Consider the following 144179-nt stretch of genomic DNA (forward strand, 5'->3'; position numbering starts at 1 on the left):
CTGTAGGGTGAAAGTGGTCAATCAAAGGGTCCCACAGGGTAAATTTTGGGTCATTCGAATGGTCATCCCACCACCCCCCAATGGTTTTCAAGGGTGCAAAGGGACTACATGGGGTAAGCAAAGCAAGGAGAATATAGTCTCCCCGCCATCTCGCACCAAGGGCAAATCTGCTCAGTGGTCAAACACAACAAAGGAAACATGGGCTTGGGGCACCACGTCAGTCATCTATGGTCATTGGATCTTCATAAGGCCCGATCCAATGACCATGCTTTAAAACTTTATTGAGCCCTTTAGAGGGCTATGTGGCTAGGATATCATTCATTGATTTTTGTGTGATCTGGAGGATCCAAGGGTTAGAATTCAAACCCACAGGCAGGTAAAAATTTAAATCCCTTTTGTAGGATAGTTGGCGACCAAGCGATCGAAGCCCAAGTTTTGCCTTGGTCGGTGGCCACATCCAATCCGATCTCTAGTCCAATTGCCAGGGATCTCTGCTATTGCTCCCAACATGACTTTTGCAGGTCATTTTTGATGCTACCCATGCCCATTCAATGCGAAATGAGAACTTTTGTGCCCTGTAGGTGCATCTACGTAGATATTTTTTCTGCTTTTGCATAGGGATTTTGTTTCTTCCTAGATGGGGAAGATATCTTTGGACCTATCCTTGCACAAAATCAGATTAGCTTGACGATATGATTCTTCCTCCTCTCTGATATTTTGTAACCTAACCCTACTCTAGGTTAGGGTTTCTTAACTCCAAGTCGATCTGAGTTATGTCTAACCTTTAAAAGCAATTTATAACCCTGTAGAGGGATATTCTTTCTTTCCTTTTGCAAAAAACTTATGTTTCTCTACACTTGTAAGAAAATTATTTACCTTTACATGAATAGAATTCACCTATTTTGCCTCCATTCAATTCTTTCAACTTGTGTAATGTTTTTACCTTTTTGTCTAAATGCATTTTAATTCACTTCCTTAGTATAGGTGAGTGTGTTGATCCTTTATGGATATCATCTGTGAATTGGATCGGTTTCTCCTGCTATCCTGCAAATTCCAACCTTCACTCTACATTTTGGAAGCCAATTAGGATACAATCTTGTGCATGCCTTGGGTGGTTTTATTTGTGTTTTGTGCAATCATAGGCATGGAAGATCACTTTTAGTCTAGGTGCAAACCTTATTTTCCCTCTTTCAAGCATCCCCTCTTTCTCTCTTTTTCTTATCAGACCTTAGATTAGGATTTTAATGTGTTGGGTTGGTCCAACACCTACACTCAGATTGAAGAGGAAGCCGACCTTCTCCAGAGACTCAACCTCACTTTTGCAAGTCCCACACTTGGGAGGTTGTTTCCATGTTGCACAGGGTTGATAATAAAGGTTTCTTGGGTCATCAAGTTGGTTCAACTTTTGAGTCAACAGTAACATTGATGAAACAACTTGATACTGTGTAATTGAAGGTCTTATAAGAACTATACTAAATCTATCTAATGTCCCTAGATGGTGTAAAATAAAGTTCTAGTTCCTATCTTTGTTTAACCTTAAATTTTAAGAAAATGTAGTTCTAGATTTATGTCTTGGATGAAACCATTTCAAGTTTAAATGTAGTTCTTGAATGATAATATTATTCTTTTTGTAAATGATGATTAACTAAAAAAAATTAGTGCTTACATTAAAACAAGATTTAAGATCCACCATGAGTTCTCTAATAGACTTATAGATATTATCTTTGATATAAAGTGGTCTATGATAACCATGTTATTAGTTATTTCATCTTGTGTGAATGTAATTGATGGAGAATAACTAGTATCAGAATGATAATAAATAAAGCCCACACATTCATCGTAATAATATAATGGATTTTCTAATTGTTCATCTCTTTTTTATTCTTTCATATTAGTTGCTATGTTATTATATTAGTTATTTCATACAAAGGGATTTGTGTAGATTTTGATTAATAGGAGCGATAGATTTGTTGATCCCACCATTGATCATTTCCACATGGATCATGTTAAATTGTATATCATGTATTCATCTTATTTTTTAGATTATAATAATTGTTGAGTACCATGAGCATTAACTCTAACATACTCACAATAAAAATTGACATCAAATCTCTTAGGAATATATTTAGAAATATCTAGTGTGATTATATTAGCCCTTAAAATATTTTGTAATGCTACATTATGGAGATCTCTAAACATTATAAAATGTCATTAAATGTTTGATAGTGGTTATATTTAAACATTTTCAACTATTTTTTCATTATCCGCATTAAGTTTATAGCCTTTAGTTTGAAAAGATCCTACATTGTACCTTTTTTAAAGGTGTTTTCCAATTCAAGTTTGGAAGGATAAAAAGACAAAGATGTAGAAGATATAAGTTAATTATAACTTAAGATTTAAATCCAATAGTTTTAGTTCATAGTCTCTTACACTAGCACATAGATCTCAAAATAAAGTATAATTTTTAAATATATCCTTATCCTTAATGATTGGTAGTAAGATGTCAGTGACAAATCCTTGTAATTATCATCAAGGGATTGGTATTTACAATCGCTACTATCTCATTGCTACCTAACTTACATTACACCATTTTGGAAAATGTTACTTTGAACCTAATATTTAATTGAAAACATTAAATTAAAGAAAGCTAGCTCAAAAAATGAGGGGATTAAACCTTAAGGAAATATAAAAAGTCATTCACAAAATAGCATACTCTTTCAATGTACACAAATTTTTTAGCAATAAAATGATCATCATACAAAAATTCCAAATATGTAGCTTTAAATATACAATTCAAAATAAGATGTCACAAACCCTATCTTAAATGTATATATGCTAATATATCATATGACAAAGGAATGTGTGTCAATCCTTTCTAGAAATAGAAGGGGGATTATTTAACCAAATTTTAAATTCACTAAGTTACTCATTGATTATATAGAGAGATAGTCGGAAAATGGTAGAATATATGACATATGAATATGATTAGTTAAGAGATGAGTATATGTGACTTGGAGGGAATATGGAGAAAGGTATCATTGGTTGAGCTTGTGAATTATGATGTGAATAAACAATAGAGGCATTGTAGATGTGGGTGGTAGGAGTAATTATAGATGGAGGAATGGGGGTGTATGGAAGGAATATATTTTATGAGTGATGGTAAATTCTATAAGAGAAGTAGAAAATATAGGAAGGTTAATGAGTAAAGTAAGCAATTGATGATGTGAAGGAAGATGATAGAAAATACATTAGAATGAGGAGGAATGTGACATCATGAGAATAAGATGTATTTAAATTTCATAGGATTCCTAAAATACTCTTGACAAACTCTTGGGGATTAATTTTTCCTTGAATAAGTTAGACATAAAAATCATTCCTCTTGAACAAAATTGAATTTGAGTCTAGGAAACCCTGGGATTGCACTTGGATTTTTAACCTCCTCTCTTATAAGATCCAAGTTGTATACAACGTACATGTGTTATAGCTCTATAGTGATCTAGGATGACTTGTGGTAATTTATGGTGATATTCTTTTTTTGATATTCTCAATAATATTCTAGAGAATTGTAGTGTCGTAAATTGTACACCCTTGCTAGGCTGGTACAAATTCACACTTAGTTTAGCACCCGCCTTAGTGTGTTTTGCATCTTACATTTCTAATCTCTTTTAAGCATTTAATTGATTAATTTAATTAAATCAAAATTCATATTTCACCTCTTCACATGTTATAAAATTGGGCCCTTTATCCTAAGTGTGCCCCTTTTTATTCCTTCAATAAATCATTTAATCATAAACCCTAAATATATCCTATTTCGACCTTTAAGGCCTGATTTTGCATATCAAAACATCTCGAAGTCAGTTGTAAGTTTGGGATTTTCTCTAATATCATTATATCTAACGACCCTGAAAATTTGGTGAAAAGTTGGTCGAAACATGTTGAAAGTGCACATGGTCCTCAACCTTTTTCCCAAAATTTTGGGAGCATAAACCTATGGTATAATAATACTTAACCCCAAAATATTGGTGGGAAATTTAAACACTAGGTCGGCCTAAACATGAAATTAAGATTTAGAGTTTCATACTTAAGAGCTCTCTTTCTTCATTTGAAGGGGTCTTCTAAGAATATAAGAGAAGGTTTTTGGAGCATAAAGAGACTTCTTTGCAGCGAAAAAATAGATCTTTGAAGTCTTCAACAACACTAAAAATTCATCCATCATTCATCAAACATCATTTCATCAATTGGGGGCTTTTGAAGATATAGGAAAGCAATAGGAGATCATCGACTGAAGATTGGCTTGTACCTCTCCCTTGGGGTTGGGTATGTTTTCATGTCTTTGTATGAGCTTCATTTTGATTCATATTCATGATTTAGATCATTTTTCATCATGGATTTAGAGCAGTTACTTTGTCAATTATAAGCAATTAGGGTTGCTCTAGATTGTTTGCTTTCATTTTAGGATCTTGCACACACACAAGGTTCTAGCACACATATTTTCAGTACATTATCGACTATTTGTTGAGGTGGAAATCACCAAAATAGGGGTTTGACTAAGGCAAAACCCTACATAGCCACCCAAAACCCTCCTTTTTAGCTATAGGTACAGGTTTGGATCCGAGTGTCACTGGAAGTTTCAGGGCTGATAGAGCACACAGAGGTTGTCCCGAGGTTCAAAACTCATTAGAAACCCCTAGGACAGGGGCGTGGTGCCCTGGTCCATCCTGTTTTCAGTAGGATTTGGAAGTGCAACAGTTTGTAGATCCCAAAGTCCAGTCTTTCAGTTGTAGCTTCAGGCTTGCAGAATCAGGATAGTGGCGTGACACCCTGGTCCTAGACATTTTGGCTCAGATTTTAGACACAAGTGCACCTTTGATTTTGCTTCCTAATCTGTACTTTTCAGTAGTTTATTAGTTGTTTTCTATTATGCATTTCCATATTAGGTTTTGCTTACTTGCTTGCACTTTAGGTTAAATTGCAACTTGAATCATTCCTCTCTCACATTTGTAGCAAAGGAATAGAAACCCTAAGAGGTAATCCACAACTCTCTCTTTCTCACAAGAAGTAGTCGAAGTGTGTTACCTTTCTATGCTCTTTCGTATTTTGTGAGTGTGTATGAGAGTCGGATTAGGGTTTCCATACTTAAGTCTCACTTTTTCCCCTACACAAGAACTAATTACTAGGGTTATTCAACAAAGAAAATCTAGAAATAAAGTTGTATTTTCTTAGGATTGAACTTAGTAAAACTAAAAAAGAATATAGCTTTGGAAGCCTTAAATATTTTTAAAGTTTCAAATGTGAGAGCTTTGAGGACACCAAATATTGATTCCCATGAATAAAAAAATTAACTTGCTTTAGTCAACTTACTCCAAACATGTGGGGAGATCTAATAGCTTTAGACTCCTAGATTTCTTGAAGTAGTCTAGGTTGAATTTTCCAAGATAATTTTCATTAAAAATTCAAAATTTATCAGATTCCAATTTAATTTTGTTCAATTCCTTAAAATCATTAGTTAATACTTTAAAGAATGGATTTCTTTCAATATGGCCTAATGTCACTCAAGGAGACTCTAGTGGATCCAAAATTAGGAATTTCTTCAAGGGGTCAATAGTTGGGAAATATAAAATTTAACTCAAAATTAATTGAACTATAAATATATCATAGACCTTTGTTGATTCTCAAACAAATCAGTTTTTTGTGGAAAGTTTGAAAGGCTTATCAATCATAACAATATAAAAATAATATCTTTTGCTCATCTTATTAGATTAGTTATAGATACTAGAAAAGAGACAATAAATCAAGTAAATGACCATGAATGGACCTTTTTCCTATGCATCGATCATAAAAATATTTTCAAACTAATTCCAAAATTCAACTAGAAATATGTTTGGGGACTTTAGAGAGCTAATTCTAATTCCATATCAATAAATATAATTTATATAATTTACCACAAGCATGAATAAACAACCTAGACAATATCCTTAACTTAGTTGATCTTTTATAAAAACATGAAATTTAAAGTTCATTTAGTTGATCATAAAAATTAGCAATCGAAAGAATAAATTTAAGATATCATACAATCATCATTACCGCAACTAGAATTACTTCTGATTTATAATACAAAGGTTCAAGTATTGCTAATAATCTTAGCTATGAGTAACTTTCTTAAATCCATATCAAATTTTTAGGTTGATTATCCCACCCCACTGCACATTGACTATCTAGTTTCATAGGGGCTACATCATTTAGACACATGATTATTTTTTAGAAACTTACAAGAAAACTAAACAATGTTATCTCCTAGTCATTCATAACAATTGTGGGAGTCTCTTCTCAATCACTCTGACATCCAACTTTAATTGACACATATATTTCTCATCATCCAAACTATAAATAGGCTCACATACAAAAATTGAGAGGGCTACAACCACTCTAATGGGCTCAAGCATGCATGTGTTGGCATTTCAATACATAGAAAGATTGTTGATATTCATTAAGGACACTGAGAAGGTTGTTGAAGACTATTTGATATAACTGAAGAAGGATGATAACTATCTTTATAACATTATTTTGTCATTGATGTCAATAAATTGATTTTCTGATTCAGTATGATATTGTCATATCTTGAGAAGATTGATTTGAAGAGAATTAAGATGTCGGTAAAAGAAACAGAAAGAATGTGATAATAAAGGGGAGAAATAAGTTATTCAATGGGCAACTATTACCGAGTTAGACAATGATGAGATCATGATGTTTATATTGTTTTGATATCCTACATATGTTGTTGATTGTAAGGTTAATACTATACTATGTCACCGAGTAAAGAACCTAGTCAGTAAACCCTAAGGAACCTAGTCGGTAAACCCTAAGGTTATCGATATCAGTTAATGAAGGCAGAATGTCTACCGAGTAAATTTTAGTATTTACCGAGTTGCAACCGAGTTATGACAGAGTGCATTGGATGAATACAAGCATTATTTAATGAAGGACAATGATGAGCTAGAGATGTATAAATGATTGGAATGCCATGCATGAAGTTTGTTAAGGATCTATGGCAATAAAATATCGACAGGAAGATCTACAGCGCAGATTGAACCGCAATAATCTTGTGCAAGTTCCAAGAAAGGAATGCAAGTCCTGAGGCAAGGTAAAACATTTTTAGATCGAAAGATGCATTGAAGCTAGTCAAGATTGAAGATCTGATGGCTAAGATTGATCATGGGAAATGTGATCAAGGAGATTAAGCAGCTAGCAAATTGTTTATAAATAAGGAATTGGTGGTAAACAATGTATGCGGGCAAGTGTAAGCACAAGGATGCTACATAGTGATTACCGAGCTTAGAAGCTTGAAGACCTGTTTGAATAAAAGAGTAAGAAGCCCAGTAGAAGACTAGATAAGTCTTATGACTAGATTGTTTTGAGCAAATAAGAATCCACTTTAGCATTTTAGATGTAAAGTTGCAGATAGATTTTTATTACTGTTATTTTGTAAGTGACAGGAAATCTCTTAACCGAGTGGACTTAACAGTCTTATTTGTAAACCCTCTAGCAAGGTAACATTCTAAATGAGTGTTTGAAATCCTTTCACAAGGTCACTTCTAACAAAGTGAAGATCCTAATAGATCTAAGGGAAATCCCTTAACCAGGTCACATCTAGAAATGTGTTTGTAATCTTTAATAGAATTTGCTTTTAACCGAGCATACTCTAGAAGAGTATATTTCTTAGTGGGTCCAAAATCCCACAGTGGTTTTTCCCTATTTGGGTTTCCACGTTAAATCTAGTGTTATATGTGTTGTGATGATTATGTGTTTATGAGTTTGCATGTTTAGCAGTTTTTGGTTATATTGCTGAAGCATAAGTTACTGAGGTTGAATCTGTTGATGTCATGGAAGTTTAAGTTTGTATGATTCACCCCTCCCTCTCATCTTGTTAGCTATTGGCATCAGTACTTTACATTAAGTATCAGAACTATTAATTGGTATCAGAGCTTTGGACTTCGGAAGAAAAAGTTTAAAGGTACTTGAGGCAAAGATCCGAAGATGTATAAAAGGGATGCACCAAAGCTGAACAAGTCAAGTTTCTCCACATGGCAGAAAATGATGAACCTGCATTTATTAGGAATTGGAGAATATGCAACATATTATTTGGAGAATGATTACATTGCATCGAGCACTAACCCAATGACCTTGGAAGAGATTAAGGCAAAGCAAGAACACATTCAAGCTATGATTGAAATAACATCAGCATTGACCGACTCAGAGTTTAATGATCTAGAAGGCTACAATGATGCAAAAGCAACGTGGACCAAGCTCATATTTGTGTATGGCGGTGATGAACATGTTCAAAGAGCAAAATTAGATAGTCTAAGAGGACAACTTGAATCCATGAGAATGAATGAAGGTGAGAACATAACCCAATACAGTACAAGGTTAAAGGAGCAAGAGGAACTATTGAAGAGAAGGATATAACAAGTAAGTTGTTGAGAACCCTTCTACCTGCTTATGCCATTCGAGTCTTTGCAATCAATGAATTGAGGTTTGTACCTAACATGCCAGTTTCTTTGGATGCTACTATTGGTAAGCTACATGCATTTGAGTTAAGTAATTTTGATAACAATGGGTCTTCGGTAAATAAAGTTGAATATGCATTCAGTTCTTTTCATATTGGTGAATCTGATGATTACAATGATAGAATGAGTAAGTACTCTGAAGGGGATCATAGTGGAACAAGTGAAAGATTTCGCAAGAACATGGAAGAAGTGCACAAACTGTATGAGGAAATAAAAAAGCAAGAAGAGTTTGAAGCATTATTAGCCAGAAGGTTACCGAGAGGAAAAAAATAGTATAAAGGAAAGCTACCTTTAAAATTTTTCAATTGTGATAAAATAGGACATATGGCTTCTAACTGCCCTGACAAAGAATCTAGTGAAAAGAGAGAATACCAAGATAACAGGCAGAAAGACAACCAATACAGAGGACACCGAGACTTCAGAAGGAGAGATAGAAAGACATGTCTAGTAGCTGATGAGGAATCCAACGATGATAAATCTGATGAAACTGATACTGAGGAAGTTCTTTATGTGGCTATTAAAGATGGATCAAATGAAGAAAGGTATGAAGAAAAATCCCTCATATCTCACATAAATAATAATGATTCTTGGATCATAGACAATGGATGCTCACATCACATGACAGGTGATAAACACAAGTTTGTTAAATTAGAAGACTATGATGGAGGCTATGTAAGATTTGGTAATGATGCACCATGTCTGGTGAAAGGTAAAGGATCTATAACACTTCTTGACAATGCTAAATGTGATGATGTATACTGGGTTGAAGGATTGAAATACAATTTGTTGAGTGTAGCACAACTAAACAATACAGGATACTGAATAGAATTTCAGAAAGAAATTGTCAAAGTTCATGACAAGCATGGAAAGTTAGCTGCTACCGGGACACAAACAAAAGGTAATACATTTCATCTTGACTCAACTCGAAACAAGTGTCTTTATGCAAAGATAGATGATACTTGGTTATGGCATAAAAGGTTTTGTCATGTAAATTTTGATAATCTGATCAAAATAAGTAAGAAGCACCGAGTAAGAGGTCTACCGAGTCTGGAAAAACCTAAGAATGCTATGTGCCAATGATGCCATATTGTTAAGATGACAAGATCAAGCTTTACAAGTAAGTCCTACACTTCTAAAGGAATTTTAGATCTAGTACATACTGATCTTTGTGGTCCTATGAAACTTCAAAGTTATTATGGTGATAAATATTTCATATTATTTGTGGATGATTACTCAAGGATGATGTCAGTCATGTTTTTAAAAGAAAGATCAGAAGCTTTTCAAATGTTCAAATGGTACAAGGCAAGAGTTGAAAATGAAATAGGAAGACAACTGAAATGTCTTAGATCTGATAGAGGAGGAGAGTTCACTTCTGATGAATTTAACTTATTCTGCAATAATTATGGTATAAAAAGGCAAGTGTCTGCACCGAGAACACCTCAGCAAAACGGGATAGCCGAGAGAAGAAACAAATCAATTGTGGATTGTGCTAGAACCTTGATGATAGAAAAGAGGGCACCTCAAACATTTTGGAGAGAAGCAATCAACAGTGCAGTTTACACCCTGAACCGAGTTCAACTAAAGAAAGGAACTATGAAGACACCATATGAAATCTGGTATGACAAGAAACCTAATGTAAGTTATTTTAAAATCTTTGGAAGTAAATGCTATGTTCACAAAGATGACAAAAATGGAAAGTTTGATCAGAAAAGTGAAGAAGGAACATTTCTTGGTTATTCTTCTAGAAGTAAAGCATTTAAATATCTGATCAAATCATCTAACAAAATAGTAGAAAGTGAAAATGTGAAAATTGATGAATATGCAGAAAGAAATGATGAAGGAAATTCCAAAGAACCAGAAGATTATGAAGAATTTGTTTATGTTCAATCGAGAAGTCCTACCGAGAAAGCTGCTAAAGAAAATGAAGATAATGTCTAGTTACCGAGTGATGAAGAAGATCATATAGAGTCTACCGAGCCTATATTAGCGAAATATGTCAGAAGACATCATGCATCAAGTCAGATTATAGGAGACAAGGATGATCCCGTGATGACAAGGAACAAATTGAGACAGAACACATGTCTGATTTTTGAATTTGAACCGAGAATAGTAAAAGAGGCATTTAACAGTGAAGATTGGGTAAATGCTATGATAGAAGAGATTGATCAAATCAAGAATAATGACACATGGACACTGATCCCAAGATTGAAGGACAAAAATGTAATCGGTACAAAGTGGATTTTCAGAAACAAGCTAAATGAAAAAGGTGAGGTCATTCGGAACAAAGCAAGGCTAGTTTACAAAGGTTATGCTCAAGAAGAAGGAATAGATTATGGTGAGACCTTTGCACCCGTGGCTAGACTTGAGGGAGTAAGAACATTTTTGGCATATGCTGCTTTCAAAAATTTCAAGGTATATCAAATGGATGTTAAATCTGCATTTTTGAATGGTATACTAGAAGAAGAAGTTTACATTGAACAACCTGAAGGATTTGTTGAAGACAAGAGTAAAGATCAGGTATGTAAATTAAACAAAGCTTTATATGGTTTGAAGCAAGCACCTAGAGCATGGTATGAGAGATTGCACTCTTATTTGATCAAGATTGGTTTTATAAGGATAAGTGAAAACAACAACATGTACATGAAGAATGATGAGAATAATGGAATACTGATCTTAGCCATATTTGTTGATGATATTATTTTGTGTGGTAATGACTCCTTATGCAAGAACTTTGGAAATGAAATGTGCAAAGAATTTGAGATGTCATTAATCAGTGAGATAAAGTATTTTATAGGTTTACAAATACTGCAAATGAAAGATGAAATTTTCATTACTCAATCCAAGTACATAAAAGAAATCTTGAAGAAATTTGGAATGGAGGATTCTAAACCAGTAAGTACTTCTATGACTACTAACTATAGAATGATGAATCTGCATCTGTTGATGAGACAATTTACCGATCTATGATTGGAAAGTTGCAATATGTTGTGCATAGTAGACTGGATATAGCACATGCAGTAGGTATTGTAGCAAGATTCTCTACAGATCCCAAGGAAACCCATATGACAACAATCATGAGAATTTTAAGATACCTGAGAGGCACTGAAGATTATGGCTTAGTATATGAAAAGAGGAATGATTTTGATTTAAAAGTTTATACTGATGCTGATTGGGCAGGCAACATTGATGACATGAAAAGCACAAGTGGTGGAGCTTTCTTTTTGGGAGAAAGATTAGTAAGTTGGCTTAGCAAGAAACAAGGATGTATTTCACAGTCAACAGCAGAAGCTGAATATGTTGCTGCAGCATTGAATTGTACCAATATAGCATGGATCAAACAACTATTGGGAGGTATAAATGAGAAAGTTATCGAGCCAGTAACTATATTCTGTGATAATACCAGTGCCATTAACATTTCAAAGAATCCAGTAATGCACTCCAACACAAAGCATATATCTATAAAGTATCATTATCTTAGAGAAGAAGTCCAAGAGAAGAAAGTTGTGCTGGAATATATCAGTTCAAAGGAGCAATTAGGAGACATCTTCACAAAGCCACTACCAAGGGACACTTTTGAGTATCTTAGAAGCAAGTTAGGGGTCCTACCCCTATCTTCTACTCATTGACCGAGTTCGGTGAAAGCATCAATTTGATGAATCTACAGAATATTATGTGTGGATTGGTACTGATTTACACTTTAGGAGGTCACCTAAAGTTGTGCAGGAAATAGTGAAAAGAGACAAGTTGCTTTGACCGAGAATAACATGATACACAACAAGGCAAATCACTTCACAGGGGAAGAAATCATGATTTAGTTCTTTTACTTTTTGGCATTGTTGTCAAATGGGGAGAAGACTAAATGGTAAAAATCCTAAATGAAGAAGATAACAGAAGACTAATGACAGGGGGAGAATATTACTAAAGGGAGAAGACTTCAAAAGTCTACAACTCAAGGATAACAAGAGAAGTCTAACATCAATTTGAATCCGAATCAATTTGAATATCTTGTTGGTATTACCATTTAATTATTGGTTTTGCCATCAATGCCAAAGGGGGAGATTGTTGGCATTTCAATAGATAGAAAGATTGTTGATATTCATTAAGGATATTGAGAAGGTTGTTGAAGACTATTTGATATAACTGAAGAAGGATGATAACTATCTTTATAATATTATTTTGTCATTGATGTCAAGAAATTGATTTTCTGATTTAGTATGATGTTGCCATATCTTGAGAAGATTGATTTGAAGAGAATTAAGATGTCGGTAAAAGACACAGAAAGAATGTGATAAGAAAGGGGAGAAATAAGTTATTCAATGGGAAATTATTACCGAGTTAGACAATGATGAGATCATGATGTTTAGATTGTTTTGATATCCTACATATGTTGTTGATTGTAAGGTTAATACTATACTATGTCACCGAGTAAAGAACCTAGTCGGTAAACCCTAAGGAACCTAGTCGGTAAACCTAAGGTTATCGATATCAATTAATGAAGGTGGAATGTCTATCGAGTAAAGTTTAGTATTTACCAAGTTGCAACCGAGTTATGACAGAGCGCATTGGATGAATACAAGCATTATTTAATGAAGGACAATGATGAGCTGGAGATGTATAAATGATTGGAATGTCGCGCATGAAGTTTGTTAAGGATCTATGGCAATAAAATATTGACAGGAAGATCTACAGCTCAAATTGAACCGCAATAACCTTGTGCAAGTTCCAAGAAAGGAATGCAAGTCCCGAGGCAAGGTAAAACATTTTCAGATCGAAAGATGCATTGAACCTAGTCAAGATTGAAGATCTGATGGCTAAGATTGATCATGGGAAATGTGATCAAGGAGATTAAGCGGTTAGCAAATTGTTTATAAATAAGGAATTGTTGGTAAACAATGTATGCAGGCAAGTGTAAGCACATGGATGATACATAGTGATTACTGAGCTCAGAAGCTTGAAGACCTGTTTGAATAATAGAGTAAGAAGCCCACCAGAAGACTAGATAAGTCTTATGACTAGATTGTTTTGAGCAAATAAGAATCCGCTTTAGCATTTTAGATGTAAAGTTGCAGATAGATTTTTATTATTGTTATTTTTTAAGTAACGGGAAATCTCTTAACCGAGTGGACTTAACAGTCTTATTTGTAAACCCTCTAGCAAGGTAACATTCTAAATGAGTGTTTGAAATCCTTTCACAAGGTCACTTCTAACAAAGTGAAGATCCTAATAGATCTGAGGGAAATCCCTTAACCGGTTCACATCTAGCAATGTGTTTGTAATCTTTAATAGGATTTTCTTTTAACCAAGCATACTCTAGAAGAGTATATTTCTTAGTGGGTCCAAAATCCCACATTGGTTTTTCCCTATTTGGGTTTCCACGTTAAATTTGGTGTTATATGTGTTGTGATGATTATGTGTTTATGAGTTTGCATGTTTAGCAATTTTTGGTTATATTGTTGAAGCATAAGTTGCCGAGGTTGAATCTGTTGATTTCATGGAAGTTTAAGTTTGTATGATTCACCCCCCCTCTCATCTTGTTAGCTATTGGCATCAGTACTTTACATTAAGTATCAGAACTATCAACATGATCAAGGAAATTCAACTACAACCAATTTTCTGTTGTGCTACAATTAATTTATGCCATCTAGCTATAACTATAATGGATATCATTTGAGTACAACTAGGAAAACACTCATCCAAATACAACCAACATGACCATATGAGATACAACCTAGCATGAATATTTACCCTCCAATTCAATAGTAGCTAGAACTTGTCCTAACTAAAAATGACTACAAGTTATCCCATTAGTGCTATAATAATCCACTTGACTACAATTAAGGTAATAGAATTTCATAACTTTATATATAATAGTGAAAATTACACCTAGATTAAAACCAGGCATTGACTACAACCAAACCCACCAAACCCACCAAGTCCTTATAGTTGATCAAGGATTATCTTATATTTCATTGTGACAATTCTATGGTATTTAGTTTAAGAGTTTCCCTATCTTTTGCATACACACATTAATATAAAACAAATTTTACACATACAAAGGCTATATTAACAAAATAAACATCACAAATCTAAACATATGCATATACCTTATCAAAGACTTCATCTATTCCCCCTTTTAATTATTCAATTCCTTTATGTATCCATCACAAATTACATGCTTTTTCACTCATGCTTATATCAACCTTCATTTGATGTTTTCTTCTTCTGTTTATGTTACTTTATGGACTTTCCCTTCTAGGTTTTCATTGGTCGGCTTAGTTGGCATATATAATATCAAATTATTTTTTAAGAAATTTTCTCTACCATGTGAATTAAAATATTCCTCAAACTCTTAAGCCATGCAAAGACTTAGCTTCTTCTAGTTGTATTTTATTCTAGCATTGGAGTTGAGTTAGCATTATCTATATCCTTCTTGGTATCTCACTATTTGCCATTTATGCTACCTTACTTCTCTATAATTCTCTAGTTTATTTCATGTTGATTATGAAAACCCTCCAAGTATCTCTATATCTCTATACTTTTTTTTTGGATAATTCCAATTTATTAACTCTAAGATCATTATTTTTTATATTGCACTAATCATATTAGGTAGTTTGATAACTCTCTTGTCTTGTTGATTTACACATAGTCTCTCAACATCCTCCATTGTCAGGTCATGCTCGCACTATCACCAAATATTAACATATTTCCACATAAAATAGAATACTTCTTTCTATTTGGTTTGGCCTTTCCATTATCAACAATTTTCCTCATCATCAAGCTTGCTTATGTCTTACTTAAGGAGAGCTTCTCAACTTATGGGCCATGACATTTTTCCTTCGAGTTTCAACATTTTTTAATTTGTGCATTGTGGTCAAACATTGAGCATCATTGTTAAGATACAAAAAAGTAACTAGGATTTTAATGATTGTAGCATCTAAATGGTCCAAGGCTAAAGAAGACATAGGATTAGGGCGATACTAGGATTTTAATGATTGTAGCATCTAAATGGTCCAAGGCTAAAGAAGACATAGGATTAGGGCTATGCCTAGTATACATATGTCATCTTGGGAGCTTATTTCATATGGAAATCTATCAAACGATGGACCAAAATAAAAAGATCTGACAATGAATTAAAAAAAGTAAAAAAATAAATATGAACAAGTTTAGAAAAGGTAATATGAAATTTTTTTAATGGAAAAGGTACTAAATTGGACTCAAAATTATGGGTTTGTTGAAGATCTATGAAAACAACATACCCTACTAATTTATAGGTATGATTGAATGATTTATCAATTCAATATTAATCAAACCTACATTATGTAGAGTTGACATACAAATATGTAAATTACAAGAGAAGAATTATAAGTTCTTAACTCTTTAATGATTTTTTGTTGTCAATGTGTGAAGAAATTTCTATTTGACTTTGATTGAGAACTAAAATTAGGAATTTGATGACAAATTTGTATTACAAATCTAGTGATAGAATTTATATAGAAATTTGAGTAATATTGGAATATGGTGCACTTATGGTTTAGTCTTGTGACACTCTTCTACTATCTAATAGAGTCCTCCTTTTTATTGATGTGACTTACACTCCCACCTTTAATGTTGGCAACAACAATGAAGGAAAAGTGAGAAGGGGGGGGGGGGTGAATCAATTTTCATCGGATCTACAAACTTAATCACAAATACAGATCTGATAAACCACAATAATAACAAAGATAAGAAAATTGATAGCACAACACACAACACCAAGATTTTGACGTGGAAAACTTGGTTAAGAGAAAAACCACAGTGGGTAAATATTACAATGTATAATGCACATGCATTCAGGCACACTGCCTAGAGCTCACTGCTCAAAAGCTAATGGCTCAGAAGGATACAACCCTCAGGGAAGTCTCATTGACTTACAATAGGATTCAAACTACAATCTTAAAGGAATGAACTGTAACAATAGCATCTCCAAATGCCTGATGACATTTTCAGTTAAGCACAATTGTCTGCTCTGCAACCCCAATCTCTGCTTAATCACAATGTCGAAGGATGAATCACTTGTTCGCACATACACCTCTCTCTAATAAGGCAGACACAACCTCAATACCTAAATTACATGATAATACTACTTATTTATACAATTCATCAACCTTGACATCAAGGTCGACTAAACCCTCAACTCATAATTACAAAATTACATCACACGATACAAAGATCGACCACCAGACCAATATAATGATATACATGACATAACATGGACCTAATTCAAATCTCCAAACACACAACATAACACAAAAAAAATCACCAACAATTCACACAACAATCAATGTGGATTGTCAAAACAAATAGGACACAATTAGGAAACACCAACAAACATGTTAGAATCATTAGAAACAAATGCACCAACACCACTTATCAAATCTCCATTTGTCAACGTCTGAAACTCAAGAACACTCAAACAACAACAACTGTCACGAAGAAAGATAACTTGTGGAGCACCAAATCACGAACCATCTGAAATGAAGATACATAAGACAATTCCAAATAATCTTCCAAAGACTTAGTTCAAGATCTGATCACACCGGAATATACCAGAGGAAATATTGAACTTTGCAAAGCACCGATAAAAAAAATAAACTGCGAAACCAAATCATATGATATGATCAATTAAGCTTCCCAGATCACCAAAACCAATACAAAAGAATATAGTGATACTATAAATACTCCATACACCAAACCATGATCACAATAAACCAATTTGCAATCACCAGAGCATGAATATGTTGACATCAATGACAACAACATATCCTAGCAGCAACAATGTCCAACATTTAACACCCCCTTTTTTGATGATACACCAAAAATCATATATATACTTTATATTTTATAATATTTCAATTCAATTAATACTAACCAATAATCTAGGACCATCTATGAATATATAATCCTCTTAAAATGCTCAACTCGAGGTGTTTTGGTGGGCAAGCATATGAGCTAATGGTTAAATTATGAAGAAGTCTACCTCAAGAGCAAGAAATGTGAAAGTTAAAATGAGAGAGATAGATCATGGTCACACAACTAAGTCTAAAGGACATATTGCATGTATGACCTAGTCTAAGAAGGCTAAGTACCAAGGGATCAAAATTATCTTGATCATGATGATGGATAAAGTTGTTTTGGGTGATAGGTTAAGGGTTAGGGTTGATTTGTAAGGAAAACAACACAAGTTGAGCATTACAATAATATATTTATGAACAATACCAAGAGTAGGTGTAAAAAAATGTACTTTTATAATGCCCTCCAAATTTAAAGTCCACCAAAGGAAAGCACATTTGATTGATACACAGAATAAATATGTCATTAGCACCACACATATCAATCTACATGTATCTATTATAAATCATTTACTTAATAAAATACATTTCCACGATATTAATATTGAAAAGAACCTATACTTTTGTAAAGATGAAGAACTTAGAAATCACATTCCATTCAATTTCATGCAATATAAAAAATAATCGTATATTAAAAGTGACAATGCTACTCTATATTAATTGATTCAACTCTTTATTAAGGCGATCAATACTACTCTATATTGATTGATTCAACTTTTTATCAAGGCGACCCTTCATCTATTGCTCAAGTTGAATGACTCGAGAGTCTATTAAGAACTATTAAGAACAAATTTTGTTGAATAATAATAAAAAAGATAATATAAATACTTACCCCAAATAAATTTTGACAACATAAAAACCCTTTAATTAACTTTAAGATAAAGAAACAATTATTCACCACTATTTTAAAAATAACATTATGAATTGTCTTAAAAAAAACATCAAAAAACTCTTAAAATTAACTAAGTGATAAACTATTTACCTAAACTATAACCAAAATATCTTTAAAATAATAAAATTTTCTCATCTTGTAACTTGTTTATGCTCAAAACTCTAGATTATACTTAAGGGAAATGATCTGGTAGTTGAGTGCGTTCCAATGACTCTGATAGCATTTGTTGATTTTATGCCCACACTTGTTAATTTCATGCCCAATATTTTTGACTATATTGCATCAATAGTTGTGACTTTAAAGGTATTATTGTGATGATGACTAAGGTTGTTATTATGATGATGACTAATCGTAATTGAATTAAATGTATCTCTAAGCACTAAAAAGCAATGAATCACGTGATGCCACATCACTGCACAAGTATCAGTCTCACATTTTTTTGGGGCTGTTTTAGACACCTTGGCAAAAAACATGCTGATATGGAATCATATTTGATGATGTGGCCATGCAACCTTAGTTATAAGGAGGGGCCTTGCCAAGTAAGCTGTTGTAAAAAAATGGGAGTGATTTGAAAATTTCAAATAAGATTTGGAGAAGTGCGATTTTAGCTCTCCCCATCTTGCTAATTTAATACTCCATACTGCTATTTTATATTATGTATTCTTTTTTTTAATTGATATATACATCTTTCTAATTATTATATATATATATATAAAAGACATCCATCTAACTTAGAAAAGAACTTTACCATAATTTCATATTTTATAAGAAGAGTTTGACCAAAAAGCAATCCAATCCCAAATTGAGGGCTCTTCAATTCAACAACGTGTGCCAACTACGTCAACTAATTCTATTAATCAGTAGTAAATATAAGAGGAGCTAAAAGTCCTTACGTATTCATTGTTATGGGGAGTAGAGAAAAGGAGGATCAAAAGTCCTACCTTAATTCATGCAAAGACAAATTTTATTCAAACCAGCATCATCCCTAAAGTTCAACTAACTTAATATCCTACTCTTTTATCTTTTCTTTTCTTTACTTCTGCTGCTTGTTTCCATCTAAATTCATTTTTAATTAATGGATCGTACCCATATTAAAAGCTCGAGTCGCTTCATTAAAAAATATTCAATTTATCAGTCAGAGACTTTGTTATCAGAGTTCAATTCAAATGAGATAATCCAAATGTATCATCACACTTGTTGGGAAAAATGTCCATACGGCTTGCAAGAGTGGAATTTTTTTATGTAATAAGTAATAAATTCAGTTACAGTTCATTTACAACATTCAATCTGGCTCGTCCTTATTAAATTCAAATATTGTCTGATTGATTTAAGATGTCGATGAACTGTAGGGAAGTTGTCGGCATTGCAATTGATGTGCTAGTCCTGATTCTTAGGCCAATTCATTTACCCAGACTCCTCGAGGTACAGTCTGGACGCGGCCAAAATTAAAGAGAGTCAACGAGATTGAACCATTTTTTGGGTTTTCCTTTTTGACTCGTAAACAATTCAATTATCTAGGACTTGGGATGTATATAAAATGTGTATATTGTCGAAGGAGTGTGTCTGGGTTGATCTGGAATTACTTGCATTGGCATCTCGGATGGAAGAAAATGAGCCCACATGAAAATAAATTCTTATTTTTAGTCTATACTTTATGCATGGCTCTGGACTTATGATGAAGAAGCACAACCGGAATGAAAGGTCCCTACAGTGTCCAAGCAATCATGCAAAATCTTGAAAGATAAAAAAAAAAAAAAAAAGGGTATATACACGTGTATATGTAAACTATGATAGTGTTTCTCTTTTGGGTTGATTTGACAGGGGCCACTATGGATTATTTGATTCAATAAAGCAGTGAAGCTGAAAGGGTGTTATTGCAGGAATCCAAATTGCCTTCCTTTGACTGCAATTACAATGGGTTTACAAGCAAGAAACGTGGTCAGAATTGATTTTAACATTATAATGGCATTGTACAGATTCAAACAAGTTTGTACTTTGGATGAATTTGAAGAGATCTGTGGAATTTAATGCAGATATTAAACGGGGAAGTTGTTACTGCCAGTGAATTGGGTGTCTTTTTTTCAGCGATTGGGTGTCTTAGTGGACCTTGAAAACAATTCAAAGTACTTCATATAAATGGGAATTTCTTGTTTCCTTATTTAAACTTACCGTCCTCTTGAACCCTGAAACCATGCCATTTTTTGACAGTTTGATTTTTCATTCTGTCAATAAATCATTTTAGGGCCGAGCAGGTTGAAATCCACGCTGGAAAATATTAAAGGGATCGACATTTTTGTGATAGTTCTGTGAAAAGTCAGTAGCGTTCAAATGATGCCGCAAACCCCGAAGGAAGTATTCAGGAGAAGCTAAATTCTGGTTGTGCCCTTTTGATATCCTAATCAATCCATCAGAGGGCTTGCACCCATATATAATATATAGGTAAAGTAGAATTGATTATTTCCTAGTAGGCCTTAATCCAAAGCCATGTTTGCAGTTGTCCTATATAGCCTATTACTCTGTTTAAAATTAATACTAGAAAAAATGCTTGCGAGCTGAAAAAGCAAAAAAAACCTTGATACCATGGTGAAACATTCTAGACAAAGCACCTTTGCATGCATTTTTATAGTTATTTCAGCCTTGTTAGGTTCACATCTGTCTCTGGTTTTCTCAATTACTGCAGTTTCTGAAGCACCTCACAGCAAAGTGGATTGCCATAAGATTTGTGGGAATACATCAGTTCCATATCCCTTTTATATTAAGCCCTGTGATAATCCTTACAGTGAGTTTGGACTTGAATGCTACAACAATTCTACTTTGATGATTACATTGAACAAAGTTAGCTACACTGTGACCAGCATTGAAGCAGATAGTATTATTATTAATCCCAATCAGTCTTCTTGTGATATAAAGCTACAGAACTTCACCATCGACGGTGTACGTAGCTATACAATTTCCCCCAGTAACATTATCCAGTTTTCTAATTGTAATAATTCAAGAAATTGTTCTTTGACATGCAACATTCCTAATCGAGGAAATGATGAACAATGCAAGTTTGGTAATACCTGCTGCCACTTTCTTGAGAATGACACACTCTGGCAACCTGGAGAACCTAACTTTACGCAACTCTCTCAGCAACAGTGCACAGGTTTCACTAGCTGGGTAATCTCAAGCGTGGTTCCTACTTACCATGCAGAGAATGGGCTGAAACTGGAGTGGGCTTTTCCGGGGAACTGCGCAAACTTTGGATGTCATGCCAATGCAAAATGTTTTTCAGCCAAAAATGTCAAAGATGGTTGGAGGTGCGCTTGTAAGGATGGTTATATTGGAGACGGATTCGTTGATGGCACTGGTTGCAGAAGAGGTAACTCTCTTGGTTACTTCACCGTTTATTTTTTTAGCTCCATATTTAATCTGATATAGAATAGCCAATGTTTGTTTGGATGAGATATATTGGTTCGTTCCTTCTAATCTATATCCTGGCCCCTCTCTGTTTCTAAGAGAAGGGAAAAAAATGATAAAAGAAGTCGTGTTCTTACCAATTTCCCAGTTTTGCTTCATAATCGCATCTTGCAGATAATGCAGAGTTTTGAGGGCCGAATTCTTTTTGCTAAACTTTACCTTGGTTGGTTCCTTTAATTTCGGAGAAATTAAAACAAACAGCAACACCTGTACTATTGTGTGGCCATATCTATGCTTCCATCTTCATCAATCGACAATCAGCTTGACCGTAGGTCGGAAGTTTGAAAAGTAGCAAAATCCTGAGGTCTAAGGAGTATATATGAATTCAACTTTCCACTTATTTACCTTTTGTCTTCTCATATCAATGAGTTAGATAATTTTATTATGTTCATTTATTTGTGTCATGGTTCATTTATTAGAGAAACTTTTCTTTGATAAGAAGCTTTTGCCATTATTGATTTCCAGAAAATTATTGTGTAGGCTTTTGATAGTTGCTAATCTATGGCTGTTGTAGAACTTCATGCAGATCTTATCAGTGAATTATTGTGCTAATTGAATGAGTAAACTATTAAGATCTAAAAAATATATATGAATTGATGCTTGCTACACTTATGTGCTGTCATCTACCTCTCAACTGGGGATTTCAACGTGTTCATGACTCAAATACATGTGTACACTACTGAAAATTAGATATATATAAAATCTTACATTGTTGCAAATGCTCCCATATCGAAAGAACATGCAACTGAGGCTTAAATGAGTTACATATATATTAATGAAACACCTGTGGCTATACTGAAACAATGTCCCATATGACTCTATACAACAATTAGTCACCCTTTTGCCATTTAGAATGCCACCCACTTGTATGATCGGTGTACAACAATGAAAATTGTAAAGGAATGTAAAAGACAACACTGCAAAGGTAATCACAAAAGAGAAGACATATATTTACCCCAGTGAAACCCAAAATGGGGAAAAATCCAGCCAAAAAATGTGCTTGTTTCAGCAATGTCAATACAATGAAGAAGCTCTCTTAGAACATAGTTGCTATCTACATCTCCTCTCAACTGTTTAAAGTGCTGCAACCTCCTCATTCTGTCCTATGGATGATTTGCTCTTCTTATCAACTATTGAATGAAAGCTCTATCTCAAAACTCTCTGCCTATTATGTTTGGCAGTGAATGAATTAATGAGGTTGGAGGTGATTTTTAGGCTCATTTTGACACCTCATTGCCCTGTTCCACATGTCAGAAGGACAAAAAAACACATCTCTAGGACTTCAACTTTGTTCTAATGTTTAGAACTTTAGAGGACCAAACAGATGAATTTTGCTCTAAATTATTCTGGGCGCAGAGTATGTTATTCTCTATAAAAAATCAACTTATTTTGACATGATCTGGCTCATTTACAATTAAAAAACAGCTACTTATTTTCTTGTATTTAGGGGATAGAAGGTTTGTAGGTGGGTTTGGATCACAAAAAGCTTTGTTCAAAATTCCAGACCAGTTTTATACCACAAGATGGGGTTATAGTTTCCACTGAGATTCCCTGGTTATCATGTGGATATGGGTGAGGTAATCTGCAAATACTCATCATTTCAAGTAAAAAGCTCATCAAATATAAGAAGACTGCTTAGAAAATGGTATCTGTCTTTCTCCAATGAAAATTTGAGGAGCCATAAATTTTTGGGATCTAAACATTTCAGTTTTCAAGCAGTCAACATGGTCTGTTTCCAAGGTTTGCAGGTAAAAGATCATACATAAAAGGATTCTTTCACTTGGGGGATCTCCAGAATCATGATCAACAGCATTGGCAGAATCGGTGCTATTTCTAAGGTGAATAGAGCTGAAAAATCAGCCTATAAAAACCTCTGCATATTGAGAGTTTTATTTGTATGATGAACCTTCAAAAGACAATGACTGTTTGGAGAGATGGAAATGAAATCGATGGAAGGCCTTCTACAAGCACAGGAAATGATTTTTATAATCTAGTGAAGCACAAGGTGGATAACTCCTAGAGTAAACAAAAAAGTAAGACCTTGGAGTTCACTGGCAAAGGATGTCTCAATCTAACTTGGAGAGCACATTCTTCTTTCAAGCGTAAAGTTCTAGGTCTGAATGCTTCTCCACAAATAAGCAAACAAAGTAATGCTTCAAAATCCTGACATCCTGACTCTACATGTTAAGTGATAGAGATGAAAATGTTGATCATGTCTTTTGAAAATGCTCCTTTGGTAAGACTTTTGGAATGCTTCTCCAAGGATAAGCAATCGAATTAAGGCTTCAATATACTGACATACTGACTCTGCTTCTTGTGTGTTAGAGATGATAAGGTTGATTATGTCTTTTGTAAATGTTCATTCGGTAAGAGTTTATGAATGCTTCTCCAAGGATGAGCAATCAAAGTAAGGCTTCAAAAACTTGACATCTGATTTTTCTTCTTGTGCGGTAGAGATGAAAAGCTGGATCATGTCTTTTTGAAATGCTCCTTTGGTAAGACTTCCTGGGCATGATTTCAAGCTGAATTTAACTGTTTTTTCATTGAAAAGTCTAAAAGCTGCTTTCTTTTTGATCACCACAGTTGTTAGCATCTCCTGCTGAAACCTGGTGGAATGATATCTCTGATTCAATAATAATATTAATGGCTTGGGGATCATTTTCTGATCATTCCTCCCCATTTTTCAATTCTTTTGGCCTCAAAAAATCATATGCATTGGGAGGATGGAGTTCTTTCTTTAAGTTCTTTGTCGGCACCATGCCTTATTCTTTTGGAAGTTGGACCTCACATGTCTGTTTCCAATTAATTTTACTTGATTGGCTTGTATCTTGCTTTGTCCTTGGAGTTACCACTTAAGTTTGTTCTGCCATCTACATAATGGAATTACTGTTGCAAACTGTGGTGGCTTGGATCTTTTTGCCATGTTTGAAATGGCTCCGTGCTTGGATTTTTTCTTGTAAGAGTTGCTTTCATCCACTTTGATGTGCCAATCTAATCCTTCCAGTGGTTTGGCAGCCCTAAATAATACAAACTGGCTTCTTCCCTGTCACCTTCTTGCATCAAGAAGTGGTAATGGTAACAAATAGCCCAAAACATGCTATCAAATGCCAAGAAATAACAACATATGGACAAATCTACTATGAATCATTCCAAGACTCATTTTTGTCTCTTAGGTTGCTTTCAGTTATTGGCCTTCAATAGGAAGTGAGCTTTTCTTACATGTCCAAACTTTTCCTTGAGGTAATATTCAGTTATCTCCTTGCCATTCTCATTTGAATGGTAGGGTGCTGATGTACATCCCCAAATTCCTTATCTTATTCATACTAACATCATACCAACATTTGTAAACTTAGATTGGTGCTACAACTTTGCTACGAAGGATAATATTCTGCTGCATCAGAAAAATCAGCTTCACATATGCTTGCTACACTGCCATGCTCAAATCAGTAGCATGTATGCAGTGACACAACTACTGTGGTGCTGACATCGGAGTCTTATTTGCCAAGACAACCATTTTTCTCATTCAATTTTTAGATTTGCATGCTAAAATTGTTATGATGCCTTTTCATGTATCTTCCATTAGAGAACTACTGACAGAAACATCAAGAATGACTTTGAATGCCTTCTTATTTGCTTTTTGTGCCTGTTTCCACCTTGCATTTGTTGTCTCTTACTTGCACTTGCCAATTGGAACTAATTTTAAGCATCTTCCTCTACTTGAATTTCTTCACCAGGTGGACCAATTTCAATTTTTTACCCTTGCGTGCTCTTTTCAAAATGTACTCTCTATTTTTTTCCCCTTTAGTTTGAGCTATCATAGCATTCTTGGTCTGATCTTTTAATTTTTGGGGTTAAGATTAGAATTATGCTTCTAACATTTAGCACACCTCATCATTTGAAATTCTGGCTTCCTTCTTGCATATGTTCCGCCTTTGTACTCACCAAATAGAACTACAAGCTAGCATATTACTGTACATTGATTTGTTCACTGTATGGAACATTTAATATTTTTTCCTCTCTCATTGATGATATTTTTGTCTTCTATTGAAACCTCCATAGTGAAAACTAATATGATGATGATAAACTAAGCACTCGCTCCTATGTATACCTACTTATGCCTTGGATGCCACCCAGGACAGCTCAGATATATAAATATAATACCTAGGATGTCTTTGTCATCTAAATGAGACTAGAATAATGGTCCTATAGCTTAATGAAGACTTAAGATAGCCACAAGCTGACTATGCTTAACTCTATACACACTATAGTATTAAAGGTGTAACATGGCGCATCCCATTGAAAAAAGCATTCTTCTCAATATTGACCAATTGTGGATGCGTTTGCACAAAATCCCCATTTTCCTACTTAGCATCTTTCATTAGAGAGTTCTTCCGTTTGATCTAATACTTTATGATTGCCCTCAACCACAACCTCTTAGTGCATGTTTGAAGAATTACCCAAGGATCCAAATCTTTTTGGCTTTCGTGAGCAAGATTTGATAACTTAGTCTATGCTACAAATCTTTGCCCAGTAATCCTCTTCAAGCATGGAACATAGAAAAATAAATGTATTTTTTCTAATATAGGTAACTCCAATGCATTTGCTACATGCCAATCCTTTACAACACCTGATAAAGAACATACTACTTGGGTGCATGCTTGTTATCTTTCTGCTGTTGTTTAAGTGACATTTGCTTATATGGCTGTAATTGCATAGAGACCCAATCTGCCACTTCAAAAATACTTTCATTGTGGTGCTGATTAGCTTGTTGCTTCATTCTATTTTGTGCCATTTCCAAGTTCTCTCTTTGACTAGCAAGTACCTCTTCTTGGTGCTAAATGTGTTCTTCAACAATTCAAATATTTAGGTTTGCCCACATTGAAGAGGTGATTAATGGTGGGCGGTACCCGTATAGTGCCAAAAACTAGAGACATCTTGGAAGAAGTATGGAAGGAAGTTCTATACTACCATTCTACTAGTGGTAGCATTGCACCCATATCTCTTGTTTATTCAAAGTAAAACATTGAAGATAACTTGCATTTGTTGACCACTTCAATTTGTTCATCTAATTGGGAATGATATGACAAAATATGAGCAAGCTGAGTTCCCAAACATGAAAATAAGTTAGCTCAAAAATTATGTATAAAATAGGATCATGATCGCTTGCTATAACTTTTTGAGTGTTGTGTAATTTTTAAATATTATTTATAAAGGATGCTGCTACAGTGCTTGCTACAAATGGGTGTGCCAAAGAATAAAAATGTGCATATTTGGTGAGACGATCCATAGCAACCATGATGACATATTTTTTTCTTTGATCGGAGCAAATTTATGATGAAATCCATAGATGACTCCTTGGAGTCTTAATTGTTTTCACACTATTTGGAGGCATACAATACATTTTGCTCCAAATTTTTGAAATGCCCTTTTTAACCCAAAGAAATCTGGTGTGATTCTTTGATTAGTTTTTCAAGAATTCTCAATGCCCACCTACTAGAGAAGCATGTAGTTCAATCAACACCTTAAAGAGTTGAATTACTACATAGGTACAACCTGTCCTTGTACCACAAAACATTTCCTTTCCACGCAAATTTATTTGGCATGCTTGAATCTTGTTGGAGTTTTGCAATGAGAGTTTTAGCATCCATGTCCTCCCACTCTTCACTTCTTGCATTTACTCAATCTTCTTGTAATATGGAAAAGGCATACAACATTGAATCTGAGGGTTCATCTATCCTCAATAGAGCATCAACCACAACACTATCCTTGCCTTTCATTTGTATGATCTCAAATTTATCCCAACATTTTTGTGACTATTTTTTGTTGTTTCTCAGATGACAAGCTCTATTGCAAGAAATATTTGAGACTATCATAATCTGTCTTTACCTTAAGGTGTCTTCTCATTAGATAAGTTCTCCATGTTTTACTGCATGTAGGTTAGCCAACATTTCCTTCTTATAAAGTGGCTTCAACAAATTTTTACCTTTGAGTTGGTAGCTCTAAAATGCTATGGGTGTTCCTTCTTGCACAAACATTGCTCCTATTCCATATTCTAAAGCATCAAATTCCACATGAAATATTTTAGAAAAAAATAGAGTAGCTAGGATTGGAGTTGTACAAATGGCTTCCTTTAGTCGCTCAAATTCCATTATAGCTGCCTCATTCCACTGGAGGGAATCCTTCTTCAATAAAGCTATGAGAGGTGATGATATGCTACCATAATTACTTACGAATTGGCATAATAACCTATAAGACCAAAGAAACCTCCTAGATTCTTGAGTGTCCTAGGAATTGTCCATTCTACAATGGCATTGATCTTGTGTGGGTCCACCTGGACTCCCTCATGTAACACTAAACAACCAAGGTGTCATGTCCCCGCCATGGTACCTTCTTACATCGTCCTCAAGAAATAAAAAACAAATAAAATCTGATATTAAGCCTGACAGCCAGGAGTTAACGATACTCTTTCCCTTAATTGACAGCCTTTAGTCTTGACCAATCGTTGAACAAAGCAGTTACCAACAGCCACGATTAGTTGAGGGTTTAATAAATTAAACAGCGATTGTCATTCATTCACAAAGCAGTGCAGTGATTAACATCATCAAAGTCATCAATAAGAAAATATTGAAAAGGAACAAATATAAGTAGTAGCGGTTCATTTACAAAAGCAACAATTATATTTGTGCAGGCAGCGATTTCCTAGAAAAGGAAATAATTAAAATATAATTAGGTTTCTATGAGGAAGAGTTGTGACTCTTTCAAAGGGGATAAACATTGAAGAGTCATGACTTCTCCCTCAAATGGGAGGATATAAAAAGAAGTTAGATTCAGAAATGGGGGACAGATCAGAGGAAATAAGATCAGATTTTGATATCGATATATAATTATATTACTGTTACCCAGAAATTTGCCTTATTAATAAGACTTCACAATTTTCTATGATCATGAAACCTGATTTAAGGAATCAATCTTCCTTCATACTCTTTCCTTTGCTGTGAACCAAGAGACTCCACAATCAGTAATCTTTAATCCTTAACTAGTCCTGAAGCACATCATCCACAATGGTAATGAAGGGGCATGCGATTAGTCTTGAGGAGGTAGTGGTTAGTTTAGAGAAGACATCTCTCTTGGGAAGAGGTAAGAATTGTGAATCATCTTAAGGACAATATAAGGCAGAAATCCATTTAGTAGAAGGCATCGAATGAGATCAAGGAATTCAGATCAGATCATCTCTGAGATAAGTAACCTGCATTTTTATATAGCAATTTGGGTGATATATTAAATATTGTGGTATGCAATGTGAGATTAGATTTAATACATAACTTCATATGTTCTGTATAGGCAATAATATGTATGTATAGTGATTTAGTTGATGTATAATCTCTAATATATGGATATAGGCAATAATGTGATTGATGAAATCAATCATGAAGAGGTTAGTGAAGGAATGCAAGGAGGGGAAACAGTTATGAGGTTCTCTTCTAAGCATGCCACCTTATGTTGGTTGACCGACCCATGAGGCCAAGGGGTTGCAAGGAGTGCCCCGCCCTTGGGCTTAGAAGGGAAGGATGTTCCGGACACCCTATTGTAGTTTCGTTTCAAACCTCCAACATGGTTGACCATTGGATTAAGAAACCCCAATCATAGGGAGGAGAATAAAGGTGGCTAGAAGAGGGGTACAACTATAGGATTCCTCACTAGGTACACCCCCTCATATGGATGGCAAAGGGCCAAGGTATGGTATATACGCACTAGGGCCTAGGGTAGAGGATTGTTTAGGTACCCTAACATGCCTCCTTATCCTAACTCCCCTAGGGTTGAATTTCATTAATAAATTAGATATATCTTATGATTGTTAATGAACCCTAGTAGGGAAGATCCATGCTTTTGATTAAAATAATGTTTCTAATAGGAAAGATCTATTTTATGGATCGTGTTTCAGTGATTACCTAACATGTTTGTAGGATCTCAACTAGGCAAATGAGATCACTAACTCTATTCCATTTCTTTAATTCGTAAAGAGCTTCACTCATCATTTTTTATATAATGGCAAGGGCAAACATGCACGTTCAGATTCTCTAATGATATCAATGTTAGGTTTTCTTAAAATAGTTCCCTAGTTTATATTGTTGAATCATTAACATTATGCCTAAAACCTAATAAAATCCTATAGCTATCTAAGATGGAAGTGATTTAAATGATGGATTGACTAGTCTACCAACATGGACAAGTGCCTAGTCCATTGGGTAACAAAGTCATGGACAGTAAAGGGGAATGAAATACGTTACGAAAAATATCAACAAAACCAAAGATGCATTGACATTTACATATTAAATACTACATTTCAAGAAATAGAAATACTAAATAATCCATAATAGAACTACAGTGACTTAATGGAATAAAGAAGTGACCATTATAAATTTTTTGTAATGCATTAGATGTTGTCACACATACATCAGACCATCACATTCGTGCCAACGAATGTGGCAAGAGGAGATACAATAATTATAGCTGCAATATTTCTTTGAATCACTACAAACAACCATGAAGACATACTTGAAGAGGGGAAAAAGACAGAGAAGGGACAAAGGAGGTTAGAATGCAAAGAAATCAAACAAGACACAATACAAATGCAAATAACCAAATTTATACCTTGTCTTTCACCTCTCCCTCGGATTGAGCTTGATGAAGTGAAGGCGCCCCTTTTGATGCTCCACTTGATTTGCTCCTTGGTTGATGTGGATGTGGATTGCTCTCCTTTGCTCAACAAGATTAAGATTTGATAGGATTTGGATTGATGGATTATTGATGGATGAGGATTGAGGATTTGATAGAGGACTATGTGAAAATGATAAAGATGTGATAGAGGGAGATGAGAGGAGAAATTAGCAGCATAAGGATAGAAGAATGGAAGACCCATTTGTGAGGAAAAGAGGCTCCAATTTATGAATTGGAGGAGGCCAATGGAGAGCCAAGATTGATTTGATCACGAAGGGCTAAGATTGATTCAAGATAGTGGGCATGGATCAAAAATGCCTTGAAGGAATAAAAATGGATATATAATTCCTTGGGGAAAGGGGGGAAAAGGAATTTGAAATTTCAAAATGAGGATGCATAGGGGGATTCAAAGAAATTTGAATTTCTTTGAGAGGTTCAAGATTGATGTGACATGAGTGAGAATTTAAAATTGGAGAATAATGGTAAATGGGACTATGAAAGATTCTAGAAGAATTAATTAGTTTGAGTAGGGATTAGGAAAAGTGATTTGTAGGAATCACTTTAGTTAGGTTAATTAATTAAAATTAATTAATTGAGTGGGTTTAAAGGAAATAATTATTGGAGGGACTATAGAAGAACAGGGGAATAATTTGATAAATTAATTATTGGACAATAGTGATAGGATTAATTAAATTAGATTTAATTAACACCGGGAGGAATAAGGATAACACAATTAAATCAATTAACTATGTTGATAGGCTTAAATTGATTAAATATTGATTTAATTAATTTTAGGTGTCTACAATACCATTATAAAAAATGTCATTACAAACATTTCCTACAATTTACAAAACATATTCCTTCATTTACAATTTAAAGTCTCAGCTTTTGATTCTCTAGAAATAGCTTGAGTCATCTAGAGACCAAAAAATTGGTTTGCAAGCAATCATTTGAAAGAACAAATTGGTATATATAGATCCTTCATTTCTTAAAGTCCAATTATACATGGGAGCCTTGAGATGATAAAAACTTTGATGATGTGAGGAAATCCACCATACCTTGTTCACAATAGTCCATGTCTCACAGTTCATGTCAAATCTGGTGAAAATAGCCTGCAAAAACATTGAAATCCATGTGGGAAGCATGGAAGAACACAAAGAAAACTAGAAAATCCAATTTTCATTTATTATGTGCTTGGATCTAAAGTGTTAGGCATGGTCATATTGTGTAATTTGTTGGAAACAACACCAAGAGATGGTGTGGAAGTATTGGGCCTAAAAATCCTAATGACCACATTAAGGTAATGTGAGCTGTTACATTTTTTCTCTTTGCATCTACATCACTTTGATTAAACGATGGTTTCTAGATACAATCCGATCTGATCTTGTTAATTTTAAGCAATCAGATGTTAATCTAACCAATTAAATTATAATCAGACTGCGAATAAACAGTAATAACAATAAAACACAAGACGCAAGACACCAAATACCCTGGGAAAACCTCCTTCTTGGAGGAAAAACCCAGCATCAGAGATTCAGATCAGATCTTTTATTTATAAGCAGATTACATGAACAGTATATATCAGATTACTTATCTGATTGTAGTATCAATCTAGGGCAGATTCAAACCAAGTATATGCAGCTGCAGAATATCAATCTTTAGAAGGGGCAGAATATCAACACCACTTGGAGAAGAAAATCGCTGAAGTATGAAGACACCAATTTGCCCAACAAGCTGCCTAATAAGTTCGCTCAATGATCAGATAAGCTCGCAGCAGTATGAAGGCTTAGGTCGCTCACCAACTTTGCACACTAATATCCAAGTTCGCTGATTAAGTTCGCATAAGGCATATGATATACTTGCTTGATAAAAATGATGTGTTTGAAGTATGAAATGAATCATACTTATGTTTTCCCCCAAGTCGGCTGGACAAGATTGCCACCACTTTACATAATTTTGGAATTTTCTTTTAGCGCCCAATTTGGGGCCTACATAATTTACAAGTTACAACACGTTTCATTTTGAGCCCAGCCCAATAGACATGCAATCGCTCAAATTATTACAATATGATTAATAATTTAATTGCCACTAGGCAACATTAAAATATAATCCAAACTTAGCTATCCATTTCAACAGATCTGACAACTTGAATGCTCCATCGGACCAATTTTGGCATTTTTGGGATATTTTTCTTTTACTATTGCAAGTTGTGTAAATCATGCCCTTTTGATGGATGGCGATTTTTTTTTGGGGAGAAACTCTAATCTAAAAAGTTACGATGTCATCCCTAGTCATAAATGGTCTTTTGGGTGTGTAGAGAGGTGAGGTCAAAAAGTGAAAAACGTGAGTCTCAGATTGTTGGCAGTTGACCATACTTCATGATAGGTACCCAAGAAGAGGGAAAGACAAAAGTCCAACTTTGAAGAAGTTCTTAGTAAAAAGGTTTGGGAGTCGAGGGTTGGAGTTGGTAGAGAAGGCATGATAGGAAGGGAAAAGTTTGAAAATTAAAAAATATACCTTGGAAACTTTTGGAGGGTGGGAGATTGGGATGTTGGGGGTCAAGGGAAATGTATGTTGGGAAGGGGAAGCATGATGGAGCGATAAGAAAACAGGGAAAAGGTGGGGATGTGTAGAGTAGCATACCGGGATGGACAATTTTGAAAGCCCAACTAAACACTTGGACTTAGAAAACTCATTAGAAGACAAACTTGGCTTAGAAGAATTTGGATTTCTTGCAACTATTAGCACATGGATGATGACATAGGTCATAGAAAACCCATTGAGACTATCTCAAATCAATTATAAATGGTCAGTTAAAAGGGTTAAGACATGTAAAGGTATGCGACTCAAGCAAAAAATGGCATTATAGATTTGAGTTCCAACAAACCCTTCAATGTATAACAATTTATTTTTAGTACATTTTAATCCTATATTTTATTCTCCATGACAGTTAAAAATAACCTTTCAGCTCTCTTCTCTTTAATTTTTGTAAAGTGGGTCTAGTAGGTTGAGGAAGTGACCATGTAGGAGTACTTCTATCTCTTATGTTTACAAAGCCTTACCTTCTATTGGACACAAACATTCCCCTACTTGGCATAATTATTGCTTTGGACTGAATTCAGACGTAATATGCATGCCTTCTTATTTGATGTGGTCTTTTAAACCCCTAGTTCCTTTGCAACTTTTCTCCACTCTTAAAGACAAGGTTTGCAATTGATGAATATAATACTTGACCTTACCTATTAGCTTCAATTTGGTAAGTTGGCTGAAGTAGCTATCCATAAGATCATCATCATAATGCAAAATGAGTTCCTTCTGAAAAATAGACCATGTGACAATACATTCCTTGTTTTTCTCCTCTTTACATAGCCAACATTACCAAATGAATTGGAATGGTTCCGAATATAAGGATGAAATTGCCACCTTTTGTTGACATTGAACTTGATGAGGATCAAAGAACTACTCCATTTGGCAAAGTCAATTGGTTGGATGCTTACCATTGAACTTCCACATACCCATCTTTGGTGTGAAATGCCTAGCCATAGAATTACTTGGATAATGATCCATCTTTAGATTTGAATCAAATAACGATCCATCTTTAGATTTGATTCAAACCCAAAATAATCATTTCCATTAGGAGGTTCATCTTCTTCCCAAGTCTTGTTTGTTTCCATAGGTTTAATATCTTTAGAACCTTGGCTAGAAACTACTTGTCCAACTATCACCTTGAGATCTCCTATCTCTACATTCATCTTTGACAAAATTTCTTCCTTCATCTTGTTGGTCTCTTGTTTGATTTTCTCCTTCATCTTGTTCATGTCTTCATTGGTTATAGTATATATCCTATGTTACCCCGAGTTTCCGAGATGGGGACAGGGGGATAAGGTTCCGGGATGACCTTTTTTTTTGCCAATTTTGTGGACGGCAAGGGGATGGTAAAGAGGACGGCTATTAAAAAAAAAGGAAAAATGTAAAATATATAGGGAAATTCTAAATGTTGATATGCAAACATGGATATAACATGCATATGAAAACATTAGAGAACCTTAAGTTCTTTGTCAATACTCAATAATACAGTATGCATTCATTATTCAGAAATTAGAATTCATTGTCAATATGCATGTGATACTAAAAAACTAACATACAAAATGCCCAAAGGCTACGTTGCTGCCATATAGTTTCATTTTCAAAATATCAAAAAACAAAATATAAACATAAGATTTTGAAATCATGGCAAATGCAAGGATTCCAACAAAATCAGTCTCCAACATAATGGCCTACAAGGCTGCCATGAAGTTTCAACTTTAACACTCAAGACATAAGGGTTGTAAAGGAGTACAGAATATTAGTATTCACAGAGATTATAGGTTGCAGTACTTCAACTTTAAATCTGAATAAACACCTTTGCATTTCATGTATCAACAATATTTATTGCTGAAGAAGCAATATAGCAAAATTACCTCCCCAAAATTTATCAAATGTCTGATCTGTAAATATAATGCAACCTGCCTTCCAAAATGTGGGCAACCAATAGATTCGAATATGTAATAACTTATTTACTGAAGCAAACTGAATAAAAATGGCAATCATCAATATTTCACTATCAAATTATAGTTAATCGCCCATCCCAAGAATGTACTATTGCTGAGGTGCGGGGACCACAAAAAGAAATAATTTTTATATTTTATTTTAAGCATTTTAGCCTTTTTTAAAATTTTAAATGTGCTAGGAAAACGGGAACAGCTAGCTGTCCTCGGGACGGTTTGGGGACGTCACAAGCGTCCCCAATCATCTAGGGGACGGGGGGATGTCCCCTTTGAGAATCAGTACCGTCCCCAAGTTTCTGAGATGTTTCCCACATATTTTGTAATTTTGGGGACATTGGGGGGATGTCCCCTGGTTGTTTCCAATTCCTCAAAATGTCCCCGGTACAGGGACACGTCCTTGGGTAACGTAGTATTTATCCCATCAATTATTGGATCCTCTTTGTTAGGAGTCTTAAAAAGTGTGAATGCATTCTTTTTGCATCTTGTTGAAGGCCCTGCCATGCTGTTTGAAATATTTTTGACAATAAACTACAAAAAACAAATAAAAAAAATTGAAATTTTTTTCGTAACTTGCTTGAGCGTTTGGGCCTATATCTTTTGTCTCAAAATAAATAACCAATAAATTTGTTGATTTGTAGCCTTGAGAGAAATTTTTGTAAAAATCCCAACTTTTCAATAACTTCCTGAAACTTGTTTGAAACGACCTCAAATCTAGATTGTAGCAGCTTCAATTATCCTCAATCAACTCTCGAAAAATTAAAAAATTGGTTGATTTGCAGCCTTGGGAGCAACTTTGGCGGAAGCCCCAATTTTGCAATAACTACTCAAAATCTGCTTCAAATGATCTCCAATAAGGATTGTAGCAGCTTCGATATGAACTTGAAAACCCCTTAATAATTAGGAAAAAGCTTGCTAAATTGAGATATGTGCTTTCTCATTTTGACCTCTTGAGCTGAAAAAAATAGCCTTGATTTTTGCCCTTTGAGTGCCAATATCATGCTTCAGTACCACTTCTAATGAAACAACTTGCACAAGAGAATAATATAATAGGAAATATGCTGCAAATACTTGATAATAATAAACCACTTCAAAGGGACAAACCTCTAAACATCTCCAATAAGAACACAGTTCACAATATAACAGTGTTCCACGGGGATGTGTCCCCCCCCCTTTTTGGGCGCGTCCCCTCGTCAGACACGTCTCAGGGATAGGGGGATGGGGGGACGGGGATGTGACGTCCCCCGCCGTCCCGCCACCGCCACCCAAGCGCCGCTGAGAAGCGGAGACGTCTGGGCGTCTCCCCATCTCTCTCGAGACCCCCAGACGTCTCTCGAGGGAAGGGGAGACGCCCAGGTGTCTCCCACGTTCCCACATCAAAGCTAACCAAAAAAAGTAGTTTTTAAAAAACATGTGACTTTTGGGGGGGCACGCAAGGGGCGATGCCCCTTGACCCCAACTTGGGGGCCCTGCCCCCAAACCCCCGTTGAAAAATATAGGGGGAAACTGCGCCGATAGAAGTAGGGAAAATTTAACCTCCGAGTTTGATTAGGCTCCATATAACAACACAATTAGCATTGAAGAAATCTTGGTATTTAGATTTAGTATTTCAAATTTCCTATAGTCTCATTTGAAATGTAATTCTTATACTGTAATACTGTCATATTGCATACATTTTTTCAAAACTAGTTTTTCAAGTACTATATGTATATGTATAACTATATCAGCACCACCACCCCGCCACCCCCCCCCGCCGCCGTCCCCCCGCTGTCCCCCCGCCATCCCCAAACTTAGGCCCTTGGTCCCCCCGTCCCGGAAACGTGTCCCCGCGTCCCCCTGTCCCCAACACCCGTGGAACACTGCAATATAATGATGATAAACCAACCACTAGTTCCTATATATCCTATTTATACCTCAGACACCACCTAGGCTGACTTATATACCTAAATATAACACGTAGGTTGATTTAATTATCTAAATATGACTATAATAATGTCATATAACTTAATTAAGAGTTAAGGTAGGCACAAGCTAACCACTCATAAGCTATACACACCTATAAAATTAAGGGCATAGCATATTATCTTCAAGGAGGTGAGTCTCCGTCCCCTTTCTAGGAAAGGTATAAAAGATGGATATTTAATTCATGTATTATTTTGGTTGGTGTTGCCAACTTTAGAAGTCTACTTGGTCAAGCTGATGTAATTCTATGAAATTTCATGCAATTGCTTATTGCATTTGTTTATTCTAGCCAGGACCTATAAGCACTCTCCCCTATTTGATTTAAGGAATGCTTTCCATTCTATGTCTTCATCATAATACTTATCTCACTCTGCCCATCTTCATCATCAAGCTTGGCATCATAATCAAGTGTATCTTGGTTCCTTTGCATCATTACAAAGAACTGTTTGAACACACTTGTCAAACTCACTCTTCTTCCAAATGTTTTTCTCGTTCTTGGTCTTTGATATTTCTTCTTTTTCTAGCTTTGCCTCTACATTTATATTAGGCTTAGGCACCAAAGGACTACAGGTAGCATTGGTTCAAGGGATAGTGATTTGGGCACGTGCACATAGAGGTTGGGTATTGTTGGTGGATGTTTTATCATCTACTAAACACTTATAATAAAATACCACAAGGATACTCTATCCTCTCCTGAACAAAATCACTACTTGTGCCAAGATTGCGAGAAAGACCACAAGGCGACTCCAAGGTCTATATGTGCGAACAAGCGACTTTAGTGGGATAGCTTCTCAGTTAGTGTATTTTGAAAATCTCAAGGGGGACTTACGCTTATTAACTAGTATCATTCAAGTTGAACTTAGGCAGGTTTAATAATTTATGCTATATGTTTTTGGATTTTTTGGTTTAGGACTTCAAAAGATAAAAAGGATGAGGGTTTAGGGTTTCTATACTACTTCTAAGCTATTCCTATGAATTCAAGAGACAGTAAAAGACTGAGCGAAATTGGTAACGACGCTTTGTTTTGCCACACTCGGACAACTACGCAAAGCGGGTGCAATCTTCTAGGGTTATGCTTAAGATTTTCACACTTAGGAAGAATACCAACAATTGAACAATATCATTCCAAGTAGAAGTTAAACATCCATATTAAAAGCTTAGACTAACTTTGCATATTGAATGAAAATCATTCATCCAACAAAAGTATGAGCAAGATTTCACCAATCAATACTATTAGATCTATCATTCATCTAACAACTTGAAAATAAATTACTTAAGCAAACCTAATCTAAGTGTTGAAGGAAATATGCAACCATGCAACCATTTAGCAATAAAAAGATTTCAAGATAATACTGATACTGAACTTTTATTACTCAAATAGCTCCGCACAGCAATTTCATAAATCTCTCCACACTGGAATGAAATGAGAGAGCGAGTTTATATAGAGTTTTTGAAAATAAACAACCGAGATCAATCTAAGATTGACGATTGAGAACTAGACAACCTAACCCTAGATACAGTTTCCAAAATAAAATCCAAGATCAACTTCAAATGAGACAAGTGGCGTATGTAAATATCTTAATCGGCAATAAATCTTTTGGCCGAAATTTTTAAAAAAATCGAGAATTGGGAAAAAATCGGCAATAATTCGGCAAAATTATCGAACATTTGAAAATATATAATTTCTTAAAATATTCTAATAAAACACATGTATACACTAAATTTATAGAACACAATAGCATATTACTAGTTTCCATCATATATAAATCATAGTTTGAGTCAAATACATACCATATAGCAAAGTAATATACCAAAAAACAAGTTCAAGTTCTAGAATCTAAATAGTAAACACGTTTGAGTCAAAATTCAAATACATATTGTAGAGTCTAGAGTCTCTAGACCACAAAAACAAATCAATCTGTGAAGTCTGAATACATATTAACTATTAAGTTCATGGTTTCATATCATTGAAAACTAGCAATCATAGATTGCGTCTACGACTAAAGCTCAAAAAACTCTATTGCCGCTGATTGGGTGTTGAAGTAGATGGTGTTGCAGCAACAACTGCTGCTGCTACAATATCCTCAATAGGTGAGGAATCTGCCTCTTTTGGATCAGCAAACTCATCTCCTGCCTCCTCACGTTCTGCCACCTCTGCTGCCCATTCAACTCCCTCTCTCCATCTCATCTAACTGAGCATCAGTGATAAATGCATCCACATCAATATCACCAGTAGCACCATCAGGTTCACCAATCCAATCCGCTGTGCATGGATCAATCTCATCAATGTCAAGCGCGTCATATGAATTGTTCCCTTGTACCCTCCTTTCATGCAATCGAAGGTTGTACCGCACATATACAAGGTCATTCAAGCGCTTTTGAGTCAACCTATTGCGCTTTTTTGTGTGAATGGCCTCAAAGACACTCCAGTTGCGCTCACAACTAGAAGCACTACGAGGCTGAGATAATATGCGGATTGCAAATTTTTGGAGATTAGGCGTTGTGGCACCATAATCTTCCCACCACAGATCTGCAAGCATACAAATTGGCATTTATAATTTGGTAAAGTTTTTTATTAACTTAAAGATTGAAATAAATGGTAAAATAGATTTAAGAGCACATTTTTTTTACCTGGCAGCAAGGTGTCTCTCTTACGAATACCAATAGGTGAAGAAAACAATGGCCCATCTTCCTTCTTGTACCTCTGCAACTCATCAACAATGAGGTCTTGAATATTTTCATCAGCAACCAACCTCTGAATACATGTGTCAAGGCCAAGTTGAACCTCCTCATCTATTTTGAAAGTGCGGTGTTGATGTGTATTTTGTACACGACCAAACACAGAATAAAATACCCAGAGGTATCTTATCCTCTCTTGAATAAAGTCTCCGAATGCTGAAGATGTCGCAAAAGGATCAATTGGGATGACTTCAAGGTTCTTCTTTGTAGGATCTCTACTTGTGGATAAGCACCAGTGGTCGTTGTGTTTGCTGTTTCTTCAAGGGGCCTTACGTACTTTCAGAGAAAGCTTGTCTATGTTAATCTCTTTCCAAATGAAGGAACATGATTTTCCTAATGTTGACAGATTTTCAAAAAAAATATCAAAAGATAAAGGTTTCAAGGAAGAGATACTTAAACTAATCCTAATAATGATTCAATGAAGGCTAGACTTGATAAGATTCTACCAATTTCAGTATCGCCAAGAGATTACAACTATATTGGAATTGATGCGATCTTCTAAGGGGATTCAATAACTTTCAAATCATCAAGGATATAGATACTATCAAGGAGATACATATCAATACTTCTAATGATGATTGAATTCTTAATCAATCTCAATGTTTCCAGTTGACCACACAAGGCGTCCTTGCAATCAGTAAGGAGCTAGTGGTTTGGAATGTGAATCTTATCAAAGATCAAGCACAACAATTCGTCCTTCAAGCTTAAAATTTAAATGCTATTTCAATTGAAAGTGATTCAAGAAGATAAACAATCATGAAATAACTTCAATATTTTATTGATCTCATAACCAAATGGACAACAATTGTTCAAATTTCTCTCTTCACTACTCAATTTTGCTACAACAATAACTTATTTCTCTCTAACTTTCTAACTTTCTTCCCTCTAAACTCTCTCTCTCTAACCCCTTTAAAATGAAATGAGTGAGGGCTTATATAGCATCCTCAATTACAATGAATGGCCCGGATCAAAAGAAGATCTACGACTGAGATTTTGACACCTAAACCCTAATTAGGGTTTGTTACAAAAAAGTCCCCATTTAGATAAACATTGTTAATCCATAGCCAATAAAAAATTGGCACAAATACCGAGGAGACATAGACCAATAGGAATTAAGTTGCCACATCATCCTATAACAATTTTTCATCTAGAACTTTGTTCCCTTTCCTATGCTCTTTTCTAGCATATTCAATGAATCTGGACACAATTCCCTCAATCTCAGCAATGGGAATCTCAGGAAGATTCTTCATTCATTCTTCCAAATGAAGGACTTGATCAAAAGCAGTGAGAAGAGTCGTCTCCCATCCAGGTTCAAGTTCTTTGGTCTTCTCAATCAGGAACATAGTAGTATACATTTGATCTCGTTGCTTCTCTGTGATGATGTTCTCTTCCTTGCAAAAGATGACTTTGATTCTATCTTCCAACTCTTGTATGTCCACATCTGTCTCGATCTCGATCCGCCTGTCAAGGATGGTACACAACGCCTCAAACACCTTGTCTTGAATTGGATGGATGATGCCTTCAACTCGGCTACATCTGGTGTTGACGTCTTCAAAAAGGACTTCCTTCATCTGGAGTAGAGCTGACCACTGCAAGAGGCTATGGGTTCCTCCATCCATTATCTTTTCTTGCGTCAGAATCCGTCTTGGTGTTTCTCTTATCACTTGTAAGACTGGGATGATAACATCTCTAGTGTGAGTGAATGCAGCTACAGTTATCATTAGATTATGGATAATCTCAAGGACCTAGATAGCTCGATGAACTGTCTTCATCATTCTTGTTGCAAATTCGATGGCTACCTTGTGAGATTCATCAATCCAAGAACTCATGAGTTGAACTAGGTTCTTCGCCCTTTCTGCCTCACTTGTTGATTCAAGAGGAAGTGCATGTAAAGGAGATATTGCTGGATCCTGTCGTCTCAAAGGCTGGTTAAGATGGCTAAAATAATTCCTCCAAGCACTGACCTCCTTTTCAAGCTTCTTATTCTTTTCCACTTCCTCTTTGAGTTTGTCTTTGAGTGTTTTCAGTGAATCAGTTGCTTCTTCCATAGCCTGCTTAATGGAAAGTGGACCAAGATCAAATGTTTCTAGATCGTATTCTTCTGCTAGAATCTCATCCTCATATTTGTCCACTACTGGTGTAGCTATCTGCACTTTTTGGGACCCTGTCTCATCTCTAATTACCTTTGACATCTTCGTGGCCTTCTTCTTCTCTATTACTTCATGAGAATTTCCTATAAGGCTTTCCAAGTCAAATACATCTTCTTCATCTTCAACCACAACTACCCTTGTCAGTCTCTCTTTTAGCCAATCAGGAATGGCAGATCTTGTTTCCCTCACTTGTATTTCTTTAGGTAGAGGTCTATCTTCCCGGAAAGGAGAGGTTGCTTCATCATCATTCTTTTCTTCATGTTGCTCATTAGCACCAACTTGGGGGGATTTACTTGATGAATGCTGAGGTGTCTGTCCTCTCTCTTGTTTATCATTTTGTACCATGGATTCCATAGACTCATCAATTTCATATACTATCTGCCTCTGATCTTCCCCTTGACTTGCTTCCTTTTCATGCCTAGAAGATGTGCTTGGTGGGCGATCAAGATTTGTTTTCTGCTTCTTCTTGGAAGGTTCTCTCTTCTCAGGTCCTTCTTTCCTCTTTGAACCCTTGGAATGAGAAGTATTCTCACTCACACTTGCCTCTCCTTCTTCTGGTCTTGCTTCCAAGGTGAATGTCATAGATACATTCTGCACCTTTAACTTTTGATGTTGTACATCCACCCATCTGCGAGTGCAGGATAAAACGGGAGCCATCAAAGCTCTCAGGTCTAAAACCTCGGGTTCATCCCAATCTATCTTCACTTCTTTGTCTTCCTTCTCATAGGATGACTGGAGGTATCTACCATTATCCTGGGCTTGATCGGCTACTCTATAAATTTTGCATTCCCTGATGAGATCCAAGGGTAACCTGGAATGCATCTTTCTTTTGACCTCGACATCATCTTGGACATTCATCCAAAAGTCCTCCACCTGAGATTCATGCCTGTACTTCTTCCCAACTGTTTCTTCTATATGACCATGAGGGTCAAAATTCTCTCATGAGGCAAAGGATGTGAATGAGTATAGAGATAATTCCTTCTCTGCATCTTCCGCGGCTTGAGTATTAGGACACACTTCAACTGAGTTCCCTAGTATGATGGGCACGGGAATTCCATTTCCATGCTTGTGTCTGGATGCCTTTGCATAAGCTGCCAACTGTCTAGTCACCTCAAGTAATACTATCCTGTCTGTTGGATATCTTAGCAACATGTAGGGAGGTGAAGGACACCCATGGACTCTGATGTATGTGAATTTTGGAAACTGAATGAACCATGCACCATGCTTCTTCACGAGTTCTTGTGTGTCCATAGATAGTCGATTGTGAATCCCACCTTGCAATATCCTGGTAATATTCATCGTGAAGGTATCATTGACTAACTTGTAGTCACTTCTAGGCGGATGATGCAGTTGAACATAAGAATCGCAAACTCTTATTTCTCCGGGTCCTCTTCGAACAACTCCTCTGTGAGGTAGTCCTGCATACTCAAAACCTCTGATCAAGGCATATACAACATATGAACTCATGTGGAATGACTTGGTAGGCCATAGTCTTCTCAACTGCACGTCCAGACTGTTGCTAATGATTCTAGCCCAATTGAACATTCCCTTTCCTTGGACAATCAGTTGTATGAAGAAGAACATCCATTTATCAAAGAAGAAAGCTTGAGAAGAACCTGTGACCCGATTAAGCAAGGTTATCAAATCCTTGAACTCTTCTTGGGAGTCGATTCTGTGCAGTGTATTTGGAATCTTGTTCAGGCGAGGTCTGCTCTTGAGTAGCCAATTCTTGTTGATGAAGTTCAGGCAGGAATTAGGATCATCCTCATAGATCGACCTAGCTCCTTCTAGACTTTTGTAGACCATGTCTTTATGTTCCGGGAGATGAAAAATCTCACTTATAGCTTCCTCCAAAAGATAGGCTAAGATAGTTCCATCATCGGCCACGATCGTCCTTGAGTGTGAATCATAGTGCCGGGCGCACTCAATCATCAACTCATGACACTTGACTGCGGGAGGGACACCTGCAGCTTTGATGATGCCACTCTCAATTATCTTCTTTGCAACAGGTGATGGCTTTCCGATGTAAGGGGCCTCTCGAAACTTCCTCACATTGAAGTTTCCTAGGTTGGTGTCTTCGACATTACTCCACTTGGACACGATCTTGGTCTCCAATTCGTCATTCCTCTGATCTTCCTTGATGAGAGCTTGGTGAGTAGTAGATCCTCTGGCTTTGGGGGTCGTCATTTGATGCCTACACAAAAACTCAAAATTAGTCTTTGAGCATAATATCTTAAAGTATAGGATCTAAGACCTTTCAAGGGAATAATTTAGATATTAAATTTAAAATGGCAAGATAAATCCAAGAATTATAAATTTTCAAATTAATTACGAATGGAAATCAGATTTTACAAGACTTGAATTTTAAAAGATTGCTATGAAATCAAAATAAGTCTTGAATAAGAACTTCAAAAAAATTGATTCTTCATACCTCTTCTTTGAAAGCTTAACTATCAACCTTGGAAAATGAAGAAAAGGAGATCAAAATCCGCTGGATAAGGACTGAATTTCTGGTCTTCCTTTGGATAAATTATGCCTCAATCAGCCTTCAAAAGAACTTTGCTTTCCACTAGCCTTCAACCACTTAGCAAATTCTGGAAATTAACCTCCAATTTAGCAAGAAATTCGCCTCCAATCTGGTATAATTCGCTCCTCCAATCTGCTCTTGAAATTCGCATGAGAAGAATAATGAATGAATGATTTGAAAATGCTACAACACTCCTCTCTTATATAGGGTGCTCACCCTAATTAACCATGAGGCCGACCTAGGTTTTTAGCAATAAAACAAATAAAATCCCCTTTAGAAGGAGGCCGACTTGCTTATAAAAGCAAAGAAATGGATTTTGAGCGCTCCCCTTCATTTTTAAAATTTTAAAATTAATTATGAGGCTTCCAAGGTGAATTTTTTGTTTATTTTAAGGCTTGAAAATTAATTAATTCAATTATAAAGGCCTTAAATTATGTGAACTTGATTTAGCTTCCCAAAATGTCTTAAATTTGGCAAATTTAGTGAAAATTGAGGAATATTGAGGTTTGATTGAGGCTTAATGAAGTTTCCTTTCTCCCTTGGGCATTGAAATATCCAAGATGATGAAGGTCTAAACCACTTCAAGGCTTGTTCATTTCATAAATTGAAATTTTCACAACCTATATTTGCAAGTTTCCATGTCTTTGTCTTCACAATCTTGCAATTTGTCCTCGACTCACTCTTAACAAAATTGAATAATAGGCCTTTTGATAATTTCGCCCTGGACCCTTTGGAAGGGTCAGGAGCGATTTTTCCAATTAGGTCCTGAATACCTTGATTTCTTGACTCCAAAATCTTCCGGAAGGCGAGCTCATGTTTGTCCTGACAAAGTCTTGCATTCCAAATTTTAGCATTTCTCATGAGCGAATTAGATGAAAATATGATTTTCGCCCTGGACTCTTTGGAAGGGTCAGGAGCGATTTTTACTTTTTAGGTCAAAATTCACCTTAGTTTGATCATTAACCTCCTTCAAGGCAATCTCCAAGGTCTATTTATCTCAATCACTGAGTTGGCTTATCAATTTTTGAAGGAAATATTGTTCTTTTGGGAATTTCGCTCTAGACCCTTTGGAAGGGTCAAGAGCGAAATTCTCTCCTGAGCTCAAAATTTTCATTTTTTGAAGGTCTAAATTTCTTCAAGGCATTCCAAATGGCTTCTTTTACTGTAGTCCAGGCCTAGTTTTACTTGAATTTTGGAAGAAAAGGTGTCTTTGATGTTTTTCGCCCTAGACCCTTTGGAAGGGTCAGGAGCGATTTTCCTTGCTTAGGCTTACTCCTCCATCATTCTGACTTCAATCCACCCCTCAAGGCTGGGCAATGGTCTTCTTCATTCACTCTACCCAAGCTTGGTTTGTTCTTGCAAGGCAAAATAGGGGATTTTGAGATTTTCGCCCTGGACCCTTTGGAAGGGTTAGGAGCGAAAATCCTTCTCTGACCTAGAATCATCATTTTTTTGAAACAAACATCCACTCAAAGGTGGTCTCAAGGGCTTTTTCTACCTTGGTCTAGTCTTGTCTTAGCACAAATTTGAAAGGAACATGTTGGTTTTAGGATTTTCGCTCTGGACCCTTTGGAAGGGTCAGGAGCAAAAATCAGGTTTTTTGGGCAATTTTCAAATCCTTTCATCTTCAAATTACTTCCAAGGCATAGAACATCTTGCCTCACTCCTCTCCAAGTCATGAAAAGCAAAAACTTGTCTTAAATTGTAAGGAAGAAGGAGGATCTAGAAGTTTCGCTCTGGACCCTTTGGAAGGGTCAGGAGCGAAAATCTTTCTCAGGCTCAATTCCTTCATCTTTTCTACCTCAATCATCTTCAAAAGGCAAAAACACACCTCCTCACACCCATTCAAGCCATAAAAACCAAAAAGTTGTCTTGATTTTGCAAGAAAAATAGGTGATTGAAGAATTTTCGCCCTGGACCCTTTGGAAGGGTTAGGAGCGAAATTCACTATTTGGCTCAATTCCTTCACTTTTTAATGATCTCTTAGCACTTTAAGTCACTCCCAGGGGCAATTCCTTCTTGGTTTTACCTTATCCCACACTTGTCCTAGCAAAACTTGATAGCCAAAAGGAGTTTTGAAAAAATTCGCTCTGGACCCTTCGGAAGGGTCAGGAGCGAAATTCTCAATCTTGACCAAAAATCTTCATTTTTTCACCTTGAAACTTCTTTGCTAGGTGGGATTTCATCTTTTATTGTCCTAGGGACAAGGTTTCATGTCCAAGAAAGGCTAAAAAAATAGGTTTACAAGGAATTTCGCTCTGGACCCTTTGGAAGGGTCAGGAGCGAAATTTCCCTTCTTGGCTAGAATCCTTCATTTTCACAATTTTTAAACATGCCCAAGGGTTTCAATATGCTCATTCTTCCTTTCATCATGTCTTGGACACCTCAATTTGACCAAACAAAGCCAGAAATGCCTCCTATAGAGATTTTTGCTCTGGACCCTTTGGAAGGGTCAGGAGTGAAATCCACTATTTAGGCTTATTCCACCATCATTTCAAGTTGAATTTGCCACTCAAAGGAAGAAGACACTACTCCTCTCTCATCCATGCCAAAGACTTGACCTTCTTCACTGCACAATAAGAGCTTTTTGAAATTTCACTCTGGACCCTTTGAAAGGGTCAGGAGTGACATTACCCTTCTTGTCCAAAATTCTTCATTTACTCATGCTTTCCAAATCTTCAAAGGTAACAATAATGTCCAATCCTCCCTTCCAAGAGACCCTGCACATCAAAACTTAGCCAAAGTTAGGAAGAAATAAGCTCTAATAAGATTTTTGCTCTGGACCCTTTGGAAGGGTCAGGAGCGAAATCTCCATTCCAGGCCAAATTGCTCAGTTTTCAAGTTTCAAATCACCTCACAAGGCAAAGTTAGGTCTTTTCCAAGCTAGGAACAAGATTGCAAATCTATCCACGACAAGAAATAGGGTTTGGGATGAAATTCGCTCTGGACCCTTTGGAAGGGTCAGGAGCGAAATTCTCCTTCAGGTATCATCTTGCTCTTCAAAAATCAATCAAGTCCCTCTCCAGGCAAGAACATATCAATCTACCCTCAAACATGCCCTAGAAAGCATCATTCAGTCAAAAATGAGAAGAAAAAAGAGGTTTACAATGATTTTCGCCCTGGACCCTTTGGAAGGGTCAGGAGCGAAAATCCTATTTTAGGCTTGATTCTGGACATTTTGAACTCCAATTTTCCTTAAAAGGCAAACATAGACTTTCCTCATGTATCTCCATTAAGATCCTGCTTTTCACTAGGCAAAAATGAGAGCTTTTCAAAATTTCCCTCTAGACCCTTTGGAAGGGTCAGGAGCGAAATTGACATTTTCAGGCTAGATGTTACCTTGATTCGCTTCATCCTCCATCAAACTTGATCAAACCAACTCCTTTTCTTCATTGGCTCTGCTCAATTGACTTAGACAGGGAAACAAACAGGACTCTGACAAGAAAACCCTCAAATCTAGTCTTGACCTGACCTGAGGCCTATTTCACACTGTTCCTTGATCAAACCAACTTGACTCCCTTGAAAGGCATGCTTCATTATAGCAATCTTGAGGTTTCAGGTAGACGACTAACAACTCTAAAAAGCAAGGCTAGACTCAACTTGAAACAAAACCCTAAAACGAGCTTCAGAGATTAGCCCTAATCTAGCCAGCCCAGGCAAACCACTCACTCACTAAAAAAAACCTAGAAAGCAGAGAGAAAAACAAGCAAAGAGAAAGCAAAACCTAAAGCAAAAAGAGGGGGTCCCCATTCTAATGGGGCAATGTGTGAAATGGTCACAACATCCTCCTTCTTCCTTCTTGTACCTCTTCCTTCTTGTACCTCTGCAACTCATCAACAATGAGGTCTTGAATATTTTCATCAGCAACCAACCTCTGAATACATGTGTCAAGGCCAAGTTGAACCTCCTCATCTATTTTGAAAGTGCGGGAATAAAAGAACTTGGGGTTCAAATAGTAGGCAGCAGCATGGATATGTTGGTGGAGTTGTCGATTCCACCTTCAATCAATTATGCGCCATATGGGTTCATATTTGGTCCTGTCTGACCCATACAAGTGCTGAATTGCCTCTTTGGCCTTATCCATGGCCTCATATAGATACCCTATGGGGTTTTTATCCCCATCCACCATCCGTAGAACCCTCACCAACGGCTCTGACAACTAGACATGACAAATTTAACAAAAATCAGCATGTGTAATATTAGAAAATTAAACAATAAATCATCAATTGAAATTTGAACTTTGAAGACTTACATTGATGATCTCCTCCATGAGTTTGCCAAAGCTATCATAAAAAACGGCCTTCACGACCTTCTCTGCTTCAGGCTTCCTACAATAAGGACTCTCCAACCATCTTTCACTCACAAACATCCTCTTCAGGTTGGGCAATGCATGTAATATGCTCTGTAAGTTGAGGAAATTCGTGGCAAAACGTGTGACTCTTGAACGCACAAGATCCTTACCATCAGTGTGTTGGCTCATAAGCTCCAAGACCCATGTGTGGTTGTAGATGTACTTTGTGATTTCCCTTCCATCTTCAACCACATTCTTCACCCAACTAAGTTTCCCTGTCCTCGAGGAGTAAATCAAGGCAATGAGTAGCACAAGGGCTCCAAAATAATGTCGGATGCCTAGCCTGTAGAAGTTTACCGGCTGCCACATATGCAGCTACATTATCGGTCACAACCTGAACAACATTTTGCACTCCCACTTCGGTCACCACCTCATCCAACATGTTACATAAGGTTTCTGCATTTTTCACTTCATTTGAGGCATCAATCGATTTTAAAAATACCACCTGTCCCCCTGAAGCAACTAGAAAGTTTATGAGTGTCCTATTCCTACTATCCGTTCACCCATCAGATAAAATGGTGCAACCATTCTTTTCCCAATTCCTCCTTTGTTATTCCACCAATTGATGTGTGTTTTGGACCTCACGCTGCAATAATGGCCCACTCAACTCATAACGACTTGGGGACTTGAACCCCTTACCAGACATGGTCAATCCACCGACCACTTGCTCCCAATATGGACTCTCAATAATAATAAATGAAATATTGTTGTAAATCCAAAATCTAGCCACTGCCTCTTTTGTTTGCTGATGCACTTCCTTATTCCATGCAGTACCTAACAATCCGGGTTGCGCACCAGGAGTGTTATGAGGAATGAAGAAACTAGATGTATTGCTGCCCACTCCAATATTTTCGGACCCTGTAGAACTGATATCTCTCATTGGGGCTGCCATTGCCTCTGCTGTCCTCTTTTTTTCTGCTTTATTTTGCTCATATCCTGAAAGTCTTGCTTTTGCCTCCCTCTAAACCTCTTCAGGAACATTGCCACATGCCGTAATATTTTTTCCAGGGATCTTTGCAAGGTGATATTTGAGTCGATATATGCCACCGGTCATAGTTTTCGTGCAATGGTTACAAATAACCTCTCCTGCCACTGCGCTTGGTGTGCCATGTTTCCACAAAGGATCCCTCTTTTTACCACCACCAACAGATGAAGAAGCCATTGTCTTCTATAAATATTTGAAAGAAACCTAGCAAAAGAGAGAGTCAACATAAAAAATCATATTCATATACACTTACAGTATACACAGTCTAAGACTCTAAGATACACAGTCTAATATTATGCCATTACTTTATTATTTGAAAATTTTGGTTGTAAGCAGTCACAATTAAACTATTGAAAAGAAGACTTCAACTTTAATGAAAGAAGACTTCAATAAACTATTAATAATAATGAAATAGTTCCATTAAACTAGTAATTACTAATAATAATGAAATAGTATAAAAATATACTAATAAATTAATAATGAAATATACATGGAAAACAATATATATTAACAGTTTGGGGTTACAATATACTAAGTTACTAACAGTTTAATTGTCTTTTCTATGTATATTTCAAATAGTATACTGTTTACATAATTATACATGAAATATATTATGTAACAGTATACTATTTGAAATATACTATGAAATATATTGTCATAGTTTATGAAATATACTATTTAAAATATATGCTATTAAATTTAACAATATGCTATGAAATATATTATACTTATTACTAACAGGTTACATAATATATTTCATAAATTCATAAATATAAGTTAACAATTTAACAATATACTCAGTGTCAATAGATATTAATGGGTTCATAATATATTTCATAAATTCATAGTATATACTATTAAATTTAACAATATGCTATGAATTTATGAAACATATTATGTAACCTGTTAATATATATTAGCAGTGAACAGTGAGTATAATCTTAAAATGTGGTTAAATTTTCTTATTCATGAATTTATGAAATCCCTTATGACTTTTTTTGGAAATCCGAAATTCATTCAAGTTTTCAACTATGAACTAACAAACCAAAACTTATTAAATTAATAACACTGGCACTCACGGTTGCAGACTGCAAATGCAGATCACGAAAATGAAGACGGCGCAAATGCTTGTCATCGCGAAATGCTGTCGCCGTCTTAACCCCTTCTGTCGCTGTCTTAGTTCGTGTGTTGATTGCCGTCTTAACCCGTGCGATGAAATATTCACGTATTTGCCATTTAGGGCTAACTTAAAGCACTTTATCAAATAAAATCATTTGCCCTTTTTTTTCCCGATGATTTTTAACCCCGAAAATCGCGATTTTCAACGATTTTAACGGTCAAACTCGGGCCGATTTTTGCGAAAAAACTTTCACGATTTTACCTGCGATAAAATCGGTTTAGGGTTTGAATGGGGGAAAATCGCGATTTTTCCGATTTTTCCCCGATATTTTCATCCTTGGCATGAGATGCTATTTTTTAGGATTGCATCCCTTTCTTTTGATATTCAATGAATTTGGACACAATTCGGTCCACTTCCTCCATGGTGACATGTGGCAACATGTTGATCTTCAACTCTAACCCTTCCAAGTCTTCTGCACACAGAGCAAAGGTGATCTCCTAGTCTAATTCCTGTTTGTGAAAGGCATCTTTGATGGACATGAGGTTTGACGCCTTAGCCAAATTATTCTTCAAGACTGGTCGTGTGTTGGCAAAGAAGATGTCTTGAACTCTGATCTTCAAATTCTCCAACTGCATATAGCTCTCCCGAATAGTCTCCTTCCCAAACATTTATGCAACTACAAGGAAGATCTTGTCCTAAATTGCCTATATTTGCCCTTCTATTCTATCAGCATCAACTTTCACTTTTTCCAAGACCTCATTCTGTGCAACCAGCGTCCAGTGCCAACTGTTGAAGTCATAAGAAGCCCCTGCTTCAATTATCTTGTGATCAACCAACTCTTGAGATGAGATTCCTTTCAGTTCTCTAAGGCATGGAATGATTCTATCCTGGACATCTTGGAAGTCAGCCCACATTTCTGCCATGTTCTCAATCCTGGAAAGCAAAGAAGAAGTTTGATCATATGCTGATGAGATTCCTTCTATAAACTTGGCTGCTTCTCTTATACTTTCTATTTGATCTTTAGTTTCTCTGGCTATCACTGCATCTTCGTCAGAACTTTTGACTACTTGCTGTGAATCCAAAGTGGGAGAACCTCTAGATTGGCTTGATCAAGTAGCTTAGTAGTCAACTACCGAATATATTCTTTCAAGTGCTCAACTTCTCTGGCTATCACTGCATCTTCGTCAAAACTTTTGACTACTTGCTGTGAATCCAAAGTGGGAGAACCTCTAGATTGGCTTGATCAAGTAGCTTAGTAGTCAACTGCCGAATATATTCTTTCAAGTGCTCAACTTCTCTCTTATGTTCATTCTTCTTTTGTGTTTCTTCATCCAACTTTGCCTTTATGGAAGCAACTGAATTGTCTAAGTCCTCTTTTACTTGGGTCTTTGTGCTTGGTCCCAATTCAAAGGTATTAATTTCATACTCATGAGGAGCAATGTCTCCCTTTGCTTTGTTCACCTTAGGCACAACTATTTGCACTGTACGGTTGCTTGTCTCATCCCTTTGGATGGTGGAAAATCTTTTAGCTGGTTTCTTCACTGCAACTTTTTCTAGTCTGGCCAGGAAATCTGTCATGTCATCCTCTTCTAGATCTGTTGATGTGTTTTTTAGGCACATGCGAACACAGAATAAAATACCATAAGTATCTTATCTTCTCTTGAACTAAATCTTTTGGATGCTGAAGATTTGCTTAAGGTTCATCCAAGAAAGACTCCAAGGTTCCGTATGTAGGGTCTCTACATGTGGTTAAGCTTAGTTGGTTGATGTGATTATGCTGGAATCACTAGGGGACTTACATTCGAATGCCTGAATGCTTGATTTGCTGGAGCTTAAGTCCTATCTACTCAATTGGAAAGATAAAAAAAGAGTAAAAGAGGTAGGGTTTGAGAAGTCTATTCTAATCCTATGAATGTAGGAAGATAGATGAATAACTAAGTGGAATCCTACTAAGCTAGGTCTCACCATCAACTTGAACAATTTGACACAAGCTCAGTGCAATCTTCTAAGGTCATTTCAAAGATATTCGAATCAATACTATCAAAGATCGATTACCATTCAAGTTAATGCATAAGCAATGAATGTAGAACGATTCGAAGTTAAGCTCATATCATTCCAGTTGACCACACAATGCACGCTCACAATCAGTAAGAGGCTAGCGGTATGGATTAGACAGATTCCACATGAATACATTCAACAACTCCTTGCATTCAATCTAATCAACATGAAAATAAATTGAGAAGTAGAACCACGAGACTTGTTGAAATAACAAATTTCACCATAACTTTAATGAAAAGGGTATCTCATTTACAAGTCATACCAACAATTCTTCCTTCTCTTAATCTACTCTAATTGCTATTCTACTTACTACTAGCTATTCTCCAATTATTCTCTCACTATTAACTATCAACTATTAGCCTTTACAAATGAAGAGCCTGAGCTTTTATAGAGCTCATTTACAATGAATGGCCAGGATTGATTTTCCATCAATGGCCAAGATTTTACAATGAAACCCTAATTAGGATTTGTTACAACAAACTTCTCCATAGCCAATGAGAAATTACATTCAGAAAGTGTTGTCCAATAGATATCAAGGGTAGGTGCCTCAAAGTTTGTGCCATCACTGGTGAGTTTGGTTCATTGAACTTGGAAGTGTTGATGTGGAACCCCTCTAATTGGTGAGTGATGACTGTGATGCCAATTCGATTCACTTAAGACTTGAAAGAATTGATACTCAACATTATCTAGCTTCAGTGGTGGTGATGATGATATTCTAACTTTGATTAACTCTACTGAAACTACCTTCTGGAATGCCTTAGTATGAACTTTTGATGTCATCTTTATATCTCTCCTTCAGAATTCCTTCTCTTGTGACTTCTTTCATGTCGTTGATGTTGTAGATCATGTCTTCGCGCAAGTGAATGCTTCTTGTCTCAAACATGAAGTTAAAATTCGCTCATGAAGCTTGATTCATGAATTTGACATTCGGTCTCCTTCTTGAACTCATGAAGTTCATTATTAGTGGTTTGCTCCATTTTGCTCGAACATGAAGTAAAGAATTTCGCTTCAATTTGGTAAGTCATGAAGCTTACCCTTGTAGAAGATTCGCTCCAAACCTTGAACTTATGAAGTTCGCTTTCATCCTACAACTCATGAAGTAGTAAAATCTCTTCAAACCAGCAGCTCATGAAGTTGCAAAATCTGCTCAAAAGGGGGTGCACCTGAAGTTTGTTTCTCTTATCTTGCTCATCAAATTTGTTCTTCCTCTCCAAATTATTTAATTCGCTCATGATCTCAAACTCATGAAGTTCTTTGTTCTTGTGTGAAATCCTCTCCATTCCTTCTAGACATGAAGTTCGCTCTTAATCCCTTAAATAGGAAGTTGCACACTTCACTTCAAGGAGGTAATTCATGAGGTTCAAACTTCGCTCCTATCTCTCAACTTATGAAGTTGTTGACTTTGCTCCTATTTCCCAATGTATGAAGTATAACTTCGCTCCAAAGGCTCAAGTCATGAAGATGTTGAATCTCACTCTTGTCCATCAACTTGTGAAGTTCGCTTGAGAAGCGCAACTCATGAAGCAATGATTTCGCTCTAAAACCTTCTAGGATGAAGGTCGCTCCTTATCCCAAACACATGAAGTAGTAAACTTCGCTCCAAAACCTCAACTCATGAAATATAACTTCGCTCTCCTTGTTTAATACATGAAGTTGCAAGATCGCTCTAAATCGGTGGTTCATGGAATGAAGACTTCGCTCCAATTGATGAAACATGAAGTAACAATTTCGCTCCAAATTGATGAAACATGAAGTTGCTTTAATCATTTCTCAACTACCGAAGTTAGAACTTCGCTCACTCCCTTTAATTCATGAAGTAAGCACTTCGCTCTTCTCCTTTAGTGCACGAAGTTGATTTATTTCACCTATTTATATCCAACTTCACTCTCAAGATCGCTTCATTTTGCTAGATCATGAATTTCGTTTCAAAGTGCTCAAACATGAAGTTGTCAATTTCGCTTCAAAATGCAGACTTGTGAAGAAAGAAACTTCACTCCTTAGTGATCAAACATGAAGTTCGCTCCTAAAGGCTTAAAGGTGAAGTTCGCTCCTATCTCCTCCAACATGAAGTTCGCTCCAAAGTGCTCAAAGGTGAAGTTTGCTCCAAAGTCCTTGAACATGAAGTAAAAACTTCGCTCCTAAGTGCTCCAACATGAAGTTGTTTGACAAGTTAGTCTCTCCATCAGGATTCATATATGGAATATAACATTTAAGTATAAGTGACATTTCCTTATGTCTTTTCTCTTTCTTATACTTCAAGTTATACTCCATATATATTGTCAGGATGTTTGAGAGTGGTTTCGGACCTCCAGGAGTAATAATGCAAAATCTAGTTTTTGGAGGATCTTTCAAATTTCCAGACTTAGTCAAATTTCAGGACATCTTAGGATCAGGATGACATTCCAAACTTCTAAGGTGAGTTCGCTCTGACCTTGATGTAAGGGACGAGACCTAGGAGGACACTATGCATTCAACCAAGGATTGATTTAGCAACTTGAAGCATGACCGGATAGTACACAAAAACCCTAGGAATGATCTAAATAACCCCTAATCACTCAATTGACCTGACCTCCTTCAATCCACTTTGAGGAGATCCACCCGGCTTGATGACCTTTGAGAAACTCAATCCCTTCAATGCAAAGGCTAAGACACTAAAACGACCAACAACAAAAATAAAAGAGCTAACCCTAGAAAGCAAAAAGTGGGGGTCCCTATTTGCAATGGGGCGATGTGTGAATACCTCACAACAGGATCCTCTATTGCTGGTGTCTTTAGTTTCAATCTTTCTTTCAACTAATCAGGAATGGTGGGTTGCTCAATGCCTTCCATCTCCTAATTGTCTTTTTCATGTCCAATACCTTGAAGGGCAAAAATCATCCCTTCTTGAAATTCTCCTTTTTCCATTTCGTTTTCTGATTCCAGAATCTCTGTACCAGTAGGAGATGGTGGCTGTTCATTTTCCTCATGAACTAATTTTACATTCTCCTCATGGATTGAAGAAGGGATGTCTATTTTTGCCAATGACTCATCAATAGTTAATATATATCTTTCATTCTTAGATGTGGCAGAACGAGATGGTTCCACCCTTTGCTTCTTCTGAGCAGGCTTTTCATTCACAGCTGTTTTCCCCTTTCTTTTAGCACTGACACTCTGAGTCACTTCTTCATTTGAGGAGTATCCTTCTGCTTCTCCCATCAGACCATAGGTCAAAGCTACATTTCTCCATTTCAATTTGTGATATTGCTGTTCAACCCACCGCCTAGAATATTTCATGACTGGCTGCATTAGAGTGGTTAAGTCTGCATGCTCTGGCCTTGACCACTTGATAGGAAAAAGGGGTGCATGCTCATCAAAATTGGGCTGAGTATGTTCTCCATTATCTTCTAGCTGATCTGGCACAATGAAAGGTCCAGTCATCTTGATCAGGCTTATTGGCAACCTATAACACATCCTTTTTCTAATATCAAACTCATCTGCTGCATTGGCCCAAAAATCTTCTATGTCTACCTTGTGTTTGTATCTTTCTCCATTTGCTGATCTGATGTTGTTATGAGGATCATAATTTGCTCGAGATCGGTAGAATGTGATAGGATACCACTGCATCTCTAGCTTGGCACTTTCAATTGCTTGTACTGTCGGACAAGATTCTTCCATGTTTTCAATGAAGAATGGGAAGGATGTAGCTGCCTTTTGCCTTATTCCTTTCAAGTTCTGATATGTCTCAAGCTGTCTGAGAACTTCAAGCAAGACTATCCTGTTAGTTGGGTAAATTGGAAGTTTATAAGGACATCCTTCAAAACCTTGGACTCTTATGTGTGTGAACTTTGGAAACTGGATAAACGAGGATCCATATCTGCTGATCAAACTTTTAGCCTCAGGAGATAATCTCTGGTGAGTTTCTCCTTGCAATGTCCTTGTAATGTACATCAGGAATGCATCATATGCTTGGTACCTCTTTTCCTTAATCTGCAGCTGTGGGTAACAATCACAGGATCTGAATTCATTCTCTCCATTGCCAACTATGCCTCTACAAATTAGTCCAAAATATCTATAGGTTGTAGCTAGTAGATAGACTATGTAAGAACTCATGTAGAATGATTTGGTCCTCCCCAAATTTATCAGCTACTCATGGAGGTTATTGCTGATTATGCTAGACCCATTAAACATCCTAACTCCTGATGTGATCTCGTCCATGAAGAAATACATCCATCTTTCGAATGGTGTGCCTTTAGGGCTTCCCATTAGCCTATTCAATAGCAAGATAATATCGCCATACTCCTCCTTGAAGTATGGGCAGAGTAGGTGCTTAGGTACTTTCCCTTGGGGTCTCTTCTTCTCCAACCATGATTTGTTTACATTGGCTGCACAGAGTTCAGACTGAGCATCATAGATCTTCTTAGTATCCTCTTTTATCTTGTAGGTGGTCTTATTATATTTTGGAATTCCAAATGTTTCTTGGATGGACAACTCTGAAAGGTTGGCTAAAACCCTTCCATCTGGTGCAATTATTTCCCTTGATTGTGCATTGTAGTGTCTAGCACACTGAACCATAAGTTCAGGGCACTGCTTGGCTAGAGGAAATCCTGCTGCTTGGACGATGCCATTCCTTATCATCCGGCAGGCTATAGGTGTTGGCAGGTGTCCATCAAGACCATACATTCTCTTCTTGAACTCTTCAAGGTCAACATGTCCAAGGTCAGTATCTGTGACATTCTTCCATTTAGATTTGATTTTGGATTCCATCTGCTTCCCTTTGTTGGCAAACTTCATCAATGCTTCCTGAATGGTGTTTCTTGCAAAACGCATGAAAACTTAATATTATTTTTAGATTTTAATTCTGATTTCTAATCCTTTTTTCCTAAAATTTCACTTTCAGCCTGATAAATGGTTAAGTTTTAGTGAAAAAGTTGATTGAAAGTGAAGGTTTGGCCAAGAAATAGAAGAAAATAAGACAGAAGGAGAAGGAAATTCAGTTAGATTGAGTTGTTGAATCCTCTTTATGACTGAAATTTACCTTTGATTCGGAAAATCTGTCTTAAAATTAGAGAAAGTACTTGATTTCTTGACCTTCAACACTTAGAAAAATTTCATAAACTTGAGAGAAAACCTCCTCTCAGTTGCTCTCTGAATTCTCAACCTGAATGGTGAATTGTGAGAATGAACTGGTTGAGAATATATAGAGTTCTAGATTCTTAAACTTAGAAATTTTATTGTTTTTTTTGTTTTAAGTCTTTCCAAAATGGAAAGTTTTATTTTCCTTCAAAATTCCTTCTTAGCTAAAATTTTCTAAGTGTTAAAAATTATTTCATGAAAATAACTTTTTATTTTGGAAAATAATATTAATTTTTTACGTGACATTTATTTTCCAACTTGTGTGCTTGATTTCATGTGAATAAATTTTATCTTTCATTATGGCGTGCCAGCTTGATTGTCTTCCCGCTTAATGGATCACATTTAGGTGGCTGATTATATTCCATTTATGCCCAGATGAATCAATTTGTGTCAAGGGTTTGATCAATCTTCATGTCTTAGGGTTTGAGTTTTTTGGAAGGAATTTGTTTCAATTTGTACTTCTTATGCCTTGGCATGCTTCATGTCAACTAGACAATCATCTTTCTTTAACTTTCTTTTCCCTTAGGCAAACTTGAATCTTGTTTGTCTTGTTCAATTCATGTCTATGATCAGATTTTCGAAGGATTTTTGGACAATCATCCTTTATAGGCAAACTTTCAACATGTTATCCTTTTAAACCCTAGGTAGGAGTTTGATGAGCTTATGCCATCTTTATTGACTACAGATCGGAGTTTAGTAGGGTTTGGACAGTCATATGTCTTTTGGGTCATGATGGGCATGTTTTTTGGAAATTGCCTTGTTATTGTGCTTACTGTTCACAGCGAATTTCAATGATTATCAGACAATTTATTTTGCCTTCTGTCATATTTTTTTATTAAGATTTACTTCATCTTTGTGTGATGCTTTGTTGCCCAACCTTAGACAGTCCTGGATGAAAATGTTCCATGCTTTGTAAGATTGATTTTATGCTTGAATGCCTCCTCCTTGGCAGGGCTTAAATGCCTTGGACAGATTTATATCATGCTTGGAAGATCATCACATGGGTATTTCTTAATATTAGATTTGAACACTCTTTCCCTTCCAAGGCGGACTGATCAAGGCGAATTCAAAATATGACAAGATATGAAGATGCTCTATTGTTTTATCAGCAAACCTTAAATCTGTTGTCAATGGTAAATTTGGAAGATTTTGGATATGTCGAACTTCTCAACTGCTTCTTCAAAACCTTTGAATATGCTTTATCTTTTATCTCCAAGGCGAATTTTGCTATCTCTGCTGAAAGTTTGATAACCTGATCGGGTTTTGTTATAAATCTGATTGTCTTTATGTTTAGAAGCTGTTCAATCTTTTGCTCATCCTTGGCTATTTTTAGACAAGGCTTATGCTGCTATCAAACTTTGATTAGCAAAAGAGGTGTTGAAAACCTTGTCTTAAAGCTTCTTGGAGACTTCTAGAAGCTTTATTGTTTTATTTCATCCTTAAGAAATTTGAACTCTTTGCCTTCTTTTAGAAGGGAGCCTCGGAAGCTTCTATCATATGCAATTTTTAGAAAGTTTTATCCTTCTTCTCTCATCCCTTTGCTTTCTTCTAGAATGCGATTTTGGGAAGGTTTTATTTGTTTTAATTACTTCCTTCTAGAAGGCGAACTTTAAAGGAGTTTAGATGCCATGTCACATGTTTTATTGTTTTAATTGCCTTCAAACGCCAAATCATCAAAAGTGCCATGTCCTCAACATATTATTGCCAACTTGGCAATTCTCAATCTTAGGCGAACTTTATACTTGTTATGACAAATTCAATTTTACCCAGGTGGACCCTACATTGCCTTAGTCATTTTTTCTTAGCCTTGGTGGACTTTGCCAACCTTAGGACAAGGCAGACTTTGATGTGTCTAGGACAAGGCGGACTTTGGGGTTCCCTTGCCATGTTCCCTTGTGGCATGCTTTATCAAGGCGGACTTAGAAGTGCATTAGCCAAGGCAGAGTTTGAGGTTCTTATGACATGTATGTTTGGCGAACTCCATTTTTTCTTGAGCATGTTTTATCATCCACCCTAGGTGGACTTTGAAGGGGCTTGGACACCTCTTCATCCTGCCAAGGTAGGGCGGACTTCATCTTCCTTGTGCTAAGGTAGGGCGGACTTCATCTTCCTTGTGCCAATGTAGGGCGGACTTTGCTGAAGCTTGGACATGTTGCCTTGTGCCTAGGGCAAACTTGGAAGACATGATGCCAACTTCGTTTGCTTGACCATAACCAAAGGTAGGAGTTTGCTGATACATGGAGAACTTCATTATTCCTAGGTGAACCTTGATCATGTTTGAACATCTTCCATACTTGACATTCTTGGACGAATTTGATTGACCATCTACCTTTCCACTTGTCTAACTTTGAGTTTTAGCACACTTGTCTAAGCATCTGCCATTTTTACTTCTCCAACTTAGGCGAAATTTTCAATGTGTCATATCTGAATTCTTTCTCCATACTTGATCAACAATGTTCATGCCATGTTGATACCATGCTGGTTCATCTAGAACGAAAACCCTAATCTGGATTTCCACTTTGCTTTTTGCACTTGGAGACCTCATTTTCGAAATCTGAGAACATGGGTATTGATAAAATAGCTGATCTTCTGGAACAAAACCCTAATTAGGGTTTGCATTTTGCTTTTTACCCTGAAGACATAATTTTTAAAATCTGAGAACATGGGTAGTAATAATTTGGCACGGGGATCAAAACCCTAAATCCAGAAAAAAGCAAAAAAATCAAACTCTTGCTTTTTTATAATTAGAAGCAAAATTTTTCAAAATTGAAGACATGGGCAAGATTAAAATGACCTAAAGAACAAAACCCTAATCTTAGAAAAAAGCAAAATTTTTTAAGCCTTGCTTTTTGCATCTAGAGGCAAGATTTTCAAATTTCGACAAAATGGGTAGTAATAAAACGACTTGAGGAACAAAACCCATATGCCACTTCCAAAAAAACAGAAAAAAGCAAAAAAGCAAAAATTTCTAAAAATAGCAAGTTGTCAGAAATGACCCAAAGAAATTGCGATCCTCGTCCTTCGGACCTTTTGAGCACTTTGACAACATTCAAATGCAATTATGAGCAAGATTTCTCAATTTGACTCGGGACGACCTCAAAACTCTTAACTCTTAAACTCTCTCAAAATGAAGATTTACAAAATTACAGAGCCAAGACAAAACCCTAAAAAACAAAAACAGGGGGTCCCCATCTGCGATGGGACGATGTGTGAATTAGGTCACAACAGTACCATACTTGATCCAAGGCCATGCATGCTATCGAACCAATCATCATCTTTCAGGAAGTATGAGGAAAGATCATTTGTTGGTCTATCTATAATTACCCTCAAATACTCAAAAGACTGTAGGTGTTATTGGTATGGTGGTACACATAGGAGCAGTAATGAAAGATCCCTAAATGGGTTCTTTGCTGCCCTGGATAAGTTTTAATTAATAAACTATCTTTCAGAGCCTTTTGGTGTTCTTAGAGACTAGACAAAAGATGCAAAAAGTGTTGTTTATTTTTTGGTGATGGAGATTGCAACCATTAACCAATAATAACATAGAATTCAACTCAAAATAAGATGTCAGCTTCTGATTTTATTTATGACAGCAGATTACATTCAACTAGGAGTGAAGATACATTCATAAAAACAATTAGAAACATACCACGGATCCAGCGCTGGGGTTTGTTGCTGATTTGCTATCCAGAAATGAATACAAGCATGAGTTGAAGGTACAAGGGCAGTCCAAATGTACCAATACACTTATACTACCTCCAAATGAATTACCAATAACAAATTGGGCCAGAAACCCAATTACCAGCTGGAAATCCAAATTCTACTAGGCAAAATTATACAATTTTAGCCTTAAATCCTCACTGTTTTGCTCACCCTGATCTCAATTCAAGCCCGATGACTGTGATTTCTTCTACACAGTCCTTGCTGATCCTAACAATGAAGTTAAGAACAAGAAATGGAGTTAAAACCCTCCATTTTATTTATTATCACTCCACAACCATCTGTAATGGTACGACCCCCTTGGGAAACAGTACAACTGCCAAAAGAAATAAGTAATGCACTGAAATTGAATGTATTCTTGCTCAGATCTGATGTAATGACCTTGCTGCTAATGATTACTGAGTTTACTTGTTGAAATGACCCTCAATATGCCTAAAACAAGCTTCTGATGTGTTCCACATGCCTCCTGTAGAAGGGATTCCGTCCTCCTGAAGACCAAATCTGAGGTTTCCGTCTCAAACCTACTTGCTGTTGTAAATTGCAGACCTGCAACTTCCAAGTTCTTCACAAAATAATATATCATGAATCAAGAATCCCTCTAAGGCTAAATGCATGCATTCCTTACATTCCACGTGGGATGTACCTGCTGCAAATGGCGGCCCTAAGGCCTCAAGGATCACGCTCAAGCTGAAGAATCAATCTGCCATGCTGAAACCCTTACTCTGCAACCTGAATCCACAATGAAGAATGGCGTACTCAATCTCTGTCAACTATGCACTTTGCCTGAAGAATCCAATGCCAATAACTGCTGAGGGCTACGTCCCAGCCAGTCCAGATCTTGGGGTTTGCGTCCCAGATGAAGAATCACTCACTCAGAGCAAATTCACAAAATAATGTTGATTGTGTAAAAAGATAATGAACAATTAGGTCTTCATCTCCTTATATCTCCTTTCCTTTCCAAGCCAAACCCTAAAAGGGAGTAAAGTTGGCGCATTATGAAAAGAGTGTTATTTTCTAATTATGGCGTCAACTATAGGAAAATAACACTAAATTGCAAATAAATAGCATCAGGGATCCAAAAAGACTCCGGAAGGTGAGAATCATGTAGCAAAGTTCAAGACCTTTCCAACGAGCTATAACACAGGCATATCAACCCAGATGAAACCAGAAACCCCTTATTACTCTGAAATGACTAAATACATAGCCTTATTTTAATTTATTAAATCGCTAACTTAGGAAATATTTAAATATATTAAAATATCTCCAGATATCCAATAACAACCCAAAATAACCAAACAATCATGAATAAAACTTTGTCACCTATCTGTGACCGATGCCGGAAAAGCTGAGCTAACTGGCAGTCCCATCCCTAAAATCTAGGGATGCTCCTAGAAACTAGGAAACACACCCAATCTTCCTGAAACTGAAACCATAGTATGGTCCCGTGGAACCTCAAATATGGAAATTGCCACAACCTCCCAAAAGGTAGGGAATCTCCCTAAAAAGTAGGAACCTCTCTACAAACACCTGTAATTGCTCAAAAGGATCTTGCTCTGCTCCTTGGTCCCCCAGGTGGTCATTCAATCAACTGCCAGTTCTCCCTAAAAAATAGGAGACCTCGTCCGAAGGTCCGAAACGACTCATAGAGCCCCTGCAAAGCTCCATGACCTTCAGAATGAGTCCCCTAACCATGTCGTTGACCTATGGGAACTCGAATGGTAGGTCAACCCCTGCTCATCTCATGTCACCTAAACAAAGGGGACATTACAATCTTCCCTTCCCGAAGATTGCTTGCCCTCAAGCAATCTGCACCTGCACGCTGAGAACCAATTCACTGGATCCCATATCAATCTGATAAACATTACTTCACCCAACTGCTGCGCTACTCTGATATAAACATTTGTATACCCAAAGTGAAACAACTCATCATGGATCCACTGAAGAAATACACCACACGTGTGAATACCAGGATCCCAAATCTTTGCACTGCCATATCCATCCATCATGTCAATACTCATTATACTGCTGCTGCAAATCTGGACATCACCTAACCAGCTGAGAGTTTCACTCCAATTGAAACCATAAATACCACCAATCTTCAATGTTGAAATGGACCCATCAATAAGACAATTTCCAACAAGCAAGGTGTGATGGAAACCTCTCCAAAACCCTTGATCAGCGGCTGCAACTTGCCCAATTTCTCCACAAGTTAGTATGTCTTCATTGGAAGATGCCAAATAAATATATTGTTTAGCCATGCACCAAATATAGTCTCTTACACGCTGATCTTCATAGCCCACTGTCACCTCTAAGAAAACTGAGTCACCAATTAGTAAGTACATCACTGCCCTACCATATGAAAGAGGTGACAAGTCCACAAATGAATAGTAGATGTTTTTGTTCTGCAACATGGATAAACCTTCAGTGGCTGGTCCACTATGAATGCCACCTAACAACTCATCAACTTCACACCTAGTCTTCCCAACTTGAATGTTCTCAATGCAAGGTTTCAAATTTGATTTATTAGATAAAGGAGAATTGCTGATCAAACTGATTTTTATTTCCATTCAATATATCTTCGCTGTCCTTTTCTTCCCTTGGAAGAAATAAAGATCTAATGGATGATTCTCTTTGTATCCTTGCGTCATCTAACCGATTGTGACACTTTGACTCTTTGGAGGTGGTGTCTTGCTTGGGCAGCAAGCGTTTTTGCTTGGGCAGCTCTATGTAACCAATCTTCATTCAACTTTTGGCAATGTTTTATACCAGCTGCCCCAAAGTACACAAAATCAGACTTATGGTGAGTTGTATTATTTGCATCAGCATAACCCATGCTTGTACCATAAGCACCCGCAAATGTAGAATGCAAATCTTTATTCTCTTCATGACCAAAGGCTGTCATATCTTGAGGAAGAGAAGTTACGTCACTGCTGTTATGGACTTTAGAATTATGATCATACCGTGGTGACAAATCTTTGGATTCACTACACACCATTAAATTTCGACTTTCCTCATGGTCTTCCCAATTGAGAAGAGGAAGTAGTGTGACAAATGAATCCAAACTTACGTTGTCCATTTCAACCTCATGTTCTTCATCAATTGCTGATTCAAAATCAGTCTTTGGGCATTCTGAAAACTCATCAAACCTCTCATGAATGCCTTGTGTATTGCTTGAAGTTACAAACTCTTCCTTCACATCTTCCACCAAAAATGATGGGACAGCGTTGCAACCAACCAAAGAGGCACCAATTGGATCTACATGTCTCTCAAAATCTTCAAATAGTTTCCTACCAATCTCACTGGTAAACATCATATCTGCTCCTCTTCCTTTGCTTCCCTTTCTCTCAATTGACTCTTGTTTTGTTCTTGGTTGATGACGTGGACTTGAAAACATCAAGTCATCTTCAACTGGTACACCCATGAATTGTGTGAAGGAAAGGTGGTCACGTATCTTTTTAGGAAGAGAGCAATACTTATCATAGTTGTTCATAACTGTATCATTGAATGTCTTGGCAGGAGACCTTCTCCTTGTACTTGTTGAAGGAGTTGTACCCTTAGATTGTCTGGAACTCCTTGAAGGTGTTTGTTCAAATTCTTTCCTTGCTTGTTTATTTCTAAACAACCCTGTCATGATGTCCAATTTGATTTTCAACCAAACTAAACTCAAATCTGAATTAGAACTCTTGATCTTCACCCAACAGGCTGGCAAGATCAAAGCTCTGATACCACTGAAAGATCCCTAAATGGGTTCTTTGCTGCCCTGGATAAATTTTAATTAATAAACTATCTTTCAGAGCCTTTTGGTGTTCTTAGAGACTAGACAGAAGATGCAGAAAGTGTTGTTTATTTTTTGGTGATGGGGATTGCAACCACTAACCAATAATAACATAGAATTGAACTCAAAATAAGATATCAGCTTCTGATTTTATTTATGACAGCAGATTACATTCAACTAGGAGTGAAGATACATTCACCAAAACAATTAGAAACATACCACGGATCCAGTACTGGGGTTTGTTGCTGATTTGCTATCCGGAAATGGATACAGGCATGAGTTGAAGGTACAAGGGCAGTCCATATGTACCAATACACTTATACTACCTCCAAATGAATTACCAAAAACCCAATTACCAGCTGGAAATCCAAATTTTGCCAGGCAAAATTATACAATTTTAGCCTTAAATCCTCATTGTTTTGCTCACCCTGATCTCAATTCAAGCCTGATGACTGTGATTTCTTCTACACAGTCCTTGCTGATCCTAACAATGAAGTTAAGAACAAAAAAATGGAGTTAAAACCCTCCATTTTATTTATTATCACTCCACAACCATCTGTAATGGTACGGCCCCCATGGAAACAGTACAGTTGCCAAAAGAAATAAGTAATGCACTGAAATTGAATGTATTCTTGCTCAGATCTGATGTAATGACTACTAAGTTTGCTTGTTGAAATGACCCTCAATATGCCTGAAACAAGCTTCTGATGTGTTCCACATGCCTCCTGTAGAAGGGATTCCGTCCTCCTGAAGACCAAATCTGAGGTTTCCGTCTCAAACCTGCTTGCTGTTGTAAATTGCAGACCTGCAACTTCCAAGTTCTTCACAAAATAATATATCATGAATCAAGAATACCTCTAAGGCTAAATGCATGCATTCCTTACATTCCACGTGGGATGTACCTGCTGCAAATGGCGGCCCTAAGGCTGCAAGGATGACGCCCAAGCTGAAGAATCAATCTGCCATGTTGAAACCCTTACTCTGCAACCTGAATCCACAATGAAGAATGGCGTACTCAATCTCTGTCAACTATGCACTTTGCCTGAAGAATCCAATGCCAATAACTGCTGAGGGCTACATCCCAGCCAGTCCAGATCTTGGGGTTTGCGTCCCAGATGAAGAATCACTCACTCAGAGAAAATTCACAAAATAAGTTTGATTGTGTAAAAAGATAATGAACAATTAGGTCTTCATCTCCTTATATCTCCTTTCCTTTCCAAGCCAAACCCTAAAAGGGAGTAAAGTTGGCGCATTATGAAAAGAGTGTTATTTTCTAATTATGGCGTCAACTATAGGAAAATAACACTAAATTGCAAATAAATAGCATCAAGCATCCAAAAAGACTCCGGAAGGTGAGAATCATGTAGCAAAGTTCAAGACCTTTCCAACGAGCTATAACACATAGGCATATCAACCCAGATGAAGCCAAAAACCCCTTATTACTCCGAAATGACTAAATACATAGCCTTATTTTAATTTATTAAATCTCTAACTTAGGAAATATTTAAATATATTAAAATATCTCTAGATATCCAATAGCAGCCCAAAATAACCAAACAATCACGAATAAAACTGTCACCTATCTGTGATCGATGCTGGAAAAGCTGAGCTAACTGGCAGTCCCATCCCTAAAATCTAGGGATGCTCCTAGAAACTAGGAAACACACCCAATCTTCTTGAAACTGAAACCATAGTATGGTCCCGTGGAACCTCAAATATGGAAATTGCCACAACCTCCCAAAAGGTAGGGAATCTCCCTAAAAAGTAGGAACCTCTCTTCAAACACTTGTAACTGCTCAAAAGGATCCTGCTCTGCTCCTTGGTCCCCAAGGTGGTCATTTAGTCAACTGCCAATTCTCCCTAAAAAATAGGAGACCTCATTCGAAGGTCCGAAACGGCTCACAAAGCCCCTGCAAAGCTCCATGACCCTCAGAATGAGTCCCCTAACCATGTCGTTGACCTACGGGAACTCGAATGGTAGGTCAACCCCTACTCATCTCATGTCACCTAAACAAAGGGGACATTACAAGTAATCGTAGTTATAATATATTGTCAAGATTTTAAATTTATTTTCTACAGAGGGAGAGTCATGTGGAACAAGAAAATCAACTATTGAGGCATTCAAGGGTTACCTATAATAAGTCATGGGGCAAGTGATTCCTTAAGCTGAGTTTATGGCCTTTGTGCATACATTCTCTTGAATTCATCAAGTTTATTCAATTTGAATGACCATCTTGCACATTTTCCTCATTCCCTAATTGATTTTATATTGCTACTATCAATCCAGGTCCCACAAGTTCCATTAAAACTACAACTTGCCTTAACAAAAGCTAAATACGTAAATTCCATTATTGTTTTGAAGGTTGTTCTCCATGCCCATAGGACTGTCAAAAAAATTTCATCTCCATCTTGTTTTCCAATTCCACATATTATGAATGATTGTTAACATGAACTTATTTGATACTTTGGTGATTTTGTATACTCTAGGATATTATCTGGTGGATGTATTATGTTTGATTTTTAGTATTTCCGTCATTTCTCTTATTACCTTTTTTATTAACTGTGTATCTTTGTCACTGACTATGCTCATTGGGCATCCAAACCTGATTATATTCTCATATTAGAAATTTTCTGTGGTTTTTGCTGTATAATCAGTAAGTGCCTTTGCTTCCATCCGTTATTTATAGTCCATTACTATGAATAATTAGTTGCATGTTCCTTTCCTTGATAGTTGTTTGCACCTTGCATGACCTGACAAAATCTATCCTCTATTTCTCTAATAAGTGATGTGGCATTCAAATTTTTATGGATGAGATTGGTTCCACTACCAATCCTCTAGTTCTTTGGCATGTGTTGTATCATTTGACCAGTTTAACAATATTTGCCATCATATTGACTATGTCCAAATTGCTGAAATCTCTAAGATCTTTAGTTTATTTTGCAATAATCACTAGGACACCCAAGCACTTGTTGCTACCTTAAATATTGTTTGTACACCTAACATATGGTGAATTTCCTTATGCACTTGAGTTGCATATCTCAGGTTCATTATGCAAGGTCATCTCTTTATTGGTATTTATCTTGGTATGTGATCAACAAATTTACACAGCTCTTTTGGGAGTCCTTTTAGATCTTTATAGTGCACAAAAATACTTCCGTCAATTAGGGATGTAATTAGTTATCATTTTGATTATTAGCTTTTCTTCCACAATGCTAAGAGTGATTTTCTTCATAGCCTGGCATGTATATTGTATACTTGTTTCTTGAGGAAATGATAGGTGGGATGCATGTTTAGTTTGGCATTGTCTGTCTTGTATTTGCTAAAATATGGTGGATAATCATTACCTTCTATTATTTCCCTCTTGCAGACTACAAGATACTCATGTTTCAATATATATTAAATATTAAGGATTTCTCTTTTGGTTTCTCCATTTCATACTTGTGCTTTAATTTTTTATCCAACTCCACTAAATATAGAGGTTTTAGCATTTTATATTTACTCTGTATTTGCCATCAATCAAAGCATTAGGAGGGATCATTTCTCTGCCTGCAATTGTTAATTTTGGAACAGTCACCTTCCTCACCAACAAGATATAATCGGAGATCCATTTCCTCTTTTGTTTATTGCATCTCTTGGTGTTATGTACAATGTTTGCTTCTGCCAATTGTGGTCGAGAGTCCATTAACACTTTCACCATTGCTGTCGCTATAGTGCGATTGATTAATGATACCAATTCTTGCAAGAGGATTGTTTCCTCTTTCCTTTATTTGTTTTCTTCTTTTTTCCTCCATGGTTATTCATATGAGTTTCTAGTGGTGGGGCAGTCTCAAAGATTCACTATCCAGTATTTAAATGATCGATTGTTTAAACCCTAAGTTGGCAAAAATCACATCTTGCATTCACTGTTTTCAAAACCAACATATTTAGTTCCTTTCTCTTCACTATTCTTCTAATTGCTAGCAAATATTTCTCTTCTTGATTGATTGTCTCCACAGGCTGCTTTCCTATGTTCCATAGAGTTTCAGGGACGGGGACGATAGGGGATGCCGGGACGTGTTTCTGATACAGGGGTACTTTTGGGTCATTTTTGGGGGGACGATTGTTAAAAAAATAGGGGGTTTTACAAATATAGAGAAATTTCGAATATGCATATCATAACAATGGTAAAGCATTTATCATAGACATAATACATTGCATTAGACTTGAATTGAGATTTCGCAAGAGAATTGACAAATATTTTACCAAAATTCAAATGCTTTTACCAATCATTGCCAACAAACATATGTCATAAACATCCATAATAGACATAAAATGATAAATATTAAAATATTAAACATCCATAACTATGAGATGACATAAACTGTAAATAGAAAAGTTAAAACATAGAAGTCCATAATCAGCTGTCTATCATAATGTCAAGATGAACTAAGAAAATATATGGCTGTACATAATCAGTACATGGTAGGTCTAAGACTAAGAGTCTAAATGAGTGTCAAAATGAGTGTCTTTTTCTTCCTTTTGTTTGTTTTATGCATTATATTAGGGTTTGTTATATTTTAATGTTTATTTGGGGTCTTGGTGGGGCCAGCCAAACCTCTATTGTAAATTAAAAATGTGTTTTTTTAATTTTATTTTGGACTTCCAAAATTTTGGGCCATAGGGGATAGCCAGCTGTCCCGAGGACAGTTGGAAGGACGCCTAGGTGTCCCCTGGCTGTCTCGGGGATAGTTGGCCGTCCCTAGCTGTCCCCTACTGCCCAACACCCATCCCTGAATCATCCCCTACGTTTTTGCCAAAAGAGGGACACTTAGGAAATGACAAATTCCCATCCCCACATCCCTGTTTTGTCCCCATTATGGGTACGAGGGAAAAAAGGCAGGGGACGCGTCCCCATGGAACATAGCTGCTTTCAGATCTAGGTAGTTCTCATCAGCATGGTCACTTGGACCATACTCTGTACCATAGTTGAACTACTCGCCAAAAGCAAAAACTCGCCAAGGCCCAAAAAAAAAAACTCGGTGAAAAGTCGGCAAAAACTCGGCCACTTAGAAAATTGCTTAAATTTAATAGAAATGCATTTTTTTGCAAAATTCAATGAGATGCATCCAATGAGTCAATACATGAGTACACAAAAGAAACAAGCTGAGTCTAGATATATTTGATTGATTCAAATGCAAATTGGGTACAAAATGACATCCTCTTGTGGAATGTGGATGGCTGATAAACTAAAACAAAATGAAATAGCAAATTGTTCTTGTAAAATTAAAAGTAAATACTACATCAAAACATTTTACATCTTCCTCTTCCCAGCTCTAGTGAAAACCAGGGGAGAAATAGTCCTAGAGGGTCTAGTCCTAGGAGTCTGATGTGGCTTCTCCACCTCGCCAAAACTAGGTTGAGGGTAGCACCCCTCATGGGGGTCTGAGGGTGAGAGAGGGGTAGAGAGGTCTAGATCTTGGGGGAGAGAGGAGAGAGTGAGATAGAGAGTGGTAGAGAGAGGGGATAGAGGAAGAGTGAGAGAGATAGAGAGAGCGAGAGAATGCTAATAGGAGTCTATTGATTATTGAAATTTGACGAAGTCTGAAAATTTAAAAGATCTTCTAAAACCTAGAATTTGCATTATAACTCCTAGAGATTTGAAAGCACTCTCAAACATCCTTTCAATATATATATAAATATAACTTAAATGTTATATTTCATGTATATATTTTGATGAAGAGAATGAGACTGACTTGAAAGAAAGAAGTTTAGATAATTTTTTGACGTGCTTGGGCCTCTCTTTTTTATGCAGCCGAGTTTTGTTTTCGCAAAAAACTCAGCGAGTTTTTCCCAAAATCTCTGTGAGTTTCTTTTGCGAGTTAATGGTGTAAATACTCACTGAGCAAAAAAACTCGCGAGTTTTGAAAAAACTCGCCGAGTATTCCATCTATGCTCTGTACATAACCTTTATGCTTGTGCATTGGCATTGGGAAATTCCTTATTAAGGAGTTCCCAGTTATTGCATTTTGCATACCCAGTATTCCATCTATGCTCTGTACATAACTTTTATGCTTGTGCATTGGCATTGGGAAATTCCTTATTAAGGTGTTCCCAGTTATTGCATTTTGCATACAAGATTATGGGTCTTCCTTTCTTCTTGCACATTAATTGAATTTTTGGTCCTCTACTTCTGCTGCTACTGTTACTTGGGCACCTTTCGCTTGTATGGTTTCTATATACTACACTTGATTGTATTCGTTATACCATCATGTATTGACCATCAACAAATTTGTTTTTAAGATTAAATTGGCTCACTTCTCAATGCTAAGAGATTTCCACAATCCATAGAATAGAGTGAAATTGGTTTCTGGATTCAATTGTGTATAAGTTTTTGGTATCAACATTTCGGATCACACTCCATGACTCACTTCTGTCATGTGTTAATACTTCTTACACTGCAGACTATACAACATGTAAGGAGGCACTCTTCTTCATTGTGCCTTTCGATTTTGGCATTTAGACACAAAATGCCAGGTTTTCTTATCTGCGATGTTTTTTCATTCTTTTTATGAGTACTATTATTAACTCTTCCAATACTAGTTCACCTTCAAGGTCCTCAACTTTCTATTTTATAAAATTTTATGTATCATTATTGTTCTGCATCCAACTTCATTTGATTTATGCCTCGATATTTATAAAATGACACAATTCTCAAGCTTTCCTAAAATATCTTTCATGATACACTAGTGAATCACTATTGTTTAGATCATTCTCTGACAAATTCTCCATTATTTGAACCAGATTTGACATCCCTTCTAGTGTCGTTCTGACTGAACCATCTTTTCCTTGTTCTTTACTTGCCAACTTGTTCAGTGTTCACACGTCTGTATGCCACTTTTTGAGCTCCTTTCTGAAATCAATCTTTAACTTAGGCCATGTTTCTTTGTAAATTTTCTTCATATTTCAATTTATTATGCAACTTATTGGCATAATCTTTCAATGTTCCATAAAGTACTTAAATCAGGTTTTGTCTTTCGTTTATCGCCTTGGCCTTCTTATAATACTCCTAGATTAGACAATCTGTTTCTGGATCCTAATTAGGTTCATCCATAAAATTTGTTGGTCTACATACAATGACGGTTATGATTCCAATTGTTCTCTTTTCTAAGGTCTAGTACTGACCTCTACTGTTTTTTTCTTTGTGGACAATGAATTGTTCCAAGCATCATTTGCTTTTTAAATTTTTAACTGATGTAGACTATTAGTTCCAAATACTTCTTGGTGACTAGTATCTCTTCTACCTCTTAGTTTGGTTTTTCTTCCAAACTGTCCTATCTGCATACGTTGTGTGACTACCTTTATTAAAATAGGGATTCGTTGATATCAATATCAGCTGAATGGTTTTTCTTCCACAGCTGAGCACACCTCCTTATTTCTCTTAACTCTTTGTGGTGTTGTATCACTTTCTTGACATTCAGAACTGCTGCCAACAAACAATAGCATAAACTTTCCTTCATGCTGTTATATTGGTTTAATCAATGATAACATACATTCAGCCTATTGCATTCTTCAAAAACATAGGAGAGGAGTAAACCAACAACAGATTTACAAATTACGTAACTGCACTGATCAAAATACAATGTAACAAAATAATAGTAATAGATTGCTATAGATGATCATTTAAAATTTTGGAATCATTTCACCTAAATACGAGCATAAAAGTTATCATCAAAGGCTTTTACCTTAAAGGACACCTTTACGCTAATAACTTATTATATAATGTGCAGGAGCATAATCGACTTTAATCTAAATGGTTGCCAACACTCGTATACAATTATCACAAGGAATTAGTCAGACATGATCAGGTGTATTAGCTCAATTTAAGGGAGATCGTTGTGCTGGAAGGTTATAAAATTCTTGACAGTAATGGTGAAATTGTTAATGGACTCTCGACCGCAATTGTTAAGGACTCTATTGCATGAAGACTCGTATATACTGGCTTTTCTAAGTTATTAAAATTTCTAGTTTAGGTGCTCGATCTGATTCCATCCCCTTTTTAGTTTAAATGTTTCCTACTTTGAGTCTTATAGATTTTTTCTTTTCTTTTCTTTTCTTTTCTTTTCAGTGACCTGGAACCATTTTGAACATAGGCGGACATGAATATAGTTTCTTTTTTGCATTCTGTGAGTGATGGGAATTAAACAAGGAAGCACTTGAGAACCAGAAGTGCATAAAATAAATTAAAATCTGAAGTAGGGTTTTTGGCCAATTTTGATTCTGCTTCTGTAACGTAGACCACACTGACAGAAAGAATTTTGTTTTCTCGGAACAGATTGCACAAAGGATGGGAATCAATCTGGTGACTGCGAGAAGGACAAGACCAAGATAATAATCCTTGCAGCTGGTATGCCATACAATTCAAGAACTCCTTCTGCAGTATTGAAATCTATACTATTCTTAAATATTATTCTTTTCACTATCATTGTTAATAGTGTCAGATGTTTGACATCTAGTCGTTTCGCTTGATCTTATCACAATGGTAGCAACTCAGTCTCATGGATGTGCCTGCTGCTCTAGATTTTCTTGATTGCTGTTCTGTGAGACATTTGAAACCAGAAAACATTAATCATGAAAATTTTCAGCTTAAAATGCATTGCGAATCATTTTTCCAATTTGTCGTGGCCACTGAAGGTGGCCAAGTAGGCTAAAGTATCTGTTCAATTGATTTTGTGAGGACATTTGCAACAGCGTTTCTTAAATATTTACCAATCCAAAATTAGAGCTGGTTGATCTTTAAGCAAAATTATTTGGAACTAGTGAATTTGAATACAGAATCTTAACGGGCCGTATGGGAGTTGCTGGATAATTCATGTTTAGCGGGACTCTCCCAGTGTAAATAACTCTATTTTTTTTCCAGCAGCATGTTGCTGAGAAAATAAGCATGGCCTCCATCTATAGGACCACTACCTAACAAATTTTGTTTATGGTTTTTCATATCATCAAATTATAATATTTACTTTTCTTCTTCCTTCTGCAGGGCTTCTAGCTGGATCAGCACTGGTAGCGGCAAGCATTGTATCCATTGGATTAGTAATTCGCAAGAGGCGGAACAAGCAGCAACGGCGAGGTCGAGATGGGAATCAGCTAGCAAGCCTTCTACATAGCCGATCGGAGGAATTCAGCACCGAGCTATTCACGTACAAAATCTTGGACCGAGCCACAAAAGGCTTTGCTGATGCCCAGAAGTGTGGCCAAGGTGCGTGTGGTACTGTCTATGCTGGTCGCCTCCCGGATGGCCGCTTTGTGGCTGTCAAGTGCATGCATCATAATTCTTCTAAGGTTCTTTTCAACCCTAGCACCGTTCTATTCTATCTAGATGTACTATGACTCTGAGGTTCTGCTTGATCTCACTAAGGTAAAATTGTCAGGAATTTTAATGACAACAGATCAAAGATTTTTACAAATTATGAGAGTTATTTTTTCTGTTTCTGGATTCAATTGTCATATTATTAACATCAATTCAAAAACAGCAAATAGACCTCTACAAGATCAAATGGTCTAAAGAATCAAGAGACTCAAAATTGACATAAATTCAGATTTCTTTCAGTTAGTTTTAGAATAAAAGATTAAAAGATCAAGATACAAACAAATGAAGGAATTATAATGACAACAGATCAAAGACTCTTGACGTAAATTCAGATTTCTTTCTGTTGTTAGTTTTAGAATAAAAGATCTAAAAGATCAATAGACAAACAAATGAAGGAATTTTAATGACAACAGATCAAAGATTTTTATGATTTATGAGAGTTATTTTTTTTTGTTTCTGGATTCAATTGTCATATTATTAACATCAATTCAAAAACAGCAAAAACAGCAAAGAACAATTTTGATGACTTCTGCTAGATCAAATGGTCTAAAGGATCAAGAGACAAAATTGACATAAATTTAAATTTCTTTCAGATGTTAATTTTAGATCAAATGGTCCAATTGATCAAGACACACAAAATTAACATATTTTCAATTATTTTTCAATGTCAGATCTTCTAGTATGAATCTTGACCAAGCAACTGGCTATTTTTTGATCCATTAATTTTGATGACCTTAGCGAGATCAAATGGTTTAAAGGATCAAGAGACAAAATTGACATAAATTCAAATTTCTTTCAGATGTTAATTTTAGATCAAACAGTCTAAAGACTAAAAGACCAAGAGACAAAATTAACATATTTTTAAATTTTTTTCCATGTCAGAAAATCTTATGAATCTTGACCAAGCAACTGGCTATTTTGTGATCCATTAACCTGGCTGAAAGTACACAGCCAACATTTTGTTTTCTGTGAAGGCCTCCACCACCTAAACACAAAATGTGCATGTTGCTTAAGATTTCTGGAAATTAATAAAATTTCTTTCTTTCTGCAGGAAGGGGCGCACCAGTTCCTGAACGAGATTAGTCTGCTTTCAACCATAAAACACAAGAATCTGGTTCAACTGCTGGGCTGTTGCCTAGAGGCAGATGACCCCATTTTAGTCTATGAATTTGTTCCTAATGGCACACTCACAGAGCACCTCCACTGCGAGAATGGCAAAGGTCCACTTGACTGGCGCACCCGGTGTGCCATTGCTGCCGATGGCGCTCAGGCTCTCGTCCACCTGCACACCAACCTCCCCCAGCCGGTCTACCACCGGGACGTCAAGTCACCCAACATTCTCTTAGACTTGGACTTCAACTGCAAGGTGGCGGACTTTGGTCTGTCCAGGCTGGCACCTTTCGATTTTGGGACCCACATTTCAACGGCGCCACAAGGCACCCCAGGTTACGTGGACCCTGAGTACCACCAGAACTTCCACCTCAGCGACAAATCTGACGTGTACAGCTTTGGCGTTGTGCTGATTGAGATCATTACTGCCATGAAGCCCATTGACTTCACACGTAACAAGAAAGAAGTCAACCTTGCTGCGCTGGCAGTTGCCAAAATCACATCTGGCTGCCTCGACGACATCGTGGACCCGCTCTTACAGATCGGCTCACGTCCACATGTCAGAGCTCTGGTTCACAGGGTTGCTGAGCTGGCATTCAGGTGTCTGGCCCATGACAAGGATGCCAGGCCCACCATGACTGAGGTGGCAGAGGAGCTCCTTGCAGTTAAGAATCAGTGCACGGATATTGAGTACCTGCCACCGGCTATTACCAGTGAAAGCCCTGAAAAGTCGGCGTTGTCACCGACATCTGTCCAGGCGCTGTGGCCCAGTAACAGCACTGCACTATCAGATAGTTTGTAGTTTAATGGAGGGTTGGAGCTTCTGTTTTTCTCCGTCTCTTGATGTAAAGTCTGTCAGTTGCCACTCTTCCGTCTCGGCATGTAAAATTTTATAATACAGACGTTATAGGAAGGGTAAATTCCTTTTTATATGATCAGGCTATATATTAGATTCAGGGAAAGCTTTTGTTTTCTCAAAAAGACTAGTAAATTTTAATATGTATAGATATATATACATATTGTATCAAAGGCAAGAAATTTTGTATAATCTTTATGTAGGATTTTATATCTTTTTCTGTTATTTAAATAGGAGAAGGAGTTTATGTTGATACCTCTTTAGTTGAGAGTTAAGAAAGGGGTATCCATTCCACCAAAGTTGTTGACATTATTCCAGTTTTATCTATCATACCTTCCGGTTTGAATTTTGGTGGATTGCTTAATTAAAGAGCATAACTTTTTTTATCAATTGTGCTCAACCAGTTGAATTACAAAAATTTGGTTAATATGACATATTTGTAAGAAAAAATGATTGTAATCATGAAATTTCCAGTCCATAATATTCAAGCTTATTCCTTTGGATTTAATTAATTAACTGGATAGGAAAAATGATATTTCACTCTATTAAAAGTGCTTCTTACAAAATGTTTCAAATTCCAATGAAAACAAACTTTTTATAACGTAAAAAGTTCAAATAGTTCTAATTTTTATGTAGGATTTTATATCTTTTTCTGTTATTTAAATAGGAGGAGCTTATGGTGATAACTCTTTAGTTGAGAGTTAAGAATTGGGGTATCCATTCCACGAAAGTTGTATCTGATATCATTCTAATTTCGTTTATCATACTTTCAGGTTTGAACTTTGGTGGATTGCTTAATTAAAGAACATAATTTTTTTTTTTATCATTGCGCTCAACCAATTGAATTAGAACCCTTTGGTTAATGTGACATATTTGTAAGAATAAAATGATTGCAATCATGCAATTTCCAAAATCCATAATATTCATGCTTATAGAAAAAAATGATATTTTACTCTATTAAAAGTGTTACTTATAAAATGTTTCAAATTCCAATGAAAACAAACTCGCTTTTAACTTTTATAATGTAAAAAGTTCAAATAGTTCTAATTTTTTAATTAATTTTTTTTAAAAATTGTTGTTATTAATTATAAAAAAATATTTATATTGTAATATTGTATAATTCAATTCATATATTTTAATTGAGTTAGTTGTTTTTATAATAATTTTAGTTTATCAAATTTAAAGTGTTGCCCAAAATGCATCATAGTGGGGAAAACTAGTTAGTGCCAACTTAGGAAAAAAAAGTGTAAGATCAATATGACAAAATATAATTTAGGTAAAAAGATATTGTAAATGGTAATTAATTATTATTTTTGTTATTCTTTAGTTTAAAGTAAATGATTGTTCTAAACATTGTAAGTGTTTTTTTTAACAAAGAAATAGAGAGTCAAAGTTGAGATAGAAGATAAGATACATGCTTTCGATGATTAGGGGAAAGGACCCAATAGTTGTGCACCTTAACTTTGCGCTTCTCAAAATCCTACTTGGAAATTTCAAATCACTCCAATTTTTTTACAGCAACTTACTTGGCAAGTTCCCTGCTTATAACTAAGGTTTTAGGGCCACATCATCAAATATGATGCCACATCAGCATGCTTTTTGCCAAGGTGTCCAAAACAACCCCCCCAAAAAGTGAGACCAATAGGCGTGCAAAAGAGACCCCAATAGTTGTGCAGTTGACATGGCATCACCTGATTGGTTACTTTTTGCAATATTAGTACATTTCTTAACAACTATTGGTACATTTCCTAACAACTGTTGGTACATTTCCTAACAAAAATTGATTTTTTTGTTTCAAACAATAGGTTTTATTTGTTCAATTTTTGGAACAAAAGGTATCAACAACCCTCACAACAATTGGTACATGCTCAACTACTGGGTCCTTTCTCCTATGTGGAGCTTGGAAATGAGGGCAAACAAGAGGGGAATATATGTAATGGATGTTATGCTTGTACATTATTAGGGATAATATTCAAGTGATGGCAACATCATTAGGGACAATATTGCTAGTGATTGGCATCTTGTTAGGCACAATCCTATTTATATGATCATGCAGACCACAATACTTCCCAAACACTAAAAAATATCATTCTTCTTCAAATTTCTCAAGCAACAGTTGGAATGATGTGTGATAGTTGGTTCCATGAATTCATAATAGTGAAATGGTTAAACAAAATTTGTATATATTATTAGAAATTGATACTTTCTTTCATAGCATTGATGACATGTCTATCTATATGTTGCATAGGTGGAACCTCTAAAATTATAAAATATAATTTTTTTTCTATTTTCTCAATGACGAGTCATATTTTATCTATGTAAGGCCACTCAGTAGGATACAATCACAATGGCCCAGAGGGGGTTTGAACCTTGCTAAACACAACAAGAACATTACCACTTAACCAACATATTACGGGAAGAACCCATTCAAAATGGTAGCTTTAATGCAGGGTCAATATCTAATGTATTTAAAGTGTTACATGTCTATTTACATATTTGATAGCATTCATAGTATTATAGTATTAATTGTAACATAGACTTCCTTCTTACTCATTAACAATGTCCATTCAAACTTCAACAACATCAATCTCTAACCCAAAATTCTTAGGCTCCAAGGCAAATGACTAGTCCACACTATCTACATTATATGCCCCAATTATTGTTAGGATTAAGGTGTCTCAATCTTAGAGTCCTAATATTGATTATTTGATTTTAATTAATTAAATGTTGGTGCATAAATGATTTATCTTGATTTATTAACTTCCTAAGTTGCTATTCATCTTTGTGGGACCTCTTGGTGAGGTGACATCCTACATGACAAGTGATGAGATGGCATAATCCCTATTTCAGGTTGTTGGCATCCACTTGGAAGATGCTATATTTTGGGAAGATGTCATATATTTCTATTTTGGGGTGGAAATTGACTTGGCAATTTTCTATGTTGACTAAAGAGTCTTGGTTTGCAATTTCTATTATGGATTGGACTTGTATTTTAGTAGTTGGAATTTATGGTGGAGTTCACTTTTGACAAGTGGGGTGAGGTAAGGAAAGCATCTATTCTTGGCTATGGCAGTTTCTATGTTGAACTTGCATTGTATTAGGCAAGATGATCATTTTGGATGAGGTTTGGAATTAGATTGTCACCCCTACTTGTCATATGAAAATTTTATGATGGTTTGGTCATTTCAATGCCTTTCGTTTGATGTTTTAAGAAAAATATTAATTGTCAAAATATATATATAAAATGCAAAATTAGAAAACAATGATAAATTAGTCATATAAAAAAATCTTATTTACTAAGTGAGTTTCTAAATTCTTACCAAAAAATATTCAAGATAAGGGCGAATGCACCAAGATGGGGGATCAAAAAGATGCCAAAAATCTTGTTGATTCCCAATAAGCTATTTGGTGCACACCAAATAGTAAAGCTCACATTTAACAGTCCAAAAATCGCATTTTAGAAGTCATTTTCTGCTAAACCCACGTTTGGAGTTGCATTTCTCACCTTCCAGAATGCGCATGTAAAATAGAGACATAGTTTTGGCTTCCAGTAGTGTGAGATATTCATCAAAATGGCACCACAACGTTAAGGGGGTCTAAGAGGTATGCATTTCTATTTTTATACTCTCAAATTTTGTTTAAAATATGGATTAAATTAGGTATTTAAATTGAAATTTGTTTCAAATTTTAGGAAATCAAATTCCATCTGAAAATATTGAAAACCCACCACTACCTCCTCATGAAGAGCCTTCTGAAGAAGAGGCATAGCCAACCCCTCCCCCAATTCTTAGACATCCTCCAGGAACACAAGAAAACATATTAGGGCAAATTGAAAACAACAAAAACCAACTTAAGGAGTTGATAAATAGGCTGAAAGATCCTAATTCCACAACCTCTCATAGAACAAGCCTTGCAGAGTCATTGCAATCTATTGTAGCCCATGGAGGTTTAGTGAGTGGTCAAATTAATATGTGGTCCAACAAAAGAGAAGAACAAAACCAATTTTATGCAAACAAGTTATCTTATGTTGCAGTAAAGAAAAATAAAATAAACAAAGTTGACCTGTGTGCACTTTCAACGAACCATAGAACCAATCAACCATTACAACCTGGATGTAGGAGGTTCCCTATCCATTGGTGCCACCATGAAGGGATAAAGAATACCTTTTGGGATAGGTGGTGGATGTTTTTTTATTAGCCGCAATGTAATAATCACGAGGTGCCTCAATACTTTTTGAGGAAACTCTATTGTGAGTTTGTCCTCAATGAGATCCCTAACTATTTTGAATACCTAAATTTTCAAGGTAGGGGTGCGGGATCCTCACATGACAGAGCAAGGGCACAACATGACTCAAACCTAGCACTGAGATCCTTGGGTAGACCATGGTGGAGCACGTGATTGTTCCTTCCATTGTGAAGGATAGTGTCGAGGTGGATACCTTAGAGTCCATTAGCTCATTGACTCAGACCCTCATACAATATGTCAAGCCTCTAGTACATGCTGGCAGAGATGAATCTTATAGGCCTCCAGTTCCATCTTACTATTGTCAGTCATGCGGGGCCCTTTGCACTTATCACCCTAATAGTAGTCAGCATGCACCTACACAGTAGCCATCTGCTACAGAGAATATGGTCATGACATACTCTCTACTGAGTAAGACATTCGGCATTGATACCCAGGTACATTTAATTTTGTTTATTATACTTTATTTTGAAGTGTTAGAATAACTAAATTAGTACAATGATTCTGATAAAAATGTAGGGTCAAAGTGTTTTTACTACTCGTGACATTCACCCAGCTATGTTTTACATGACACCATCGAGTGATCAAGTATGCATCCAGTAAATAATTCAACTATTACATGTGAATAGTCAACATTGTATGAATGGTTTTCTCATAATTCACATTTGATGTCAAATAATTTGGTGTTGGACCTTCGACATCGACACCTTTTAGTGAACTTCATCAAGGCACTTACACCGAGGTAACCTTTATTCATTAACGATGTGGTAAAACAAGTTTAGTAGTTTTGATAATTGAATAATATTTGTATACACCTAAAAATGGTCTGAAGATAGTTAATTAAATACGCAATTATTTGATTAATTCCCCTTCCCAATTAATTGAATTCACAAGCAATTTAATTAATTTCTCTATTCATCTACTAGTAAATAAATCTAAATGATTTATTTATATAGTTCATCCCACATCCCCCTTTGATTAATTAATTCTAAATTAATTAATGTCTCCCCATATTAATCAATTCTTCTAATCCCTAATTAAGATTAACAAACTCAAGTTTGTTGAGATTAATTGCCATTTTCCAATTATTTGAATTTCTAAATTCAAATGAGCACATGGCTTCTAACTTTAACCACCTAACCTAACCATTCCCTAACTTAACCCATTCAATCTAATCTTGGGTCTAACTAACCCTATCCTATCTTGCACATCCTAACCTTCTTATCCTAACCTCCCATGGTGTGGATATTCTCTTCTTGAGACACATGGCACTTTTACCACATGTCTCCTCCCTTGGACACTTGCCCTCTCATGAGCAAGGCTCCTTGACACTTGTCACCACAGAGATGACAAGTGTCCCTCCCTCCAACCTCTTCTCCAACTTCCTCAATCTTGGCCCTTGATATCTTCAGATCAGATCTGGACCGTCGATTCCTGCCACCTCAACTTTGGCCTTGGAAATCCTATAAATACCCCTCATTTTGGAGCAATATGGATCCCATCTCATATCAATTTAGGCATCATTACTATAGGCAATTTGCACTAGTAATTAGATTTTGGATTAATCATAGCATATTAATTTAGGTTCTCAAATCGTGCATTTCATATCATCTCCATAGTCAATCATGATCAAATAGCTACTCAACTCTTGAGTTGTCACTTTGGAGGTCATTGCTCCGCTAAGAGCCCATCAATCCAACACCTTCAATGTCCTCAATAATAGAGGAAAATGCGACGTTTCAAGGAAGGCTTATGGTTTGCATCTTTGATTTAGTTTTGAAATTAAGCTTTTCAATTATATTATATTGTCTCATTATATGTGTATGCCTCTTATATACCACATTTTTAGCATCACATTAATTGGCGCCCACCGTGGGGCCTAGCCCCTTTGATCTTTAACAAGTTTGCTTGTAGGAAATTTCATTGACAGGTTGTTTAGCTCTTTTGGAGTGCAGATTGGCTCTCTTGGGTTCCTGAATCGCATTCTTGGTCTCTATTGTGGCGTTCTAGCACCTCAAATGACGTTTTTAGGAGACTTCTCAACTCTGTTTTTCTACTTTTCTGTACTTTAGCACTTTCAGTCTGTACTTTAGCATTTTTGGTATGTATGGTGGCATTTTTGGCAAATTTGTTAGCGTTTTCAGTTTGTTTAACAACATTTCTGGTGTGCAGAACAACGTTTCTGGTTTGCAAAACAACGTTTTTGGTGTGCAGAGCAACGTTTCTGGTGTGCAGAGCAGTGTTCTTGGCACATATGATGGCGTTCTTGGTCAATTTGATGGCGTTTTCAGTTTTTTATTAATTGTGCAAATATTATATGTTGCATTCCTCATTTCTGCTTCTGGACTGTCATTTTCCTGAACCTAATTTGTAGATTCTTGGTTTTGTAGGTACTTATTTCGCTGTGAAAGACCAGAGTTATAAACTATTTCGCCGCCAAAGAATACAATATAAACTACTAACTTTGTTTGCAGCCGTAGGATTTTGCACTTATATTTGTTAAATTAGGCACATAGACTAATTACAATGGAAATGAACAAACATGTCTTATGTGTCTTGATGATAGGCGAGTATGCTCTCACCTTTCTTAGGTGATCAGAAAGATAGACTCATCCTTTGCTTTCAATAGTGCATATCTTTAGCGGCCCTGTCACAATGGGAAAAAGTAATCACCTTGTGAGAACGAAACAAGTGAGTACAACTGGACCTGGGCATTCCAACTCACTATAATAAATAGGTCTCTGATGATTAAAGTCTCAGAGGATGGGATTATTTGAGTTTTCTCTTTGAGATCTCTCATATCGGGCATTTTGTAGGGCCTCGCGGTCTCAATCATGTTTACGTGACTATAGCTTGTTTTGGTACCTTGTCGGGCTATAAGCCTTAATCATGCTTGCGTGACTTCAAGGGGTAATTTCAAACGGAATTCCTGACTAAGAACTATAAAAATAGAAGTTACCCGATTCACCTCCGAAAGTGTGATAATCTTTGTGCAAGAGAGATAGTAACCCTCCCAAGACACTTGCCATATCGTGCCCCCATTAGCATTTGGAGCCGGATAATACAGCATTGAGAATCCACTGCGTGATGCTCAGCAACCATATTCTGATTAGCTATTGGGTGTGTACCTAAGTCAGCAAGCAAAGGTTTTCATTCTCAGCCAATCTCCTTAGGATAGACTGATTGATGTGTTTTTAATTGTTAAAAACCTTTGGGACAAAAATACAATCTGATTTCTGTGTTTATAAGTCCAGTCAAGATCTCATCCATTGAAATACAACAAAAATTGCAAACTCAAACCTCAAATTGTCAAATTTACAAGTTTCACAGTAGATGAGCTCTTTCAATCCAAATGGTCGCACATACGGTCAAACAGTTGCACATACAGTCCAAACGGTCTCACATATGGTTCAAACAATCACACCTATGGTCCAAATAGTCGCACCTATAGATTAGCTCTTACAGTCCAAACAGTCACATTTTCAGTCCAAACATCATCTCTCTTGGTGTGAATGTTAACGTTCTCATTTTTCAACATTAACTCTCCAAGGTTGAGCACATTAGAGATTCTGGTCTAAACAACAGAGTTCCTGGTCTAAACAGCAGAGTTCCTGGTCTAAACGTCAGCTCTTATTGTCTAAATGTCAGCTCTCTTGGTTTAAACGTCATCTCTTTTGGGTTGAATGTCAAATTGCTCATGTTTCAATGCTAGATATTCTAGTATGCGCTTGTTAGGTCTAAATATCCATTCTTTGAGTCTAAAAATCACAAAGTTGGGTCAAAATTGCAATCTCCTAAGTTCAACCACTTAATTTCCTAAGTCTACACATCATTATTTGAACTTTAGAGTCACTATATTGTAGAGTAGACTTCCCGATCCTTCTGTCAGCATTTCTGGTCTGTCTGTCAGCGTTTCTGGTCCATATAGCAGCATTTCTAGTCCAAACAACAACGTTCTTGGTCATTTTGTCAGTGTTTCTGGTAAATTGCATCAAAATCAGAAAACAAAAACAACCCATTTCTCAAATAGTCAAACATAGAGCGTAGGTCATATTTTTGGGTCATTCAATCAGGTTATCTTCACACAAGACTCAAGAACAAGACACACAAAGGTCTCAAGAATTCACCTCAAACAAGTTAAAGATCAAACACCTTAAAGTGCAACATCACATTGTCTTTGATAAACTGATCATTCAAACATAGTTTCTCATCAGGATCAATCATCCTTTATCACAAAACTACAACGCTTAACCAGAATAACCTTGTTCTTTATCATAGGATATATCATTCCTATTTGAACTTGGTCATATCAAAAATCACAAAATTTGCACTCCAAAACTAAGATCGAAAAACTTGCAAACAAGCAAATACTTGAAAAAAAAATCATTTCCTCAACAATTGATCACTTATTGCGACACATTAAGCAAGATTTAATCACAAAAACATTCAAAACACAATGCCCATTTTAATTGCAGTGCAGAGACATAAGATCGCTGAAACATTGGAAATACCTGAAAATCATAGAAACATGGCATACCAAAGCAAAAGACAAGAACACATAACAAGCCAACATATTGGAGAAATCAAACAAGTCCAGAATCAAAATCCAACTATGTCAAAACTTAATAGGGATTCAAATACATATCCAAAGAAAGGTGGCTCTTTTATGCAACTATTAAAAAGATCCTTAAAAGATTTGGATAAGAAAGATCACAATCACACACCTATATCTAGCAATGGTTCATCCCCCCATAAGCAAATTAACTCTCCAAAGGCATCTATTCTTACACTTCTTAAAAATGTGCAAAAACCTTCCATAACATCCTCACCAGACAATACACCCAAAGATGATGTTCCCCAAGGGATATCCATAATGGCCATCAAACCTATTTCAGAGGATCCTATTCAAAACCCATCTACTTCATATCCAAGCATTGATTCCTTGCAACATGCCCATAGCACTTCCTTGCAAATTGAAGTCCTCATTCATAAAACGCTCGTTAAATGTGTCCTAATAGATGGGGGAGCTAGCTTAAATATTTGCTCATTGAGTCTTGTCCGTGCTCTAGGTTATTCAGAAGATGTAGTTGATCCCCTGAAAAAGATCAAAATCAAAGCACATAATGAAGAAGAGAATTCCTCTAAAGGAGTTGTGGTATTACCCATCAGAGTGGGACCTTTGCAGAAAAACACAGCATGCCAAGTCCTAGATTTGGAACTACCATACAACATACTCTTGGGAAGACCATGGATACAGGACATACAAGCTATTACATCAACATGTCATTAGTGCTTAAAATTTCCATACAATGGACAAGAAATCACAATATCAGCCGACTTAAATCCAGTGCAGTGTGGTAATAAACTGAAATCAGCTCAAGAGATCATTGTTTCACATAACAGAGAGGAAGCATATTCAAACACACAATCCAAGGAACAATCATTTGCATCAATTTTGTCAAACATGGAAGAACAAATGCAACTAAAAGATCAAGGGAATAAAGAATATTCATTATCATGGAACAACAAACAAGAGCAACTTGAAATTGAAAGGGAAGAAGCAGATGGAGGTGTTGATGTAGTTCACACGTATGCAGAACAAATGTTAGGAACTAGCCTACTTGAATCAGAATCACATACGACTGACATGGACTTAACCGAGGACGATCAAGATTATATTGTACGAGGTCATTCTGATGAGAGTATCGTCCTAGACATGGAAATACCTACTGAAAGCTCTGACATCTCTATCATGACTCCCAATATCTCTGAAACATATCAACCTAAAGATCCTTTATCCTTAAAAAAAAAAAAAAATTCAAAAATTGTCAAAAAAAATAAAAAACCAAAAAAAAACAAAACAAAAAACCCCGTGGCCCCTGTGGTGCTGGCGGCTCCACCCACAGCGTCGACGACGGTTGTAGTGGTGCCTGCACTGCCGGCAGTGGTTGCAGTGGCGCCCGCGGTGCCTCCCGCAATGCTGCTAGAGGATGCGGTGGTGCTCGCAGCACCTCTCGTAGTGCCGACGACGGCTGCGGTGGTGCTCGTGGTGCCCGTGGTGGTGTCGGTGGCCGCTGCCGCACCACCGGCTCCCCTCCTCCAAAAAATTGCAAAATGACATTTTTAAAAATAAAAATGACATTTTTTTTTTAACAAAAATAAAATGACTTAAAAAAAAAAAAAAAAGCAAAAATGACATTTTGTTAAACAAAAAAATAAAATAAAATAATTTTATGTATTTTTTTGGAAAATACATGCATGCATAAATAAAATTTTTTGGGAGGTGTATGGAATTTTTTTTTTAAAATCTGGAAAAACCCAATGCGAATCTTATGCTACCCCCTCAAATGAACCCACATCAACATATATGTATCTTCTTGCAACATGATATCAACAAACTGTCAGTTCTTTATCCAATCAATCTTGTCAATTCTATCAATCCATCTTATTTGATCCTTTCTATCAAGTCTTATACAGGATATATCGTTCCTGAAACCAGATGCTTTGATCATCTTTGTCTTATAAGGAGGTGCCATTCCTGAAACCAGACTTGATCTCGATCTCATCAATATAATCAATCTTATCAATTCAATCAAACTCTATCAATCATCACATCAAGAACCACATCAAAGTGATTGAAGAACTCACACTTTCATCAACCACAGTTGCAGGAATCATCCAATAGTCTATCGGGAAATCAATTTCACAAAGATCCAAAAAAATCCAAAGGTCAATTATCTCAATTGATCTCCCAAGGGGGTATCCTCGCATCAATATCTATCAATCAACGTCTAGGGCAGCATATCGAGATTTATCATCTTCAAGATCGAAACTGCATCATATCGAGGTCTATCATCTCCAAAATCGAAATTGCATCATATCGAGGTCTATCATCTCCAAGATTGAAACAAAATCATATCGAGATTTATCATCTCCAAGTCAAATCAATATCGCATCGAAACCAAACCTGCATCAAATCAAGTCGAATCTACATCCTATCAAAATCAATATCAACAACATCATCGATCAATTTTTCTTTGAACCAACGCGTCGTCACACATCGCTTCAAAGAGGGGCAAAATGTATACACCTAAAAATGGTCTGAAGATAGTTAATTAAATACACAGTTATTTGATTAATTCCCCTTCCCAATTAATTGAATTCACAAGCAATTTAATTAATTTCTCTATTCATCTACTAGTAAATAAATCTAAATGATTTATTTATATAGTTCATCTCACATCCCCCTTTGATTAATTAATTCTAAATTAATTAATGTCTCCCCATATTAATCAATTCTTCTAATCCCTAATTAAGATTAACAAACTCAAGTTTGTTGAGATTAATTACCATTTTCCAATTATTTGAATTTCTAAATTCAAATGAGCACATGGCTCCTAACTTTAACCACCTAACCTAACCATTCCCTAACTTAACCCATTCAATCTAATCTTGGGTCTTACTAACCCTATCCTATCTTGCACATCCTAACCTTCTTATCCTAACCTCCCATGGTGTGGATATTCTCTTCTTGAGACACATGGCACTTTTACCACATGTCTCCTCCCTTGGATACTTGCCCTCTCATGAGCAAGGCTCCTTGACACTTGTCACCACAGAGATGACAAGTGTCCCTCCCTCCAACCTCTTCTCCAACATCCTCAATCTTGGCCCTTGATATCTTCAGATCAGATTTGGACCGTCGATTCCTGCCACCTCAACTTTGGCCTTGGAAATCCTATAAATACCCCTCATTTTGGAGCAATATGGATCCCATCTCATATCAATTTAGGCATCATTACTATAGACAATTTGCATTTCAATTATCTAGTAATTAGATTTTGGATTAATCATAGCATATTAATCTAGGTTCTCAAATCATTCATTTCATATCACCTCCATAGTCAATCATGATCAAATAGCTACTCAACTCTTGAGTTGTCACTTTGGAGGTCATTGCTCTACTGAGAGCCCATCAATCCAACACCTTCAAGGTCCTCAAGAATAGAGGAAAATGGGACATTTCAAGGAAGGCTTATGGTTTGCATCTTTGATTTAGTTTTGAAATTAAGATTTTCAATTATATTATATCGTCTCATTATATGTGTATGCCTCTTATATACCATATTTTTAGCATCACAATATTATTGTTTCATTTTTAGTTGTTGACATCAAATACTCCTCCCGATGTTCGAGCTACACTGGATCGTGGTGTTGCTACAGTAGTAGCAAGTTTAGAAGCTTTGGTAGAGGTATGAGACAAATGAGTACATTTCAGTTGTTCTTTTAATCGGCTATTATTGAAAATTATAATGATACTTGTATGTAATTTAATTTATATCATAATGCTTTTTGTAGGGCCTTGTCACTCCTGAGCATGAGCGTGCCCCCAATGTAGATGAACAACGTGATTATATGTTTGCAGTAAGTAATTGTTCTATTATTTGTCATTCTACAATTCATTTTTTATATATATTATATATTGATGTTTATACTTTTGATTGTATCAGCTGGAGCTCCAGAGAAGCCTAGAAAGGAGGACTAGTGAGTGCATTCGAAAGACGCTAGCATCGCATACATCTCCATCCCCTTGATAGTCAAAGACAGATCATGATCTATTTCCTCATGCTAGTGGGAAATCAGTAGACTAGGGGCCTTTATAATATGCTTAAATGACTTTTTTGAGCATATGTCTTGTATTATGTATATGTGACATTTTATTCCCATATAGCTTTTGGCAAGCTTGTATCACTATATTGGATATATATGCTATACTCTTATCGACATGAAACATCGTATGACTTTATGACTTTTTTGGTCAATGCAAATCATATTACAACTATTATCCAAAATCACATATATACATTTGATGATTGAAATCGATATTCTCTAATTGTACAAACATTTTTGTATGTGAGATATTATATTCTATAGGTTTTGTCTACAATTCTTATTACATTTTTAATTGAAATCAATTCTTGTTTGATAATTCAGCTTCATAATTTGGTAACTAGTAAATATATGTATTTTCATGCCTAGAATTTCAATTTTGTCATAGTCCATGGAGACAAATAGTAGTAACATTATCCTAGTTACATTTTTAGTTTCAATAACCAGTCTTCTCACTTTAGTTAGAGTTGGTTTATTAGTGTTAGACTAAGTTATAAAGTCTTATTTTGCACTAGTCTACATATATGCCTAAGCAAGAAATTACTCTTTTAATTAGGTTTTTCTTTTCTTTCAAGTAGAAGCTAGATGTCAACTCTTACATTAAATTTGGACCCTCTAAACTACTTTCAAAATTCAAATTTTTATTTATACTCATTCACACAAAAAACAAAATGATCACATCATATTAAAAAAATAATCAAAATCATGATCGAGTGAATTGACGAATAAAAGAACACCATAGCTAGCGTAAAACCGGCCTCCTGGATGCACTCATGTTGAAGGTTCATTCCCACGATGAGAAGAACGAAATTTGTGCTATGTTGCTACCTTTCACTGAATGCATTTGACAATTTTTCATGTGAGAGGAGAAGTATCACCATGAGCAAATGGAATTAAGCTGTCTCAAAAAAAGAGAGATTTTTATAGGTGCCTACCACATGACCCCGTATGTTCAGACGAATCATTCATATGTGTCACGGGCTCCGAGATATGCAACGTGAAAGTTTGATAGTTTTCACACTTTGAGCGCTCAAAAGAAAGTGTTGCTAGGGTGTGGCTCAGAATGATCAGCTGACTTAGGGAGCGAAACAAGGGCATACTTGGCATAAACCTGGCAACCTGAGCGCGCTTACACTGACGGTTTGTTTCCACGATGAGTAGAATGAAAGTTGCACTAAGTTGCCACCTTTCATTGAATGCATCTGATGTTTTTTTATGCAACAAAAAAAATCTAGGCATGGGCAAATGGAATTGAGTTGTCCGAAAGCGAGAGATTTTTTGTAAGCACCCATCACATGATGCCGTAGGTTCAGACGACTTGTCCGTATGAGCCACGGGCTTTGAGATACATGGCGTCAAAGTTTGACAGTTTTCACACTTTGAGCACTCAAGAGAAAGCGTCACTAGAGTGTGGCTCGAAATGATTGGACGACTTGGGGAGTAAAAAAAGGGCATACTTGGCATAAACCTGGCAACTCGGATTTGATCACATTGATGGTTTGTTGCCACGATGAGCAGAATGAAAGTTCCATTATGTTGCCACCTTTCATTGAATGCATCTGACAATTTTTTATGCGATAGAAAAAATCTAGGAATGGGCAAATGGAGTATAGTTATCCAAAAGTGAGAGAGGTTTTTGTAGGCACCTAACACACAACCTGGTAGGTTCAGATGACTCATCCATATGTTCCATAGGCTCTGAGAAATGTGATTTGAAAGTTTGACAATTTTCACACTTTGAGCGCTCAAGAATGCGTCGCAAGGGTGTGGCTTAGAATGATTGGGTGACCTGGGGAGAGAAACAAGGGCATAACTAGTGTAAACCTGGTCACTCGAATGTGCTTGTGCGGATGGTTCTTTTCCATGAGGAGCAGAACAAAACTTATGCTATGTTGTCATGTTTCACTAAATGCATTTGACGGTTTTTGATGCGAGAGAAAAAGTCTCACCATGAAAAAATGGAATTGAGTTGTCCGAAAGTGAAAGAGGTTTTTGTAGGCACCCACCACATGACCCCATAAGTTCATACGGCTCATCCATATGTGCCATGAGTTTCGAGCAATGTGAAAGTTTGAAAATTTTCATACTTTGAGCGCTCAAGAGAAAATGTCGCTAGAGTGTGGTGGTTTAGAATGATCGGGCAACCTAGGGAGAAAAACAAGGGCATACTTGGCGTAAAATCAACCACTTGAATGTGCTCGCACTGACGGTTTGTTTCCATGAGGAGTAGAACAAAAGTTATGCTATGTTGCCACGTTTCACTGAATGCATTTGACAGTTTTTGATGCGAGAGAAAAAGTCTCACCACGAGCAAATGGAATTGAGTTGTCCAAAAGTGAGAGAGGTTTTTGTAGGCACCAAACACCCAAACCCATAGGTTCAAATTCCTAATCCATACGTGTCACGGGCTCCGAGGTACGTGACGTGAAACTTTGACGGTTTTCACACTTCGAGCACTCAAGAGAAAGCTTCGTGAGGGTGTGGCTTAGAATGACCGGGCAACTTGGGGAGTGAAATAAGGGCATACCTAGCATAAAACCGACCACCTAGACATGCTTGCACTAATGGTTTGTTGCCATGATGAGAATAATGAAAGTTGTGCTATGTTGCCATGTTTCATTGAATGCATTTGATGGTTTTTGATGTGAGAGAAAAATTCTCACCACGAGAAAACGAAATTGAGTTGTCCAAAAATGAGAGAGGTTTTTGTAGGAACCCACCACAGGAACATGTAGGTTTAGATGAATTGTCCATATGTGCCACAAGTTCCGAGATACATGACGTGAAAGTTTGATGGTTTTCACACTTTGAGCACTCAAGAGAATGCATCGTGAGGGAGTGGCTCAAAATGATCGGGCAACCTGGAGAGAGAAACAAGGGCATACATAGCATAAAACCAGCCACCCAGATGTACTCGGGCCGATAGTATATTTCCACGATGAGAAGAACGAAAGTTATGCTATCTTGCCACATTTCACTGAATGTATTTGACAGTTTTTGATGTGAGGAAAATTATCACCATGAACAAATGGAATTGAGTTGTTCGAAAGAGACAGATTTTTTTGTAGGCACCCACTACATGACCTTGTAGATTCAGACGGCTGGTCCATACATGCCACGGGCTCTGAGATATGTGACGTCAAAGTTTGACGGTTTTCACACTTCGAGCACTCAAGAGAATGCATTGCGAGGGTGTGCCTCAGAATGACTCGGAGACATGGGGAGAAAAACATGGGCATACCTAGTGTAAACCCATCCACTCAAATGTGCTCGCATCTACGGTTTGTTGCCACGATGAGAAAAATGAAAGTTATGCTATGTTGGCACGTTTCACTGAATGCATTTGACAATTTTTTATGCGAGAGAAAAAGTCTCACCACGAGAAAATAAAATTTATTTGTCCGAAAGTGAGAGAGGTTTTCGTAAAAACCCACCAAATGACTGCATAGGTTTAGATGACTCGTCCATATGTGCCATGGGCTCCGAGATATGCAACATCAAAGTTTGATGGTTTTCACACTTTGAGCACTCAAGAGAATGTGTCGTGAGGGTGTGGCTCGAAATGACTGGGTGACCTAGGGAGTGAAAAAGGGCATACCTAATGCAAACTTGGCCACCCGGATGCACTCACACCAACGGTTCATTGCCATGACGAGTAGAATGAAAGTTATGCTATGTTGCCACATTTCACTGAATGCATTTGACGGTTTTTGATGCGAGAGAAAAATTCTCACCACGAGAAAATGGAATTGAGTTGTCCGAAAGAGAGAGAGGTTTTGTAGGAACCAAACAAACTATCCAGTAGGTTCAAATTCCTCATCCATACATGCCACGAACTCCGAGATATGCAATGTCAAAGTTTGACGGTTTTGACACTTTGAGTGCTCAAGAGAATGCATCATGAGGGTGTGGCTTGGAATGACTAGGCAACCTGGGGAGAAAAACAAGGGAATACCTAGGATAAACCTGACCACCTGGATGTGCTCTCACTGACGGTCCATGATTTAATATTTGCATTTGATGGTTTTTGATGCGAGAGAAAAAATTTGACCATGAGCAAATGAAATTGAGTTGTCTGAAAGCAAGAGAGGTTTTAGTAGGCACCCACCACATGACCATGTAGGTTTAGATGCCTTGTCCATACATGTCATGGGCTCCGACATACGCGACGTGAAAGTTTGATGGTTTTCACACTTCAAGCGCTAAAGAGAATGCGTCGTGAGGGTGTGGCTCAGAATAACCGGGTGACTTGGGGAGGGAAACAAGGGCATACCTAGCATAAACCTAGCCACCCTAATGTGCTTGAGTTGTCATTTCGTTGCCTCGACGAGTAGAACGAAATTTGCACTATGTTGCCATGTTTCACTGAATGCATTTGATGGTTTTTGATGTGAGAGAAAAATTCTCACAATGAGCAAACATAATTGAGTTGTTTGAAAGCGAGAGAGGTTTTTGTAGGTACCCACCACACGAACCCATAGGTTCAGATGCCTCATCCATACGTGGCATGGCTCCAAGATACGTGACGTAAAATTATGATGGTTTTCACACTTTGAATGCTTAAGAGAATGCATCGCGAGAGTGTGGCTCAGAATGATCGGGCGACCTAGGGAGCAAAACAAGGGCATACCTAGCGTAAAACAGGTGAACTAGACGTGCTCGCATTGACGATTTGTTGCCATGACGAGCATAACAAAATTTATGCTATGTTGCCACATTTGACTGAATGCATCTATGGTTTTTGATGCAAGAGAAAAACTCTCACCACAAGAAAATGGAATTGAGTTGTTTGAAAGTAAGAGAGGTTTTGTAGGAACCCACCACACGACCTTGTAGGTTTAGGCACCTCGTCCATATGTGCCATGGAATCTGAGATATGCAACGTCAAAGTTTGATGGTTTTCACACTTTGAGTGCTCAAGAGAATGCATCATGAGGGTGTGGCTCAGAATGACCAGGTGACCTGGGGAGTGAAACAAGGTCAGAATCACGAGTCCAATATCTTAGTTTACCGTTTTTCACGTGCAATCAATTTGGTGCGTGCCAAATTTGGAGAGCTCCAAATTGGCTCTATCAACTTTTTTAACATTCACCAAAAATATTAAGGTGTGTGTGTATGTGAGAGAGAGAGAGAGGAAAGGGGGGGAGGGAGAGAGAAAGGAAGAATAGAGATAGAGAGGGAGATATAGGAGGAGATGGAGGAAGAATAGAGATAGGGAGATACAGGAGGGGAGAGAGAGAGAGAGAGAGAGAGAGAGAGAGAGAGAGAGAGAGAGAGAGAGAGAGAGAGAGAGAGAGAGAGAGAGAGAGAGAGAGAGAGAGAGAGAGAGAGAGAGAGAGAGAGAGAGAGAGAGGGAGGAGGGGAGGGAGGAAGAATAAAGATAGGGAGATAGAGAGATGAGAGAAAAAGAGAAAGGGAGTGGGAGGGAGAGACTTGAGAAGGAAATATTGGGAAAGAGAAAAGGAGAGAAGGGAATAGGGAAAGAGAGGGAGAGAGAGAGAGAAGAAGAAAGGGAGGGAGGGAGAGAGAAAGGAATAATATTGATAGAGAGGGATATATCGGAGGATAGGGAGGAAGAATAGAGATAGGGAGATATAGGAGGGGAGGGAGGAAGAATAGTGAGGGAGAGAGACCTGAGAAAGAGAGGGAGATAGGCTTGAGAGAAAGAGAAAGGGAATGGGAGGGAGAGAGAGATAAAGAGATATAGAGGGAAATAAAGAGAGACTTGAGAGAGTAAGAGAAATGGAGAGGGAGGGATAGGGAGATAATGGGAGAGAGAGACACTTAAGAGAGGGGGAGAGAGTAAGAGATAGAGATACTTGAGAGAGGGATACGCCAAAGAGAGAGAGTGGGTGAGGGATATGCGAAAGAGGGAGAGAAAGAGAGACCCCAAGTGAAAGACAAAAAGAGAGGGATAGACCAAAGAGAGAGAGTGGGTGAGGGAGATGCGAAAGAGAGGGAAAGATACTTGAGAGGGAAGGAAGTAGAGAGGGAGAGACCTAAGAGAGAGAGGGTCAAGGTTTAAGTTAAGGAAGAGAGAGGGGGAATGTAAGGAAGAGATCAGGGAGATAATGTTGATATGAGCATGCTGATTACTGAAATTTGACTGTATGAAATTTGTATGAACACTCTAAAACTAGAATCTACATTATATCTCTTAGAGATCTGAAACCACTCTCAAACATCCTAACAATATATACATAAAATATAACTTAACTTATACTTAAATGTTATATTTACAAATTCAACCCGCCATTTGTTGGGTTTTGACAAGATGCTTCCAATTGGAAAGAGCTCACCCGCTCTTTATTCATTCGCGTAGAAAAGGGCTTTACTCTTGGAGTCGGAACATCACCTCTTGGATGTGCAAGACCATTGAAAATTGTTAATTCGAGCTCCCACCCCCATCAAATTGTACAGAAAGACCATAGAATAGTAGGGTACCAATTTACATTTAATTTAATTTGTAGAAATGAATTCACCCCATAGAATTGTAGGGGCATGAACACCTACTAGTTGCAATTTTATTAGCGGCCTCCCCTCTTTCTATAGTTTTATATGGGTCAGGATTCATGAGTAGGGGAACTGAGTAGGGGGGAGTGCCCCCTACAATTATATGGGCATTAGTTGGAGGAATAATCATGGGGGGACCACCTTTCCTCCCCCCCTGATGGGAAAAATTATATAACGTTACCTTTACTTAAATGTTATATTTTATGTATATATTGGAGAGAGAACACTTGGTACCTTCTAAGATGAAAAAATGCTATGAAATACATTTGGCGTGCGTCAAATGTGTTTTCAATTTTTTTTTTTCCATTTGGCACATGCCAAATTTGGCGTGTGCCAAATGTGTTGCCTTGGGAAACACCAAGCCAAAGTCTTGGATTTGCCTTGGACATCCAACCCAAAGTCTTGGATGCCCTTCTCAGGTCTGAGACATGTTTTCCAACAAATATTGAAAATTTTCTAAAGTTTTTGTTCGTGTTCTTTGTCAGGTTTTCATGTGTTTCAATGCAATAAAAAAACACCATACAATCATCAAGCTTTGGCTTAGCTATCCAACCATATAATTCTTTTCAAATTTTGGTAATGTTAAGGTCTTCATCCATAATTTCTTTTGTTAGTGTGTCTGATTTTTGTCAAAAACCAACATGTCGTATTTTGGCCATAGTTTTTTACCCATTTAACAAATTTTGAAAGAAATTACATTTTTAGAAACTAGACTCCATTCTACACAATTTATAAAAAAAATCTGATTTTTGGTTAGTTTTCACAAATTTTTGGGGGGAGTACGCTCAAATTTATGCTTTTTAGGATGTATCCACTTTGGAAATTTGTAAAAATTCAAATATTCATAAAAAAATTAGCCGAAAAATCTGGCATAAACTTCAATGCGTTAGCTACATTCTCACTTGAGCGATTTGTAAAATTCTAAAATAAAATTGACATTTTAGGGGCACCACATTTCGTGCTATGTTATTTCATTTTGAAAAAACAGGACCAATAAATGTGGTGCCCCTTTTTGAAACCTTTAATCTCCTCTGTTTTCAAAACAAATTAGTAGTTTAGAAAGTAGATTCAGAGCACTTCAACTTTTGTTGTTGTTGCATCTTCAAATTTTGAGTGTACCTATCTTCAATTTCTCGTTGAAGTTTAGACTTTGTTGATTTCAAAAAAAAAAAGAAGAAAAAAGTGGTATCTTAAGACCCCTTTTTGGTCCCCCATCTTTGTACACTTACCCATAATCTTATTTACAATGATATTGTATTTTGAAAAGATTCTAAATTAATATATACTTATAATAAACATTATAGAATCATATACATGGCATATTAATATTAAATGATAATCATAAAATAAATATTAATAATAAATGCCAAAATATTAAAATTTATCTATTATGACAAGTTTTTAAATTCATATACAAAATAGAAACTATTCTAAAAAAATATATTAAAATATTAAAAATTAGGAACAATTATATCTTATCTTTTCAAAAAATTCTAAATTAATTTGTATTTATATAATAAATATTATCGAATAATATATATTAATATTATAAATTAGAATACTATATTGTATTTACCTATAATAAATTTGTACAACTTATTAAAAACTTAAAGTGTCATATATACGGTTTTATCAATATATATTATGTCAATGCATATGGACTAATAAATTTTTATGTTGTCATATATGGTCCAAAAGTGATAAAGCAATCATATAGACCATCAAATTCTAGGCTTGGATGAGATAAGTGTTAGTGCTTTGGAATGTTGCATGTGCAACATGTCATGGGAATGACAATTTGTTGTTTTTGACACAACTTACCCCTTATGTGTTGAAGTTGGTTTTGGAAACCATGAGCGCCTACCTCCTAATGTTAAGATCTATATGTATGACACATTGAAGATTTTCAAAGACATTGTTATGCTACTAGAATTATTCCAGAATCATGTAATAGTGTTAAGAGTCTTGAAGAGCATAGATATGAGATTGTATTATAATTGTTGTTGTTGTTGATTAGTTCAATTGCGTTGAGTGTTTGGAGAGTGGGTTTTTCCCTAAAAGGGTTTTCCCACATATATGTTGTGTTGTTAGTTTATTATATTTTGATTGTTTTCTTATGTTTTAATTATATGTACATATGTATCTGTAAATGTTAAAGGGTTTCAATTGTTTTTTGCATTCACTCTCCTCTATAGATCAGTGTAGGAAGTTGTATTATGCTACCTAGTTTCCTTTCAATTACCAGCTTCAAGAAGTCTAAGCCCCATTTTGCACTATTCTTTCACTCTCCATCTTTTTATCCCATTACATGAATTAGAAATGGTGCCCACAAGCCATTATAAAGTAGATAAATCAATGCCCAAACACCTCCTTGCAAAAAACCAAGCCCTCACACCACTTATCAACCACTACATTTAGAAACATTCACCACTTAGGTTTTATTAGAGTCTTGACCATCCCCCTTATACAATCTTTTGATGCACACAAATCAAGCACAACAACCATAAACATTGAAGCAATGTTGTGTTAACTCTGTGCCTATTCACTAAGGACATATAGGTTTTAAATAGCACCATTCTCACCACCTACAAAACCATCAAAGATTTTGTTTTAAATAATTTCTTCAACCTCAACTCTAAAAAATTTCCCGTAAAGGCAATTTGCCACTTCTTAATAGTCAAGCACATCATCAAATCCATTTTATCTTTTGCATTTATTATGGTATTGCTATCAAAACTCCACACATACCAATTGGCACTCACATTAATTGTTCATGATTTATTATAGTGTATAATCCAAGCTCTTCTCACATGTGACTAACTCAATTTTGTAATCTCATAATACAATTATTGTATGATCTCTTTGTAGGGTCAATATTAGGTTGTTATCTTCCCACACATATTTCCACCACCACCTCATCCTCCAAATTAATTACCAAATTAGCTAGAATATTCACATCCCCATTCACTCTCCCATGCTCACACAAAACTCATATAACATTTTCAAAAGCTCTACACAACTCAATTCGTACACTTTCCACTTCTAATTGCATTTAATTTTACCAAGAATATCCAATAATTAATTTTTAATTTCAAATTTTATTTCTTCTTGAATGTTGTCAAGTATAACCTAAAGCTCAACTTCATTATTGGTTACATCGGTTAGCTTCTTTGATACTATTTTGATCACTCCACATTTGTGATTTTTCAAGATAAATTTGATACCTAAAACACTAGTGTTGCCTAGAGAGGTCCCATTAGAATTCATCTTTATCCAACCTTCCTCGAGAGAAAACCATATAATATTATTTAATATTAATTATGATGATAAGTTTTCTATTATGTAGATAAAAATTAAAACACAATTGACATATTTTAAAATAAAATAATTTTTAAAGTAAAATTAAATGACTCTTAAATTAAAAATATAATATCTCAAGACTATATCTTGGTATTGTTTTAGATTAATGCATTTAAGCTATCTAGATAACAATTTTATTTGATCACGACCTATAACATCATATTGTGTATGCTAATCCATAAAAATTAAAACAAAATATTGTTTTTGAAAAATACAAACTATATATAACTTTAAAAATACTATTAGAGATATCCTTCTTGGGACATCTATTTTTTTTGTAATATATATAAGTTGAATAGAAGGACACTTACACTATATAGGTTTTTAAAAATACATACATAAATCCTCAAAAGTAGAAAAATAAATACTAACAAATATTAAGAGAATTTTATTTTAAAATTAGAAAGTGTGACTTTTGAAAACAAATTTTATATTAAATTTTTTGTAAAAAGAAAATAATTAAAATTAAATTAAATTAAATCAAAAAATTGAATTGTTTTTTGTGATCATTATATTATTTTAATTTATGATAATTAAATATAACCTTATCTCCTTTTAAATATTAGAGAGAAAAATCATTCAGTTTAAGCGAAATGTAATTTATAGTGAAATAAAATAGACAAGTTGCAATTAAGAAAAATATAGCATATATCCATAACACATGCAAGATTGAGTATAGTACAATGTTGGTAGGCCACATATATCACTAAATGACCATAAATATAGGTACAACTCATAACTTGTTATTTTGCATCATTTTGATGCTTTTTCAATGGAGCGGCTGGACGAATGGTGAAAGAAAGACACAAGACTCAATGAGAATAAAGTCAGCGACTAGAAAAATGGGTCCTTAAAAAAATAGCGAGATTTTGGATGCGCATTAGACATGGAGGCGATTGAAGATAATGAGGTTTTGTCTGGACAGAAACCCTCATTTCAGGCAGCCACAAAGGAAAATGTCATGGAGAATACAATAGTCAACCAAAACATAGGATATTCCATGGAGATTTTGACGGTGGATCGGAGCCCAAAGAAAGAAGAAACGATGCAGGACTCTTCAGCTAAGGACCAAGGTAAAACATTATAATACTATCTTCTTGATGAATTTATTGCAGAGTGTCAAAGTAGAACTGCTATTTTGTTTTTCTTGAGGGGAATACCAACATGACTGGAATTTTACAAATGGGTAAAATAGAATTGGTAAAACAGGGGATGGACTATTAAAACAATAAGGGATTTGGAAAAGGCTATGTTTCTTGCATGTTTCAAATTGCTGAGCAAGCCCAAGCAGTGCTTCAATATGGCACATAGATAATTTGTGGCCAAGTTTGTTACCTTCAAGTCTGGACCTTTGATTTCCATCTTGAAGGCTCTTCCTGCTTTCGCTATCCAATGTGACTAGAACTACCTTATTTAAACTTAGTCTTCAGACCTTTTCTCCAAAAAATCATGTCCCAGTTGGGTAGAGTCATTTGGTGTAAGCAACCTTCAGACAAATTCTCCAACTTACATGTCCACCCAAGAGTGTGTGTGGAAATGGATTTGACTAAATAATTTCATGAGAATATTAGATTGTTTGGCCCAGGGTTTGAATCAGAGCAACCAATAGTTTATTTGAACAAACCTAATGCATGTTTTTGGTATAGACAAGAAGGCCATCTTATTGGTGGATGTCCTTTTAGGAAGCCCATAACTTCTTAGGCTTCTTCCTCTGCCCCTATCCAAAAAGTTGCTAAACAAGATCCTTTCTCTTTGCCAAAGGTCAAAATACATGCAACTTCTCTCTCCCCATCTAATTTCTCTCCCTCTACCTCCAATCCTCAACCTACTCCTGTTTTGCCTAGTGAGATCGATATGCATTATAATGCTATTATGTCTGAGAAATGGCTAACTATGAGGAAGAGGAAGGAACCTTCCACTGTTACTGCTTATCTTCGTCACACTTATAGAGACACATCTCCTCATTCTTCCAATTCTCAGAAGTCTCTTAACAAAACATCTATTTCATATTCTCCTAATTCTCACCAAAGATCAAGGTCACCATCTCTAGGAGTGAATGAGAATCAAAGTCATGAACTTTCTATTTCACTCTCCAATTGCTTTGGGGTGCTGCCATAAGAAGATAATCTATCCCCTAGTTCATCATGAATTGTAAAATATTGTCTTGGAATGTGAGGGGGCTTTCTCTTTCGCAATGAAAGTTTAGAGTGAAAGAGACATTTTTGAAATGGAAACCATATTCTCTTTTCCTTCAAGAAGTCAAATTTAAGAAATGACCACCTTGGTTTTTCTCTATTCAACACATGGAAGGAAGCTACTTTCTTTCCTACTTCACATAGATAAGGTAGTGGTGGGGTTGTTATTGGTCTGACTCCTTCGATATCTAAATTTCTCATTGATAATGGGGAAGATCCTTTGCATTGTTGTGTTTGAGTCTGCCCTTTTATCAATGGAAAATTTATTGATTTTTGTTTCATTTATGGTCCTAATGATCCTAAAAACACAGCTATTCTATGACATTGGATGGCCAATAATCTTCCTAATGTTGAGTAGGTGTTGGGAGGGGATTTTAACATGGTGGAGTACCATGAAGACTAAAGTTGGAATAATTATTGCAAGCTTGGGAATGAAAATTTTGACAGATGGATTTATTGTCACAATCTAATTGGAGTGGTGGACCCCATCCATAATAAATTCTGAAATAATGGTGATAATTGGTTTACTTGGTCAAATTGTAGATTTGGCAGTGATAGAAAAATGAGAAGATTGGACAGGTTTTATTTATCCCATAATCTACAATTAGAATACCTCTCCCCTAGGGCTCCTATGCTTGTGGAATACTCTAGTACCCTTTCCAATTATTTTCCTATCATCTGCTCCATCTCTACTTCAAAATGAAGCCTTCCATGTAATCTTCCCTTCAAACTCAATATCTCTCACCTTAAGAATCCTAAATGTGTTGCTGCTTTAATAGGAATTTGGAATTCTATTCCTAAACACCAAGAGGGAGAGTCTTGGATTGAATGGCGGTGTCTTGCCTTGAAACAATGTGTGAGTTTTCTTCAATCTTTTTGGTCATAGGATGGCTTGGAGATGAAAACAAAGAGAAAAATCTCTGCATGGGAAGCTTGAACATGCAAGGAAAATGCTAAATTCTAATCCTTACAATGAAAATATGCAAACCTCTATTACTGCCATTGAAGCTCAGCTACGCAAATTAGACAATTATAAAGGTCAAGGTGCTAAGATAAGATCTTGACTTCATTGGATTAAGGAGGGAAGTACAAGGTCTAATTTCTTCTTCCAATACCTCAATTATAAATATAAAAAGGAGAAAATTGGTTCCATATTAGATGAGCATGGACTACATACTGACCCTGTTGATATTTTTATGGTATTCAATAAATTTTATGAGAATCTTTTCAAGGAAGAGAAAAATTGGACAGATGTGCAACAAAGATTGGAAGAGATTGTCAAGGAGTATATCCCTAATAGAATTGATCCTAGATATAGTCTTTGTTTGGACCATATTCTCTCCTTAGAAGACATTGAATGTGTTGTTTTTTTCTATGAAACCTTATAAGAGCCCTGGTGTTGATGGTTTTCCTGCCGAATTTTATCAAATCATGTGGAATCATATTAAGGATGATTTTTAGATACTTTATTGATTTTTATATGCTTTATTTGGAGGCCTTTCATAATGGGTCCCTAGGACCTAATATCAATAGAGGGTTAATTAAGTTGATCCCTAAAGGGAAGAATAATTTTTTTATTGCTGGTTGGAGACCAATCACATTATTAAACACCTCCTATAAAATTATCTCAAAGGCTTTCGCTATCAAGATTAAACCCGTGGTCCAAGAAATTGTGAGACCTGAACAAACTGGTTTTATTAAAGGAAAATTTATTTTGGACAACTTAATGCTTGCTTGGGAGACTCTTGGATGGGCCCAATAGTTAGGAAAAAATTCTTTGCTGGTCAAGCAAGATTTTGACAAAGTGTATAATAGAATCCATTGAGATTTCATTCTTAAGATGTTACATTGGTTGGGGTTTGGACCTAAATTACAAAAGCATGTGTGTATGTTGTTTTAGGATTCCAATTCTCAAATTGTAATTAATAACTCCTTGACAACACCTTTTGAACTATAACGGTCCATTAGGCAGGGATGTCCTTTATCCCCTTTCTTATATGTGCTTACAACTGATGCCTTGGGTTATCTTCTTGAAGGTGCTAGAATCAAATGAAGCTCATCAAAGGGATTAATAATCTTCAAAATAAGGTTGTTATTAACTCCCATTTTGCTAATGATATCATGCTTTTCTTGTAAAATTCCAAAGAAGAGCTATTTAATACCTTGGACATCTTGGAATTATATTGTGTTGTCTCTGGTTCTCAATTGGCTCATAATAAGACATAATTTTTGATGACTCAATCTAGGCTTACTCCTAAGTGGATTCCTAAGGAGTGGAGGCATATTAAACATGGGGAGATTACTAGGCATTTGGTTATCCCGTTTGGTATAGGGGTCTCTCTTTCAAACATGTGGAACTGGCTCCTCAACAAACTCAAAAATAAGTTATTTAGTTGGAACAATAAATTCTTATCTTTGGCAAGGAAAATTCAAGTTGCAAACAAATTTTTTATTGCTTCCCATGTGTATTATTCATCTTGTTGGATGTCATCTAATAGAAAATATGAGGACTTAAATAGATTAATTAAGAAATTTCTTTGGTCTAAATGGGATGGTAGTGCTAGATTCATTGCCTCTTCTTGATCTCATTGTATTTAGCCAAAGCATAAGGGTGGGTTGGGACTCATTGATCCTAAAACTTAGGGGTTGTGTCTTGTCAAGAAATGGATCATAAGAGCTACCAAAGGGGATGAACCATGTAAAATATTGGTTCGTAATCAAGTTTTTCTTGTTTTTGCTAATAACAAATGGCAGACTATCAATTGGCTAGACATGATTATCATGGATCCTTTTAAAATCAAGTCTTCCTTACCCTTGCAATCCATATGGAAGGATTGGCAACATGTTTGCCAATTTCTCTAGTGGAATGATTCTTGCTTAAAACTAATGTAGTATCATAATCAAACTCTTGCTATTTGTTTTCCTAAGCAATATTTTTATATGTATAAGAAGGGCTTTGATACTTTAAGGATATTTGGGACTTTAACACTTTTGATTGGGCGACATGGTTGAACATTAAAAATTAGTTTGGACTGAATAAAAAAGTATAAGGCTTTCTTCATATTTGTGCAATCATTAGTTCCAATTGAGCTGTCCATGAAAATATGCACTTCAATAGAATGCAATTTTTTTAAAGATTGGAAGTGGTTTGCTTCATCTCATTTTAACTTTCTTCCGCTTAAGAAAGTTTATCTCTAGTTCTTATCTGATTGGAATATCCTATTGGTAATTGACACTCATCTGGTTTATAGGTGTTGTCATTGTTGGCAACACACTTCATGGGAGATACAACAATTAAGGTAATCAACATTCACTTCACCGACATTCAGGGAACTGACATGCATGTGACCGACAAACATGGAACTTGTTGAAATGTGTCGACTGATCAACAAAGTACTGTACACTTAGCATGTATCCTCGTCGGGGTCCGGGGCCGGGCCGGGCCTTGGGCAGGGGTTCGGGGGCGGGAGCCCCCAAGAAATTTATTTTTGGGTATTTTTTGATGAAAACCGACATTGTAATAAAACCCTAAAAAGGCTAACTTTGTTTTTGCCCTAAAAACGCATGTTATAAGCGGCTGGGATGCTTAAGGCATTGTAACGTTGATGTACTATTTTTGCTGGATAATAAGAAAGATTGGATGACTGTGTATGGTGGACGTAACCCATTCTGGGTGAACCATGTTAAATCTCTGTGTTATCTGTGTCCTGTTTTATTTCTTTATCTTTTGTATTTAAATCTACATATAATTGTTAGTTCATATTTGCTTCGGATCTGTTTGAAACCCTAACAATTGGTATCAGAGTGAGGTTTTCTGTAAATTGGCAGGACTTTCAGATTTGAGTGGGAGCAATGGAGGATTCCAAATTCAAGGTCGAAAAGTTTAATGACCAGAATTATCAGTTATGGAAAATGCAGATGGAGGATTACCTGTATCAAAAGGATTTGTGGCGGCCATTGGAAGGAAAGGCAAAGAAACCGACCACAATGTCAGATGAAGAGTGGGACATTTTAGATAGAAAGGCACTAGGATCCATTCGATTGTGCCTTGCGCCGTCTGTAGCATTCAATATAACAGAAGCAAAAATGACTATAGATTTGATGGCGACATTGACTAAGTTGTATGAGAAACCCTCCGCTTCGAATAAGGTATTTCTTATGAAGCGTCTGTTTAATTTGAAAATGAGTGAGGGAGGATCTGTAGCAGAGCATTTAAATGAATTTAATACAATTACCAGTCAATTGTCTTCGGTAAAAATTACTTTTGCAGAAGAGGTTAGGGCTCTCTTGATTTTATGTTCTTTGCCAGAAAGCTGGAATAGCTTGGTTATGGCTGTAAGTAACTCTGTCTCTGGTAAATACTTTGGTATTTGATGATATTGTTGGTGTTATCCTAAGCGAGGAAATGCGAAGGAAAAGCACAGGTGAGACTCCAACATCATCGGGTAGTGTTTTGAATGTGGAGAACAGAGGCAGATCAAAGGAAAGAGGAAAAGGCCCTGGGAATGAGAAATCACTAGGGAAGTCAAAGAAAGGATGCTCTCAATCTAGAGGAAAGAAAGATTGCTGGTACTGCAGAAAACTTGGTCATCTAAAGAAAGACTATTGGTCTCAGAAAAACAAAGAAGGAGACAAAAATGAAAATGACAGTAAGGAAGCTAATATTGCAAGTAATACTTTACAAGATGCTTTAATCTTATGTTTGGATAATGTTAATGATTCCTGGGTAATAGATTCTGGAGCTTCATTTCATGCTACACCCCATAGAAAATATTTTCTAGATTATGTTCAAAGTGATTTTGGACAGGTATATTTGGGTAATGATGAGCCTTGTCAAATTGTTGGAAAAGGAAAGATAAAGATCAAGTTGCAGAATGGAAATGACTGGTTTCTGCAGGAGGTAAGACATGTTCCTAATTTAAGAAGAAATTTAATTTCTACAGGGCAACTAGGTAGTGAAGGTTGCATAGTTACCCTCTCAGACAGTATGTGGAAGGTTGCTAAAGGATCATTAGTAATAGCTAAAGGTGTGAAGGTAGGCACATTATATCTGTTTATAGGTAACACTTACGCTACCCTAGCTGCTACAGATAAAGTTACTGCAGAGACAACAACAATAGATGTTGCAAGAATAGATTCGATAATGTGGCACCATAGGCTTGGGCACATGAGTGAAAAAGGGATGAAAACCCTTCACTCCAAAAATCTATTGCCAGGACTAAAGAAGATTGATTTAGAGTTCTGTGAAAACTATGTTTATGGTAAACAAAAAAGAGTCAGATTTCTCAAGGTTGGGAAAGAGAAGAAGAGTGAGAAGTTAGAGCTTGTACATTCAAATGTATGGGGACCGACTTAGGTATCATCTCTTGGTGGCTCTTGTTATTATGTTATTTTTATTGATGACTCAACCAGAAAAACATGGGTATATTTCCTAAAACAAAAAATAAGATGTTTTTGAAACTTTTAAGAAATGGAAAGCTTTGGTTGAGAATGAGATAGGGAAAAAGTTGAAGTGTCTTAGATCAGATAATGGAGGTGAGTATTGCAGCAAAGCATTTGAAGATTACTTCTCCTTAAATGGGATTTGAAAGAAGAAGACAGTTCCAGGAACTCCACAGGAAAATGGTGTGTCAGAGAGAATGAATAGGACTATCATGGAACGCGCGAGGAGCATGAGATTGCATGCTGGATTGCCATTACATTTTTGGGCAGATGCTGTACATACTACTGTCTATTTGATAAATAGAGGACCTTCAACCCCTTTGGATGGTGGTATTCCAGAGGAGGCATGGACTGGTAAAAAGTTGAATTATTCTTTTCTAAAAAATTTTGGTTGCGAAGATTTTGTCCATGTTGATAAAGAGAATAGAACCAAGCTTGATGCTAAATCTCAGAAATGTACCTTCATTGGATATGGGATAGATGAATATGGCTATCGGTTATGGGATTTTGAAAATAAGAAAATAATTAGAAGTAGAGATGTTATATTCAATGAGAAGGTCATGTATAAAGAACAGATGCAGGAAAAAAAGCATGAATATGACAAACAAGAATATGTGGTGTTGGATGAGATTCCTGAAAATGAAATGCCACAGGTACCTGATGCTCAGCAACAACAGATTGTCCCACAAACTCCTGCAAGTGTTAGACGTTCTACGAGGACAAGTAGACCCCCTGAAACATTTTCTCCTTCTTTGTATTCTATTTTATTAATGGATTTTGGTGAACCAGAAGAATATGAAGAAGCAATGCAGGTAGATGCCAAACAACATTGGGAGCTAGGCATGAAAGAGGAGATGGACTCCTTGATGAAAAATAAGACTTAGGACTTAGTCCCTTTACCTGCAGAAAAAAGAGACTTGCCTAACAAATGGGTTTATCGGCTAAAGGAGGAGGAAGGAGGTCATAAAAGATATAAGGCCAGACTTGTGGTAAAAGGTTTTGCACAGAAAAAGGGTATAGATTATGATGAAATATTTTCTCTAGTTGTAAAAATGACTTCAATTAGAACTGTACTTAGTCTTGTGGCTATAGATGATTTACATCTTGAACAATTAGATGTCAAAACAACTTTTCTCCATGGAGATTTGGAGGAGGAAATTTACATGTTGCAACCACAGGGATATGAGGTCAAAGGTAAGGAGAACTTGGTGTGCAGGTTGAAGAAAAGTCTATATGGCCTAAAACAAGCACCCTGACAATGGTATTTAAAATTTGATAGTTTCATGGTTGAACACAGTTATCATAGATGTCATTCTGATCATTGTGTATATTTTAAGAGGTTTGATAATGGCAGTTATATTATCCTGTTGCTTTATGTTGATGACATGCTTGTTGCTGAGTCTAACATGCAACATATAAATGATCTTAAACATAAATTAGCCAGGTCATTTGCAATGAAGGATTTGGGTGCAGCTAAGCAAATTCTCGATATGAGGATTACAAGGGATAGGAAAAATAGAACCTTGAATTTGTCCCAAAGTGAGTATATAAAGAAGGTGTTGAAAAGATTTAACATGTAGGATGCAAAAGCAGTTAGTACACCTTTGGCTAGTCATTTCAAATTGACTAAGGAGATGTGCCCAAAGGCATAGGAAGAGGTTAATAAAATGTCTAACATCCCGTATTCATAAGTTGTTGGCAGTCTGATGTATGCAATGGTATGCACAAGGCCAGATATTGCACATGCAGTTGGAGTTGTGAGCAGGTTTATGACTAATCCGGGTATGGAACATTGAAATGCTGTGAAATGGATTCTTCAGTATTTGAAAAGAACTACTACGAAGGAATTATGTTTCAAAGGATCTAATGCTTCTCTGAGTGGATTTGTTGACTCTGATCTGGCGGGTGATATTGATTCATGGAGGAGTACTACAGGGTATGTTTTTACTATAGGGGGAACTGCAGTCAGTTGGATTTCTAGGCTACAAAAGGTTGTTGCACTTTCAACCACTGAAGCTGAGTATGTTGCTGCCACAGAAGCCAGCAAGGAGATGATTTGGTTGCAATGTTTTCTGGAGGAATTGGGTCAGACACTAGAGGATAGCCCTTTGTATACTGATAGCTAGAGTGCCATTCATCTTGTGAAGAACTCTGCTTTTCATTCAAGGACAAAGCACATTCAGCTCAGGTACCACTTCATCTGGACTGTTTTGGAGGAGGGTCAGTTACGGCTTGAGAAGATTCACACAAGTGAGAATGTTGCCAATATGTTCACGAAGGCAGTTCCACAAGAGAAGCTAATTTCTTCATCAGTTTCTATTGGTCTTCTTGATTGATAATTGTGGAATTTATACCAGTCGAGTCCTAGTGTTTTATCCAGCGGATGTTGCATGTACAGTGGTGTCATGTAGTATTAGTCTCCAAGTGGGAGATTGTTCGATGTGGAGCTTGATCAGTCTCCAAGTGGGAGATTGTTGAAATGTGTTGATTGATCAGCAAGGTACTATACACTCAGCATGTATCCTCACCAGGGTCTGGGGCTAGGCCGAGCCTCGGGTAGGGGTTTGGGGGCGGCAGCCCCCGAGAAATTTTTTTTGGGTATTTTTTTGATGAAAACTGACATTGTAATAAAACCCTAAAAAGGCCGACTTTGTTTTTGCCCTTAAAATGCATGTTATAAGCGGTTGGGATGCTTAAGGCATTGTAACGTTGATGTACTATTTTTGCTGGATAATAAGAAAGATTGGACGACTGTGTATGGTGGACGTAACCCATTCTGGGTGAACCACATTAGATCTCTGTGTTATCTGTGTCGTGTTTTATTTCTTTATCTTTTGTATTTAAATCTGCATATAATTGTTAGTTCATATTTGCTTCGGATCTGCTTGAAACCCTAACAGAACCGATATTCTAAGGCTGACATAGGAGATTGATTTGACAATCCTGGAAGCGGAAACGATCATATTGTTTCATGTTTATATTTTGTTTGGGCTGATATCTGTCTTATAATTTAAAATATGGCTGTAAGCCGACATAAAGGCATTTGTGTTTATTCATGTAATTGGGTATATAAGACAATCTGGGTTAGGTCATTTTATGGATATGACAGATAAGAGATGCGATAGGTTATGTGATGGTATGTGAGCAAGATCTTGATCGATAGAATGTGAATATAAATATTTGTAATCGGTCTTGATTATTTTTCTAGAGGATTGGGAAGTGATCTAAGATACCAACAAGGGAGGTTACAGTATAACTGGTACAAACATTGTTTTAACTGGAACTCATCCAGCATAGCAGATGCTCATTCTGAGTTCAATTTTTATTTGTAATCTAGTACATTGGATTTGTAGTCAGTGAGGCTCCTTTTGTGATGTTTGGTGTGCTCTAGGCAGTGTTCCTTCCTGCATGTGTAGGCCTCTCTTGTAATATTTATTCAATTGGCTAGTGGATAGATATTGTGGGTCTCCAATCCCACTGTGGTTTTTCCTGTTTGAGGTTTTCCACATATAAATCTCTGTGTTATGGCGTTGATTCATGTGGTTGCATTAATATTACTTGTTGTTACTTTCTTTTATGCATACCGGTTATTAAGTGGATTTGTTAAAAGGTTAAAAATATCATATCCGATAGAACACTGATTCACCCCTCCCTCTCACTGTTCTTGGATTCCAACAATTGGTATCAGAGTGTGGTGCCTCAGAATAAGTCTAACAACTTGAGGAAGATCCTATATCTGGAATCCATGGAGATGAGTCTATAGAAGGAACTTGAAGTAGTAGTTGAAGACTATGATGCTGAAAGGTTGAAGAACTTGAAGATGCAAGATGAGTTGAATTCTGCAAAGGAATTCATCCTTACCCTGCAGGAGAGGTTATCATCTGCTCAAGCTAAAAGGAAGTAACTTTTACAAAATCCAGATGATGAAGAGAAGAATGCCCTTAAGGAATTATGTCAGAAGCTGAGTCAGGAGAAAAATGTCATGAAGAATGAGATGCAAGCCATGACCATGAGGATGTCCAAGGAAATTGAAGACCAGAAGAAGAATGAAAAAAATATTGCTATATCTTTGAAAGATAGATCTGAGGAATGCATTAGGCTAGTGCATGAGAATGATGTGTTCAGAATTGAGTTGGTGCAATCACAAAACAATGAGCAAGAATTGGAAAGAATGGTGACAATCCTAAGAAGTGATCTGGACACTACAAATGAATACAAACAAATTTTTAGGGTTAGTTATGCAAGGCTTGATGAATTATTGAAGGATAAAAGAGACACTATAGACACTAGAGGTCTTGGATTTGAGCATGGAGAAAGCTTCGGTACTGAAAATCTAGTACTGCAAATCAGGGGAATCTACCAGACAAATGGAAAATGAAATCACTGGCAAGGCAACCCAATGCACACAAATTTAATGGTAGATGCTTTGTTTGTAATAAGTTTGGTCATAGAGAAAGTCAATGTAGGAATAGAGAAAATCATAATCATAATGCAGTTCTCGGTCAGTGTTCAAATTGCAAGAAGTATGGTCATAGGACAAACTATCATAGAATGAATGTGAGATGTCATGCATGTGGAAAGTTTGGACATATGGCTAATCAATGTAGGTCAAAGAATGGTCAAGGACTCAACAAGGTAATTTAGAAGAACATTGTTACTTGCTATGCATGCAACAAAAAATAGGACACATTGCTAAATATTGCAGAAGCAAGAATACATCAGAAGGGAATGACACATCCAATGAGAAGTGAAAGAAAAAGGTTGATGAAATCCAGCAAGTTCATGCTAAATAGTGGGTTAGGAAATATGATGATCAACCGGTAGAGGCAAATTCACTGGTTACTCAATCGACAGAGCATAATGTTCCTACACCGACAGGAAACACATCTGGTAACTAAGGCATTAGCCTTAGGGGAGGAAAATGAATGAAAGATTCTACATTACTCTCGACAGTGGTCTGAAAGCTTGTTTCAGATCTTGGTGAAGTCAGTTGGGAGGATAACTAGAACTGAGATAATGGATTTTGAATCCGGTATGATATGTCGACATGCATTAATGTCAATAAGGAATTAGGGTTTCATAGGATAAAAAGGACAAGTTGCTTCATTTCTGATCACACAACACTCTTAGCGAAGAAGAGTGAGTTTAAGGCGATCAAGGCGATTAAGAGCATTTTCCAGCGATTTCCAGTATTTCTTGAGCAAATTTTCAAAGGTTTTCACCAGCTTAGGTTGAGAGGTATTTTCTCTGTTTTTCACGCTACTTTTCTGAAATCGTGATGGATTCTAGAACTGCTCCCGCTCTAGCAGATGTGGCTACCCCAGTTGAGGTGGACATTAAGGTGTTAGGATATCCAGTGAATAACTGAGGGGGGAGGGGGGTGAATCAGTTGTTAACAACTTATACATTTTAATCCACAATATAACCTCAAACAGATCAAGTACCAGTACAACACAAACATATGCCGATAGAAACATATACCGGTAAACAATATAACTTAGCAATTAACTTGATAATCAATGTAAATAAACCATACCACATAACACCATGATTTGTATGTGGAAAACTCAGAAAGGGAAAAGCCACAGTGTGAAACCTACCCACAGTCAGATGATACTTCTGCAGAAAGTATGTGTTACAATGAGGGGCCTCCACTTGCAGGAAGGAACACTGCTTAGAGCGTACTGCTCATTACAAATAGAGTCTCACTGACTACAAAGAGGTTACAACCTTCTCAAGATAAATGGACAACAATCTAATAGAGTGAACTGCTGGAAATAACATCTACTATGCTTGAATACAGTCCCGGTTAAGCTCAATGCTGGAGGACTAAATCCTCTTCTGAAACCAATCTGATTACCAATGATCGATCAACTCCTCTGCCTGAATGATATTACAATATTCACACATTACATTCCTTGACCATGAACTTTCCTATAACTATGATACATTACAAAGAGTTTTACCTCTTATTTATACAAACCCTAAGGCCTAAACCAATTATGTCGGCCACCTAAAGATATTACAATTATATCATTACATAATTCCTTACTACAATGGTATGCCATGCCAGCTTAAGATCAAAACAATAATAAAAAATCCATAAAACATCTTGAATCATCCAAGTAACATGTAGAGTACACGCTAGCATGATACCGATCCATAACCTAGATAGGTACCAAACCTATTTTGGGTCCCCCACACCAAAGCAACATCTTCAAGTAATTGAAACACAAACAACTAACATCTCCAACATCCTGGAATCCATCTAGAAGTTGCACCAACACCACTTATGCATCCTGTCATAATTCCTCATTGAAAGCTCTGTCGGTAAAGCCTTAAACTAGTGCTGGTAAGGGTTTACACTACAATGTGTATGATAACATCCAATTTCCAAGCCAATACCAACTGACCAAAACATGCTTATGGAGCATATAACACATGAAATCCAATATACTTTACTGATCCAAACATGCTAGAAGTGTGAACTAGATAATCTCTTTTGCCAGTAACACTAGATCTTATATCGGTAACTTGTCTGTCAGTAACCATCCATATTAGCCAGTGTAAATCTATCGGCCGGTAACAACTAGTGTTGACATCAATGGAAAAACATCAATGCCACACATAATGAATTCATCCATAATGTCAACAATCTCCCCCTTTGGGATTGATGGCAACACTAGATGTGAAAAACATCTAAGTACCAAGAAATGCCAAACAAGTGTCCCCCTATGGAAGACAATCAACAATCAATAGCTCTCCCCTAGTGAATGATATCTCTATAAGGCTCTAAACAAATTTCTCTCCCCAATGTATACAACTTTTCTTTTATTTTCACATCAACATCTCTCCCCCTTTGACATCAATGCTGGAAACCTAACAAAAATATCAAAGCAATGATATAAACCTCGGAATCTCAAAGCTAACTATTCCCCCTGAGTAGTAGCACCATTCATCAGTGCCACAATGAATAATGTTCCTGATAATGCATGTCGGACTGATGAAAAAATTCATTAATCAAGTCTTTGCCAGAGGGGCAGAAACCCCTAACCTGTCTCTCAAGTATTCAAATGATTCCTTAGGCAACAGTTTAGTGAATATGTCTGCAATCTGTTCTTTAGTGTTCACATAAACCAATTTGACTTCCTTTGCTTCTACCTTGTCCTTTAGAAAGTTATACTTTATTGAAATATACTTAGTCTTAGAGTGAAATACGAGATTCTTAGACATGTCAATAGCTACAGAGTTATCACAGTAGATAACTACCAGTTCACTACAATTTACCCTGATATCCTTCAACATTTGCTTCATCCACAAAACGTGAGTGCAATTAGTTGTTGCTGCAACATACCCAACATCTGCAGTAGATAAAGAAATGCATGACTGTTTTTTGCTTATCCATGAAACCCGTTTCTTTCCAAGAAAGAAAGCTCCACCAAAAGTGCTCTTCCTGTCATCAGTATCACCTATCCAATCTGAGTCAGTATACACACATAAAGTGAAATCATCATTTCTGGAATACCATAAACCATATTTTGTTGTTCCTTGCAAATACTGGAATATTCTGTTTACTACACATTCATGATTTTCTTTAGGATTACTTTGATATCTTGAAACAATACTTACTGTATTCATAATATTAGGTCTAGTCTGAGTTAGACATAACAAACCACCAATCATAGACTTATACCTTATCAGATTTACAGGTGTAGAAGTATCCTTGATAGATAATTTATCACTTGTAGCCATAGGAGTACTTACCGGTTTAGAGTTCTCCATACCAAACTTTTTCAACAATTCCCTCAAATACTTAGTTTGACAGATAAAAATCCCTTTGTTAGTTTGAGTAATCTACAAACCTAAGAAAAATTTCATCTCACCAATCATGGACATTTCAAATTTATTTTTCATGTTGTTAGCCAATTCCATGCACAATTTATCTTCTCCTCCAAAAATGATATCATCAACAAAAACTTCAATAATCAGGATATCATTATCAGTGATCTTATAGTATATTACTATCAGCACTGCCTTTAGTAAAACCAAGCTTCAAAAGATATTTGTCCAACCTTGCATACCAAGCTCTAGGAGCCTGTTTCAAACCATATAAAGCTTTCTTCAATCTGCAAACCATAGCTTTATCATCTGTTAGTGAAAACCCATCAGGTTGCTCAAGATCTTCATCTTCTTTCCTCATGTCTTCTAGTTCTTTTGCATATAAGGCTCTCCAATCACTCTTGCCGGTAGATGTTGATGATGATGCATGAAAAGCAGGTTTAGACTTTACAGCTCTAGAAGATCCAAATTCTTCAAGCTCAAAAGCAGATAACTTCCCAATCAGAATATATCTGTTAACTGAAGTGTCTGCCATTGTTCTCAACTCATTAATTGCAGTTGCCTTCATCTTGTAAGCTAGTGTAAGGGTTCTCAATAGTTTGGAAACTATTTCATCTTCACTTAGAAAACCACCACAACATTGAGCTCCCATAACAATCTCATTTACTCTTTCCATAAACATAGAAATTCTTTCATTTTCTTCCATTTTTAAGTTTTCATATCTTACCCGGTAAACATCAAGTTTAGCAATTTTGATAGTAGGGTTACCTTCATTCAGAGTTTACAATTTGTCCCATATAACCTTAGCCGATGATTTGTCAATCAATCCCATAATCTGCTAATCAGTAAGTGCACACAGGAGGGCTTCTCTAGCTCTGCAATCATTTTTAATATTCTTGTCGAAGTTTCTAGGAGCAGGATTGCTAGATGCCAGATCATAAGGTGTGTATCCTTTCTCAGTGATTTCCCAAATATCTTTTCCAAGACATCTAAGATGAGTCTCCATTCAAATTTTCCATATCCCATAATTTGTTCCATCAATCTTAGGGATTTCTCTTCTGAAGATAGCTGCCGATGGATTAGTTATGTTAGTTGCCATAGAATCAACCTCAAGCGGTTAAGCTTCTGCAAAAGAGGACCAAAGCTCTGATACCAATTGTTAGGATAACTGGTGAACAACTGAGAGGGGGGGGGGTGAATCAGTTGTTAATATATTATAAGTTTTAATCCACAATATAACCTCAAACAGATCAAGTATCGATAAAGCACAAACATATGTTGGTAGAAATAGATACCGGTAAACAATACAACTTAGCAATTAACCAGATAATCAATGTAAAGAAACCATACCACATAACACTATGATTTGTATGTGGAAAAACTGGAAAGGGAAAAACCATGGTAAGAAACCTACCCATAGTCAGATGATACTTCTGCAGAAAGTATGTGTTACAATGAGGGGCTTGCACTTGTAGGAAGGCACATTGTCTAGAGCGTACTGCTCATTACAAATAGAGTCTCACTAAATACAAAGAGGCTAAAAACTTCTCAAGATAAATGGACAACAATCCAATAGAGTGAACTGCTAGAAATAACATCTACTATGCCTGAATACAGTCCCAGTTAAGCTCAATGCCGGAGGACTAAATCCTCTCCTGAAACCAATCCGATCACCAATGATCAATCAACTCCTCTGCCTGAATGATATTACAATATTTTCACATTACATTCCTTGACCATGAACTTTCCTATAACCATGATACATTACAAAGAGTTTTACCTCTTATTTATACAAACCTTAAGGCCTAAACCAATTAGGTCGGCCACCTAAAGATATTACAATAATATCATTACATAATTCCTTATTACAATGATATGCCATGTCGTCTTAAGATCAAAACAATAATAACAAATCCATAAAACATCTTGAACCATCTAGGTAACGTGTAGAGTACATGCTAGCATGATACCAATCCATAACCTAGATAGGTACTAGACCTATTTTGGGTCCACCATGCCAAAGCAACATCTTCAAGTAATCAAAACACGAACACCAAACATATCTAGCATTCTGGAATCCATCTAGAAGTTGCACCAACACCACTTATGCATCTTGTCATAATTCCTCATTGAAAGCTCTGTCGGTAAAGCCTTAAACTAGTGTCGATAAGGGTTTACTCGTGTGTATGATAACATCCAATTTCCAAGCTAATACCAACTAACCAAAACATGCTTATGGAGCATATAACACATGAAATCAAATATACTTTACTGATCCAAACATGCCAGAAGTGTCAACCAGATAACCTCTTGTGCCGGTAACATTAGATCTTATACCAGTAACCTGTTTGTCGGTAACCATCCATATTAGCCAGTGTAAATCTGCCTACCAGTAAGAACTAGTGTTGACATCAATGACAAAACATCAATGCCACACATAATCAATTCTTCCATAATGCCAACATAAGGATCGTCCACGTCAGGATTTTACGCAATGCCCTCAAATTACGAAGGTCGATGACTCATTCGATGCATTTTCTAGGGTTCCTGATGGAGTTCTTTATGTGGAATATGTGAGAGAATATATTCACTATACTATAGAGGATCTGGGATCATTGGAGATTAAATCAATGTACTTGTCCACTTTGTTGAACAACGATGGATTGATCAAACCAAAATTTCAAATTCTGAAGGATCAAGGTTTCACTGATATTATGGAGATGCCCAAGTTATTGTATAATAAGTTAGATGCTAGGAGGTTGTCTGCTATTGAGGAAGACAAACATATAAAGGTTCAGGAATTACTAACTGTTTGTGGTACTATTACTGAAGAAGAGATGCGATAGTGTCTAGATTTTGCTAACAAAACAATTTTCCGCAATAGACACCAACATATAAGTCTTAAGGTGGGCAGAGTAAACGAGATTGTCAAGGAAACTCATGAGGCTTGGGTTAAGTTCTTTTTTGATAAACCAGGTTTCTTTACGTCACCAGATACACTGCCTAAGTCTAACATACCAGACATTCCAGTTGATGCTAAGGGTAATGGTATACTAGGTGGAGATCCACCGCTTTTGGAACATAAACTAACTGAGGACATTCCTCCAAAAGTAACACATGTACAAGATGTAGAGATCAATATACCAGTAGAAGACAATCCTCCTTTGGTAATTGATGTTGATACAATTGAAATTCTTGAAGTAGAGGTTTCAGAAATAATTGTAACAAGTGGCAAAGCCACCGGTGCTGAGGAGAAGATAAATGACACAGTTAAACATAAGGTAGAGGAGAAAGGTTAGGACGAACAGACAAAAGTTAGGGTATTGACACCTTCACCGGTCATTGGTCCCTCATTGTTGGCACTTGACTCATCTAGTCAAGAAGATTTTGGTCTTTTTGGGAATAAGGATATTGAGCAACTGAGAAGTTTTGAATTGATGTTTGTTGCAGCTCAGAAATTAAGGAAGGATCAGAGGATGAATGGGTTATTGAGCAGGCTATTCCAATTTTGCAGCAACTTGTACCGGAATGCAAGATAGATCAGGTTACTAGTCCATCCGTTAAGTTGAAAGGTTTGACTGAGCACATTACAAAAGAGTATAAAACTCCTCAACAAGTGTAAAACTGGGAGTTGGTGGAAAGGTATAATACAACTAGAAAGGTCACCTATGATAATATGATCATCTGACAAAGCTAAGTTGACAAAAGAGATGACAAGGATTGATGAAGCTCTTCATCAATGTTGTCACATATACCAGTCTTGCAATAACACAACAAAACTAACAACAAACTTGGATAATAAAGCTAAGGTGGATAAGGACAAATTGGAACAACTTGTAGTCACTTTTGATGGTACTGAATCATTGACCAGCTCTGTTGATGGTCAAATTTTGTTTTTAGATTTTGAAATTTCAGCCCTGGAGAAGGAGAAGGACAAATTAATCCCGTGGGCCAGAGAATTGAGAGGTTTGGAAAGTCCCCGACTTAATACCTTGTTACTTTATAAGCGGGAATATATAGACCAGATCAATATGCCCACACCAGCAACTATAACAGAAGAAGAACAACACGCTTACATTCTGAATGGGTTTGTATTAATTTTGGGAACTCTAAAATCCGGCTGGGATACTTATTTGGTATTTTTGAAGGGTGCTTATCCGAATATTTTCATGTACATTTAGATCCGGTATTCTAAATTTTTCTTTGTACATAATTTCATTCATTTCTTATTTTTTGCCCCGGTTTTTGGCATTGATGTCAAAGGGGGAGAGGTGGATGTGAAAAAGGTCAAGGGACACAAGAAGTAATGTATAGCTTAGGGGGAGCAGTCTTTTGAGATGAGTTTTTGGATAGGAACTAGTACAACACTTCAACGCTCCATTTTTCACATGAGTGTTGCCATCAATGCCAAAGGGGGAGATTGTTGGCAATTGACACTCATCCAGGTTATAGGTGTTGCCATTACTGGTAACCCACTTCATGGGAGATCCGACAATCAAGATAATCAACATTCACTTCATCGACATTCAGGGAACTAATAGACATGTAGCCGACAAACTTGGAACCAGTATTCTAAGGCCTACATAGGAGATTGATCTGACAAGTGTGGAAGTGGAAACAATCATATTGTTTCATATTTATATTTTGTTTGGGCCAACATGTGTCTTATCATTTGAAATATGGTTGTAAGACGACATAAGGCATTTGTGTTTATTCATGTAACTAGGTATATAAGTCAGTCCGGGTTAGGTCATTTTGTGGATATGACAGATAAGAGATGTGATAGGTTATGTGATGGCATGTGAGCGATATCCATTGGCTTGATGATGATTGTAATATATTAATCATATGTTGTCATTGATGAAACACATACACACACATATGATTATATTGTCTACTGGTGTAACTCAAGGATTGTTTACACTGCAACCGATATACTTAGTGTTTTATCTCTAACCGGTACTTTGTGTCAACCGGTATATGCACAAGAGACAACTAGTGGATACACATTAGTCGGCATCAAGATGGAGATCAAGTAGAGATCATGTCAGAAGATTCAAGGATAACGGTTCATATATTTAACTCTAACTAGTATTGATTGTTCCAACTGGTACTTGTTGATTTTGTGATGAGTTACCACAAATTGTGATGAGTTATCCCACCGACAAATTTTGGTGGTATTTTTGTGATGAGTTATGATCACTTGACCAGATGCACTGCACCTAGGAAATTGTGTTATGATTTGTTTAGGCCGACATGAAATCTAAATGTCTATATATTGACATCACAATGAATTATTTCATATGAGTAAAAGTGATATGTTGTGTGCGAAAGACAAAAGAGTTAAGTTGCAGAGTATGCAGAAGAGCAGTGTTGAATATGTTTAGAAGGATCTGATCAAGCAAGTATTATGCTACTTAGACAGATCAAACCAATCCTGTTGTTTTCTAACAATCATAACAGAATTCAAATCCCCTAACCGGGTAAGCTCTAACAAGCTTCTTTGTACAAATCCTCTAACAGGGTGATCCATTAGTTTGGATTTTGAAATCCTCCACCGAGGTTACTCCTAACAGGGTACTGCCTTTAACAGGGTACAAGCTTCTAATCAAGCTTTGGGATCTCTAACCAGATTCACTCCTAATAGAGCACTTTGTATATCCTAACAGGTCAGTTATCTATTATCGTAGATAGTTAACTTATGAGTTCCATCTCACCGTGGTTTTTACCTATTTGGGTTTTCCACGTACAAATATTTGTGTTATGGTGGATTTGTTACTTATTGTGGATGCTGTTATATCATTTTGGATTGCATGCATTGTGTTTAATAAACTTGTTAAGTTCATGTACCAGTTACTAGCTGAAGTAGTTTCATTTTTGGTGTCACCGATTCACCCCCGCTCTCAGTGCTTTTCAAGTCCATCAATTGGTATCAGAGCCTAACTTCTTTTATGCCTAATCACTTGGAAGGAAGTCTTGAAACCAACATGGGGTACATGAGCTACCTTGAGATGGATAGAGAGCTAGAAGCTAACAGAAATGAGCTTGAAAGCCTTAGGGTCTTAATGAAAGATTCTCAAACCAAAAGGAGAGAACTCTCTAAACAACTGTTGGAGATATCTGATAATAGTTCTTCAGATGAAGCCAATATTAATGCTTTGGTTGAGGAGGTTGAAAAACTTAATGGTGAAAAGCTAAATCTAAGGAGAGAGCTAGAAAGTCTTACTATCCGCATGAGTCAGGAACTGGAAGTGAGAAGACCTTCTGAAGATCTTATCAAGGAAAGAGATCATTACATTTCCAAGAGAAAGCGAGAAAATGCTACCTTGCATGAGCATTTAAATGCTGAAAGAGAAGAGAAGGAAAACCTGCGGTTAGATTTTGAATTAGCACCATCTCTAAAAGGAACTATCAAAGCATAATGAAGATCTCACCACATAACTTACTGAAGCGAACGGGAAACTAGACAAGCTCATCAAAAGTTCAATCTTGTTTGAAGAAGAAATTCAGTCTCAAAGGATGAAAGGTGATACCTCTGGACTTGGTTTTCATACATCTGAAAAAGGTTAATCCTCTGGTACCAAGAGCAACACTCTTAAGAACAAACCTACTCCTAATACCAAAATGCCTATCGGTAAGAAGGTCTTTAAACCTGTTTGTTTTGTTTGCCATAAACCTGGTCACACTACAAATGTTTGTAGAGACACACCTAACAGAAATGCAAGTTTCAATACTACTGCCAGGTATGTGTCTAAGAAGTTTGAAGGTCATTGCTTCACATGTGGAATGTATGGACATAGATCTATTGAGCTCAGATATGGAGCAAACAATCCTGTACCATATATGCATCCAAGACCAAATGGCATCTGGATGAGGAATTTTGACAATTGGGTCAACATGAATTGGCAAAGACCCTACGGGAACCGATTTAGTCCATTTGAGATGGAAAAGGTAACAAATGTCATTTGCACCGTCTATAATAACTTTTATCATGTGGCTATGAACTGTAGAAGAAGAACCGGGAGAGGAAATGCAGGACCTTGGAAGTCATCTGGTATGGCCTGCTATCACTGCAACAAACCGAGGAATCTTACAAAATTTTGTAGATACAAAAATAACAAACTAGTAAATTCTTCTAAGGATCAGAAAGGAAAGCAAAAAGTTAATGTTGAAGAAACCAGAGAGGAAATGAATCAGATATGGAAGAAAAAGAGTAAAGACTCTCCTAGAGAAGAAAGTGTTCCTTCACCCAGTGAAGAGAACCCTACACTGATGAATTAAGCCTTTTCATATGGCTAAGGGGAGCTTAAATGGTAAATCCACCTCCGGACCCCTTGAGATAAGTGAGTGGTAAGGAAATTTTGAAGCATGAAAATTTGGTAACCTTTTGTCAATATGTTATCAACTGGTTTTCTCCTTGAATGGTGAGATTAGGGTTTGGTACCCTAATGGGCGAGCATTTAATACAGTAGGTAAAAAAGAGAAAAGAAAATTTTCACTTTGTTATTTTTTAGGCTAACACATTCAAGAGAGAAATTTGGAGCGCTTGCTGAGATAAAAAAGATTGTTGGCTGATAATTGTCAAAGTTGCATTGTGATTTGTGTAATCAAGTTGTTTTGAAGGTTGCACTAGAGTAGAGTACACTAAGAATGTGCTGGAGACATGGAAAAATTCCATATCTAAATTGAAGCAAAAATTTATTGTTATTTTCATGAGACTGGCGAATGCAAGAATTTTGATACAGTTTTTCAAGTTATTGTTGTATATGCTTAGCACTTTGATACAAATTTTCTATATATATATATATATATATTTCTTTTTCAATTTGGCATTGTTGTCAAAGGGGGAGTAGAAATATGTATGTGTGTTTTTTAAAATTTTGTATAATGTATGCATTAAGGGGGAGCATGTGTATATGTGTAAATTTGTTCTGTATGCACACTTAGTGGTATTATTGTAAAATTTTCTGTGTTGCCATCAATGTCGAAGGGGGAGATTGTTGGCTTGATGATGATTGCAATATATTCATCATATGTTGTCATTGATGAAACACATACACACACATATGTTTATATTGTATACCGGTGTAACTGCAAGATTGTTTACACTACAACCGATATACTTAGTGGTTTATCTCTAACTGATACTTTGTGTCAATCGGTATATGCACAAGAGACAACCAGTGGATACACATTAGTCAACATCAAGATGGAGATCAAGTGGAGATCATGTCAGAAGATTCAAGGATAATGGTTCATATATTTAACTCTAACCGGTACTTGTTTATTTTGTGATGAGTTAAAATCATGATGAGTTATCCCACCGACAAATTTTGGCGGTATTTTTGTGATGTGTTATGATCACTTGACCAGATACACTGCACCTAGGAAATTTTGTTATGATTTGTTTAGGAATACATGAAATCTAAATGTCTATATATTGACATCACAATGAATTATTTCATATGAGTGAAAGTGATATGTTGTGTGCGAAAGACAAAAGAGTTAAGTTGCAGAGTATGCAAAAGAGCAGTGTTGAATATGTTTAGAACGATCTGATCAAGCAAGTATTGTGCTACTCAAACAGATCAAACCAATCCTATTTCTAACAATCACAACAGAATTCAAATCCCCTAACAGGGTAAGCTCTAACAAGATTCTTTGTATAAATCCTCTAACAGGGTGATCCATTAGTTTGGATTTTGAAATCCTCCACCGTGGTTACTCCTAATAGGGTACTGCCTTTAACAGGGTACAAGCTTCTAATCAAGCTTTGGGATCTCTAACCAGATTCGCTCCTAGTAGAGCACTTTGTATACCCTAACAGGTCAATTATCTATTATCGTAGATAGTTAACTTATGAGTTCCATCTCACCATGGTTTTTACCTATTTGGGTTTTCCATGTACAAATATTTGTGTTATGGTGGATGTGTTAGTTATTGTGGATGTTGTTATATCATTTTGGATTGCATGCATTGTGTTCAATAAACTTGTTAAGTTCATCTATCGGTTACTAGCTGAAGTAGTTTCATTTTTGGTGTCACTAATTGACCCCCCCTCTCAGTGCTTTTCAAGCCCATTAAGATCTTGATCGATAGAATGCGAATGTAAAAATCTGTAATTGGTCTTGATTATTTTTCTAGAGGTTTGGGAAGTGATCTAAGATATCGGTAAGGGAGGTTACAATATAACTGGTACAACCAATGCTTTAATCGGAACTCATCCAGTATTGCAGATTCTCATTCTGAGTTCAGTTTTTGTTAGTAATCCAGTACTTTGGATCTGTAGTCAGTGAGACTCCTTTTGTGATGAGCACTGTGCTCTAGGCAGTGTGCCTTCCTGCATGTGCAAACCCCTCTTGTAATATTTATTCAGTTGGCCAGTGGATAGATATTGTGGGTCTCCAATCCCACCATAGTTTTTCCTCTTTGATGTTTTCCATGTATAAATCTCTATGTTATGGTGTTGATTCATGTGGTTGCATTAATATTACTTGTTGTTACTTTCTTTTATGCATACTGGTTATTAAGTGGATTTGTTAATAAGCTTAAAAATATCATATCCGACAGAACACTGATTCACCCCCCCTCTCAGTGTTCTTGGATTCCAACATATCCTTCCTCATCTCAACCAAAAATGGAGATGTAGATTTACTACCAAAAGATGGAACAAAATGAGTGCACAAATATGGAAAACCAAAACTAATGCAGAGACTCAAATGCTAGCTTGGAAATTTTTACATCAGAAGCTACCCTTTGCAAATAGATTAAGGTGTATTGTAGTTCAACTAGTTAACTGTCCCTTCTGCAAGAGCATAGAAAACGTAAAACATACATTTTGGGACTACCCCTTTGCTAAGAAACAATGTAATTCTATCTTCAAAAAAATTTCTATTATTTTTCAGCATAAATGGAATTAGAAAGAAGGTCTTCTTGGCTTTGGGCTGCATAATGATGTGATTATTGATTCTATTAGACAAGTTGTTCTGAGACATATTTGGAAGTCTAGATGTACCATCGTGTTCTCAAACAATTATTTTCAAGAAACTAGTATCTTAATGCTTTACTCTAACATATTTTTTCAAGTTGCCTTTTTGTAGTCACAACTTCTAGAATTTACCAAGAGAAATGCTTCAGCTATGGTTCAACTTCAGCAATTCTGAGAGCAAGTGAATCAAATTTAAAATAGATGCCATATGAACTTTTGCAAAGCATTTTTCCATGTTTCTACCTTGTAATCAGATTCAGATCAACGATTTTGGGTTCTTTTGTAAAGTCTTTTGTTATGGTGTTCTCTTGTAATGTCAATTGCTCGGTCTTTGTAATTATTTCTAGCTTGAAATGTTTATTTTGTGTCGAGTCATGTTACTTTATTCTAGCTACAATAACCTGTTCTGGCTACTATTATTTGTAATTTTGCTTTGATTCAATAATAATAATAAAAAGAATCTGATAAAATAATTTTAAATAGATTATCAAAATTGATAGGATATCTAGAAGAGGGTTTTAGGATCATATGAGTAATTGATTTGTTTATAATATTTTATATGTTAAATAAAATGGATTATTATTAAATGTTTTAAAGATTTGCTAATCGTAATAGTTATTATTATAATATGTATATAGTATATATAATTAATTCATTAGTTTAGATAATTTAAAAAATAAATTATTTCATATTATTTTAAAGTATAATTTTTTCATCGATAAATGTAATTTAAGATGGTTAGATTTTCTATATTAATAAATGAAATAAATTTATATGGTAGGGATGTCTAACTATGAATCTTTGAGAATCAAATAACAATTGAGATTTCAAAACATGATTCCACAAACTAGCATGACCCAAAAGGAGTAAAAGTAAGCAACATTGAAATGCATGAGCATAAAGAAAGGGTGTCAAGGCAAAAAATCCATGCCAAACCTATAAAAAAGTCAAATATATATCCAATAATAAATTCTCACTTAATATAGAAACTAAAACAATCCCTTATAGAAACAAAGAGCAACTAAGATAGGGAGGCAACACCATGAAGAGATTACAACTAGCCTAAGACTTAATTACTATTATTTAAACTAGCATTCGAGCAATCTTCAATCAATATCACCTAAGGTTTGATTTGAATTACAAGCATATTTGGAGCATAGTGGAATTTATCATGAGGAAATATTCTAAGCTAACAATATTCACAACTTTTGAGAGAAATAAACCACAAAGATATTTGTCATGTTTGAAAAAGAAATTATGAAATTCCATCAAGGAGATAATTTGGTAGTAGATAGAATGTAGTTTACCACTTTATAAAAGGCCAAGATCTCTACCAAGAGAACTCTACCCATGTCTACCTATCCATTTTGATAACTATATACATCTAAGGTTTCATTCAAATTGTTCAAGACAATTAGAAACCTATGAACATAAACATGTGCAAGCTATCACACAATCAATTTGTCTCTTACTAGGTCAATAAGATTTGAAAGGAAAATAGATAAAATAGTATTGAATAGATGACTTTGCAAAACTCCATGAAATATGTTATTTAACCAAATATCTAATAGAGGTTTCCATGAAGGGGGGTGTATGATAAATACCCTAAATAGTTTCTCTATATTATATCATTTATTTATTTGGTTCCCATTTTCCTCTCTAAAAAACTTTGAATTATTTTCTTTCCATGGAACTAAATTTGTGCATATAATCATAGAAAGAAGACACACAAAATACAAAAGACATTGCACCAAGATGGATATGAGCCACACTTCTTACAACCTTCAACTCACCATGTGAAAATTTCATGCCATGAATATCCATTAGCTCAAGGGTTGAGTAATAATGATAACTATCCTTTGTATTAGTGTTGGAGATATAATGAATGTACACATTGCATTTCTTAATCATTTTTGTTGTGAAATACCACACACACAATGAAGAAATAAAAATGTACCAATAAGTTGCCATATCATATCCCTCCTTCATTTCCCACTAACTATAACCAATATAAGAAAATATAAAAGGGTTAGTCATGCTTAAAAAGTGCACCTAGTTGTTTTGTCCCCCTCCCTAGTTTATGTTTTAGCCAAATACCAAAGTTAAAGACACAAATTTTAATTGTGTATACGCTGTTGAAGTTTTGGACAAGTTCTAAAACCTATTTCAACCCTTGACAAGGTCTTCAAAACGTCATGGACCCTTGATAAGGTTGACACAACCCCTTCAACTCTTGAGAAGATTCTAAGAACCTTATCAAAGCTCAACATGAGTCTCCTAACTTTTAATAAGGTGCAAAATAATTTATTTGTTTAGTTTGTTGGTGCTTTTGTATGGTCTGAGAAACTCTTTAAGTTCCCAAAATTGGTTCAATTGTTGAAAATTTTTAATAATCAAAAGAGGGAGAGAAATAGGCTAGGTGTTTAGATTTAGCTAGTTTCACAAGTTTTGAAACCTCCACCACAAGACAAAATGGGTGTCAAATAAATTCCAAAGACCGACAAGCATAATGAAATGAAGTAAACTAGCTAAGTATGAAAGTGTTTACATAGCCCATCAATTTTGAGGAGCATCAGGATTCCACATGGAAGCATTTCACAATGTTTAAACTTTATTAGTCCTGATAGGTTTAAACACTACATTATTATGTGAAGTTTCCAAGTCAGTTTTGTTGGGGTTCATCATTATTTTGCTGGGGAGTTCTAGGAGTAGATAGATGCCACTTTATTCTATGTTCTTCACAAAAAAAATCAAATTCATGTTAAGTAAACTCACCTCCTCTATCCGATCTTGGACACTTGATTCTATTATTCATTTCATTTTCAACCATTGAATTGAAAATCTTAAACATGCTAAAAGCCTTTGATTTTTCTATCAAGAATGTAACTCGAGTCATTGTAGGGAAATCATCAATGATTAACATGAAGTTCCTTTCACCTTGAATATTCTCTATCCTGGTTGATCCATACAAGTTAATATGGATGATATCCAAAGATTGTGTAGTCGAGAACTCCTTAGTCTTGATTCTTGTATTTGTTTACTTCTCAATCTGACATTCATTGCATAAGGTGTTTGTAGGCTTGACATTATTTGCAATGTCTTTGACTGCATGTGTAGAGCTAATCTTTATAATATTCTCAAAGATAATGTGTCCCATTAATTTGTGTCATATCCAACATTCACTTTCTTTTCCTAGAAGACAATTTATTCCATTAGCTTCCCTTGGGTTGTATGCATTCCCTTCAGTCTTGGTTCCTTTTGCCACCAATTTTCCTAATCTTTCCTTCTTAATTTCACATCCATTATCATTAAAAATGAATTGTAACCTTTGTTGTACATTTGAATTACATTGAGTAGATTGTTCTTGAGATGCTTAACATAGAGAAGATCTTCTATCTTGTTCTTCCCATCAATAATTGTGCCCTTTCCACAAATTATTGTAGAGGAGCCATCCCCAAATCTGACTACACCTCCAATCTATTTCTCAAGATTATTGAACTTACTTTTTTCATCAGTCATGTGGTTAGAACAACCATTTACAATCACCCAAGAGTTTGCCTCCTCTTTTGAATGGAAGGAAATCCACACAATCATAGACCTTTGAATATTATTATTAGCCTCCAAAGTGTAGGATATCTTAGTAGGATTAGAATAGTTAAGAACAATGTTCTTCTTACATTCATTAGGGTCAGCATTATTATTTCCAATATTTAGGGCCGTGAAAAGAGTTTCTTCTTTATCATCATGTGGAGCACTAGAATCCTCATCATCCAATGAGTAACAATTCTCTTTGGAATAGAGGCTTCTTTTGAAATTGTTTCTTTTGGAATTCTTATTTCTATTTTTAGATTCTTTGAAAGGAAATTTTAAAAGCATAATGACCAATTTTTCCACAACTAAAACATTTGAAAGGTAACTTATCTATGTATTTACTAGTGCCCCTTTTCAGCATCCTTAAAATTTTCTTCTTCTTCATCAAAACCAATACTTTGATTAGATGCTTCATTTTTTTCTTTCCTATTGGCTCTGAAGTTTGCTTCCTTCTTTGGGCTTTCTTATCAAATTCTCTCATTTTAAAATTAGTAAGGGCACCAAATAGTTGATCCATTGAAAATTTATTTAAATCTCTAGGTTCCTCAATAGAAGACACTTTAGGATTGTAATCTTTGGGAAGAGCCTTTAGTATCTTTTGTACCACAACTGATTCTTTCAATTCCTCACCAAGACCTTTGATTGCATTGACAACTTCATCTACCCAGAGCAAATAAGTAGCAATATCCTCATCTGATGACATTATTAGGTTTTCAAATTTACCTTTGTAGATTTGTATCTTGGATTTCTTGACTTTAATATCCCCTTCCTAAATACCACTAAGATTCTCCCAAACATCCCTACTACTGCAATAGTGCATCACCTTTATAAGCTCAACATCAACTAATCCACACAAAATAGTATTTTTTCTTTAGTGTTTTTTTCATATGCCTTGATCTTAGTCATATTAGTTGGAGATTCCTAAGGAGGGGTATAACCATTCTCAAGAGATTGCCAAATATCAAACCCTCGTGAGTCAAATAAGATTTCATCCTTACCCACCAAAAGTGTAGTTTGTTCCATCAAACCAAGGTGCCTTGTGAGATCCTTCTTGTGTCATCTTGGATCTTCCTCAAGCTGTTAGTCTACTTCCAAGGAACTTGGCTCTGATACAAATTGTTAAATATACCAGAATATTAAGAGGGGGAGTGAATTAGTATTTGTTCAAAATTAAACCCTTCAACATAAAGTTGAAACCCTTATTTAAAACTAGATAAAAAATAATGAAACACAATATCACAATAGTTCAAGAGACCAGATTTATGTTGAAAACTCAACAAGGAAAAAAATGAAATGAGAAAGTTGCTTAGATCTACTATCCAAATCCAACCTCCCAATAATATAAATAGGATCACAACTTTGTTTTATGGCTACAATCCAAGGAAGCAACAAATCCCTAAATAATATTTTTATGGATCCAACCAAGGGAAGTTCACTACTCCTTGATGATTACAACACTTAAAAATGGAGGCTTCAACCTTAGATTATCATGAATAATTAATTTTCTCCCATTGTAATAAATCAGTGTGATCACATTAGCTACTTTTGGCTCATTGCCTCCAACACACCTCTAGGTCTATTTAAATGTAGCTACCTCCATCTCACTACCTCCAGTAAGCATTAGGAATTTCTTTGCACACTTATACACAACACATAACCACCACATGCTTTTCCATGATTTGATCTTTCATTTATATCCTCTGCGAGTCTTTAAAACACAAATTAGGTGTTGGAATCTGTAAAGTGGAAAATTGGGAACCTTAGCCAATTTCTCCACATGGGAGAAAGGTGGGAACTTAACTAAGGTTCAATTTTCACTTGGGGAGACTTTACATTCAAAAGAGGGGGATGAATCTACTAGATCCAATCCCAAAGGATGCAAGGATTGAATACTAAGTAGATTGTAATGGAATTAACCCTCTTTTGTAAGTTGATTGATTGAATAAATATAAAGTGCTGAAAATGAAGACAAAGTATGCGAAAATAATGAGCTACAAGTTCGGGATCCAGTCATGCACCTGGATATGAGAAGTTTGAGATGATTCAGAGATGCTCTATGAAATCCAGCAAAAGTTGTAGGGACCGTGTGTTTGGATAGGGGCACCCTCCAATTGGTCCTCCAAACTTTTCATGCGTCGAAAAGGGTTTTTTTGTCTCTGCGAATAAAGCTTAATTTCGGAAGTACAATTGTGCACCTATTTCCTACACACATAAAGAAAGGGAAATGTGTTGGGAATATGGCTTTATCTTTAAATCAAATCCCAGTTTTGGAATTAACCAAGTGGTTGAAATAATGTAAATGAAAGGACTGAAAGTAGAAATCCTCCTCTTTGAGGGGATGTTGAATTGACTAAAATTGAAATGCTTATACCTCCTTGTGAAGTTTTGCTTGCCTGCACATGGAATTAGGATTTCATGAAGTAGAATATTGATCTCCTCTTAAATGCTTGAAATCTTGTCTCTATTGCTGCTAGAAAGCTTGAAGGAAGATCGAAAATACTCAATTGCTCTTGAATGCTTGATCTCTTGAATGCTCAGATGCCTGATTGAATTTCCTTAGATGTCAAATGAGAGGGGAAATCCCTCTTATATAATTTCCAATGGGTTTAATTGACCAATTTTCTGACTTGGACCGACATAAGGAAATTATCACTTCAAATTTGATTTAGGTCCAAGGGGAGAGGATCAAGGGAGGTCCCGAATAGGGGATCCCAGGGCACCATGCCCTAGTCCCAATCGATCCTAGGGAACGACGCCCTAGTCCTGCCCTATTTTGGGGCATGATCAAGGTGCAGGAAGAGTGCAGGTTTGATTTTCATTGAATTTTTTATGTGCATGAGCATATTTAGGTCTCCGATCAGGTCGAGGAGAACAATCACTAAGGCAAAGATCCAAATGCAGTCAAAAATTGCAAGGGTTGCAATTTTAGGATGTTACATTTAGTGCCCACTTTAGCAGGAGTATGAGCTTACACAAATACTACTGGTAAAGTAAAAGGAGTTCAGATTGAAAGACTTTCACAACATCAAGGAGGAAAGATTGACCAAGCCCCCAGTGGAATCTAGGATGTTAAAACTTCAATGATAAGATAAAAGGGAAGATCATGAGAGAAAGAGAGAACCATGACTACAACTAGTAAGGTTCTGTTACGATGGGTCATGAAAAGAAGCACCAAAAATTACAAAGCAAAGAGAAAGTTCGCTAAGTAACTTTAAGTACCAAAAGAGAGAACCATGAGTAGAGTGTATGCACCCATGTTAAAGTGATTGCATATTCCTTATCAAGAGAAATTGCATTAAGATAGGATACACCCAAAAAAGATAAGCATGTTATCGCAATAATTTAGCCCCCAAGAGAGGACAAATCAAAGGATAATGAACACAAAACACAAAACACGAGGTGGTTTCACCTAACTTTTTAGTCAATATGCTTTTTATGATAACTCATGTATATCATGTATATATATATATACACACACACATAGAATCATCCTCATCCCCCAAAGAGAGGAAACCACCAGGGAAAAGGGAACACATGTGTCTTTTGAGTCAACATGGGAGAGACCAAAAGAGATCTAAATGCTTTGCATCGTCCTCAAGTAGACAACACTAAGGACTATAAATAGAAGAAAAGGGAGAACAAATAGAAGAATGTCACAAATAAGCAAGAGAGGAGAGAGAGAGAGTCTACAATGCTAATGAAGCTAATAAAGCACGTCATCCTCCACTTGATCTTGTTTATTATTATTTCAGGAAGGTGGACAATACACAAGAGGAGCCACATTGAGAATAATAGATGAAGCTATCACAAGTTCCAAACAAGGACCATACACTAATGCTGAGTCACTTTGTTCATTTCTAGGAGCTAGGATTAATGCTATTGAAAATTTTGCAGATAAGTCATTGTCAAAATCAACATATTCATATTCATCATCATAAATATTAGGATTAACATTTTCATTGTTAAGAACATTTTCACCTATTTCTGCATCAAGATTGTTAAGAATAGGAGCTCTAATATGAATAGAACTTGAACCATAATTTGTCTGAAGAATTTTGAATCTTGGAGAATTAGGTTGAACATCATGTTTAGGAGAAAGTGGAATCATTTCAATAGTTGGTGTTTTGGGAGAAGAAGTGGTTTGGGAAGCAAATTTATGAGCTCTAGCACAACGTCTCTATCGGCGTTCTCTCATACAATGGTTTTGTCTAGTTTCGGTTGAAGGTTAAGGAGGGTTAGGTTCATTAGGCATAGGTGTTGTCTCTTCTTTTAGGGAAGGATGAATGGGTTGAGGTATTTTAGGTTGGACAATAGGAGAGGCTGGTCACATCTCTCTATAAGATGAAGGGGGAGGAACCACACCATATAAAGGAGGGATACGAGGTGTATGAATGAGACCTGGTCCATCATGAGGAGGAGAGATAGGTCTAGCCTTGGGAGGGATAGTTTGTTTTTTAGGAGGAAGATTTTTCTACCTTTGGGAGGAAGAGGAGACTCATCCATAGGAGAAGTAATGGATTCTTTGTTAGGAAGAGGGATATCTCTTTTCTTGGGTGAAAGGATACCCTTCTCTTTAGGAGAAGGAATAGATGCCTCCCCAGGAAGAAGATTATTTCTTTCCTTAGGAGGAAGAACAATCTTATCCTCAAGGAGGGGTACATGATCATCAAGAGGAATGGTAAGTCTTGGATTTCTAGGTTTACTCAAGGATAAAATCATTTCATTTTTCCAGTTTTGATATGATCTAAAGAGGGAATCACTTCTAGGTTCAAGAGGCTTGAATTGTCTAAACCAAAAATAATCAAGACAAACATCTCCATGCATAATTGTAGGTTGAAATATGCTATGATTAATAGTTATGATTTCACCATTATGAGGAAAATTCAAACACTTGTTAATAGTAGAAGAGATCTCTTTCATGGAAGAGAGCCAAGGATGTCCCAACTTCACACAAAATTGATCAAATGTAGGAATGATAGCAAATTGAACATCTAAGCATTTAGTGCCAACATCAATAGGAAGTGTTATAGAACCAATAGCAAGACAAGAGAAGCCATCAAAAACTTTAACTATCACATCAATATCATCATATATTACTTGATGCAATTGTAAAGTATAAAGAAATTCTTCAATTATCACGTTAACCATGCAAGCAAGATCAATAAGGACTCCTCTAGGGGGCATGCCTTTGTTTTGTGCACTTATGTATAATGGTAAATAGGGTGCCTTAATGCTCTCACTAGGATCAAATGTTATGTGTTTTTAGGGGTAAAATAAGAGTAAATAGCATAATCAGATATCAAAGAGGAAATCACAACTCTAATCTAATCAATATTACTCCTAATTACAAAGGAATAATGAAAAATCAATTGATTTATGAAATGAAACCAATTAAAATGTCCCTCAATTGACATAGAAAAACTTCCATTTCTCTTCTCCATTATTGTTGATGTAGGTGGTTCTCAGGTATTGCACTTGATTTCCTACTGTAGACACCTAAAATTGTCCAGTCTAATTAAATAAATATTTTATTTATTTAATTATCTAAGCCTAATTCTTCTATTAATTAAATAAATCTTTATTTATTTAATTAATTCATTTATCCTCTTCTAGCCTTATTTCTCATTTAAATAAATACATTTATTTATTTAAATTATCCTTTTCCTAAATTAAATAAATATCTTATTTATTTAATTAATCCCACTTCTTCTATTAATTAAATAAATCTTTATTTATTTAATTAATTCATTAACCTTTTCTACCTATGACACATTTCATTCATCTCTTAATTCATACACTACCTACCCCTTTCATTATTTTATTATTTCTTTTACCTACCCTCTAATCATAGCCGACCTCCTTTTACACCTCTCAATCTTATCCCTCCATTTCATATTGTGTCTTCTATATAAGGAGATGCTTCCTTCATTATCAAACCCTAATGAGCTAATGAGCTAACTACTTGATCAATTGACTACACTACGATCCTACTTACAACCACATTCCGTTCTTTGTTGAGCTCTTGTGCATATAAAATTTGAGAGCAAATATATCAAGCAAGATCAATGGAGATAGGAAGAATGGAGATTCAAACCCTATTGGACATGTGATGGTATAATCTTTGTGATTTCATGTGATTTGCATTGTCTTAGGTAATCTTCATATGTTATGGTGGATCTTTGTTGATTGTTAGACTAGGGTTTTGTGGTTGGATTCATTTAGCCTTTCAATATTGTTATTATTGTTATCCATTTTCACCATACACATTTTGGCACGCACGGTGGGACTCTTGTCCCTTTTGCATTTAACCTTTTGTTGCAGATTTTGTTTTTGAAGTTGCAGATCTGGCATTTCCAACAACATTTTCGATATTTTCGCGTTTGCATACTTTCGGATCGCGTTTTTGATTTTCTGGCGTGTCTGTGACATCTTGAATCGCGTCCGTGTTTTCGACAAAATTTTATTTTGCAGGTTTCCGAAAGGCGCGTCTGTGTTACGAAAATGCATCTGCGTGATTTTTATCTATGTCTATGTCTGGGAAGCGCGTCTGTGGTTTTTATCCACATCTGTGTCTCACATAACCGCGTCTGTATCGCAGAGTCACGTTTGTGTCGAGGGTAATTGCACCTGTGTATCACTTGTTTCAAAATTTTGAAGTTATTGATTCAGTTTTCAGATTTTGCATTTGAGGTTTCAGATCTGGTTTATTTTTGGACTAACATTTTCAAATCTAGACTAACAAAATTGGTGCAGCTTGTCTTGGAAGCAAAATTGTTTGGTTGAAGGCCCCTATTTTCACAAAGTCTTTTGGGTTTTAAAATTTACCTAACTTGTGTGCTTGCAGGAAGGGGTGATCATTTGAAACAACCCAAACTACTAATGAATCTTTGTTGCAGGTCCTTGGCAAGGGTTTTTGGATTTTTATTGTGTGCTTTGTTTTCATAGACTAGCAAACACTTCAATTGGTGCACTAAAATTGAATCATTGTCTTTTGTGTCTTGAGCAGTACGCTCTTTTTGTTTAATCTTTAGAGGGCCTGTCTTCCCATGTGGTCATTAAGACTACTAGTGAGAAGAGAACGACCCAAGTGGTAGCGAGGAAAACCCACCTCTTCCGAACCACTATAAACAACTGTATTCATGGTGAAAACTATGGATAACATGTGCTGATTAGTTCATACCGACACTATGTCTCCCCATAAACCTGTTTGATCAAATTTATTTGATCAGTTGTAGGGCGTAACCCCTACTGGCTGGGAGCCTTCTGTATTTACAGAGCTGAAAGTGCCGCATGTATGGCCACATGAGCAGATGCCCTTACTAGCACCTTTTTGTTTTAGAAGCCCAAATCCTTCTAGTTGTTGGGGCAGGAGGTCGGACCTCTGGTAGCGGCCCACACACATACGGTTCTTAGTAGAGATACAAAGTTCGCCATGGGGAGTTTTCATGGGGACTGATGCTTGGCTGACCCGAGAAGTGAGTGCCGAGGGTGGAGCCAGTGAGGTCAAGCATCTAAGTATCCGCTCTGAATAGCATAGCCTTGGGGGTAAAACCCCATGTGGGATCAACAACTATTGTCTTGGCCAGCCATAAGAATTGTACTTGACTTATTTTAAACATTCAAAACATTCAAGACCAAACAACAAAAACATTGTGTCTTCAAGTGTATGCAAAATAGGTTCACATCAAACAACACACTTTTCTTGGAGTCATTTTGGAGTCTAGACACTTGCAAACATTGAGTCCTCATCAACATTGTGTCCTCTTGTCACGAAAAAGAGTCAAACAGTCAGATTTGGTCACAACAAAACAACTTCACAGATTGGAAAAATTGCACAAAATTTGCAGAAACACGTTTGTGTCGGGCATAATAGCGTCTGTGTTGTCTAGCCACGTCTGTGCAGGGCAGAATCGCGTCTATGCTCCAATAGCAAACATTACATTTGACAGAAAATCGCAGAGGCGCATTTGTGTTAAACATAGTAGCGTCTGTGTCGGGAAGCAGCGTTTGTGAAGTATACAGGCGCGTCTGTGTCCAGAATTGAAAAACTGTTACAGTCCAGCAAGCAAACACAATCAGTTTCAGAATTCTTGAGCTTCCTAGGTCATCTCTCTAGGGTGTCATTTAGCATTCAACCTGTCCTTGGGTCTCACAAAGTCCATCATTGCTTTACACCTTACATTACATTCACATTTGTCTAAACTTGAGTCAAAAGGTCACTTGCTTGTCCTCATCATACTTTGTCAACACACTACATACAACAACACTTTGCTAAGTGGTCCCTCATCAAGGTTTCTTACCTTTGGGTCTCATTTGGTTTTACTTAGAGTCAAGGTCAACTTACCTCATCAAGAGAAACTATCCTCTCTTTGGAAGTCACACCTACTCTACTACATACATACTTGGTCTTACACTTTGGGCATTGCAAGTACACTTCAGATTCATTTACATTCCATCCAACTCTTGGTCTTCCATACTCTTTTCATTTTTCATCTAGTCTCACACATCTTGGTCAATACCTAGTTCATGGTTGAAACCCGTCTTCAAAAATCTAGGAGAGAAACTAAAGAGGCTGAAGAGTCTGCAAACATGAGTTCTTATGAGTATGACAATGATATCTTTTTCAATTCTGATCATACTACATTACCTGACATGGATGTCTATAGAAACATTCCAAATGTTGAGAACATGGACACTATAAACAACAATGCTACACAAAATGACAATGTGGACAACTTTTTAGTACATTCAGTAGATGTGGAAGAATCCATTATGAATCCCTATTTCAATCGACTGGTTGAGGAAATAATGAGGAGGGATAGACAATACTTCTTACAAATGATGGCACAAAGTGGAGCCAAGATACCTCATGATTTTGACATGTCTCAAATAATGGAACATAGACCTTTGCAACAACCTCACTCCAATATGGATCAAAGGAGACCTAATAGTGGAGGAAATAGAGGACCACACATGGTACCTAAATCACCATCAGCTTTGCTTCAAAAACTAGAGGTCCCACATACACATGGTCAAACATATGATAATTAGCTTCGTAGACCATTATGGAAGTCTTATGCAGACAGATATGTTCAATCACATACCAATGCTAAGGAACAACCACCAAAACAATTGGATGTTCAAAGGCATGCTCAAAATTTGGACACAAGGAAACCTCATGTCAAATTTGGGGGCAACACAATGGAACATGACATGCCTGTAGAATATGGTGTACATGCGCAAAATAGATATGGGGTTCCTCAACATGAATCTATACCAAGTGGTCCATATACACAACATCATTACAGACCTCCTCCATATGAACATGTGTATGATCAATATCATCCATATATGCAACATGCTCCTCCTCCAATTGGTGCCTCAAGCATGGGGTATGGCCCAAGAAGTCGATCTCCACCTAAGAGCAATTTGGAGCAACAAATCAGGGACTTACAAAAGAAAATGGAGGACATAAATACACCAAAGCCAACATACACAATGAGAGACATATGTCCTTATCCATTTGACAAGAGCATTCCAATATCTCCTTTTCCTACACACTTTGTGATGCCTAAATTTGATAAGTATAGAGGAAAAGGGGATCCTAAGGCACATATAAGACAATTTTTCACAGCTTGCATTGAGGTAGCAGCAGAAGAGACATATTTGATGAGATTATTCCCACAAAGCCTAGGTGATCAAGCTATGGAATGGTTCTCCCAACTTCCACCTAGAATTAAGTCATGGGGTGACTTAGCAGAGGCATTTATTCAACATTTCTCCTACAACATAGAGACAGACATATCAGTCACCACTTTGTGCAACACCAAGCAAAAAGAGGGAGAATATTTTGCATCATTTTTACAAAGATGGAGAAATCTAGCCAACAGATGCTCTTGTGAAATTCCACAAAAACAAATGGTAGAGATGTTCACACAAAATGTTAATAAAGACATTGGCTATGACTTAGGGAAAGCTTGTTTGTCCACCTTCAAGGACGTCATTGAAAAAGGCTTAGCAACAGAAAAGGTCCTAATTGAACAAGGAGTCATTAAGATATTCAAGGAAAACAAAGATGACTTTAAAGGAAAAGACAAGCCAAGATTTTGGAATAAAAACAAGAACACAGTCAATGATGGTGTTGTTGATGCCAACACAATGCGGCCCAGAGTCATCTTTTCGGGATCAAGTTCTACAAACAATCAAGTGAATACTCAAACAACTTCTAGATCACGGAGGAAGTACACCCCATTGGGAGAACCACTTGAGTCAGTTTTCAAAAAGCTAGTGGCAAACAAGGTAATCACAGTTCCAGATTTTCCTCCATATGAACCAAAGGTCAAACCAAATTGGTGGAATGATGATGAGTATTGTGAATTTCATAAGAGCAAGGGTCATAAGACAAGAAATTGTCATCGACTAAAGAACATCATACAAGATCTCATTGATAGAGGTGACATTGAGATTGAGGGACACTCATCCAATCAAGAACATGAGATGTTTAAGGAACCGTTCCCAAAACATGACAAGGGAAAAGCTAAAGCCACAGAGGATCAAACCAACTATACTAGAGCATCCTATAACTATGATTCAACTATCAATCACATCTCGATGGACAATTACGTCTCTACTATTATCATCAAGGACAAAGCATTCGAGAATTCTACTTAGAGACCCAAGATTGTCCTAAAAGGCGTTGGATCTTGTTCCGAACCTACCTCTGAATGTCATGTTACAACCCGTCGGGGTAAAATCACTTTGCAAGGTGCTCCAACTAAAAACACTGCTTCTTCATCAACCAAACCTGAGTATGACCTTGTAGAATAATTAGGGAAGACACCTGCGCTCATTTCAATCCTCGAACTATTACGCATATCTCCCACACATAAAGCCATTCTTGATAAAATCTTGAGAGATACTGCTATTCCTACTGATCTAAACGTGGACCAGTTTCAAGCCATGGTGGGATACCTTTCCATTCCACACTCCCTTACTTTCACAGAAGTCGATGACGCCTCCGTAAGTTAGCCACATAATGCACCATTACACATTGAAGCCTTCATACACAAACATAGAATCAAACGAGTCCTGATAGATGGAGGAGCAGGTCTAAACATTTGCACATTAAGCACTATCACACAATTGGGATATTCTGATAAAGCTGTAAATTCTACAAACAAGATCACCATTAAGGCATATGATGATGAAGAGCGTTCATCCAAGGGTACAGTCATCTTACCTCTCAGAGTTGGGCCAGTTACAAAGGATGTGGTCTGTCAAGTCCTGGATTTAAATCTCACTTATAACATATTGTTAGGACGTCCTTGGATCCATGAAATGAGGGAATTCCCATCCACATATCACCAATGCATAAAGTTTCCTCATAATGGAGTGGAAGTGATAGTTAACAACGATCCTAATCCATTCATATATTGCAATAACCTAAAATCAAAGACTGAGACCATCATTCCTAGTAATCGGGAAGCTGTTCCTTCGTCGGCATACATTGATCCTGAGTCATTAAAACCTTCAACATCCAAACAAGGTGAGCTTAAAGGCAAGTTTTAGGACAAAGGCATGGGGGAATATACTTTCAATTAGACCATGTACTTAAGACAAGTCATGAGTTCCCCAAAAGAATATGGAAGACCACATCCTAACAAGCAAATCTCCATCATGAAGCTCAAATGGGATCCCACTACCTTTCAAAGATGGGGTGAACTAGAAGAGGAAGATTTATACCAAATGCTTTTTAGAGACAATGAAGAGGAAACACAAGACCACATCAATCTTCCATGTGAGAAATATGGCAAAGGCTTCAAAATTCTACAAAAATTTGGGTATGATGGAAAAAGCCCTCTGGGGTTACAAAAGGAAGGCATCATTGAACCTTTACAACCTAAATTGACTTTCAAGAAAGAATGCTCGAAAGGACTGGGTTTCTTAACTTCCAAGGTCCACACCCAAAGGACAGAAGAAGCCTTACAAATCAAAGCTGCCAAAATTCAACAAGAGAATCGCTATTCCATAGATTCCAATGAATGGGAATGGGGTTCTGACAAGTCTTCCAGTGACTACGAGCTCATCGAGACATTGAGAGAGCCAGGTGAACCCACAGAAGAGGAGGAGTTTTATAACAAATTCAAAGTTGGTCAAGAAACAACCTATGAGGAGTCTACACAGTCCTTGTCTCAAGGTTCTAGGTTGAAATCACATAGGATGAGAACACCTATTCCAAAATGTGCTACTAGTGACGATAATTTGGATTCGCTCGTGATCGAGACTAATGAGGAGAGTGCCATCGATGACCTTGATAATTACCTTGACATACCCGAATATAACCACATCTTCACTCTTAGCCCCGCTAACTTCAAGGGCATTAACGACCTTCCCCTTGTTCACCACCAACTCATTGACTGGGATCATGAAGGACCTGCATAGTTGGATACATTCCAAAATGATGAAGCTTTTATTGACTATCTAGGCATACGAGATGATCTTCCCCCTGGAGACCATAAAGTAGGATACACCATAGAACTCAATAGCGTGGCATATTTTGGTGAGGGTGTCAGACCTTCCAGTCACAAAAATGTGAAAATAAGAACAAATCAAGGGTCTTATGGTGAAAACCACATTGTGGCGCTATCTGACTCCAAAAAAGTAAAAAGAAAGGACGTATTTGAGGGTGAAAATCTCTCTGAGGTGCCCGAAGATGGAAGGCTCGACATTCTCCTAGCATCATATGAAGAAAAGTCATCCATGTTGGTAGAGGAGACTATCAAAACAAACATTGATACAGAAGAGGTTCCACACAACATATTCCTAGCTCAATCACTGACAGAGTCCGAAAGGTCAAAATTCATAAGTTTCTTCAAAGAATGACAAATCAACTTCGCCTGGTCATACGCTGATATGCCTGGATTGGATCCAGATTTGGTAATGCATCATCTGACAGTCAAACCGGGGGCAAAACCAGTAAAACAGAAATTAAGAAAAATGCATCCACAAGTGGCATTACTAGTCAAAGTAGAACTTGAGAAATTACTCGATGTCGGATTCATACGCCCAATTGATTACCCTGAATGGATCTCCAACTTGGTACTTGTCAGTAAACCAGATCGCAGCATCAGAATATGTACAGATTTCAGAGACATCAACAAGGCTTGTCCAAAGGATGACTTCCCATTACCAAATATTGACTTGATTGATGATCTCACAGCAGGTCATGAAATGCTATCATTAATGGATGGATTCTCTGGTTATAATCAGATAAGGATCGCACCCGAGGATCAACACAAAACATCATTTACTTGTCCATAGGGAACTTTTTGCTGGAATGTCATGCCTTTCGGGCTAAAGAATGTAGGTGCTACATATCAAAGAGCCATGACTACTATCTTTCATGATCTCATGCATGTAACAGTGGAAGATTATTTTGATGACCTCTTGGTCAAATCAATAGACAGAAATACACATTTGGACATACTTTCAGTTGCCTTTGATCGGTTGGAAAAATACAAAGTAAGATTAAACCCTAAGAAATGTGTCTTTGGAGTAACCTTTGGGAAGCTCCTAGGATTCATTGTATCCAAAAGAGGAATTGAAGCAGATCCAGCAAAAGTCAAAGCTATTTTGGAAATGCAACCACCAAGAAATATCAGTCAACTTCGATCCTTACAAGGCAGACTCCAGTCCATTCGAAGATTCATAGCACAACTGGCAGATAAGTGTAATATTTTTCAGCACCTGCTACATAAAAACATCAAATTTAAATGGGATGACAACTGTCAACAGGCTTTCCAGATGCTCAAAGATTATCTTCTAAATCCGCCAGTTCTGATGCCACCAGTTCCAGATCAACCACTGTTATTATACATTTCAGCTACTCCAACAGCATTGGGGGCACTCTTAGCGCAACAAATTGCTGAAGGCAAGGAAAAAATAGTATATTATATCAGTCGCACATTGGTGGGATATGAGCTAAACTACACACCAATTGAGCGCGCATGCCTCGCTGTGGTCTTTGCTTCACAGAAATTACGACATTACATGCTTACTCATAAGACAAAGTTAGTTGCAAGGATAGACCCATTGAAATACCTTCTCAATAAGGCAACACTTACTGGGTGACTGGCCAAATGGGTAATGATACTGAGTGAATTCGACATCGAGTATGTGGACAGAAAAGTAATAAAAGGACAAGCCATCGCAGATCAATTAGCAGATGCTCCCATGATAGATGATGTTCCTCTAAGTTCAGAATTTCCAGATGAATCCATTTTGACAATGTCACATGCAAAGCCATGACAACTATACTTTGACGGCTCATATACACAGCATGGGGCAGGAGCTGGCATCCTCTTTATAACTCCTCAAGGAGATTCTATACCAAAATCATACCACTTATCATTTCCTTGCACTAACAATATAGCGGAATATGAGGCATTAACAACAGGATTACGAATTGCAGTTCAATGGAAGATCCAAGAACTTCATGTTTTTGGGGATTCCCAACTTGTTATCTGTCAAGCAACTGGTGATTACCAAACAAAAGATGAGAAGCTAATGCCTTATAAACAAATGGTGGATGGTCTGAAACAAAATTTCATAAAGATAGACTTTGAGCAGATACCAAGAGAGCAGAATCACGCCGCAGATGCCATGGCTACAATTGCTTCACTAATCGATCTACCTCCAAACAAGACCCGCTATGAGTTCTTGGTGGATAACCTTTTGGTCCCTTCATATGAGATCATTCCTACTGAGACGTTATGCGTTGTCAGTCCCTAATCCCAGTTATATGGTTCCATTTTCACATACCTACGTGACAATACTTTACCTCCTGATCTATCAAATAACCAACGTCGCACTTTCATTTGCCAATCCTCTCAATATGGCATTTTAGCTGATATCCTATACCGATGAGGTCTAGATGGCACTCTTCTTAGATGTCTAGAAAGCGACGAAGCTCAGATTGCGTTACAGGAAGTGCATGAAGGGATATGTGGTCCACATGCTAGTGGTCCTACCTTGGTCAAGAAACTCATCAGGACTAGATATTACTGGCCCAATATGGAGAAAGACTCATATTAGTTTGTCAAGAAATGTAAGCAATGTCAAATTCATGGAGATCTCATACATGCGCCAGCACAAGAACTTCAACCGCTTGCATCTCCTTGGCCCTTTTGTCAATGGGGACTCAATCTCATAGGCAAGATTCACCCTCCTTCTTCCAATGGTCATAAATTCATTATCACTGCCATAGAGTATTTTACAAAATGGATTGAAGCCATGCCTCTCACACAAGTTATTGGAAAACAAATTGCTACATTCATCCTCAACTATATCATTTGCTGATACGGTATTCCTGTTTCCATTATCACTGATAACGGGCATCCCTTCAAAAATCAGGATGTTCGTGAACTCTGTGACCGCTTCCATATCTCCCATCATTTCTCCACA

The 144179-nt window shown here is 36.4% G+C and overlaps 1 protein-coding gene across 2 annotated transcripts; it reads left to right on the forward strand.

Moving 5' to 3' along the window:
- The first annotated feature begins 19441 nt into the window (after positions 1–19441).
- On the forward strand, positions 19442–77223 carry LOC131075738 (wall-associated receptor kinase-like 14). Of its 2 annotated transcripts, XM_058012617.2 has the most exons (5): positions 19445–20783; positions 21025–21705; positions 73877–73948; positions 74582–74883; positions 75963–77223. In XM_058012617.2, the coding sequence occupies exons 2-5, from the start codon at positions 21162–21164 to the stop codon at positions 76821–76823; spliced, it is 1779 nt and encodes a 592-aa protein (XP_057868600.2). In that variant the 5' UTR covers positions 19445–20783; positions 21025–21161; the 3' UTR covers positions 76824–77223. The 2 variants fall into 2 exon arrangements, with proteins under 2 accessions (XP_057868599.2, XP_057868600.2); XM_058012616.2 differs by having other exon boundaries at positions 19442–21705.
- Positions 77224–144179: the final 66956 nt, after the last annotated feature.

The sequence above is a fragment of the Cryptomeria japonica genome, chromosome 1 (genome assembly GCF_030272615.1).
Source record: "Cryptomeria japonica chromosome 1, Sugi_1.0, whole genome shotgun sequence".
NCBI classification, from domain to species: Eukaryota; Viridiplantae; Streptophyta; class Pinopsida; order Cupressales; family Cupressaceae; genus Cryptomeria; species Cryptomeria japonica.

What these genes read in the sequence shown, in the direction of transcription:
- LOC131075738 (XM_058012616.2), top strand. Translation starts at nt 20,925, where the DNA reads ATGGTGAAACATTCTAGACAAAGCACCTTTGCATGCATTTTTATAGTT. An exon ending in TGGCACTGGTTGCAGAAGAG is followed by an intron (nt 21,706 to 73,876) that starts GTAACTCTCTTG and finishes TTCTCGGAACAG; the next exon opens with ATTGCACAAAGGATGGGAAT. An exon ending in GATAATAATCCTTGCAGCTG is followed by an intron (nt 73,949 to 74,581) that starts GTATGCCATACA and finishes TTCCTTCTGCAG; the next exon opens with GGCTTCTAGCTGGATCAGCA.